Genomic DNA, 144,179 nt, shown 5'->3' with positions numbered 1-144,179 from the left:
CAGAAAAAAAAAAAACAAACTCACAGCTTTTGCTGTGACACACGGGCTGGCGGCTGGCTTCCCAGTGAGCCAGAGGGAGTCTGCATAGCACTGCTGAAACCCGACCAGCTCCTCAAAACGAGGTTTGTACCCAAAGCAATGGCTCACTTCCTCGGCTGGTGTGTGCAGTCTGATCTGGAGAGCTCTATTGCTTTGCACCAAGTAATAAGTAGCCTGTCACCATCTGTGCAACACTTGAAAACGTCTGCATTGGTACCTTAAGACTCGTCACCGGGTTTCTTTATTTTCAATTAAAATAAATGTAAGTAAGCAGATATTCACTGTTGAGTTCTAAGTGTCTGTGCTGCTTGGCAGGCCTTGTGCTGGTGCACGTTGCACATGATCTGCCCATGCATTTGTTATGTTTTCCTCTCTGTTTAGGATATTTCATCAATCATGCATGCAGTTCCTTTGTTGTCTTTCGAAAGAGTGATGTGGTTTAATTTATAAGAGCCATGTTGAGAAGATGTTTCCTGTTAAAAAGTGAAAGCTCTTCTTACCAGTACTTCGTCTGGAAGTATAACAACTGGACAGTAAACAACTTTAGCTGGGTTTAAGGGCTGTTTTCTCCTCCAGAAAGTTTATCACTTCCTCAAGTAGCCAACCAAGGCAGCCTTCACGAAGAGGTCATTATGGGAGTTAGGTCACTGTATGTGGATGCCACAAACTGTAAGCAGCTCTGCCAAAGTCTAGATACAAAAAAAATGGTTGGGAATTCTCCACCATCCAGAGATGGAAAGAATCATTTCAGTGATCTAGAACGTGCCCAAAGATACTGAAGATGATTGTAAGGAAAAGATGTGAGGGAATTACAGCGTTAATGTGTCATCACCACAGGGTATTTGTGTGCCTGCCCCTACACATTGTGTGGGCAGTCCTGTTCTGTTCTGAGCCTCAGACAGCTTATTCTACTCTGTTACCTTGCTGCATCAAGAGGTCAAAAACCTTCTCAATCAGACCTGTTGCCCTCATCTCACCACACATGCTACACTCCCATCAATAAGGTAATTACCTTGCCCTATAGACTTTTTCATGCTCTTTTTCCATGTCCAACTTCAAAGGACATGAACTGCTTGTGAGTTGGGGAATCTCCGCAACTTATTTATAAATCTAGATCACCGTATAACACAATGGCAAGTAGTTGGCCTTTGAAATTTCAAGCAAATCTTATTGACTTTATGCCTTTTGAATTCCAGATCTACATGCATGGTAGACCATTTGGGTAGTGGATTATAAAGACTAGCTTATAGGGAAATTATTGCTGAAGAAGTGGACTAATCAAACACCTTCCCAAGCAGTGATTGTGAACCTTCTCTGATTGTCCCTTGACCCTGACTGAATTTTCAACCCAAAATCTTGATGGAAAACCAGGCAGAACAGAAATAGAAAATAAAAGGTGCTGTGGGACGCCGCATGCCCTGGCAAACAGTTTTCAATAGTGGCATTGAGACTGGGAGGCTGTGGCTCACATCACTGTAGCTACATGAGCTCATGTCTGTGTCGTTCACATGCTCCCACACTTTCCAGTGAAACGGGAGAGGATGCACTGGCATCACATGAAGAAGCTTTTTTGTCTCTTTCAAATGTCAGCTCTCCCTCTGGAGACTTGTTAAGCACAAAATGACAGTGTCCCCAGGTCATGCATTACTCAGCAGCAACATCAGGCCCCCAGATGTGCTGTGGCTCCAACTCACAGGATGTTCTTTGTCCGGGGGACAATGTTCCAGGTTTTTTTGTTGTTTGTTTGTTTTAATGCATCTGGTAGAAAAGGCTGGAGCCAGTGTACTGATTTGACTTGAACGTGGGGCATCATTTTCAAAGACACAGATCCTCCTATTTCCCATTCTGTCGTCAGCTCTTGGGAAGAATGGCTCTCTTTTCTCTTCATGTGGGCATCAGAGACATGGTCCTGCACTGCTGTCCTTCATGCCTGGAGTGTGCATAGAAGCTTGGATGTATTCCACGTCCTAAGTGGGCATTGGCATCTTCTCAGACTACAGCTGATCCTTGAACAGCAAACGAGTTACAACAGACCAAATATGTGAAAGGTAAATTTGACCCCTGCTCTGACAATATCACAGCAATTTCCCGTGTTGAGATGGCTTTAACTTGTCACAGTTTACAGAGTGAGCAAGGCTGAGATGTAGCAGTTTTACAAAGATCTTATTTCACTTCAATTTGAAATCGTTGTAGCATACGGACATGTTTAGGGATGGCAAGAAGGATTGTCGTGTTTTGTAATAACAGTAGATTTAAAAACTGAGATTCATTCCGGTGGTACACGTGTGAAAGGCTGCCCCAACTAATGATTTATCAGGCATGAGAGCGCATAAAGGGGTGTTTGTACTCCATCCAAAACTTCTCGTAAAGCAGTTTAGTTGCTCAGCTTTCAGCCTTCACTATGAGTTCATATGACTGCTCTGCAACTTTGCACACAATAGTTTATGCCAGTTTGACTCCATTGGTTTCAACAGAGCTTGGTTGCTTTTCCCAACACCAAACATGTCCATATGGCATAAGCTTTTTTTTTTTTCTTTTTTTTTTTCTGTTGCATAAATATAAAATAATGAAGTAAAGCCTAGGAGTATGCCAGGGAAAGCACAGTGTGTCTCATATGAACTCAAGATGTCAGCTGTCTTTACAGCAAAGGAAGAGGGATTTTGGCCCAGTTAAAGGTACTCCATTAAGAGACATGTGAGGGATGTTACAGAATTACTCTGAATTGTCATTAAGAAGAGAAACTGATGTCTTCTATAAATGGAACATTTCTATGGGAGGATGAATCCTGAATTCATAAAGACCTATGAACTACTCGTGACTCGTTGGTAAGTCCTGTTGGTCTCAATGTTACCATCAGCTAATGGGAATCATTCTGTAAGAGGTTAGCAGTGTGGTCCACATGTGAGCTGACACAAATACTCTAGAACGAGAGGTGTTTTACTGTCAGAGCATCCTTGCAGAGCACATCTTTCTGCAGATGTCTTCAGGTGTAGGTACATTTTTATAGGCCCTTCTTCCAATGTAGACACTCTACACTGGGGAGTCTCTGTAGGCATCTTTCATCACTGCTGCTGGCTAGCTTCTGAGGACCTCAGGCACGGATCTTTGCTGACGATGATACGGAGTCTTGGAACTTTCCATGCCCAAGAATAGGCGTAAAGTTGCCTGGATTATGGGAAAGAATATTGGACCAGGAAGGAAATCCAAAAGTAAGAGGAAAGGACTGAGAATACAGTTAAATTTTCCAAGAATTTTAATAGCTTTAAAAATTTATTATTTTTTAAAGATACAATAATAGCATATTTTAGGAAATATTTTTATTCGTTCGATAAAATGAGGACAGGAAGGCACTAAAGTTGGAAAGAAAAGGGTCATTTGAGCCAAAAAACATACTAAAATGAAACGTGTTTCTGTAACAGCTAATAGAGCCAACAGGATTTATATTAAACTTGTGAAGAAATATGTCCCTAATTCAGGTAAGTGTTTTTTATCCCTTAGTGGAGGAATGTGGTGAGACCTTACCTAATAATGATTGCTGAATTGTATAAAATAAACCATTACTGGGGCTACAGGCAGCAGGAACCAGTCTGTTTATGAGGCCTCATACAATGTTGACCCAATGAACTGTGCAACAAGTGCTGTGTTAGGCCATCCCATCAGCAACAGGCTGTACTGACAGCGTTAAGCCATCTCAGTGTTCTCGACTGGGTGACAGTCTTGACTTGTCTGTGTAGAAATCTAAAACCCTTTTGAAAATCATGCAGGAAAAAAACAAAAAAAACATTTTTCTAGACCTGGGTCCATAGGGAAGGTTTATGTTGTCCTCCATATAGTCCATCTCTACAGAGTGGTACCACAAGACAGCTTTGTCTCTCTTTACACATCCCACATTTGAAAACTAACACTCAGATCTTGAGTTAGGAAATAAAATTGGCTTGTTTAAAAAAAAAAATCATTACAATGAAAAAAAATCATTAACATCTCAACTGTTTTGTTCATGGTCATTAAATGATGAAGGTAGCATCGTTTTTTTACAGCATTAATGACTGCTCTATCAAAATATCTGGTCTCAGTTGAATTATTGTGCTGGATCCCTTGGTTTTGAGCCAATTATTATTCAAGGTGAACTGTGAAATGCTCCACTGAGTGCTAGAAAAGAGGGGAACTTGTCTGAATCACTTCAGTGCTCCTAGAAGTAGGTGAGGGATGGACACTGAGAGACAAGGATGAAAAGTAGTGGAATTCAATTTCTTTCTGAGACCAAGCTCTGGTACTAGTGAAGTCGTACACAGAAATTTCTGTAAAATTCTGCTCTCTGAGCACTGGAAGTGCAAAGTAAATCTGGAAGTGAGTACCATGAGAAGCAGCCTCCAGCCTCCTTGGGCCTGTGCAAGCACTGAGGTTTAGTTTGAAATCTGTGCTGTATTTTTTTTTAAACCCTCTCCAAAATCTACAGGAAAAGTTAGGAATTTTAACAAATATTATTAAATTAAATTTTAAAGGGAAGAAAAGAGCTTATATTTAACATCTCTCGCAATCTCCTGGTTTTTGTCCTACTTTAAAGCATCTGGGCTCCAGTGTTGACAGATAAACTCCTTAATCTCTTTACCTCTGTTATATGTGCTCTCCAAGTTATATTTTTCCCTTCTAATTTAGTGGCATCTGAGCAGTGTGTGTGGGGAAGTGAGCCAAAGGCTGAAGTGTTTGCAAGAGAATACAGGAACATTTTTTTGTGTTGGAAAAGCACCTCAACGACGGATGCCCACGGACCAACCTCATTTGGCTAGCTGCATCTATCTTGGCAGCTGCTGGAGGTGAAGTCTTCTCTGCTCACTGAAATCAGGCACGCCAAACATGCAGGGACCTAGCACTGTCGGAGGCACCAAATCCCTGAGCCATGAGGTTCGGTCACATCTGCTTTCCTCCTGAGCCTACCCGGAGTTGGTCTGAAAGCTTTACAACTCGCAGTCCATTCAGTTCATTTTCCTTCTGTAGATTCCTGTGCAAAACTGGTGCTGTGTGGAAAATTCCTCACTGGCCTTCGGAGAAGATGAGCTGCTGTGGATGAACCCAAAGCATCTCCATTCTCATGGGAACCACTTGAAACGTGGCCAGGAAAAGCAAGCTGTTTGTTTAGTGGCAGTCATTTTTTCAAGGGTTAGTTTGAAAGGCAGTTCGGCATATGACGCTAGTAGTGTCTGAAGTTTAATGGAAGGTTAGATGTCAAAAATCTGGCATATAATTGCATTTAGAGCTGTGAAATCCAAGATTACTTGCTAAATATAAGCCTGTTTTCTGAAGTGTTTCTCCCATGACAAGCAAACAATATGCTCTGTTAGGAACCTCCCACGTCTCTTAAGATGGATTTTGTTCAGTCATGTTTGCTTGGTGGCAGTCGGCTGCTAAAGTGACTTTGGATGCAGTAAATCTGCTTTGTCACTTAAATGGAGAAAGGCACATAAAGTCCCAATTACGAAATGTCATGGTAGCACTTCAGTACTATTGCTAGGGTCTCCTTTTCCGCTTAGGGAGCTGTTTTCCTTAAAGCACCCTCTCCTGGGATCAAGTGATTCCGTGGCATTTTTGGCTTTTGGAAGTAAAAGTTTGTTGTTCTCAAACTTACAGGGATTTTTAAATTACAGCTTAAACTACAAGCCCTGTGAGCTATATAAAACAAAAGGCCAGACTTAAGAATGTGGTTGGTATTGTTTTTTTGGTATTCTTTAAACCAAATGATTTTCTGGGGAGTTGTAGGAGGAGAAAGTGTCCTGAAGCTTGGATGTTTGGAAGTCCCAAGGCTGAGGAGGCAATTCTTCACGGAGCTGGGGTGACAGCACAAGCCTGTGCCTGGGATACATGGTAGGGAATGAAGATTGTCAAGACACCTGCAGTGACATTTTTAAGGCAATCTCAATTTTCAGTGTTCTGTCCCACACTTCATAAATGAATAATCACAAGACATTTTAAAGAGTCTTCGTTTCTGCTTCGAGTCAGATGATGTGTTAGTAAAAAATGGTCACTAGAACTGAGCAAATTGGAAAAAATCCTTATGGATATTATTTCAAATTCCACAATGAATTTGGGTTGGCCTGTGTTCAAAAGCCTCTCATGTTAGCTTTGTGGAAAGATTTGGGTGCCAGCATTTTACTAGCACAACTATTAGGCAAATAGGATTTTAAAGCTGAAAGATTTCGGTGAGTCATTGGAAGTGAATTTGGTAATTTGGGCTATCTAACTCAAATTTAGCACCACAAACATTCAGGTGGCAGCATCATGAACCTGAATCCCTTGCACTTCCCTGAGAGCGTAGTGGAATGCTGGTCAGTAAACAGCTTTTGACATTCAGTGGAAAAAGAGTCCCAATTTTCGTTTTTCAAATAGTGGAAGTTCAAGACAGCGAAATCATTCCAGGAAACAGTGAGCTACTGTGTTTGCAATATTTATGTCTAAATGGATTAAGAAGTGTATGTCTGATGAAGCTAAATCTGTTACCAAGAGCCTGACAATGAGAATGTTAGAGAAAATATAGCGTTTTTTTTTTCCTTCTTTTTAATAGAAATACATCTGTTTCAGAGAGACATGCATCTCTTGTTGGTATCCATGCAGCTCAGATGTGAAGAACAAAACGCTGCTCATCCAAAGGCACCCTTCTCAAGCATTTGGCTCTGGATGGCAGCAGATTCAGTAGGAAAGTTGGAAGTCTTAGCAACTCCAGGTTTATCAAGCAACTAACACTTAATCTTTGCCAGCTGTCTGTGGTTTCCTTCCTATCACTGCCAAACCAATGCTAAATATGGGTTTCATATTAGAAATAAATCTTTTAGTATATTACAAGATGGTCATGTTCCTTGAAGTATGCCAAATGGTGAGGAGCAAGACAAAACTTTAAGCATTGTGGACAGTTTTCTCTCAGAGTAAAGCACTGTTTGTCTGAATTCTGGCCTCTCTTAGGGTTGGTTATCACCTTGACTTAAGGGGTCATAAACCTAAGAAGAAAGTTTCTGTCTTGGGCTGAGCTGAGCTGACCCTAGACAGTCCAGAGCTGAGCACTCTTCCCAAACCAGGCATCTCCTTCCTGGCCAGGAGGGAGACGTAGACGTGAGGTGAGGAGTTGGAAAGGGAGAGAACTGAGTGCGACATCAGGAGAGCTGCTTCACTCCGGGCTTGCTCCTTATTATTGCACTAATAACACTAATTACTATTGCACTGCTCTTTGGGCAAGGAGACGGAGTTCTCATCTGTGATTTCCAAAGCAGCACCACCTGTGCTCAGAAGGGGTGGACCTAGTGCAGGATCTGTGTGATGATCTGTGATGGCACAAGGGTGGAGCCGGAGAACCATGGAGACCATTGCCTTTTGTAAGCCCTTCTATAAAGCTGTGTAACTGCAGGTTACATAATTGTTGTGAGCAGCCCTGGTGTTTACACGACCCATTACAAAGTTCTTTGGCAAGTGCCCACCTGCCACAGCTCAGCCAGCGTAACCAGCCAAATCCTGATCTCACAGCCCCACGGCCCCACTGAAATGGCTTGGATTTCCAGGGATCTGAGTGAGGTCAGGACCTGGCCCAGGATCCGCAGGGATGGTCAAAGCTGGTGTGAGGAGCTGCAGACAAATCCCTGCCTCTATGCTAGTCATTCTGACTGCGAATCCCTTTAAGGTTTCATTGCCATAACTTTTTAGGTTGATCTAGCAATTAAAAAATATTATTTCTAGTTGTCAAAACAGAAAAAGGTACAAGAAATATGAATTTCACATCCTTGCACAGAGCTTCTGGCAGCTGGTATTCTTTCTGCATTTGTAATGACAAATAATGTTAACCTTAGCCATTTTGCTTGGCACTTGGGATTGTGTTTTTTACACTCATTATTCCTCTCAGAACAGGGAACAGTTTGTGATCACTGCTTCAGTTTTTCACCAGCCTCATGTCCAAAAACAAGGCTGAAGCCAAAGATTATTTTTTTTTCTTCCATCGGAACAAACCCCACATCAATCACAGGATCCTCCAGATCATAAAACTCCTTGCTTCAGAAGACAGCAGAAAATCTCCCTGCTCTCTCACAAAAATGGCCTGTAACTGTGAGCCCTGGCAGATTCCTACCCCAGGGTTTTGGGTTGGCCAAGCACCGTCTTTGGTTTTCTTCAAAACGGGCTTCTCCTGCCTATCTTCTTTTCTTCACATCTGACTGTTCAGATTTTGCTCCCCGGAATTCGTTTTCCTAAGGGCTTGCAAACAAACAAGAACAAAGCAGAAGAAGAGAACAGGCAAGAGTAGTTCCCAAGTTGAGGGTCTGCCTGTGCGTGATATCAGCGAAACCACAGAAGTTGTCGAAGCAGGCCAGGGAGGCAGGCATATTATGATAATGATAGCAAGTAAGACTGCATTGCCTGCTACTCTGCCATTTGTCACCTTCCTGAAGTGGCCCTTCCGTCTCAGAGCTTTTAGCGAGCCCTTCTCCGCCGATGCGAGCAGTATTGGTTATTCTTTTGGACGGATCCTTTACGAACTCAGTGGACAGGTCGACCTGCGGCTCTAAAGGAAACTCCTTGCTCACTGGGGATGTTCTCTGCTCTTCTCTGCATACTCGAGGATGAACAGTCACGCTGCACCATTTCATTCATAAATTCGTCAAGCTGAAATTAGTGTGCGCAGTCAAACGTTCCCCTGCATTTTCAGCGCAGGGTGGTCTTTTTAGTTTTTCTAAGAATACTCCGGAGAGCTTTTTACCAAAATGGATGTGATATAAGCAATTACGACAATGAATATTTCATTGCTAGACTTGTGAATATGCAAACCCATCTGGTTCAACCTTATTTAAGGGAGTATAAATACTAGCTTATGTTGTTACAAGGAACAGGAACATTATGATATGCCACAAATTAAACAGAGAGATCCTACACAAAGCACTTTCCTTCCCCATCATGTCTAGGAATACTTTGTACACCAAGGAAAAAATAATACAGATACTAAACCTAGAAAACCTTCACTGAATCTGACCTAGCTATCACCCCCCAGCTATCAGATTTTGCAATAAAGCAGCAGCTAATCAAATGCCACGGAGCTGTTCAGGGTGCAGGGAAGTCTCCCATGTATCAAGGTATTTACTGAACAACCTTAATATCTTGAATCAAAACAAATGGGGCAGCTTTATCAGTAGACTTTCGCTGCTTTTCTAATCCTGTTTCTCATGCAAGCTCATTGTAATAATCCAGGCTGGATACTGTCCAGGCAGCTGGTGGATGTTGTCATTCCTCCATTGACTTGACAATGAAGGTGATGGCCAAGAGTGAGAACCTGGAAGAATAATTGCCTTGACCACAGAGGGGTGGGAAAAGGCATCACTGGCAGTTTTGGAAGTAGCAATTACTAAAAGTCATGCAAAATCCTCTCCATCTCTTTCTCCATGATTGGAAGGATTCAGTTCTGCATGCCATCACTTGTTTTTTTGGCTTGGAGAGGTATTTGGAGGTTCATTCATTACTTGCTATAATCCCTCCCAGTTCAGCTGTGCTGAAAGTGAAATATTTACATTAGAAATAACATCATCACTGCCAATAGCTGAACTGCCCCTTGTAGAACCTGTGAGGGAAATGAAGTCTTTATAGTGCACTTTGCTATGCCATTCTCTTGATTACTCAAATTTTGCTCCCCTGGTACCATGAAGTGTGTGTGACCTTCGGGATAAACTATGAGCACAGCCAGCGTTATACTATATAGAAATAGGTTTTTGAGTACTTCCCTTTTGAACTACCTACCACTTGAATCTGACCAGGTTTTGGGGCTTCTTGGCTAGGTCTACTCTCTTTAGACTTTGTCTTGCTCTCTGCAGATTTATATTGCCCTGTTAACACGATTCAAGTCCAAACACTACATCACAGCTGTGGGCTTTTGGGCAGCCCTCCAGCAATGAGCTGAATCTTTCTCTTTTGCCTTGCTTTTAATAATTCTATTATATGTGGACAGAGCTGCTGCTGCTTTTAATGCATGTCTTGTTGAAACTTTGCAGGCTCCTTTGGATTTACACAGGACTCTGTTATAAAAGGCGAAACTAAATCTCTTATCCATCCCACTCCCAAATCTATGTGTTTCTCTTATTTCCAAACACTTCATTTAGAAAGCTGGCCAGAGAAGCCTGAGCTAATGTCACGTGCCTCATTCAGTTCAGTTGTTTAGTCCAGACGAGCTTTGCTTTTGTAAACTTTTTCGGAGATATAGAATTAAATGTGAAACATGAGTCAAACAGTTTTTGGATGTGTTTAGCTTGGAACACTTTGTAGTTGTAATGTCCTGATTCAATACAGGAGAATGTACTTTTTTGCCCTCCAACAGCTTTCTAAGATGGCTTTCAACTGGATAGATATGTACTTACTCATCTTGCTCCTGATTCATTTGCTTTGGTTACTCCATCTCCTGCGAGGCAAACCAAGAAACTGTGCCAAGGAAGCTCACATTTGTGTTTCTGTGGTTTCAGAATGAGAAGAAAGCCCCGATCTGCAGGAAATGTTCCCATCCTTGACAGATTTTAGAAAAGGCAGGCACAGAATCCAGTTTAGGCAACCGCTGTAGCATAAATGCTTTACACAGAGCAGGTATGAGCATATGGCCAGGTAGTCCTTGAACTTATCCATGTAGTGAAACTCTCATCTAATCCATGAGCCTGTAGGCAAACCCCATCCATTTTTAATATCTGAAGGGCTGCCTGGGAATTGGAAAGACACTTTGGTCCGTGTTTGAGTAATTCTCTACCCTGGCTCTTTCATCTCAAAGGCCTCTTTGTACGGGACTACTCACATTGATATTGCAGTGTCTGGTACACCATTTTGCAGCTCTCTTGATATGGGCTGCCTTTTTACCCCTCCAGCTAGGTCTGGCTGCTTCTGAATGGCCTTACTCTTCCACTGCCTGGCTTGCAGACCTCAATACGTGCAGCAGGTGAGCATCAGCACAGCATGTGTGTCCCTTCTGCACAGTCCTGCTTGGCATTTAGGGCAGGGGGACAGCGTGACTTCTCAGGAGGCTTGTCTAGGCTAAGCTGGTGTTTCAGCAATTGGTATCTGGTTTGAGGAAGAGAGGCTAAAAAGGAAAAGAGGCAGATCAGACTGCAGCGTGGAAAAGTAATTCCTGGCTTGGTTTGGTTTCAGAGACATGCAGGTTTCTGGCGGGAGGCAAACAGAGCTCCCCTCCTTACCCTCCAGCGTGTTTTTTCCCCTTTTTGTGCATGTGCACCTGTCTCCTCGCTGAGCTCTCCACCTGTTTAACCTCCTGTTTTGCAGGCTGGGGGCAGTTTGCCTGTGACTGATTGCTTTGCAGCTGCCGAGTGCCAGAGCAGGTATCAACAGGAAATCCACGTGCTGGGCTTTCCACAGTATCAGAGAACACATCGTGCCCCTCCTGGCAAGCTGTCTTGCAGCGATTCCTCCCAGCTCACTGGAGCTCATCTGTGCTGGATCAGACAAAGGTGCCAATCACTGGCTGTGCCCTCACATTAAAGCCTTTTGCACTTCACGTAAACATTGCTTATCACCAAGTTCCTGCCTTGCAAGCACAGCATGAAGGATTAGTTTTGGCATGGAACAAATAATAGTAATCTCCAGCCACCTTATCTGCCCTGTATCAAGGTCAGAGCATTCCTGACCCGAGCTCTGGCTCGGCTGGCTTGGAGCTCTGTGCACGTTACGTGGCTTAAAGGTTTTCTGGAACAAAAAGCTATTCAAAAATCTGATGGAAAACACAGAAAAGGCAGGGCATGGGCTGTTATCCTAAGTCAGCTCGTGGAAACTTGTTGCCAACTGAGCCAATATTTTCCACTCATCTGAGATAGTGATGGAGGTCAATGTTCATTTATTACCTCAGCTGGCCTAGAGTGTCACCAGTGGTTGTTTATCTCAGCTATGCACCTCATGCAGCTACAGGCTGTAGCCTTGGCTGCGTGACAGTGCAAAGCCAAGAGGGACTCTGTCTGAAGTCATGTTTTATTCAGTTACCTCTGGCCAGATTCGTTCCGTTACACTGCACGGTCATGATGTTTCTTGGCCAAAGATGCGCCCGTGTAAATCAGGAGTGACTCAGAGAGCCATGCTGGATGGTGGAGGATTAGCAGAGGCCTGGTGTCTCCATCAGGAGGAAAGAAGCTGTGTCCGTGTGAATGGCTCTGTGTGAGCTGTCCCCAGGTGCTGGGTCTCTTTGCGAACATTTGAGGCCGTGCCTGGGGTCCGCAGCGTGTGAAAGAACCGTGCTAATACAATCAGCTTTGGCAAGTTATTGAGTCAGACCTCTCATCATAATCCACGTGTTTAGTTCAGCAGTCACTTGGCGCTCGATAAACCAAGCTCTACTGTGGGAACAGAGTTTTTGTACAAAAGATCCAATTAAAGATTTTTTTTTTTCTAAAATAACCTGTAATTGGTTGTTACGGGAAATTATTGAAATTCACGTTTCAGCCTAAAAGTAAGCTTAGAAGCATTACATTTTGGAATTTCATAATTCTTCTCCCACTAGCAAACTTGGAAATCTTATTCCCTTAGCTCTGGACCCATTTCATTTCTTTTCATTTCTGGAGCTGTAGACATACTCCAGACCCTGAACAAGCAATGTTTGTTCTGTTCTGGAAAGCTTCAGAGGTGGACAAAAATGAAATCTACAGTTCCTCCAGATATTGTCAAATCTGGAAACACAAACAGAAGAGCTGGCATTTTACTGTTGCAACTGGGCACTTGTCTGTATACCTCATGATTCTTGTGCATCATACTGCTGAGCTGTGACCCCCTGTGGCCAATATGCAAGACCATTGCTTTGCATTTTTGACCATCACTCTCCAACCCTCAATTTTTCAGTTTTAGCAGCTCTTTAATTTCCTGTAGATTATTTTAACATTTTTCTTGTTTGCTTTATATTTAGCCCTTTTGATGGCTTCTTTCTTTCTTTCTTTCTTTCTTTCTTTCTTTCTTTCTTTCTTTCTTTCTTTCTTTCTTTCTTTCTTTCTTTCTTTCTTTCTTTCTTTCTTTCTTTCTTTCTTTCTTTCTTTCTTTCTTTCTTTCTTTCTTTCTTTCTTTCTTTCTCTTTTCCTCTCTCTCATTATCTCATTTTTTCTCTCTTTCTCTCTTTCTTTCCTTCTTCTTTTCTTCCTTTTTCTCCCAAGTGATGCAGCAGTTTGTGACCAGATCAAGTCATCATCAAACCAGCCTGTGGTTCTGGATTTGTCATGTACCTTCAGTATGGAAAGTAATGGTTGTTTATCAGGTCAGCCTTAGCCAGTGATTGTAAAGGGATGTTTTTCTAACCTTCTGCTACCTGGGGTTGGAGTTCTGCAGGGGTCACTGATGGGATGTTTGCCAGCCTTTATGTTTATCATCCAAGGTTTTTTAAAACAGGGTGAGAATCTCCATCATCGGAGTTACAACAGTATGTTTGTCACTCTCACCTGCTGACATCTGTGGTATGAACAAGACGAGGCATTGTGGGTGGGGTTGTTCTCTTGCAATATTTGCTGTCTTAGTCTTGTGTGGTCTTTGCCAATATGCTTTTACATCCCTTTTGGTAGATGATGTGTTTTTATTCTCAGAAGTCATATAGTCTTTTATTGGCATCCCCTGTTTGTTGGCTAGGATATTGGTTGCAGCCTTATTTTCCTACAGATTCCATTGCTCTCAGACTTTTGTGTGTGTTATGGAAGGAAACGCCAGGCTCTTCCCTGTGCAGAGAGAGATTCAGGTGAAGGGTTGGTCTGGTTTATACTAGATATGTATGCTGTAAATGAATGTCAGAGGAAAGAATCAAGCCTCTGGGATCTTTGGATGCAGCCTATGAAAGATCATGGGATGCTTCTTTTGGAGTTTTTAAGGGATAGATAATCACGTTTCTAGTGGAAAGAGCATCTTTCTCATATTAAAACTTCTGTATTATGAATACAAAGTCCAAACTATAACCCTACTTTTGTTTCTTTGTTTTTTCTTTGGGTTTAGAAATGGACATAATCGGAGAAAGCAGCACCAGAACTGATCTCTTTCACCGCATGATGACGTAGAACAAAGCTCAAGATGTTGTGTGACCTCAAGGAAGATCAGGTCAGGACTGACACGTTCTATCATTTTCCTTCCTGATATAACATTTTCTTGGCGAAGCATTTTTTTCTCCTTGTTTTGCTTTCTTCTTCATGTATCTAGACAAACTTGCAGCCACAGACATAGGGAGAGAGCAAAGATGCAAAATACTGTGCTGTCTGAAGGGTGGCTGTACTTGGATAACCCTTGATTTGTCTCAGATCCCTCTGTGTCCACACCTGTCCTCTGAGATCAGGCCACGTAAAAATCCCTTCCTTTTCCTAAAAGTGCATTTGTCTGGCTAATGCTTAGGATTTGGAAGCAAAATGGAAGTATGTAAAACTCCTGAGAAGCAGGGCTGTATCAGGTAGTGATAAATGGTATATTTGTAAATAAAATATGGGGAGAAAGACCCAAGATCTTTACTCCAGGTGGAGTAAACTGCATTTACTCACATTTTTCTGTAGGTGCACTGCTGGTATTGAATGTGGCCTCTCTCTGCTGTGGTCGTCTTACTGGTGAGGGAATAAGAGTGGGAAACTGTAAACCCATTTGGTTCAGATAATATGTTACATGAACTCAGTTGTTGGGAAGGGAAAAAACAGACAATATTTGTTTACAAAGTGCAGCTTGTTCCAATTTGTGAGCAAGCAAATTAAGAAGATTGAGTTTTGTGGGGGTATTTTTAAATGTGGCAGTGTAGGGTTGGGGGGGCTGCCTGTAATCATGAAAGCCTATGAAATAAGATTTCTTTTTTTCCTAAAGAGAGGAGCCCATTAAGGAATTTTAGCATATAAGCCATATAGTACCATAACACCTCTGCTCTTGGTGTGTTCAGCTTACATTCTCCTGCAGTGTTTTCTGTCCCAGCATCCCAATCTCTTATCCCAGTCTCCTCCCATTATATCTATCTTCTCCTCTTCTTTTGCTCCATTTGGGGTATGAGGGGAAAGAGGTGAGGGGTCCTGCTTAACATTCGAGCTCACTTTAACCTCCCAACAGAGGTTGGCTCTCAGCTTGGGTAGGAAATGATGCAACTGTCATCTCAAGCAGGGGACAGGGATCAGTAGAGGGGTGCAGGGCACGATGGGCTGGATTTCTGCAACATGGGAGGTCCCAGTCAAAGCAGATTTTGGTTGAAACCTTGTGACAGGTAAACCAAAATTCTTCAGTTTGCAGCAGGAATTGTTGGGTGAAAACCTATGGTGTGGATCGTACAGGAAAGTAGATTTTGACAGACAAAATGTTTCATTTGGTCTTAAAAGCTCTGAAGCTCTCCACTTACTGGGGGAGAGGCAACTTCCAGCTATCTAGCTGCTGGGACTGTCAAATGAGTTTAAAAGAATTAGGATCTTGACTGTCAAATAACCCTTCATATCTGTTGCAGGAAAAAATGGTTGAACAATTTATTTTCTGGCTATTTAAAGTTTTGCTCTTATGCTACTAGGAGGAGTTAACATTTTTATGCTGAGTTAGGGTGTTGCCTACTAGTGAGGAAGATATATATGGACCTCATTCTTGGGAAACGTACTCCTCTGTGCACTACAGATGAATCAATTCCTTTAGACTGGAGCTGCATAGGTGTCCTTTGGTGACACAAAACTGCCACGAAACTCAGCGAAAAGCTGGGATTGCAAGAAGTAGATGTCATAATGAGTAATTGCTACCGAAAGGGAGGGCTCTGTTTTTGAGCTAATTGGGAAAACTGATGATGTGTTATGGAAGGGGGAAGAGGACATTTCATGAGATATTCCCATAATTGGTTTGGGTTGGGGTGGCCTTTTTTAAGGAGCTGGTTTAACCAATTCCTTCATCCCCACAAACATTACATAAGAGCTGCTGGCAAAACTAACACACACACACACTTCTTGTACAAAGGACTAAAAAACCGGCCCAGATGTTTACAAAGCAACCACAAGAGACAGGAAGAAAAACAAACATACAGAGATGTTTTAAATGCAGAGCAACCAACAAGCATAGGAAAAAAATATCCATGTTCCTGGCAGTAGCTTTTGAACATGATGAAACCATTTGGGACAACCATCCTTCAAACTTGCCCCATGGCAGGTTTGAATTATCAGTTATGTTTTCATTCATTACTTAAGGCCAAAGACTTCATCTTTCAGGGTAGACCTACCCTTTTCTTCAAAGGCACATTGAAAAGGTGAGGCGGTGAGGCACATCTTCATCTATTTCTTGATTATTTGTCCAAATGGAGTAACTCAGCTTGCCCTTACTTTGCTTCTTCTGACAGAAGCTCTGCAGAAAGGACATAAAAGCGGATGCTTGTCTCCCTGGCTTCCTTTTTGAGTGAAATGGCACTGCAAATTGCTGCATCTCCACTTTCTTCAGGCAATGCAACGAGGAGTCTGGCTTCTGCACCAACTTGTTGGACTTCTTTGCCCAAAGCCACAATCCCCATGATTTTTAGGTCAGGAACAAGAGCTTTTTTTCTCAGAGGTATTATTTTGCTTGTCTCCTTTGTTTGCTTAAGTGAGAATAGTTTGGAAATGTAGTGCATTTGGACAGACTCTTGAATTCATACAGTCACTCCTAAAATGCAGCTTACATTTTCCAGATGGCTTAATAACAAAGCTGATGTAATATTCTTTGCACATACATAAAAGTATTAAAGGATCTCACCAACTCATGTGCCTAGGTGAGGTAGTCCTGAACTACCAAACACAAGGCTAATTTAGATCTGTACACGAATGGATGAAGGTGCCAGGAGCAATGCTGCTTTTTGTTGAAGAAGACCATGCGCTGTACTCCTAAACACTACAGATCTCTGTAAAAGCTGTTCTCTTCAGCTCCTGGTGTCCTGAATTTGCTGGAGGAGGGCATGGCTTTTGTCCTCCTCTACCTACAAGTCAAAATGCTTGAAGAGTAGAGGAAAAATGCTCCCTTCAGGCAGGAATGTGGAGGTTGCAATTTATCGTTCTGGACTTGAAAGAGTAATTTTCAGTTCCAACTTGTTTGAAGAGGAATGGGCTGGTGAAAGAATTTAAGGGCACTTCTGAAATGCAAAATGTTGCCTGTCTGTGGAATGGCCCAGAAATGAAACATCCGTGAGGATCTATGGCTCAGATATTCCACACTGCCTGGACAGAATAATGAAACACTTCTCTTGAGATTTACGAGCTTGGAAAATAGACTGCAGACTTCCAGCAAGGCCTGAAAATACTACAGACTACAGTTGGAGTCTCTGTATAAGCACTACAGGGTGGGAGTATTGGGAAGGAGTCAGAGATGAAGTGTAAATGCAAACGCAGAAAAAAATATATTCTTTACTGTCATGAGACTCTCAAGCTGCAAAAGTGAAAGAGATTTTATCTTTCTAGTGTAAATTCCCCGTTCCTTGTTTTGTTTTCCTAACTAGGTACTGTGTCCAACTTCCTACCATTGCGCTGCGAGGAGAGGTGCAGGGGGGAGGAGAGTGAATTCAGGTGGGAGCTTCTCTCCTAAGAAATGCACAGGTGGCAGAGATGGTGAATTCAGGTTCCTTCACCTTCCTCCGTGAAGGCCAGGGTCTGGCAGGCACATGCTGTGAACGCTGTTTCGTAGCATATTGTGAACGCTGATCTGTCCCCTCTGGCGAGTAAAGGAGGAGCGAGGCGGTGACTCGCCCATTTGAAAATAATGCCGTTTCCTATTAGAGAGTGGAAATGATCAAATCCTAGAAAACAGGAACTTGAGGTTAGCCAGACCATCACAGCCCCACCGCCGTGTCAGCTCTAGGAGGTGTCTGACGTTGCTTCTCTGTCCTGTTCCTGAAAAACTGCAGCGAGTGGGATTCCCTGGTTTGTACAAGCTGCACAGTTCAATTTTTTTCCTTGTCTGTAGTGCCAATCTCTCTTGCTGCAGGTTTGAGAGTGATTTGGGGTGTGAGAAAATCTTTGTTACGTAATTAGACGCGTCAGCTCAAGGAATGACATCTCACCCACCAGTTCCAGCTTTCTGTTCTGAGAGCAGGGACCAAAACCTCCTGCATACACCCCTAAAGAAGAACCAGTTTTCGCTGTCACCTCTTGGACGCCTTTCGTGGAGCCAGGCTCTCAGAAAAGCTTCAGAGCACCAGCCCTGAGCTCTGCTGAAAGCCCAGAGAGCAACTTGGGTGCCACGGTGGGGAGCTGAACTCCTTTAAAAATCTGGTGCTGAGCCCTGCTGTAAAAAGAGCCAGCTTTGCAAGGTTGCCCCAAAGGTACCCAAAAAGAGCCTACAGTCTAAATAAAGAAAACAAAGCCGGATCTATATCTGCCCAGCTGAACAGGACCTGGAATAATACAGGGAAGAGTGTTCAAAAACCAGGAAGGGGAGTGCATGCCCATCACCGCCGTTCCCCTAGGTTACAGAGGAGGCTTTTTAGTCATTACTTAATTTGCATTTGTTTGTTTTCCCAAGACTTCTACAGAGCGAAAGAAACAGGTTTAGTGGCTGTTGGGAAGAATTGCATGTTAAGGGCAAGGACCGCTCCCTAGATAATCCCTGCCTGTTATTCATCATGCTGTAGATTGTTATTAGCCTGATGGAAACTGTTTCTCAGTGGCTCTGCGTTCCTGGTGGGGACCCTGTAAACTAACGGGGCACGGGGCTTGGCTGGTGATTTCCTAATAAACGCCATGTGCAAAGACAGAGCAGAGAACGTTTTGGGGGTGGAGAATGAGAACAAGTGCCTTGTATGTGATGATTGATACTGCCAGGCGGACAATAATTATGATTTACACACGATTTCTTTATTCTTGAGGGGAAATCCCAGTTGCCAAGTATGTTAACGATGTATGTAATGGTGTGTTAACGGACACCATTAGTTTGCTGGACAAAACTGAGACCTCTGCCAAAACAAACCTTCTCCAATGGTACATTTTATGGATCAGCAGATTCTGCAAATGCTTCGGCGTGAAACTGAATGGTGGGGCACACGCTTCAGGAACGGCTGGCAGTTTCCTAACCGCAAGTTTAAAGGTATCTGCTAGCAATTAAACGCACTCAAGCATTTTCTTAATTTCAGCATCTTACCATTCCTCTATGAGGTGCAATAATTGCAGTCCGGAAATAGTTTGTTTTAACATTATGACAGAAATTAGTACAGAAAATAGTCCCAGCTCGCGTTAAGTTCTGTGCCAGCAGACCCCTGGCTCAGGGTGATTTTGGAGCACCAAGAGGTGCTTGGTGCCACCTCTTGGGGAAGCACTGGTGGCAGGGCTGCTGTCCTCCTGCCCCGATGGAGGCAGGATGGCTTGGCACACTGTGAAGGTAAGTCAAGGTGTCAGGGGCTGGGGCAGGCAGAGTTAGAAGTGCAGATACAGGTGTGTGCTCTCTGGGGGAGCTGCCTGCAGCTGGGCAAGAGGAATCTGTGCTGCGGAGGCATGCGATATCGCACACACGCCCAGGCTGCAGCGCTTTCCCTGGAAAAAGCCAAACACATTTTGCAGTTTGAGTTCCTCCGTATGATGCACAGTTCATACAATTTTTTGGGGGGTTGGGAATTTTCTATTTCCGCCAAAACTGGTTTAATTCAAAATGGGGGGACTTCTACAGGATCAGATGCACACAGCAGCTCAAAGCGTTGTGCCATATACTACCCCAGGGCTTGGATCAACTGGCAGATGCAAGCTTCCTGCGCTCGGAAACCTCCAACATTTTTTCCTAAAGGCCAAGCCATGAGATCCATTCACTCCAGGGCAGAACTTCTAGACTCTCCCTGTACTTGTTCCTGCTCGGCCTTTTGGAATAGATGTGCTCAGTAAAGCTCATTAAAGCAGTTTATTGCCTCAGTTATGAGCCTTCCTGTATTAATACAAGAAGTTTGGAGCACAAATATGGGTTAAATAAATGGCTGACAAGGGTAGATGGATCCAGGAATGATGCTGGTTCTTCCTTTGAAAAGTTTCCATTCATCTCAGACACGATAGCCTAATCTTTGACTGAGACAAGAGTTTTACCTGGATAGTTTCCAGTCATGTTAATGGGAGCTGTGAAAACCCAGTGCATATCAGCAGAAGAAGTGGCCCCTTTTTCAAAGGAATGGTTTTGGTTGTTTCTTCGTGCATTACAATAACCAGCCACCAGACTTAATTGCTTTTTGTACCACTTTCCCTCCCCTCCTCGTATCTTTATCTCCTCATGCCATAAAAATACTGCGCTTTAAAATGAAATCAAGGAGACAGAAAACAGAAGAGCCACGTTTTGCATGAAAGGAGAAACACATGTTAGGAATAAAGACTCAAAACGGGCAAACATATTGAAGACACACACGCCTTCTCCTCCTCGTTTTGCACCCTTGCAGGCCGGCAGGCGTGAAGCTGCCCTTGTGCCTCACCGCACAGTGAGGGGACGGGATGATGGCTGTGGCAGTCAGCAGCCATCGTCCCCCAAAAGTGGCCTGCCATCGTCCCCAGAAAGTTGCCTGCTCTCATCCCCAGAGAGGGACCTGCCATCGTCCCCAGAGAGGAGCCTGCCATCGTCCCCAGAGAGCGGCCTGCTGGGCCCGGCGCCCAGTGGGGAGATTCGCTGCTGTGTGAGGATGTGAACAAGTTGTGGTGCTTTTCTTGGAGCCGAGAGCACTGCTGGCACAAGCAGGTGAAATTCCTCCAACAGAGCCAGAGATGATCCGGTTTGTGAAGGGAGTAGTTTATTCACAGGACAGAGAGGCCTGGGTTAATCACGTTCAGCCCCTGTGAGGATCCTGCTTCACGCACCCAGTGTGTGCTTGCACTGTAACCAGACCTGGGTCGACTTCAGGCAACCCAGCCCAGGTATTCCAGCACGGATTATGCAACGTTCCCATGGAAATACTCAGCTGACTCACTTACAAACATCTCCATGCTGCTGCTGCCCTCACCTGAGCTGGGATTTCAAGTTGCTGTGGCTGTGCCCGTGCTGTCCAGCAGTGATGGCAATGCAGGCTGAGCTGGAGAACAAAGGGCTCTCGGGGAGCCTGACTCCACCTGGGCCTTCTCCTTTTCTTCCTTGCCAAGAAAAATAAAAATATATTCCCCCCTCCGACTCCTTGAAAAGGAGGGGGGGAAGGTACAGGAATATTTTAAGTACTTGTTGTTTTTCCTAAGGGGAAAAAATGCAATGTGGTTTCATTCTAGCCATGCAAATATTTATGTGAGCAAGGGAGAAGCAAGATCAGAGAGAAAGGCTGGGTTCAGTTGTGACATGGGCTTTGGTGCCAGAGACGTGGATTTACTCCTGGCTCAGGCACAGATCGCCTGTCTGACCTTGGGCCAGTCACGCTCACCTCTGTGCCTGCAGCTGCCCAGCTGCTCCAGCCCCCATTTCTAGGGGCTAGGACAGCTTCAGGGTAAAAAGTAGATTTTTTCAACCCAACAGGAACTCCGAAGGAACTCCTAACACTTTGGAAATGCAGTAATAGTGGAAAACGATGGCAATTTGAGCTAGGGAGGGTACCTCCAAAATTTGTACAATACCGTGCACGCTGTGCTTGATTTGCTGGCGTCTTCTGAGTGCTACTGTAATGCAAACAATGGTCTGCATTCAGTAAGTAGCTCCTCAAATTTCCTGTGGATATCCCCAGCAAATCTGTATTTAAATAAGCAATAGTTTCTTAATCCGGGGCTGCAAGTTGCTGGGGCAATTTGTACTCAAGGTGAATGCTGAGGTTAGGGAGATGTTGAGATGTATAAGAGAAGCTTGCCATCCAAATTGTTTCCATCTGTTTTCATTATGCCCCACTCCTGCAGAATAAACCAAACATTTTAGCTTTCAGCCATTTCCTTCTGGACTCTGTAAAGCTACCTGTGCTCAGAAGCATTATTTGGTGTCTTTAAGTGCTTTAGTCTGATGTTTTTACAGTTGTATTCAGCCAGTCAGGAAGACCGCCTGTAAATAAGCAGGCAGTTAGGAAAGAAGGCTGAAAAAAATAATGGAGAAGCAGTTTCATTAAATGAAAAAATCCATCAGTTTGTATTATTCAAAGCATAAAAAATATTCTGGTAATACATTTTGGATATACTAGAATTTCTTGACAATTGTGTAGTTTTGCCCTATCTTTTTTTCTACTTTTTCCCTGCCAAAATTTCCAGGGCTGTACAATTTAGTAACCCATATTTCAGCTCATGCCCAGTTTCCTCTGCGTTTCGTGTGTCATATCTGACTTCTTGGACACATCAGCCCAAATCTCCCAAGACTCAGACCTGTGTTGGTGGGACTGAGGGTGACATGTGCACCTCCAGTGTCCTATCAGAAAGGGATAATCATTTTAAATCTCCGTTTTTGCTTCTTTTGATAAGATAAATGGCAATCTCAAAGGAACACACATTTTGCTAAGCATTTTCGTGTAGAGAAATGGAAGGAGGAGGTATGTCAAAAGTGTTTCAAAGAAAAAAAAGCCATTAGTTGTCTGCTGCAGTCATGCATTACCTTCTTCAGATCTTGAAGACCAGAAAGGATCAGAAAGAATTCTGTCTGGTAACTGAAAATATTTCTTCCCAGACGTGTCAATACATGCTACCCTTTCTTTTTTAGCTAATCTTATTTGTGTTTAGTTCTGAAGAGTGATTTTTATTTGCTGGTTGCCCAGTTGCCCAGATGTGTATATTACCTTAAAAAAAAAGTAATTGATTTTTAGCCAAAAGGACAGGAGAAAGGTTAGGAATGTGCAACACAGTTTCTCATAACTTTGGAGGAGGCAGATGTTTCTCTTCTGGTTCCAACCTTCATTTTCTTTGCATGAAGAACGAGTTCTTTAAAACCAAATAAATATCCCTTTGAGAAGAGCATGGCTCCCACTGTTATTCTTTAAATTAACTCTTTTGTGGCTAAAGCTGAGCTTAGCTTGTTGGCTTTGTGTTGCCAAAAATAATGGAGCAAAAGAGACAATGTAGTGTGAATTTTTTGTATAAATAGCTTCAGTTATTACTCTCAAGAAAAAAGTAACAACAGCAACAACAAAACCTCTGACATCTGACAATATGAATTTTCATTACTCATTCTTGGTAATGTAAATATGACTGAAAATATTTTTTCTTGCAATTAAGATTTCATTTAAGCATTCATAATTGCAAACATAGCAGCACATATTTCACGTCTGTAAAGATAACAGAGAGTGCAGTTGTATCTGCCAGCAGTAACCCACTCTGGGCATTTACTGAGGCGGGCAGAAGGGAAAGAGAAGTGAAGGTTGTTACGGATGGTAACAGTGCACGAGATGGATGTTGCTGGTCCCAGGCTGGAGTAACTTGTCTGTGCCATGCTTGTGTCGGTGATGGAGGCGGTGCGATGCCATTCTCCTTGGGCATTGGGACCAAAACTTAGAAAAGTCTCCAGTAGAGACAAAAGCGGAAAATGTCTAATTTCAGGTTAATACTCTCCCTCTACTGACACTGGGGATGCCCTGAGACAAGGACTGTAGTTAATTCTCTGCTCCTCAGCCCCTGTTTCCCAGGGAAAAGGACCGAAATGTTTACCAGGGCAGAAGGCCTGGCAGGGGAGTGTATCTGTGTGTGGCTGGGAATGGACACTCCGAGATCTCTAGGGCCTACTGAAGCAAGGCCAGAGGCTGGGGGTCACTGATAAGGTAACCTCGGCCACAGTTTGGATTTAGTCATTTGTCTTTGTAGAGTCTGACTGATGGGAAATGTGGACAAAAGCCTTTGTGAAGCTCTGCTTGCCATATGGAGCTGTACAAGGCTACTACAGCAGTTGGCGTGTTTACTCACCAGGTCTGCAAGAGGCATTTGGTTCCCTAAGTTTATAAATCAACACGGTGACCCCTTTCCAGAGGATGGGGGAATGGCTGAGGAGTTGAAGAAACCAGTGTCTGAAGTGTATGTGTTTAGCCATCGTGGGACCAATGACCTTTGCCATCTTCCTCTCCTCCCTGCTCCGTCCTGAGTCCTGGGCAAAATGGGCTTTCAGAAGTCCTCACTGGGAAATCCTGGGAGGAAAGAGAAATGTGGAAAACAGAATAAGGTAAAAAGTGCCAAGGAGAGGTGAGACAACAGCTGCCTGGCAGCGCTAAGGAAGCCCGTTGTAGTCGGTGGAGCAGAGCTGGTGTGCTGAAAGACGTGACAGTCCGTGCGTGTCCTGAGTCGTGGTGGGAATTTGGGCTAGCCAAGGCAAGCTCTAGTGGTGTAGTGATCAGGGAACAAAGCGTGCATGGAATTGGGAGTAAAACCACATAATCCAGGCAAGATCAGACCTGAGAGGTTCACCAGTTGTCGCATGGACCCAGTTGCTGCTCGTGGTTGTGAGACCCTTCCCAAGAACCTTGATAAGGTGGGAGGGCAGAGCTGGAGGTTGTTCCAGAGGGGAAGGAGGGCTTTTTACATCCAGAAATCACAGGTGGCTCTCCAGGGCTGCCCGTGATTTATTGTTTCCACATTGTGTGAGTGGGGGGCTCTCAGCCCACCCACACGCAGCCCTTCTTTCCTATAACAAACAGAACACAAAACACATGAGTGAGCCCCACATGTTCGTACTCCTCTGGCATCTTCCTCACCTCTCAGATCAGTCGTGTCCATGTCCTGCTTGCTCCACTTGCAGCTGGAGGAGCGTTTGGTAGGAAAGTGCGGAGTCTCCTGGGACACCTGGGGCCTTCAAGTGCATTTGCAGGGATGTGCACCACGATGGGACAAAGTGGTTTGGTCCCCTCTCCAATGCACCTTTATCTTAACTTCTTATAGAAGACTTTTTCATGCTGTCCTGGAGGATCTTGGGTGACCATTTACAGTATTTTGCTTCCCACTTTTCTGGTTTAGCCCTCCTGAACAACTGGTGTTTCACTCCTTTGGCCCGATCAGTTGGCTGGGTAGCCTGGAGCATCCAGGGCTTTCCTCTGTTCTCACCTGAACTTCTGGCATACTCTAGCTGCAGGCGAACGGGGCGTTACTGCCACTTCTGGAGGATATTTTTCACTGAGCCACTTGAGAGTGAAGAGCTTGTTTCCTGTTTATACCTCTAGAGAGCTCAGCCCAGCCATTTCCCTGCTGTGGGTTTTGGAAAGGAGCACCTTTTCTGTCCGTTCAAGCACTCTGAAGACATCTGAGTCCACATCTGCACAGTCGGATACAGATGGATCTGCCTGTTCCTGCCTGAGCGGGGCTGGGGATCATGGCCAGACCCACTGCTGTGTAAGAAGGTGGATTAGCACAAGCGTGGTTTCACCCTGCCAAGCTACCGTGTGTCCAAAGAGACGACATCAGGCCTGTGATCACTTGCATGTGTCCTAAATAAAATTAGGTTTGGAGCCCTTATGCACCAGTGTATGGCAATGGTCAACAATAGATAATAAAATATTATCTATTTGATGCTGCTGTAAATCAGTGACAGCTTTTGTTCTCCTTCAGACCCCAGGAAAAAAATCAGTGGAATTAAGCAGAGCATCTGATAAACCTTTGGGCGTTGCCACAGCCTAACCAAAAACGACCCTCAGCCCTGCTCTGTCTGTGAAGAGGTGCATTTCAAATGTTTTATAAAGTCATTTTTATACAACTCCACTGATTTAATTCACTTTCATCCTAACGGATATTTCTATTTAAGAGAGTACTGGTGATGCTGAGTAGGTACAGAGTGTTTTGGAACTGGAGGAAGTTCTTTAGCATATAAAAATCTTATTAAACCTTAGCACACATCTCTGCGAGCGAAATGTCCGTGTCCTAAGATCTGAAAAAACATCTAGGGAAGGATATTATATTCAATAAATCATATGGAACTATTTATCAGCAATCACTTCTTTAACTTTTCCACAGTCTTCAGTTTCAAAGTGCATTTTGAAGTGACTGAAGTTTGTACAGAGCAGTTTATTTAAAAAAATTATTTTAGGAAAATTACCTCAGGGTTGATTGCGTATTTATGAAGGGTTTCTCTTTTCTTTCTTTTTTTTTTTTTTTTTTATTAAATATTAACATAATGCAAGAAAATGGCTTTATTAAGAACAGTGGAAAATGTGTAAGGAAACAGACAAGATTTTGTGGCAGACAGTCTGCAGTGGGAAAGGTTTTGCTTGTCATGCACTCACAAACAACAAAGTCAGTGGAAAGACCTCGAGTTCCATGGGCTTTGGGTTAGGCTCCTTACCAGTGGGGGATTGTTCACTGCAGAACCTCGAGATGTTTCTGGTTATGTCTGCAGCCTCCTCAGTGAATGTGTTTAGATGTTATTTTGTACTTTTTATTTTTTTTCCTGTCATTATCACTGATTATTTTTATTATCCCATTTGAGCCCTGCCTCATCTCCTTGCTTGCTTCCTCCTTAACCTGAATAGAGTTCTGATTTTCAGTTACAAATGAAATTAAGATGCTCAGGATAAAAACAAACAAATGCTTTTACCCTCCAGCAATCATTGCATGATCTCTTGCAAATCCATGTTGGCCACTTTATGCTCCTGACATCATTCATTCCTGGAGCAATTACGGTCTGCTGCAGTTTAATTATGGTGTCTTTCAGTACACAACACAGCGTGGTGCTAAGTAATGCAATCACTAAGCGATTACATTTTCTAAATCATGAAATAAATCTGATTGTGAGTGTGTGGTGTGCACTTTACTGTCAACTGGATGACGACTTCTTCCAGTGCAGTCGGCCTCTTTCATGATGAGCCCACAGGTTGGAGTAGAACTAAGTTTTGGCTGTCAATTGTTGTGGGCTTTATGGATTATTATTATATATATATATTTTGGTGATTGAAACTCAGTGTTTTCAAAATATTTGGCATCTGTCTGAACCGTAGTGATACTCTAAGGGCTTAGCTCGGGGTCTCCAGCAACAAGATGAAGTAAGAAGGCTACATGAGCAGGCAGTGGCCACGTTCCCAGAAGGTTGGCTTCATCTCACAGCCTCAGCCAAGAGGTGTACGAAATCTGCTGGCTGCCCTACGAGCTGGGAGAGTGGGAATGGAGCAGGGAAGAAGTGGCTGTTGTGGTCAATGCACACGTGGGGCAGGAGCCCCGGCCGTGCTGGGAAGTCAAGGTGCTGTTTGGATCCAGGCAGACAGGAGGACCCTTTCCCAGGCATCCCTGACTGTTGAAAGGGAAGTTGTTTGCAGTCACGCAGTCACTTGGAATGGATTAAGTAGACAAAATAGGAATGTTTGAATAAAGTAGTAGCCACAGCTCTTGTGTAGACAGTAAACAATGGTTTATTGACAGTAAACTCTTGCTGTTATGGTAAAATGTCTTGAATCACTTATTTCTTGAAAGACTCAGGCAGGGTGTCTTTGGTCACTCGCACATGTTTTGTACTTTATCACAAATCAAAACATCCTGATTTCCAGGCTCTGGAACACATTACTTGTCCACGCTTTCCGTGTTTGAATAGAAGGTGGCAATCCCGGCTGTGCACTCGTCAAGGCTGTTTTTAGGTAGCATCTAAGAGTTAGGAACAAGCTGTGGATAGATGAGACCCTAGGATTTGTGCAGCAGAAAAACATCCTTGGACTGGGCTTGGCAGAAGGGAGTTGTGCTGATGGATAGCTCTTCTTAGTATCCTTCTGCTTAGACTTTGCTGTGTTTGCTGTCAAGGAAAACTGTTTTATCGCTCAGGCAGGAGCCTCCAGTCTCTCATGTGGTCTGGTTTAGCTTCCACGGCTTGAGGAGCCTTCTCAAATGTCTCCATTGCATCTTGCCCCTGCAAAGGAGATGCTGCCTGAGTCCCTTAGCACTAGGAACATCTGAGACCGGGTTGTCTCTGGTCTGGAAACTGCCGCTCAGGTTCAAGAAGGCCACTGCTGGCCTGCTGGGTTCTGAGGAGAGCTCAGTGTGGCTGTCACCTCCCATGAGCTGCAGAGTTTGAAATAAAAACCTTGAATGAGCCTTACACCAGATACTGCACTGGGTAGAGGGGACTGGTCAGATGGCTGCAGGACAGAGTTATCAGTTGATATCCACGGGCTCCTCACAGGAGGTATCCCAGTCTAGGGCTGTAGCCATGTACCATCATCAAAAGCACGTCTCATCTGCATCTGTCTCAGGCAAGCTGCAAGAGAATTAAGGGAAATTAAGGGAAAACTATCAAAAGGGAAAGAAGCCATGATTGCCTCATATATCTTCCTATATATTCTTTCTACTGAGGAACAAGTCCCTCAGCAAATCTTGTCCGGAATAGCTCACGGCCTTGACCGGTCTCTTCAAAACTCCTTCTTGTAGCCTTCGGCATCCAGAGGACTCAAGCCCATGATACTTCCAGGTTTCTTTTTCCAGTGAGGGACTTGTTGTGACCCTCTCCCGAGGGCCCTGGCCTCAGGAGGTGAAGATTGCTGGGCCTTATGTCAGCCGTATCCGAAGTGGGTTTTGTTGAACGGCCTCCGCTGCTGTTTATATTTTGTAATGCGCTGCGGCTGGCTTTTGTTGCCATTAAAACTTCATTTGTTTGGAGGATCTTTTCAACAAACTGAAATCCAATAAATCACGAGTAAAATATTTATTATTTCAACGGGATAAGAAGGGGAGGGAGGAGTGGACAAATTTGTATTAATTCAGCAGCATGTTAAATGGGAGACCGTGGGGACACGTTAGCCACAGGAGCCTGTCCCCAGAAGAGCGATTAGTTGGCTGGACAGGGCCAGCTGAGTGACAGCTTCAGTTTGGGAAGCAGACACGGAGCAGAAATACTCGGAGTGCTCCAGCTTTAGCCTGTCTACCCATGTAATCACATCCACAGATGATGGTAGGGAGCTCAGGGCTTCTGGATTAAAACTGTCATAAATACAAGCCTCTAATGCTCGAGCTGGAAATTCTGGGCTAATAAACTGGTCCCGGTTATGTTGGTGGCAAAGCTGCTATTGTCTGAGGTTACACTCCAGGTCTGCTTTAGTTCACAGGCAGTAGCAGGCTCCACACTCCTCGTCCTGCTGTAGGGTATGGAGCACTAGCTTGTGGCAGGACAAATGACACAGAGATCTGGAGCAGGACATGGAAAATGTCATCACCGGCATCATCACATTAGAGCTGCGTGGCTTTTTTTGTTTGTTGAACAGCAAACTTGATTAAAACTGGTGTGGGATTTAGAGCTGTTCGTGCACTTTTGCATTCAGCCCGTGGCTCTGGCTGAAAAGGCAGAGGCACAGGGGGGAAAGTCAGTCTGATTTCAACATCTAACACACAGAATGTGTTGCCTATTCACTTGGAAATAATGCTTATTTTTTAAAGTGGCTTTTTTCAATGCCAGAGACACCAAATAATTTACTTTTGGGCTGACCTGAACAGAAATGGTTCTGAAATCTGTCCACGGGACTAAGGCAAAATTTGTGTGTCATCTACTGGGAAATTCTGAGCGCAGGTGTGAAGCGTGGATCCGAACATTTATAGCTTGTATATTTGGATGTAGCAGGCTCCGTAATAAATTGGATACCTATATCTAATATTTCTGTGGAGAAGTGTTACAGCTATGACAGAATCTGTCTTTTCAGCAAGGAAAATGTCTTTCTGTGCCTGTAAACCAGACCCTGGCTGAAACCAGCTCCAAAATACACTAGCAGAGAGCTGCCCTGCAGTTTTTCACATTAAATCCCATTCCCTCAACCTGTTCTGCTGCACCATAGCTTTTACCCCACACAGTCCCGAAAGCCATCTCCTTCACTACTAAGGCCTCTAGATGCTACTATAATACCATAAAAATGTAGAATCGTAGATAAAATAAGTTAGTGTCCCATCTGTTAAAAACAGGACGTGCGGCAACCCTTCCCAGTGAGTCATCTGTTCAGCATTCTCAAGTCTTTGAGACCTCTGCACTCACCAGGGAGCTCTGACATTTACCAATGTTATCTTTCTTATTTCAGTTTTGGCACCTTCTTCCTTTCCTCAGAGACTGTACTGGGCAGAAACCACGTGAAATGAGCAGCAGACATCATCTGTCATTTTTCTGAAAGGTTACTGGGCTTAAGTGTGTTGTTTGGCCGCAGATGGTGGTAACTTCACCAGAAAAACAACGAAAAAAATACAGTGAAAAAAAATGTTAACTGGGCGGGATTTTACATGAGGGGTCCATTTGTCGAAAGGAAAGAGTAATCCTTATTCATACTGACTTTTGGGATGACTAAACCCTCAAGAAGCAGATCAGAAAACGTTACAAAACGCTTTTCCTACTATCATTTGCAGTGAATCAGCACTAAAGGAGTTACCCTGTTGGCAGCATTCCCATCGGGGTCAACGGAGCCAGGGTTTCACCCCTGACAGTCCTGCACGGCAGGAGGGGCTCTCCGGCAGCCTGCATCCATCCGCTTTCACTTCTGTGGGCAGCTGTGAGTCCACTTGCCGTGTTTCATAACACAGGAACAACGAGGTTATTCAATGAACACGCAGGAGGAAGAGTTTTAAAGCAGGTCAGTGTAAATATGTGCCGCACAATAGCGTCAACACCTGGCTTGTTATCCCTGGTAGGTGTCAAAGTACTGCACAGGAGTGGTCAGCACCGGTATCTCTATTTAGCAAAGAGACAAAGAAAGGCAGCACTACCTGTTCCAGGTCACCAAGCAGTCAGACAATGGCAGAGACAGAGTGGAAAACATCCCCCTGCACTACGCAGTGGCTTCTGGTAAAAATCAAATTGCCTTTATGTTAGGGAGCTCATTGCTCCAGGGCAGCGTGACACCAAGAGCTCAGTGGCTTTGCGTGGAGAACAAGCACACAACACTGGCAGCTTTAAAGAAGAGCTCGTCAGGCAGCAGCTCCTGGTGTTGTACGGATCTGTGGCAGTCAGGGTGTGCTTGAAATCCCTGCTGGCTGTCTCGAGAGGTCAGTGGTCCACGTAGAAGGGGAGCTGTCATTTGGCAAGTCTGCTTTGAGGTGAGCAAAGGTGTTGTGGGCTGCCACCAGAGATATTTGCACACAAAGGTACAAAATGACCCTGTTTTCCCGGAGTTACTCAGGAATGACCAACAGAAGGAAGCCCACGCTAAGCATTCTCGTGGGGTCTCATGGCCCACCCAAAAAAATCAGCCAGCACTCGATACCTTGCACCTCCGTACCAGGTCTGAGGCCGTACCTTCAGGCGCATTCAGGGAGGCTTCACCAACATCCAGGGCTGGTCATGCAGCGAGGGTGATGCTTGTTCTCCGGCTGAGCTGCTGTCCCTGCTCCCACCTCTCTTTGAGGGGAAGGAGCCCCCAGCAGCCCGTTAACCCCTTCCAGACTCACATGGATGTGCACATGTGGTTTTTCGTGGCATAATTCTTGGCAAGAGGAACGACCGTAATATTGCTGTTGGACCTACGTGCGTGTCTGTTGTTCATCATGTGTAAATTAGATGGACTACCCTGAGCTGGAGAGAGAGAAGCTAATGATTGCCATATTGTTTCCAGCACTCGTCAAGCAAGAGAGGCTGTTTGAACTTTCCCCCAAAGACGCTTCTGCCTCTTGCAGTGATTTTCAGGTTTTGGGTTTCTACCTTGCTGGAATCCTTTTTCGAGGTGATTGATTTCGTAATGATGCTTTTGCTACCTTCTCCACCCCAGGGGAGTGGGTGAGCAGGGAGGGGAGGAGAGGGACGGGACAGGGAGAAGGAGCTTTTCAAAACTAACTCCATGTGCAGCAGTAAAAGGCGTGATAGCTGCTTCTCTTCCTCTCTCCTCTGGTTTCCAGCAAATTCCCATGTGCTTTCAGATATTTCATTATGTATTGCTTTCAATTCCTCCTCAATGCACATATTGACATGTTTCTTTCCTGTCTATTTCTGTCCTCCCCTACCCAGTAAAATGATCCCAGTAGGAAGGCGCAGGTCCAAATAGAAGGTGGAAGGGAGGAAAGCATCTTTCCCCAGTGCTAGGAGCGTACTGATCGCCAGCATGTGAATCTGAGGCAGAGATCCCCTCTGGGGCAGAGATCTTAGTCTTATTCTTAGCCTAAAGGCAGGCAAGAAGCTGGAAGTGAGAGTGGTGACTGTGCCTGGGAGGTGTGACTAGTCGTGGTGCTTGTCTTTTCCCAACAATCAGGAGAAAAAAACTGCAGCAGGCATTGTTTTCATCCCACAGGGTATTTCAGGGGCTGTGCTTTGTGAAGCACAAAGTCTTTTGGGAAAGACTGTCACCCACTACAACTGGCGATTAGAGCTGCCTGTGATCAGGGCTGACCTTGATGTTCCTTTTGAAACGTGAACCCAGGTGCACCTTGTTGCATGACCTTGACGTGGACAGTATGAAAAAAACAGCAGAAAAAGGAGAAAATCTCCCATCTTGTTTGGATTGTCAGTAGTAAGTGAGAGGGAATGGAAAAGGCTTTCCTTGCTGGCAGGATGATCCCATCAGTGTGTTGGCTGGCTGGGTAGCTGGTGCTGTTGCAGGTTTAGAGGTATTTGGGGGTCTCCTTAAGATTGTCAACTGGCTGCTGGCTGCTAGAGTTTTCTCTCAAATATCTCATTTGAGCAACGATAGGGCAGGGTCCTGAATATGCTGCTAGAAGTTCCTAGGATGGTTTGGTTCAAAACAGAAAATCACAGACATCCCTCCTGCCTTCAAGTACATCAAATTAGCAATTAACTCAATGGGAGGGTCCTTTAGTTTGCACGATATGGAAAGCATTCTCAGGAGAGAAATGTTGGAGGACAGGATCACGAAAGCCGAGGCACTATGTGAAGGGTGCCATAAGGACCAGTATCCTGTTCCTCCAAGAAGCTTCTGAAATAAAGGAGGTCGCAGCAGAGCTACCACTGTGAACGTTTCAGCAAGGACCTCTGTTCTTTAAATCGCAGAGCATTTTGAAACTTGTCACAAGAGATGTCAGCTGCCTGAGCGGGTTTTCAGATTTTTGGTATCACTGTTTGATTCTGTTAATATGCCTTGCAAAGATAAAACGGGTCAAGGCTCAAAACCGGTGAATCCAAATGGAGGCAAAGATGGCAGGGAGAGATGAGAAGCACTGTGGAGAGAACCAGATGAAGGGAAGAAGTGGACAACACTGGCAGCATCTGTAATATGGTCTGACAGCTTGGATGGGTACAGCATGTGCTTGGAGGGGCCATGGATTTCCTGGCTTCACAGGAGAATGTGAAGACAACATCACTCAAAGCCTTCTCTCCTTCAGGGCTCGATTTCCTCCCCACTGTACTGACGGATCCCTTTCTGCTGTGTATATTTTTCTTTCAACCAAATCAGAAAAGTACTGAAAACTGGCGAGGCAGCTCAGAACAGTCAGAGATCTTGTTCAGAATCTTTCCTCCTTCACAAGTTGTTGGGACATGCTGTAGCAGATGATTAGAGATAAAAATGACATTTTCTCTCAAAGATAACGAAATATTTCCATGGCTGGCCAACCCTAGTGCAGTTGTCCTGGCAGGTCCTGAAACCAACTTTTTTGTAGTTCTCTCCAGAGAACCAATTAGCTCGAATACTGGCATAGCTAGCACGATAACCTTGACTTACTTGCTGTTAATGTAAGAAGGGCTCAAACGAAAGCCATAGGCTGTATTATTCATCTATTATTATTCTCCTCTGTTCTTCCTCGGCCTGGCCATTTGCTTTTCAGACACGTTGCAAGTGCATTTTCCTCAGCGGATGTTTTTGTAGAGTTATGTCCCTCCGAGGGTAGAAACACCAATCATTTTGTTTCATAGATTAGGACGCAGAGAGTGCCCAGAGACGTGGGTAGGTGATTGCTTTGAGAACAACTGTGCTGCTGAGGAAGTCCCAGGCTTTTAGCTCTTCTGAGGGAGGAATCGTTTGGCTTCCCTTCCGAGTACATCGCCTTACATCCTGAGCTCATCTGCAGTGATTTCAGGTTGGCCTTGCTTCCAGCAGGAGGCTGGGCCAGATGACCTCCAGGGGTCTCCCCCAACCTATATTTTATTATGATTCCGGGAGTGAATGGTAGCTCAGGACCGCTGCAGCACAGGCTGCTTTTATTTGTGCCTCCCATGAATAGGCACATTGTGTGGATACCCAAAGGCCCTGATGGACAAGCCCTGGCAGATGAACTGCAGTGATCCGAGCTTTTACTGCCCTCAGCTATCACCCTGTGTCTGCCAGGTGATACTGTGCTTGTAGGTGTGAGGGAAGGTGTGAACCTGAGCAGCTGAGGATGCTCTCATGACTGTTCCCACAAGCTGTGTGTGGTGTGCTGGTCATATTTTAGACCATGGCAGCCAATTGCTCAGATAAAGGGTGACAGAGCTCTATCTTCATGCAGCCAAGCTTGGAAAATGGAGTTGAAGCAACCTGAGGATGGCTTGAATGCAGAGAAGGGCCCCGAACCCAAATCCTTCTGCAGTCTCCCACCTCTCAATATTAGCTTTGAATTGGCTTTGATTTTTATGGCACGTTTGTCCACAGCAGCTCTCAGAAAGTTTAAATGCTAGAGTTGCCTCTGTAATAAACCCATCCTTCCAACCCCTCGCTATGGGTATGCCCATGGGGAGTGCATGTAACACACTGAGTGGTACCAAAAATACGCAGAGGGAACATTTTGCTTCCCGGAGGTTTCAGCATGGTTTGACAGCTCAGTGCTGACTCACGGGCAGGAGCTGGGTTCGTGCCTTGGTGTTGCACTGTAGTCAAGCAGAGGACTGCTGCCTGGGAAGTACAGCTATCGATGTTGCCACAAATGGATGTGAAACCAGGCTGTTACCATCCTAGGTGATTTTTTTTTCCTTGGCAATGTAAATGCCGTGGCATTCAGCCAGAGGCCAGCTTACAGCAAAGGCAGCTTTCCCATGCCATTAGGTGAAGAAGCAGAAAAGACCCCAAAATGGTCTCGGAGTGCTATAGCAAGCTGCAGATTGCTCTTAGTGCTATTTTTGTTCGGTACTCTAATTTTATCTAGTTTCCTTACATAACTTTCAAAGTTGCAGCTGAATAAACTTCCAGGGAAGAGAAATGTTTCTAGCAGAGCTCGAACTTTCTCTAGACTGGTGCCTGCTCTAAATCCAACCACAAAAGGCTTCCAGAGCATCATGTGTGCAGCTGAGTACCTCTGTGCATGAAAAATAGGACAGAAGGAGCTGCAAGCCTCCAAACACTCGAATTTACCCCTCATTCTGCAGATGGCAAGAAGAAATAATTTCCCCCTCGTTGTTTCTGGCAATAAAAGGCAGTGACAGCGATGGAGTAGAGTCAGGTTGGTTTTGCCTAGATGGGTTTAGCACACCGGGAGCACTCCTGCACCCTGCCTGCGGTGCCCCCACCCATGCTGCTGTCCTGCGCTGCTCCCCCAGCCACATCTCCAGGTGCTGGCAGCAGATGAAGGCAGGGCCAGCTCCACCGCTGCCCCAAGGTCCTGGGCAGACCTTTTGGTGCTGGGAGTGTCAGGGTGTAACGAAAGCTGGCCCTGCTCTGGCTTTTCTCTGCTGTCAGTGGCCATGTGAGGCGGATCACGAGTGAGCAGAGTGCTGAGGCTTTCCGAACGCTCTCCGGGGAGCAGGTGGGTCCCTGGCTGCCGCAGGATATGGCCTGAGAAAGGCTACCTTTCCTTTTCCCAATTCCCTCTCGGCGTTTACATCTGCAGGAGGAAAATCGCTCGAATCCAGGCCAGATGTCTTCTCCAGCCCCTCCCTGCCTCGAGATGGAAACGTTTGCTGCCGCATTCTAGAAGAGCCAGTCTGGGGACTGGCCAAGCACGAGGGATGGGGAAAACAAAGGCGTGAAGAGATGCAAATACAAACAAAATGAACGTAACTTAAAACAGGAAACATGGCTGGAAAGGCAATGCACCTGCACCCCTGTAGCTATTTTTTCTTTTTTTTTTTTCTTTTTTCTTTTTTAATGGAGGGCAGACTGTCTGAGGGGGGTATTTGCAAAAAATTTTGTTGGTCAAACTTTATTTTCAGCAGTTGAGAAAAGATATTAGTGAAAATATAAAGCTAAAATCACAAGAGTCGTGAATTGGAGCGTTCTCTAGCTGTCTGTCCATCCCCAAAACAGAGGCTACAGTTGGGTGAGAGTTCAGGGGCTGCCTCATGCCAAAGGCATAAATTTGGCCAATGCACTCCAATAACTAATGACCAGATGAAAAGTCCAGTGAGGCCAGCGGGAGGCTTTCCATTGGTTTCTTTAGAATTTGGATGACTTTTATAGGCAAAGCAACACGCAAGGATAATCAACATTTGCCCCTTCTTGGAAACGCATCGGCCCAAAGGGGCCGTGGTCGTGGATTTGTTGTTGCATCTGACTTTGACACCCTGTGAGGAGGGCCCAGATCATGGGAGCACGATGCGGCAATGTTTGTGATCTTGGACGTGGAATTGTTTATGGAACCGTGACGGGCTGCAGCACATCGCTTCTAATAGCGATAAGGAAAGGTTTATGCAAGCGCACATCTGCACTTGGCCGGGTACGAAGCGCGTTAATAATGTCATGCTCCTGATTAGCCATAAATTTCTCCAAAGCACTTGCTGAAATAGGAGAGCCCATGGTGACTGACTTCTGCTGCACAGCTTGTATTGTTTCCACTGCTCCGAACGTGGTGCTCAGCAATGAAATATGGCCCCGTAGGATTGCCGGTCCTTTTGCTTCCACTCCGTTTCTATTACACTGCTTTACTGCCTTGATGCTGCTTGGACTCTGCCAAGAACTGGGATTTTTTCAGCCCTCTGTAAAGATAGATACGTGAGAGATGTTTGCCTACAATCTCCTGTTCTCAAAGCCCTGCGTCTTCCTTGTCATGTCACAACCTGCAACCTCCCTGCCCGGTGAAGGTCACTAACAATATTTAAGACTTCAGCAGCAAGCAAAGGCAGGTTTTTCTCACTGTCACCGTGCTAGGTCTCCCTGTGGTTGTAACAGAGATTTCAGCGGCTCTTGTGATGTATAATCCAGAGAGGTTTTATGTGTAAGGCATCTCTCTGAAGACCAGCAGTAATTTCCTCGGGGCCAGAGGTAACAAAGGCTTCTTGCAAGGAATTCTAAAATTATAAACTGGGCACTGGTATTAGATCTTGCGCTAGGAATGTAATTGCAAAATACATCCAGCTATTCCCTCTTGTGTCCTTGTATCTAGATTATTTCATTTTTCACCTATTTTTTTTTCATGATCTCCAAGTCTCCTGATACCTTCTGATACCTCCTAGATTCTGTAGGAGGCCTAAAACATGGCCAGGTCTTAAGACAGAAGGAAATGGGGAGCAAAGAGCAGCAATGGCTCAAGGTACACTTCCCTTCTATAAAGTATACTTACTCACCCTGAATGCAGGGGTGAGAGCTAGTCTGACATAACACTAATATAACTCTGCCTTTTCCAGAGTTTTTTCATGATCCTAAATATGATTCCTGCACAGTGAAAAGAAGAAATCATCATTTCTGCTTGAATGTGCCATGCCATTTATTGAAGCCTGTCTGATACAGCTGTAACTAATTCTAACTTTAACCTTTGAGATCTGTAGAGTGCCCCGAAGAGTCTTTTGGGGTGGGAGGTGCAGCATGAGCAGAACCTGCTGCCTTCTGGGGAGAAGAAATGGGGACACCAGGACAGCGAGTATCATGGCTGTGTTTGGAAGCAGGGGGTGAACCAACATATTGTGCATCGGTACTTCATTCCTGCAGAAGGCTCAGGAAGCAGCCGGTGGTATGTGCAGCCCTTTCTGCATTTGGAAGGAAAACTCTGAGCTCCTGTGTATGAATTAGAGCAGTCAGAGGGAAACTATCAGCTAAATCTGCGAAGGAACCGAGGATCACAGAGAGTCCCCCACAGCTCCTGTTCAGCAGCACTGTATATTATTTTAAGGGAGCCTTATGCAAGAATTATGTTGCATTCTGAAAGAGGAGATTGTTTTACTTAATTGATGTGGGAAGGTCCTCAGGTTACAGCCCTTCCTGCTTATATTAGTACATTCTAGGGTTCATCCTGCTGCAGTTACCCTGTGCTGTATGACAGGCAGGATCCATGGCAGATAAATCCACAGCCAGAGCCTGCTCTTGCAAGACAAGTCTCTGGCCAGCGAGCCGGGGCTATTTCAGCCTTCTCGTTACAGCTGAATGCAATTAATAGCTACTGGGTTTTGCTCTGGAAAAGATGTGAGGGAGACAGGTCAGAGTGTCCTGGGGCTGAAAGTCACTGCAGGCTGTGAACAGGCCCCAGAACAGGTTCAGCTCTGGATGGAGGCTGTGGAAATGGGATGGGCAGAGCAATCCTGGCTGCGTTCTTGGCAGACTGAGCCTTGTCCTGCTCTTCCACCACAAAACGACCTGCTTGCCAGGGAGATGGATGGCAAGAGGCAAATTTCCTGTGCAGGAAACGGATGGACCCAACCAAAACTGTTAACAGCAGTCTTGAAAGGCGAAATCTTTGTGTCCTGAAATTCCCACTCGTGTGTCTTCTAGTCCTAGCTGCATGGCCCTGTTCCTCCAGCCACTTGTGTCACCGGTGTGTCACCCCTGTCACTGCCAGGGAGGCCCACAGTACCTCACGGGACACCACCCTCCTCATCCACTGAGGAAATAGGGGTGTGAGGTACAAGGCACGCCTCCCGCAAGGCAGGAATGGCACTCTGGCTTTGAAATGGTTTTATTTTGCCTCAAAAAATGTTATTTTAGGGAGGAAGAGAAGGGGTTCTGACCCGCTGTGCTTGGACGCTGAGGCTGGTGTAGGCCGGGCTCTGGCCAGGCCATGCTATATTTAAATACATTCTGCTGCTGCGGGACTAAAGGGCCTCCAGAGCTGTAACTTCCTAAGGGCCATTCTGCAGATTCCTTCCTCCTTTTTTAATTTTTTTTTTTTGTTTTGTTTTCCTTTAGAGGAAACTCCCAATCTTCCTAGGAAATACTCCTTTGTTTATGGCACGAAAAAACCTGCGCTCTCCTGGCCGGGAGCGGGGAAGAGGCGATAGGACAAATTGCCACTTGTGAGTTTTGATACCACCAAGCGTGTCTTAAATAAACACTTGTTTATTTTTCTACCTTTCTGTTCAATTGCCTCGCTGCCAGCATGGAAGGTAAAAGTATCCAGTTCAAAGAAGGCAACTGCGAGCGGAGGCTGACATCCTGTCGTAAATATAGAACTGGCCTCGTGACAATGCCCTGCTCACAAACAATGGGAGCGGGGCTGGGAGAAAGAAATTTATGAATTAACACAGCCCAGGCGAATAATTAGCAACTGATGGAGGAACAGAGCTGTGGGCAAGCCTGCGTGCCCTCTGGGTGCTTTGGAGCGGGGCCATGCCCTGCACAGAGCTGTGCGGTCTCTGCCTCACTCGTGTGCCATCAGTCATGTCCCTGGGATCCCCTGAATCCCTGCCCTTGGGACGGCCCTAGACAACATCCCGGTGGGCCAGGAGGTGCCCACCTCCATCAAGTTGCACCACAGACCCCTTTCCATAAGAAGGAGGAGAGCCCCAAGCATTTCCAAGAGAAAAACGAGAAGGTTTTGAAGGAATGGAGCCCCAGGTTGATTAGGGACCATACTGGTGCTTTCTGTGATACCTGAGAAAACCTGCAATGACTTGTAGGAACCAGACTGTGGCTGTCAGTTGTTCTGGCTCTGGCTGGGGCTCCTTCCTGGCAGAAGTCACCAGCTCCTGTCCCCACCAAGGAGGAGCAGGCAGGGGGGAGTCAGGAGATTTGGGTGTCTGTGGCTGGCCTTTGCATCTACAGTACACTTGTGGGAAGAGAAGCGTCAGTCCCGATGTGGGAAGGGACAAACCAGGGCCCAGGCACAGTGAATTCTTCATGACTTTTTGGGAACTGGTGGCTATAGTGGGCGCACTTAAAGTTTAGTGAGCCAGCAGACCCGTGTCTGCAGCAGCAGCACGTGCCTGACACTCGTTTATCTTATCGAGCACAGGGAGCATGGCATCCCGAGGCTGAAGCACTGGGTTTTCTTCTTTTCCCCTTCTGTACAGCACAGGGTGTGCCCCGCTTGACCTAAATATTTGCGAAGTTACATCCTTGGGACAGGCTGACAAAAGGTTATAAACTCATTTGTTTTCATCTTTCCCTAAGTCGGGCGGGCTGCAGAGGCAGGACATCTGCCTCGCGCGGGGTCCCTCGCACCTTCCTCTGACGCATCTGCTGCTGGCCACTGTCTGAGACAGGATATCGGGCGAGACGGGCCACGGACCCGGGCCACCCGAGCAATTCCTGCTTCCTCGACACCTCCCGTGGGCCCTGGAGGCACCTTTTGGGGTTAGGAAGCAGATAGTGTGACGGGACATCAGGTGTCAGTTCTGCAGCAGAAGGGCTCTTTGCGCTCATGGGCTCGATCCTCAGCTTTGTGAACCCACATGAATCAGCTCAGCATGATGGGGTTGGGGTTTTCCCCCTGAAATCGATGCTGTTAGGTAGCTTTGTACCTGAGCCGTTAGCCATGCTCTTCCCATTTTGGGGGAAATGGGAAAGTTTTGAATGTTAGTGGAAGGGAACCAGGCAGTTTAATCCCAGGGGTGATGTGTGTGTGCATAACACCACCGTTTTTTACCCGATCCCCAGCATTGTTTGACGCCGCCTGCATTTGATTACGGCTGTGGTGCTGTTATTTCTTTCAGCAGCAGCAAGCAGCGAGGCACACTGTCAGTATTTAAGCACCAGGCAGAGAGGAAGGGATTTCCCCACTCCACTCCTGACTTTGATATTTCTGCAGAATATTTCCTTTTCGGGGCTGCAGCCTCTTTGTGCTCAGCTTTAATTGTACACCGTTCCTTGTCCTGGGGAGCCCAAAGCAGGACCCAGCCTTGGCCCTGTGCATGCTGAGCGCAGGGGAAGAACCATTTCCCTCAACCTGCTGGCTGTGCTCTTGCTGTTGCAGCCTGGTCTGGAGCTGGATCTTGCCCCTGGAAGGGCACACTGCTGGCTGAAGCTCAGCTTCCTATAAAGGAATAAATATCCTCCTCTCTCACTGGCAATACAATGTACAAAATGTCCCTGTCTGACCCATAATGAATCTTTGAGTCTGTCTGCCTGCAGGCAGTAGGGCCAGATAAGGGCTTGAGCAATCCTGTAGAGCTTCTCTTTTCTGCAGTTTCACCTTGCATCCAGTTTTTGAACAACTCTCTCCGTCAAAGCCTTGCTTTCAGTGTGTGTAAGCTCACAGCAACAGCAGAAATGTATCTGCTCAGTGAAATTACTCTCCCACTATCTTCTGGGCCCTGAACATTGGCTCAGGCTTTGGGCAATACAAAACTCTAGGAGAGGTTTCAAGGGAAAATGTGTCCTTCACGTGTAGTCCTGTTTCATGCTATCTGAACTCAGACTGTTCTTGACCACATTGCTTCCAACTGCAAATGCACAGCAGGAACGCAGCTAGAGCAAGAAGTGAACGGGCTGAAAATCTCGCGTGAAAGCTTTCCTCCCCAAGGAGATTCTCCCCAGAGAACCTAAGTGTTGATAATTGCTTGATAAATACATAATTTGCATTGCCTAGATCAGGTGGGGAGTGCAGGGGGAGCTGATTGCTAGGAGGAAAAGCAGGATCAGTGGGGACCACCAAGGCTTTATGGTTATGTCCTGAATCTGCAGCTGCTGAGCACCAGTGAACTCCACTGACTGGCTGCAGACCATGTCTTGGGATGCAAGGCACTGGGCAGCTTGGCAGGAGCACAGGTGAGAGGCAGCAGCACAGCAAGACACTTTGCTCTGTTTAAGAAGGTCATTTTTGGGTTGTCCCAAGGCCGGTCATGTCATTTGCCATGTTTCCTCTATGGCCATAGCCCTGTGTGTGCTGCAGCGGTGCCCTAGTGCCGCGTCTGTCGGGACCCCAAATGGGGTGACCCCATCAGGGCCCTGCTGTGACCTCAGATCACCCTACACCAGTGGCTGTGAGTCTGAGCCAGGGTCGCCAGGTGGCTCTCTGCCCAAGCCCTGAACTTTTGCCCCACGCCAAGGGGAAGGTGGATAACCTGGGGGTTGCGAGAAGCCTGAGAATCTAGCGGCGTTCCTGTATCCAGACTAGGTGGGGCAGCGACAAGGGGATATTAGCCCTCCCTAGCAGTCCGTGTCTGAAACTTCCTTGTATTGTTTGCCCATTGGTAAGAGTTCCCCCCCTCCCCCTAAAAATAGCTTTTTGTTTGTAAGTTCACTTTGCATTCAAGCTTCCTCTCTTGGTTTTCTCAAGAGGTTCCTCGGTATCTTTACATTCGCCTCAACCGCAGGAACAAAAGGCTGCAAAATTCTCACTGCGTTAAGATGGGGAGGCTTTCACCTCGGAAGGAGAGAGGGGGAGGCAGTTTTTGGCAGTTTTTAATACATTTTTAGATTTAGTGCAGGTTTGACTGGCAAGAGCAATCATCACATTCAGCCTTTGTTCCGTTTACCCAGTAAGAGCAGAAAGGGAATGCATTGTCCTCCCGGGATCCCAGGGAATAGTTGGCAGCGATACCACGCAGCTAAAAAATGTTGTTCTCAGAACTAATCGAGCAACCACCAAGCATCAGCAATCGCTGTGCTCTTAGCTCTAGCCCTTGGCAGCTGTTATCTGGACCAGATGTTGTCTTAAGTAAAAGGGAGATGCTGTGCTCTGGGGCAGAGGGATATTTTTTTTCTTCCTGACATTGTTGCTCGATTGATTTCTTTTTAAAATAAGGCCTTGTAGAACATTAATAAATAGCTGTTTATTTTGACAGCAGTGTCAAGAGCATGCTAATGTGTTATTGTTTGTACTGTGGACACTTAAGACATATAAAGGGAGTTTGTGTTGCTGGTTCCAGGGAAGCAGGAGGGTTTTGCTAGTGGTGGATCCAGTCCAGAGAATGTGCATTACATATGGGTGTTTATATCTCGCTCCGTCTGTAAGAGTTCATTTGGTTGATGAAAGATTGTTTGCTAGCACTCTAGGAGCTGGCAGGATGGTATTTATACCATTGTCAACTCTGATAAAAGTTTCAGATGTTACAAAAGCGCTCAGCCTAGATCAGAAAAAAAAAAAGAAAAAAGCACAAAACAATTAAATAAAACTCAATTTATTCTAAATTCTTTTGTGTCCAACAGTGATCTGCCTCGCAGGCCTTTGAATCTAGGCTGATCTACTTGGTATCTATTGCAGTGAATCTGGTTTGAAACCAGCCAGTTTTGCACAAGATCTCAGTCCAGCTGCAGCTGCGTGGAGCTTAGCACGGGATGGTGTGTTGGGTAGAGCAGCTCGCACAGTACTTGCTGGTGGTATACAGCACCGTAGATGTGGCCAATACCTTGTGCTTCCTGCAGGTAGATCCCAAAACTCAAATCCTGCATGCAAGGGTAAAATTACAGGGCTAGAAAAGCCCCCTTCAAATGTCGCCTCCTTCTCACAGCTGTGGAGCTCTGCCCACATCAATTCGCAGTGGACGTGGAGGTGCTGCAGCCTGCCCAGGGTGTCTGTCGCAAAATTGTACCTAGGGAACTGCCTCTGAGGTACAGGTGGAGCCTTTCTGGCTTCAGTTTACTTATCCAAAGTGTAGGGGATGTGCTGCTGCTGCACCTTGTGGAAAGGGTGGAATGCTCTGGTCTTCTGGAGTCCTAGTGAACAGGGCAGCACAACCACTCCTAGGGTGCACCTCTATTGCAGTATATGCAATGTCCTGCGTGGGAAGGGAAATCTGATCAGTGAAACAGAGCCCTTTACTCATGCAAGAAAAGCCATAAAGACATGTGAATACCAGCTCCGTGGTGAAGGAAGATATTCTCAAATCGATGCTCCTGCTGGGGCCGGTGCATGGTGTGTGCCCGAATCATCTTCACCGCTCTGAGGCTGCACCCAAGGATGCCCCGCTCTACAGCAATAGGACAGGTTGGGTTTCGTTGCCTTTGTACCCCATTCTGCATTGAAACAATAATTCCTGTGGAAAGGTCATGGAACCGAGTCCTGCTGCAAGACGTATCAACACGTGGGCATATTACGCATGAAATGTTAGCGCTCGTACGTGTGAGAATGCTGCTTGAGACAGCATCTGAATTTATGTAGTGTTAGTAATAGGTGGATACATTTTCCACTAGCAACAACTATAATAAAATCAGATTACAACAGAAACTAAATGCTAAAGTGAATCATAAAAATAAAATAGAAATGAAGTGCTGGTGGACTCCCATCTAAATCAGATTCAATTAAAGAAGGAGTTGAGGCCAAAATTGCACTTGGAGCGATTGTGAAGGACGGGCCCATAATGTCATCTCTGAGTCACCCTTCAAGTGAATTATTGGTCCTTGGAGGCAACCAATTCCCTGTGAATTCACGCAGAGGAACGGCTTTTCCAGTTGGTGTTTCTGAATTATTCTGCTCATCTACGTGTGCAGTCTCAGCTTACCGGGGGCTGTCGGGGGCTGGTGTGAGGCCGGGATCCCTCGCGCCCTTCCAGCGCCGTGAAGTCTGGGTGCTCTGCTTGCCCCGGGACACAGCTCTGCTCCCCAGGCTGTGGACCAAGGGTTTTGCCCATATGATGACAAAAAAAATAGATACTGCCAAGGGCAAGTGGTGTTCAGTCCTTCTGGCACACGTGGTTTAGGGTTGGGGTGTCTTTGCACTGAGTGTGTATTTGCCGGGGCTTCTACCGGAGCCTTGAAGTGAGTGATTTCTGGCTTCCACAGGATCCACACCTCCTTGTAGTAATGCTTTGAAATATTAGTTTTTATTCAGAGGGAATCTGCTAAGATCTTTTCTTTATGCTCTGGTTTGGCATTTTCTTGCAATTGCCATCATCTTTGTAACATGTCTGGTTGGGAACTCTCTGACTGGGTTCTTCTAATCAGAAAATGGGAGTTGAGGATGACTTGTCTGTATTTGCTTCACAGATTTTTGGTAAATCTCTCCTGAAATTCTGAAGATGCTTCTGAATGGGTTCAACAATAGAAGACATGAGGTCTGGATTTTTTTTTTAACAGTTTTTCCTGTTTCACTGTTGTCTGTAGCATTAAAACCAGAACGAACATTTCAGCTGATTCATGCCATTTCCCCTCCAGAGATGATCCCTTTGTGAGCTTTTTGAAGCTCTGATTTTCCAGTCTGTCTCAGGGTGATAAAGCAATCCCTGACTCTCATCTTGTGTGAGCACAGAGACTTACTGGAGTTGTCTGACAGCTCATTCCGAGTTCCAGTTAGGCGGAGGAAGTCCTTTTTGTAGGGACAACTCAGCTGGCTACGTTGCCATTTGCCCCTCTATTTTTCCCGTGTTTCTGGCTGTTGGAGTCACAGCAGTTCTGCACGCTTTCAGATATTTTCAACCCATGGTACAGAGCAGTGGCCCTTCTTTCTGGTAGGAAACCCACCCTTTTCCTTTTAACCCAGCCTTTGTCATTACCAGAGGACAGAAACAGAGGTAGAGAAAACAGCAGAGCCCTCAGCAGAGCCCTCTTGGACCCATGTCTGGCAAAGGGAGCTCAGTGCAGGGAGCTCTCTGGGTTACATCTATGCCCAGTCGAAGTTGGTGGCCACGAGGCCAGCTCGTGTGTGGGTGCTGGTGGCCGTGCTGTGGTCCCCGAGCTCTGCAGGGCAGGGAGGACACCGCTGCCTTCGTTATCCGGCTGTGCGGATGGCTCAGGTCATGCCGATCGTCCCGGGGAAGAAAGATGAACTTGCATTTTTCTCTGGTGATGGTGGTGATGTCATGGTATGGTAAACAAAGTATTTCATCTTTTCTCTCTTTCTTCGCTCCGTTCCAGGAGCTAGTCAGGGTTTTCTGCCAGAAAGCTGACTTTTCTCCTGGCTGAGGCTCTGAGCGCCCATCAGTGCTGAAACATGGCTGGAATGTTCTGTCCTGCAGACACGAGGGAACAGAAACCTCTCCGGAGGAGGAAACGCTAACCCCAAGAGCTGCAGGCTTTGTTTCTGTACCTGTCACAGTTATTTATTATTGCACGCAGCTTCTAAATTTATATAGTGCTCCTGAAAACCAGGGCCGAGCTCTGAATAAGAGGAGGAACAGGCTCTCAGCACCTGACTGCTCATTTTGGCCAGCAAACGGGAAGCTCTGTGGTGGAGCGGAAGGTGTAGCCTCCGAAATTGCCAGGTCAAGTAGCAACAGCTAGTGATGCTTTTAATTCCCACCGGTACGGCTTTGAAAGCAGCTGTTTTGGGGGCCGAATGTAAAGGCAGTTTGTTTGCAATTAGTTTTTGTTGACTTTGCCAAAATGCCTCGTCCAAACAGAAACGTGTGTGAGTATCTGCATGCACACACAAGGCGCGTGCACACGTGCACACGTGCTGACACACACGTGCACGCGTATTCTGGCACGAGCCCACTCCAAAATATAACCCTTCCTCCCCAGGATTATCCTGCTGGGGTTTGGGTGTCATGGTCTTTCTCTCTCCCGTCACAGCCCGACGCTCACAGAAGCTGTGTTTTCTGAGGACTTTTCCTACCAGTAACACAAACGTCAGAAGTTCTGGGACGAGGGCCAGGCTGGTGCCCCCTGCTCCTGCTGCTTACTTACCCTCTCCTGGCTGGGCTCCCTTGCTTCCTCCTCCTCCTCGCTCCTGCTTGGGAAAAAAGTGACTCAGCAGAGCGCAGCAGAGAAGGAGCCTGATTCAGAAACAGCCGTCAGCACTCAGGAAAGGGCTCAGACTTCTTGGAACCTCAGTTTAGTATCCTCTAACTCTACCTAATATGGCCTTGAATTTGCCTCTGGGTTTTATGGAAGCTGTGTGTAGCGTTAGGGTCAGTGCAACAGGAGGCTCGGGACGAGAGTGGAGTTAGTTGTGGGTCAGATGTGTGTAGGGGGAGCGGATGTGGACCTGTAGGACCTCTGCACTGCAGGGTTATGGAAGCCTCGAGACCCGTAAATGCCTCGAGGAGGGATTTCTGATGTGGTGGTGGTCTCCATCCCACCTACAGAGCCAGCCTGCCTCTGCCTTCATAGCAGTTCTCAGTAACGGGGCGTTTGTGATCAGGGGATCAGGCAGAGAAAAGCTGGCGCCGTGGTGCTTCTTGCAAGGTTATGAGGCAGAGGAGGAATCCAGGAGTTACCAAGGGATAAATCCCAAATACGTGCACATTTCCTCGCTGTGTTTGCTGGCAGCTGCGGATGTGCTGCTATCCATCAGGGAGGTGTGAGAATACCAGAAAGCAGCCCCCCTTCTGAGTCGGATGATTTTGAGATCACGAATCTTGTTTTCATAAAATTCTCTGAAACTGGCCCCTGACAAGTGCAGTATGGCCAAGAAAACTGTGTCTACTAGCACATCTTCACATCTTCTGCTTCTGAATGTGGAACAGGCATGTTAAAGATGAGGGTTTTGGTCAAAGCCTCTGTGCATTTGTGCTTAGGGTGGAGAAGCTGAAGCTGATTATACCCTACAACGTTTTTTCATGTCATACAGCTGCACAGTGGTAAAAAGAAATGTATTTCAGGTGTACGTGACAGGTCTAATTCATCCTTGGTACCCCTCAGTATTAGTTTGGGACAGTGGTTGGAACTGTTGCTGTCAAATTCAGACCTGCTCCAAGCACACAGCTTGGACAGAAGGTGTTAATTTAACTGATGACTTAGGCCACATCCTAATTGGTTGGTCCAGTCCTAGGTTGGTCTGAACTCCTTTGGGGTCTTTGGCATTTCCCAGCCCACCCAGCTTTGCCTCCTGCAGATGCTGCTGTCAGACCAGCACTGGCTCTGTTCCAACTGCACCAGCAATGGACACTGCTAGGGAGAAATAGTTTGCTTTGGAGGAGGCCGTTTTAAGGAGCAAAGTGGCTTCTTCTCTGCCTTAAAATAAGCAGAATTGGGGCAGAATTGCTCCCTGGGAATTAGAGTTGGCTCTCATATTTCCCGAAAGCACGGATGTCATGCACGTAGGGTGCAACCCTCTCCGTCACCAGCTCATGTGCACAGCATGCAATAAATGTTTCCAGATCTGTAGGGCCCACTCTGCTGAAAAGACACAGTTGACTGTACAAGGAAACGAGCTATGTGCTTAAGGAAGGAGAAATATTTTCTTGGAATAATGTCATATTCAGGTAAACCTTCCTCTTCAATAGCTCTTAATTACGCAACAGAAAGCAAACGTAGAACAGTCAAGGGGAGTGTGAAAACCATCTAGAGGATTTTTTGAGTGGGTTGGGCCCTTAAAACTCAAGCTGAAATGTGACTGAGGTGGGAAGTCCAAAAAACTCAGACTGAAAAAAAAAGTCCTGGAATTTATTAATCAAAGTCTTTTTTTTTTTTTTTTTTCAGGAAAAACACAGTTAAAAATATTAAACCATCTTGAATAAAAAAGCCTCTCAGTCAGCCAAAAGAGTGAAATGAACCCTGCGATACTATTTGAAGTATGCAGGTGGTGTGTATAGACACTTGTATTTACCTTTCTACTCTAGTGAGTTCATAAAATAATTAAGAGGTGTGCTAGAAATACTGAGATGAAACATGGCCAATGGATAAAAAACGTTGAAATAGATTTATTTATTTTTTATTAAAAAAAAAAGAAAGTACAGGAAAGATATGTAAGCAGGGGAATGGTTCCTGCTGAAAACTGATGGAAGCTCCATCATTTGGTTCATTTGAAACTGGACTGCACACATCACTAAAAAATATGCTAAGGGAAACAGCTGTAGGTTTGTTTCTCTAGGGAGGGGCAAGGCGATCTAATATATCTTCTTAATTTCATTTCTAATTCCTATGCTTGAAATAATGTAGACAAATCTTGAAATATAACATACAGTGTGCTAATTCCTTCCTTTCTTCCTGTCTAGAGAGAGATGTTGAGTTGAAGGCAATTACCCAACATTTCTGACTATTATTTTTAGCCTGGTTTCCTAAGGAAATGAATCTTATGTGAACACGGTGTCCCTGTGTCCGCCTGCCAGGCCCTTTTCTTTCCTCTTCCCCCAGGAACTTCTTGGCCAAATCTCAACCGAATTTAAGAGAGGGCTTGGGTCTGAAGAGATATTTCAGTTCTTCAAGGTTTACGAGTAGGAGTGGCTATGGGGTGCGTGTAGCAGCATTAGACAGAGACTGTGTTGAAGCATTGCTTGTATTTGGCATCTGAAAGTCTGTGGTGAGCTCAGCCTGGGGGTAGGACCCAAGGAAATGGGTGCCCTTCTGGCCAAGGTCAGCCCATGGGTTTGCTCAGACACCGATGGGGATGGGGCTGTGCCAGGACCATTTGTCTGGGCTGGAGGAGCAGTGCTGGCAGCACCACGCAGGTCACAGCCCTGCAGCCGCCTTGGCGTGTCTGCCTCTGCTGCGCTTTCCTGTCCTCTTTTATTGTCTCTTCGGGGTGTGCTAGGGTGAACCGCTGTGATGGGACTCCACCGCGGGGCCTCGGGGCCAGCACGCAGGCCTGCCCGGCTCTCACAAGGCCTTTCTTTTCCCCTAACTCCTCCTTTGAAGTCCCCTCGCCCCACGCCCGAGGAAGCTGATGTCATCGGAGGATGGGAGGCCGTGGCCGCTCCAGCCAGTTCCCACCTTCGGAGGAAGGAAATTCCTTGGGGCAGAGCTGTTTATCTCTTGGCCCCCAGAGAGCTGGACTGAGAAATGATGTGGCTTTCTGAAAGCTGATGATTTTTGGCTCCCCCCTCGCCTCCCTGCGCTCGCTGGGCCTTCATTGTGAGGGTGGCTGCCTGGGGACGCCCCGCTGATTGCGGTGTCAGAAAGCCGAAGCCCGGCGCCTTAATTACTTTTACACCTTGCTTGTGGAATGCGCTCTGCAGAAACACAAAGCGTCGTGCCAGCTCATTTCTGTGAATTGATTAAGGAAGAAAAGCCCAACAAACTACCCCCCCTGGATTAGTGAGGGCAAAGAGCCAGTGCGGCTCTGCAAGAAGGAAAAGGTGGGACTTGCTGCTCCAGAGGATGCAAAGGAAGGGGCCCTGGCCACAGCCTTGAAGCCCTGGTAAACGGAGCACTGAAATTGCCTGCTGTGCTGGGGAGGAGAGCAGTGGCAGAGGAGGAAGGATGGGGAGGGTCTCAGACAGTCCTGCCCAAGGATACTTACAGGTTCCTTACCCAAGGCTGCAGAGTATGGCTGTGTATGTCCTTGGGCATCTGCGGCCTACATGAAAAACCAGAGAGACCCTGTTTTGCTGCTAGGTGAAAAGAAACACTTTCTGCCTTCACAGCCCCAAGTGTGGAGTAGCTACACCCTCAGGCAGCCATCTCACTGTGGCCACAGCAGGCAGCACCAAAACCCACAGGGTCTGACCATAAACCCCACACGAAGCAGAAGCTTGCAACGGATGCAGGCAGTGGGTCACACCAGGAGCCCAGAAGTGGCTGTGTGTTATCGCAGAGCAACCTCTGGCTGGGGATTGTCTCCGACAAGTATCTCACTTCGCAGCTGAGAGGGCGTGTGTCAGGCAGGAATGTGCTGTCTGACGTCCTGGCCTCCGGTCAGCACAGCCAGAGCTTTCCCCCCTCAGTGTACTGTCTCAGTGTCCTTCTAGATATCAAGGAGTCTGATCCTTCTTTTAGTCTTCCTCTGTCCCAGGTGAAGTCTTCACAGAATCCAGCGCCAGCGCTCTCCTCTGCAGCAGGAGGAATGTGCTGACACACAGATATCACTGGACTGGCAACCTACGCTGGAAACACGGTTATTCAAGCCAAGAGGTTTCTTTTGCTGGTGTAGTTTATCAGAGCTACCCAAACAAAGTCAGCTATCCTGGAAAGAAAAAATATCCCTCCTTTTGTAGCACTGCATCCACACCAGGGCTTTTTGTTGGCATAGCTCTCTCTCTCGCAGGGATGATGTCTTTGTTTGTTCACACTCCTAGCTGATATAATTAGGCTTGCAAAACTTCCAGCCCTGGCAGAAAAGGGGTCAGCTTGCTTCAGGAGCACTTCCACACACCAGTGAGAAATGCTGTTGTCCTGAGGTAGTCCGTTACTTCTATTTTCCATCAGTGTAAAAGATCTCCCACAGCACAGAGAAAAAAAAGCGATCTTAAAAGCTTTGTTTTGTCGAGTCATTTTGTTGATCCATTATACCTGCTCCTGTGCAGACCTTGCTCACAAATTGCCACAGGGTAGAGCTACAGGGCGTTGGTGAAACAAGCACGTGGAATTTGTTTGCGTTTATTCAGGCAGATGAAGAAGCATGGAAAGAGAACACCATGACCCGATAATTGTGCTTGTTTCAATCCACTGACTGTGTACCTTACGTACAAATCAGGACCCATTAACTGTTGTAAGGAACGCTGAATCAATGTGCTTAAATTACACGCTGCCATTCATCCTGAACAGGTTGTACAAGTGGGGACTTTCTGTCCTTTTGCTGAAGTGCAAATACAGCTGAGGAGAGAGGCAGAAGTTGCTGGGAAGACGTGGAGTGCTTCATGTCAGCGAGGGAAGAGCGGCTGGGTTGGGATGGGTGGGTTCGGGAAGGGGGCTGTCACTTGGTGCCCGAGGCAAAAAGTACTGTTGGAGGATGCCATTAATGGAAGCAAACAGACATGATCCCAGGGTGAAAAGCCTGCATATAAGCTGCAGTGTTTGTGGTCTGTGGATAAAGATAGTGTCCTTTCTGGGAAAAGTATCAAGCAGTCACTTTGTGCATAAGAACCAGAGCCCTGGCTGGATGTCCCTTACCAGCTGTGTGACTTCAAATTTTCTGTCCAGTCACAACAGTTGGTTCAAATTAGAGCCCTCCAGCCAACTTACAGGATGGCCCAGATCTGAATTCCCATCCCTTCAGTGCTCCTTTCCTTTTGTGTGACCAAGCACCCCACGAAGGCCACCAGCGAGGGCTCTGAGGCCTACCACCAACCCTCCATGGTGAGCAGTTTCAAGCCTAGAAGCTATTGCCTGTCTTTGAAGCTGAATCGCCAGCCTTTGTGTACTGAGATAGAGAGATTATTTAGATAATGTGCTACTGGAAGGAAAAAGTTTATCTCCCCCTCCACAGACATAGTTTCAGACTAACTAAATTATGCTCAGCATGGGTATTTAGGCTCAGTTCTGCAATGTAGCATTGCACCCTGAGGTACGGTGCCTCCCAGTTTGTTGTGATATTAATCTTGGAAGCAAAACAAAATCCTTTACAAAAGATCAATTTAGTGCATCTCCTTTGTCTTGGCAGAAGACAAATTGGAGCTGCAACATCTGTTTTTCTGAAGAGATAGTACTTTTCCACTCTTGGTTTTCTCTGGCAGCTGCGTGCTGCCTGAGAGGCTGAAGTGAAGTACTTGTCAGTGGTACCTCTGACACTGAGCAGGATAATGGGCCTTAGAGATGAGCTTAATATTTCAAAGCACTGGGCAGATTTTAATTATCTTTGCAATTATTGCCCTTAGCCCACCAAGTCGTGTGGATAAGCCACGGGGAGAAATACCGTATCACGCAAACACTTTCATTTAGGGAAAAAGAAAAAGGATCGTTAGAAGTACTGACTGAAAGAAGAATCCCAAAAAAGTCAGATGGGAAATGAAACTTGAATGCTCAGTAGGGACGGGAATTAATCACAGGGGGAAAAATACCAAGGGATGTGCTGGCTTTTCTCCATCTCTTGATGTTTTCAGATGAAGATAAGTTGTTCTTCTGTAAGAGATGGAGAGATATATATTGGTCAAACATAAGCAATTGGCCTCGATTCAGGCACAACTGAGTGAAATTAAAGGTTTTTGATATAGAGAAGCCAGACCAGGCTCTTCTTTGTAGAGCTTTAAGCTCTATAAATCCCTGATGTTAACTATTTTCCCTTCTTTATCTAAGGAAAATCCCAAACTGGCAGGTGATACAAGCTGCCCAAGGCCATATAAGAAATTAATGGCAGAATCAGGAATATAATTCAAGAGTTCCTGGCTTTCTGCCCAGTTCTCCAGTCATGCAGCCCTGCGAGATGCTGGTGCTGCGGGGGAGAGGCTGAACCACTTGCTGTCTCTCCCCAGCCACAGCTGCCCACCATGCCCCTCACTTGGTGCTGCTGCCACGGCCCGGCACCTGCGGGCAGAATTTCCCCAGTGTTTGGGCTCCTGGTGTGCACATGTGGCTGCCTGGCTCTGAAGGCTACAGCAGGGACCTCAGCTCCATCTTTGTGCTGGGCACTGTAGGCAGATCTCCTTCCCATAGGGTGACTGCCTGATGTCCTCAGAGCACTCATTTGCTTGTCTAGAGGAATTCGGGAGCCGGCAAAGACTGTGGCCAGGATGAAGGGCTGCTGCTGGGGACAGTGGACATGCACCCGAAGGGGTGAAGGTCTCCCTGTGCAGGTTCAGATATGGCCAAACTGGAGTCCTGATGCAAAAAAGGAAGAAGGGGCTGAGGGCTGAAAGCTGTGATGTCAGCAAAATGGTTGAGTATATCCTTCAAAATGCATCTTGCTGAATCCCATTAAACACACTCTTCATGCTACACAGGGGCTAAGGGCTTAGCTGAACCAGGGCTTGCCTAAGCAGAGGGCTGTACGTCATTTAAGGTATTATTTTTAAAAAGTCACCTGCAATAGAGTAGATAAGATCAGCTGTTTCCTCATTGTACCTAGAAAATATTTTTTTTCCAATGGAAATAAAACTCTAAATATGAGAAGAGATCCACCAGGAAACAGCACATCAGGAAATTAGACAGACAGGGTATTTTTGTACTTGTGAGATGATTTGGTGCATTAATAGCTATCTGACAGCCCAAATACGTCTTGGTGCCATCGGGCCTGGTGACTCTTGTCACTCTGATGCTCCTGCCAGAAAGCTGTGCACTTGGGGTGAGTGGGGAGGACCAGATCCATCAGAGAGCAGTGTGAGGATGAGCTGTGCCCAAGGTTTGCCTCTGCTGGGACATCAGTTCAGCATGGCCACCTCACTTAGCTGCCGTGCTGCTGGCTGGTACGTGACTACCATGTTTTAATTCCAAGATGGAGGCATTTCAGCAGAAATCGATCTAGATGTTTACTGTGGATTTTCATCAGGACATCTGATGCACAACCAGCCCCCAAAGCGTTTAGCTCACTTGATACTACCTAAAAGCTTATGGGCGCAAGCTCATGTCTTTTTTATGGAAATTATTCAGGCATATGTGAGAGTAGGCCGTACCTTGATGTAGCACCTTTGGATTTTTTAGGTTGAAAGCAGTGTAAGTTGTTATCAGACGGATCTCATCTCCTGTGTTGTGCTGGGACTGTGTTCGTACAAAGAAGGCAGCTATTTTGTCCTGCTGGGGTGGGAGCCAATCTCAATCCAAACAGAAATTTATATCTATTTAAAATGGTTATATCAAGTCATGAACCTTTGAATACTGTCCTTCAAAGGTTTCTTTCAAGCACTTTCTTTGAAATGCAATTCTCCCCTTCCCTTTTTCCTTGAAGTTTCTATTCCAAGGTACCTCTAATCTTCAGCAGCTGATAAGAGCAGTCACAGGGGAATTGCCGGAGGGGATCTCCCGGCACAGAGGCACCTGTGAGAGCAGCAGGTGTGACCGCCTGCGGTCCCACTCAGGGTTGGAAAGTCCTCCTCTGTCCCCCTTACTCAAAGGGGAGAGAAATGCTTGCAGTCCTTAACGGGATAATGCAGGTTCCTGGTGCTTGCTCCTCTCTGCTGTTCACCCCAAATCATTCAAATTTCTGACAAAGGCTCCCAGATCAGGCCGTTTTAGTAAAAGAAATGTGAGGGTTTTCTTGTTCTTTATAGGATTCTCTGGGTGTGGAAGGAGACCCCCTAGGTACTTGGCTGAAGGATGGGGAAGGTAAGGAAAGGTGTTGGGAATAGCGGGAGGTGGTGAAGGGGGCACAGCATCACAAACTGGACAGGAGGGAGGGCAGACTGGGAAATGAGGTCAGGAAGAGCCTGCTTCAACGCTGTCCTAGTCCCTTACAATTTACTGAATCTTCCCTAACCCACGAACTGACTGCTAAGAAAAACTAAATCTGTGGAAGTGGAGAATTACTGATTGTTAGGGTTAATCCTGCAGATGCATGGAAATGTGTCTCCATGGCACTGCTGAGCTGCAGTGTCCCAGACTGGAAGAGGGCAGCATATCCTCGCGGGTCAGGAAATGCTGTCTTGAGCTGGAAGCTGCAAAATAAAACTGCACAAAGAAGCTATTGAAGGCCCCTGTTTCTCAATCCTCTTGGAGAAAAAGCAAGAGCTTTCTGCAAGCCAGTTATTCAGAAAGAGGGTGGTCAGGCTTTTCTGTTTATTTGTTGTAGTTTTATTTTTTTTATTTTTTAATTTAAAAATCAGGCAGAAGAATCCAATAAGATACTTACCTGAAACTGCTGCTGTGAAAATGGGGAGCTGGCTGCTTGTTGTGTGCTGTGTTCGCTCTGAAGCCTCTGCCAAGTCATTTGTCTTCTCACTCCAAGCCCTAAAAGTTGGAGCAAACCAGGCTTGAAGGGGAAGACATAAGGCCCAGTTCCTCAGATATCTGGAAAATCCAGTTATAAAGTAATTAAATGGACACAACGCTGTGCCATGGATATTGTTTAATTCCAGCAGACTTAGAGTGAGGAGGGTCTATGTGGCTGTGAACGCAACCAGCCGCATGGTGGGAATAGCACAGTGGAAATCCAGGATTACCTCAGGACCACAGCCCTGAGATCCAAAAACTGGGGCACCACATTCTGGGAGCCTCCTGCGGTGCAGCCTACGATTGGGGGTGGCAGAGTTTCTCCCCTGCAGCAGGATGGTGCTGTGCTGAGGTGGCTGCAGCACCACAGTCCAGCCCATTTTGCCCATCACTGCCTGCTGCTCCCCTCTGAGCTAAAATCCTTTCTTGGGCTGGGAATCCCCTATATTTGCCCTGATTGAAGGTAAGATGAGGCCTCCAAGAGTCAGAAGAGGTGTGGAAGAACCTCACAGAGTGGAGCCAGCGAGGGCACAAGAATTTAGGTAGCTCTGAAATGGGCCCTGCTGCCAGAGAACTCACCGTCTGGAGTCATTGCCTGTCTAAGTGGGAAACCGTTCATTCATGCCATTAATTAGTGGGCCTCATAGAAGAGATTGCCAGTGCTGGGAAAGAAACATAAATGGAAATATAAGTGGCATTAGCTGGGCAAGGGCAGACCTGCAAATCCAGGCCTGCGGTCTCAGAACTTGTCACATTTGAGAAAGGCTTTACTCCAGTTGTATATTAAAAATAAAACAAATGTTTGCTGCAGCAGGCAGCGAAGGAGAGGGAGATAAGTGGGGTACCTGCAGCTACCCCTACAGCGTCCTGCCAAGGGGACCCTTCTTGTTTTAGGGAGCAGGGTGCTGAAATTACACCCATGGCTTCAGTGGTGAAACGTAAAGGAAAAGTGACAGAGAGGTCAAGTGTCATTTTTATGTTGACACTGTCATTGTAAGTTGGATCTCTGTTTGCTGATAGTTTAGAAATGAAAGTAGTATTTTTCTAATTTCTCTTGAACCAGGATTTGCCAAACGGTTTGAAAAATGGCATGAACATGTCTGATCTTGATTGTTTCTCTGCAAAACCATTGGAGCTCTGTTTGCTTGCTGAATGTCTGGAGACAAAAGAAAAGGAGTGCCTTGGAGTGTGGGGAAGTCACATTTCCCATTTTTGGGTGCCACCAAGGCTTGAAATGAATTTTATTTTTTTTTTATGACTAAATAGCTTATTATCCTTTACCCAACCCAAGCCACACTTCCCCAGTTCTTGGCGGAATAACCAGACATGTCATGGGCCAAATAAGGGTCAAAGCATTACCTTTTCTTTCAAACAACATTGCCTTGACCCTGTTGTGTTCAGTGTTTTCATTTATTGCTCTTGAAGCTGAAACACATTCCAGATGTGATTTGCAAGGGCTCCTGCAAGGTCACAGCCAAGTCGAGGTGCTCTGGCTGGCCTGCGGTGACCCCAAGGTGTCCTAGGGTGGGGGGCCCCGCTCCCTGCTGTTGGCCTGGGCCGGGGGGCTGTCGTTGCAGATAAATCCTGACTTCTGCTGCTGCAAGGAGCTTCTCCATCTTTCTGTGAGAGTGAGGAATGTGGGGGTGTGCAGACGCCTCTGCTAACACCTGGTTTGCTTCCTGATGCGTGTGTTGAGGGCAGAGGGTGGGCAAAAGGTGCCAGGCCCCGGGACAACAGCAGAAGGGGATTTTGTGCCATAAGGAAGGGACAGCAGACAGATAAATGATGTTTGTAATCTTGAAAGGGAGCATTTCAGAATCTTAGCAAGGTTCTTATACTGTATTTCTGCATGAGTTTTTTTTTTTTTTTTTTTTTTTCTCCTTAGATTAATGAAAAAAAAAGTAAAGAAATTACTTCCTTGATGATATCATGCCCCTCTCAATCCTTTAAGCTCACCAGACCTAAGTAACGACACTGGTGTCTATTAAAAATAAATGGCTGTTTTTTCTGCTACTGTTCCCTCAGGACAAATTCAGGCTCAAAGCATGAAGACAACATAAATTCCCTTCTTCACTGTGAGCACTCTTAACAGCCTGATTTTCAAAGGTCCAAGTGCAAACAGTACCATGGAAAACCCAGCTGCAAATTCCTCCTCCTAGAAACACTTAGGCAAATGTTGTTTCAGCCAGCCTGCTTGTGTGTGCAGAGCTGTCACATCCCTGACTTTGTGGGACTGAGGTTTAGTCCCTCAGCAGCAGCTTTAAGGGCAACGCATGTAGTGGTTGTGTTCAGCTCCTCGAGCAGCTGGGCAGATGAGTGGGTCCTCTGCTACAGGTCAAAGTTTCTGAGTCCTACCTCATTAGGCTTTGCTGTCCGCGTTTATCAAGCAGGGCAGAGATGCACTGAGCTGTGCAGGCTGTTGGACTCTTCTTAGAGGTTCCACGAGAGAATTTCTAGTATCCAGATGATTGAACAGGTCTGTAGGAAGACCAAGCTTGATAGGCAGTACTTAAGACTCCTTAAAAGATTTCTTTTTCTAAGAATTTGTCCACTTGCCCTTTGAACCCATGTAAACTTATTTTTGCTATTACAACTTGTGGTAAGGAGTCCCTATGTGTTGTGTGCTGAGCTGTCTCCTGTCATCGAATCTGAATCTGCCACACACAAATCTTTTCTGATAACCTTCTGTTCTTGTTTAGGAAGACGGTCATAAGTTTCCAAGGGCTAGATCACAAAATCTGGGGTAAATTCTGCAGACTGAAGACATAGCTGGAGATTCTTTCTGATAGTCGCACTGAACGATACAGCCTGGGGGGGCTGAACAGAGGAGCCAGTGATGAACTGCTGAGGAGGCTCCTCAGGAGATGATTCCCCCAGAGGTTTAGCCAAAGTCAGCTGCAGCTATGCCCTGCCCAGTAAGGCCCACAGGCTTCTCCTTGGGAGACTGGTGGGCTCTGTTGGAGTGAGGCCCTCCTGGGTCTTAACCTTCTGGGCCTTTTCCATCTCCGTCTCACCCCCCTACCCCCTCAGGATTGCTCCCTACAGCACATTTGTGAGATTGCTGCACAGTTAAGGGCTGAAATGACCCGAGTGATTGGGAGCGGGGAACTGCTGTGGCCTCTGAGGAGTGAAATATGGCTTTGTGTCTGCAAAAAGGTTAAAGCTGCTCCCCAGCAAGAGCAACGGAAGGAAATGCCCTGTAGCTAAATTTCATTTTGGTGTACAGTATGAGAACATGTGCAACCCATTACAATAAAGCTCTTGCTGGAAAATGCCTAACCTATGCACTGTAAAACCTAATTAAGGGATTCCTTAAAAAACAAAGTTACCAACCAGTATCAAGGAGTGGATAATGAGAGGCTGCTTTGTGTAATCCAACCCTTTATCTTTAGGCCTTCGGGGTGTCCGCGGCCAGGCTCTGTCCCCTTCTTGTTGCTAGGCCTTTATTGTAATCGCAGGCCCCTCCGGCCTAGGAACAACTCAACCATCGCTTGTAAAGTTGACCTGCTCCATTAGGTTTCCTAATGGGTACAGCTGATAGCCTCTCAGGACGGATCAGCTCCCTGTGGCCTTGGGGATGGGGTTCCTGCAGGCACTGGCTCTGGGTTTGGAGGCTGATGGTGGTACCATCACTTCCAGTGGGGTTTTTCTCCACCAGAGGGAAGGAGGATGGGGAGAAATGAGAAAGCTAGAGGAAGCCTTTCTCTGAGAACCTCCCCAGGCCTGGTCTGTGCTGCCTGATACATTGCCAGCCAACATTTTGTTCTCCAACATCAGTGAAAGGAAAGGATGCAAGGCCTTTCCTCAGCACCTGCTGGGAGCAGCTCCCAGGGAATGTTGGCTTTCTGGACCATGCAGGAATGGAAGAGAATGCAGAAACCATTGCTTACAGTAACTACACTTTTCTAGATGTGCAGATCCAAATCAATTTTCCCCTGCTAACAGTTGGGTGCTCAGTGCCATCAAGTCTCCATTTATTTTTGGTCTTTTTTTTCGGAGGAGCCAGCATCAGCGCGATAACCACCTAATTTCTGTGTGTGGTGCTGATGTGGAAAGGATCCATCCAGGCAGCTCCCAGCTCCTCACCTTGTCCTGTGCTGCTCCTCAGAGCCTCTCAGGGACTCCCTGCCTCCTTCACAAGCCAGACAAAGACACTTAAAGCAGTGTGGGGTTTTGTTATAGGGTCTAACACAACCTCGTGCCCCATCTGAAGAAGAGGGTGAGGTCTACCCTGAGGTCCTTGGCACCAGCTGAGCTGGGACTTGCTTGGGACTTCATGGGTGGACACATGCCAGAGACATGTTGCTAGCAGTGAACAAGGGCAGATTTATTTGCAGGCCAGGTAACATGCAAGCATTCTCCTTGCCCCCAAGCTCACAGCATTATAAAGTGTTTCCTGTTGTGGTCATGGCTGTTAACAGCGGGTCAAAACTAAAAGCTCCCAATTTTTACACAGGGAAAGCCAACAGGAGCAGAGGCCGAGCCCTCTGTTATCACTGTCTGCATCTCCCCCTTTCCAGCCCAACGGCTGAGCCCGAGAGCTAAGCTGAGTTTTACAATATCTGTAATTAGTCATTTTTATGGTGTGCTCATTTGCAATATTCTAGGTAAAGATCTGTCAGTGTTTCCATTATATACCCTTCTGTTTGCAGTGGTTTATAACCAGGCTATAAAAACACACTCTGGGGCAAAGCTTGCCACATAAATTCTCAGCAGAGAGCCTATTTTTGTTTTGGTTTTGTTTTTGTTTTGCTCTGTCACTTATAAATGTGACTTTTAAATGCCCGGTAAATATAGAAAAAATCAGGTGGCTTCTTCAAGCGCGTGTTTAACCAGGTTTCATTTTAGCAGAGGCATAGTGCTAAGGGGATTAATTTCTGTGGCTTTTGGGTAGCCGAAGAATGAGAAGTTTACTATAATTGAACTGAAAGACTATCTGTAAACTAGCATCTGGATTTAGAGCTCCATTTACCACACAAACCGTGCTGAAATCGCTGACTCTTTATAACTCCTGGAGGGCAGTTACTTTGCTCTGTGTTCAGCCCTGGTGCTGCACATACAGGCTCTCAGCTCCAAGGACTATATCCAGTGCTTAGCTTTTACCCCTGCACATCCAAAGAAGGAGTAAATTTTAAATGAAATACAAACAGCATACAAACAGAAGGCTTGGTAAATAAATAGCAGGATGGATTTTCAGTGGGGATTTTGGGTATATGAGCATCTGACTGTGTCCACGTACCTATAGGGCTAACAATCTTACTAATTTCTAGTGTGATTGGAAACATGAATTCAGATCGGTGTTTAAGGTTTTCTGTAAAATAACAAGAAATTTGAATACAAGGAGTTTTATGGCATAAAAGCATTACACTTCATCTGCCAGGCAACATAAGTGATCCTCTCACTTGGTGGTGGCATTGCTTTATAGAAAGCTGTCTCCACTTCCAGCGATTAGGGGTGGATGAGCTGCAGCACCAAGCTACTTATCCCCGTGGAGTGCCAAAAGTTGCCCTGGCACAGCCAGCCAAGTGCCAGGAGAAAAAACCTCCTGGTTGCAAACAGCAACTCCTCACAGGGGAAACACCGAAGGAGTCATTGGCTTCAAGGACACGAGATCAGTTAAGAACATTTTCAATGTATTGAAGGCCAAGTTTTGCAACTGTTTCCCTACATAAAATATAAAGAACTGATTTATCTCCCTCAAGAGCAAGGGCTACAAAATCTGCTCCTCATCTTCTTTTGATGATTTTGCGGTGTGTTTCTCTGATCCTCAGTCTGATCCTTTTAATTTCAAAAGCTTTAATCAAAACCTCTTAACAATGCACTCACTTACTGGTTTGCGGTTCACATTTAATTCTGATTGATTTTTTAAAAGGATTGTTGCATTAAGATGCTATGGCTTCTGTTTGAGTGATTCATTAAAATATGCCTGGGATGGCACAACCCCAGTCAGACTGAAGCTTTGTGCTGACAGACCACTAAAATAATACCCCGTGTGTGACTTCCCAGGGAGTAAATAAAGAGAGCTTTTACCAGGGAGACCTTAAACCCTTATCATATCATGCAAAAGTGCTCAGTTAAGGCCTGGAAACTCATAGGTATAACACTTATATGTCCAACGGGCTGTTCACCACTCGCTCCGTGCCTTTCTGCTCACAGCTTCGGGGTGGACTTTGGGTTCGCTGGGTCCGGGCTGAAGCTGCCTATCAATTTGTATGGGTGTGCAATTAAACTGGGGCGAGCTACTGCCAGATGAATTAAAATAATAGGATCTGGTTTTCAGGTTTAATGATGGGATTAGTGAGAGAGGACCAATTTTGCAGGAATGCTGCCTTGTCAGACGGAGGAGAGGGGCTGCATGTGATTGTGTTTAACTGGGCTTTACTAGAGGCAGTTGGCTGGTGTCTGAGAGCTGGTCTGCTAGCTGCCCTGAGTATAAAAAAAAAAAAAATTGAGTAACTGCCTTATTTTTATTAACTGAAATACAGATCTGATTGCAAAAGTCCAAACAATGCAGGAGATCAACAGTTTAAGCGGTTTAAAAACCCAGCTTCTTCCTTTCACCAGGGCTCTACTGTCCCAGCATCTCAACAAACATATGAGTCAGTTGACGTTGTATTATCCTTTCAAAATTGACTTTTGGCATTTGTTTCTTTAGAACCAAAATATCACTCATTTCCTCCAAGCTTCTCTCTTAAGCATCTTTGCCAGGAATCATGGCTAGCATGGGGAAGAAATTAGATTTACTTAGGGAAAAAATAATGTGTCTGTCTTGGTTGATCTAAGTGCAATGAGCTAAGGGAGGGGTGAGAAAGGAACTGCCTGGGACCGAATTAGTTGTGTTTTAACTTGGAAATGAAGCAGGTGGTGATCAATTTTTATACAGAAAAATAAAAATGGTTATGAAAGTTTATCGTCCTTCATCCTCATAGTGATAGGAAAGGCCAATCCAGGAACCATGGTGGCAAATCCAGGGGACTACATAGGGGTGAAGTAACAAAACTGTGCAGGTTTTTGCACATGGAATACACGAAATGGCAGGTGCCTGCCAGCAGCCTCCTGCCTGCAGGGCATCAGGCACCGGCGTTTGTGCTGCTGGGGATCATTTATGGGGAGCCGGGCAGCCATGGAGCTGAGAGACAGGGATTAGAGCATGCCCAGAGCAGGTAATGCTCTGAAATGGGTGCCTAAAGAGGTCTTGTCTTTCCTTTGTGGTGGGGTGTGCTGACATAACAAAGTATCTGTCACTCATGGTGCAACTGTTGTCTTTACAGAAACACTCAGCTGTGGCCTTTTATCTCAGCTGGGTGGCTCTAGGGCCCCTTACAGCTCTCCTACAGAGCAGGGTGCTATTTAAATCTGTCTGCAGGATAACTATGGAGAGGGAGGAGGAGTTCTTACTAAAGGCTTTCTAGTGATTTGGGGAGAGAAATCCCTGAGTTGCTGAGGAAAGTTCCATTTTGCATTTTCTTTTAGTCTCTTGATCAAGGCACTTAAAGGCCTCTCAGCACCTTCACACCTGAGTGCCCCTGACGCTGCACCAGGGCTGCTTGGGCAAGGGAACATTGCACAAGAGGACTGTGTGGCACATGCAGGTCATTAAAAAAAAAGAGCAAACAGTGTCTGTTTCTGCCAAATGTAAGGACTTCTTTTAGAGCAAACAATTTTTAAAAAATTCTTTTGCTTAAAATAGAGATCTGAATGTTTTTTACAAAAGGGTCAGGAACCTGAGGTAAGGAGACATTCCCTTTCAGCTGACAAACAATTCTGTTAAGCACTTCTGGAAAGATGTCTTCCTCTTCCAAATGCATCGCTGCTGTAAGTTCATCTGAGAAAGGAGCTTCGAATGGGGCAGATCTGGAAACTGTCTTCTCCAGGTGACCACTTTGAATTTACCCCATGACGGCAGAAGTGAAAACCTCTTAAAAGTCCTGTAAAATGAGTCAGTCTCAGCCCGAATCCCAGAATAACTTTGTCCACATCAGTAGAAAGTGATCAAAATCGGTGCTCTTGCTGACTGTCCCTAAAGAAAAGTCCTGGCCTAAATGAGCCATGAAAACAGAGCTCTTTCACCATGCTTCATCCCGCCAAGCATTGCACCATATTTTTTAGCAAAGCACTGTGGAAGTTTATTCTGGGTATCTGCAGAGTGCTTACCTCTTCACAACTATCCAGCAACCCCCTTTAAGGGGACCTAAACTCTATATGAAAGAAAATAATTCCCTCCTGTACTATCCCTCGTGCCACAGACCTGAAAGATGGAGGGAGCACTGCACTCTGGAAGCAAATTAAAAGATTAAAAAGCATTGAAAAGGTGTTTGTGTAAGATCTTCTCTGATATTTCTGTCTCCATCATGTACATTCATGACTTGTCAGTGCAAAATTATTCACCATGGCCCTGCTAAAATCCTGATCCACTTCAGATTCCCCTTTCCCCAAAGGAGTCTTCATCTCTGTTTGGCTCAGTAGCTTGAATTAATATTCAGATATTCTTGGTTATATCTGTTAACTTGGAGTCTGTTAACTTCTCCATCATTTTTAAGGAAGTTCACTCTTGGTCTTCCGATACACCAAGCTGCTACGGTAGTGAAGTTTGAGGACGCCTGACCTTCCTTGTTAAGCTCAGGGAGGGGAACACAAGCTCAAAGGAGGCAGCAGGTGGCATTTTGGTTGCTCTTCCTTCCTAAAACACAAAGCAGCTTTCAGCTGGGGATGCCCCAGAAAAACCACAAGCACGCAGCTGCACCCTGGGGTGCACCTTTCCCTTCTGCTTGCCCTTGCTGAGCAGAGAGCTGTCAGGTGGCTGCCGGGACAGCTTGGGGCGTCACAAAGAAGTAGCCTGGGAAAACATCACACCAGAGCCGTCGTTTTCTGTAAAAAGGGTCTTCTGAGGCTCCAGCCCGGGAGGTGAGAACCGATGTCCTGTTTTCCTGGTGACAGGAGAGAAATGCCGGGGAGCACCAGGCAGCTGGAACAGCAGTCGTGCGTTCCTGGTAGGAGCAAGACAATAAAACTTCCTCGCGTCTCCCAGGCTCCGCAGCTTTCTGATGTCAACAACAGCAGCAGGAGGCTTCAGGCACGTTCCCGGCAGCTGATCATATTTATCAAGTTCATGTTCTTCTTTTCTTTTTTTTTTTTTTTTTTTTTTTTTCCCCCCCCCTCCCCTTAAATACCAAGGTCCGGGAGCCACGAGATGGCCAAGTTCCAATTCTGGCCCCTTTGAGCATAGAGAAATGTGTGCTGGGGGCTGGAGCAGGGACATGCTTTCTCCATGTGAGCCGAAGAACAAACAGCAGAGCCCTCCACGGGGACAGATTGTTGACATGTTTATGATGATGAAGTGGGGTAGAGCTCTCAAAGGGGGATGCTTAGAAATGAAGAAGTAAAGTGTGGCACTGCCGAGGGCCTATATAATGCTAAATATTGTAGGAAACTGCAGTTTCTTCCTATTTGTGACCGCTTCGCTGAGCAGTTGGAAGAGTCCCTTCCCAGCCGTACATCACGCGTTCCCCATTTGGAGCTGTAGCTGTAACAACAGCAACAACAACCCAGCAGGCGCCAGGAGTACGGAGTGATGGGGCTGGAGTTACAGGGACTCTCGCCATAATTTATAGCCCTGCTCGAAAAGTGTGAAAGATATGATGCTATGTGCCTGGAAATCCTACCCAGAGGACAGCTTACAGATGCTAAGTGGGTATTGGAATACCCTGGCTGGCTGGGGCTTGCCATTACGTTTGGGGTCACAGGCAAAAAGCACTTCATCTTCCCCTGCATGTGCACATGTGTGTCTGCACCGTGGGACGGTCCCTGGATCTGCTGCCCAAGGTCAAACCTCCCACCTGGCATCCGAAGGGGAGAAAAAGGATGAGGGAGCTGGGTTAAACTCTCCCTCGTGGCGATGTGCATTCTTCTGGAGTGCTCACCTCAACCCTGGAGCTTGCCCTGCTGTGCTGCAGGCTGGCTCGGTGCAGCCAGCTGGGTTTGGGTGCTGTTCTGCAACCACGAAGCACCTCGTGTTGGGGGTGATGTGCCAAAAGGGAGTGAGTGGCAGTGTCTGTAGCCAGCTCTGGCCAGCTATCAAGACTATAAGACTTCAGAAGAAGCCTTAGCGTGTGTTTGCTCAACTCAGAAAGTGAGAAGGGGAAAATTCGGATCCATTTCCTCTTACCTGTGTAGACATGAGTTTAGAAAAAGCAAGGAACTTCTCCCAGAAACCCCAATTCCTTCTGTGGGGTTACAAACAAGATGAGAGGCCCCAACCTCGGAGCCCCTCAGCCTGCTCAGTGCTGCAGAGCAGAAAAAAAAGCAAAGCAAAGCAGAAATGTGTGTTCGCAGGCATCGCTGGAGCTGTTATCTTTGGTGAATCCCTGCTGGCTGAGTCTGAGCACACCTTGTCTGGGGCCAGAATGGCTTTCACCCTGAAGGGAAAAAAAAAAAGAAAACATCTTTCTCAGACAATATTTCAGTGTCTTAACCTGCCACGGGCTTCCCTCTGGGCCTCTTGGATGTATGAGGTGGGAGCTGACGGCTTTGCCTCGGTCTGAATTGTGCTGCTACTGTGCTGGGGGCTGTGTCCCCCTTGCCAGGCTTTGGGCCGACACTTTTGCTCTAAAAGATACGGGTGTTTGTGTTTTTTTTTTTTCAGAAAACATGTTTCTGGGCTTTTTCTCCCTAGGATAAAATTGAACTTCTCAGCAATTAAATGAAATTGTCTGTAGGAAAGGGTTGTTGGAGGGGGAGAGCTCTCAGAATAGCAGATATCCCCGCTTGGTTGTCTTTGGTTCTGGAAATCTTTCCTGACACAAATATTTTTGTCTGGACCAGAAAGGATTAGCACGACTTTCTCATTGCTTATGGAATCGGACTGGTTTTTGATGAAATCTTAGAAGAAAATACCATTAAGTTCATGTGTGTTATATGGTAGGACCTTCTGTGAGGGCACACAGGGGCTCATGGGGCCAGCCTTGTCCCTGTCTCCCTCTCTCCTGAGCCCAGAGGTGCCTGGTGTCTCCTGAGCCCTCGCTTGGATGAGCCCTCACTGTTTGCTGCCTGTTTCTACTGCTGCTCTCTCAAATTTTCCTCAATCCAATTCATTAGGATTTACAAAATCACCATAGATGTTTACCAGATGGAAGATTTGCTTCATTTATGCATGTTATCTCCATCTCCGTGTTAAGGAGCTTTATCCATTTCCCATAGCCCTTTAGCAGGCGTGTTCGCGCCTCCTTCCTGTGCAGTAATATTTTCCCAATACTTAAACGCTCAACGTGTCCCAAAGGTATCAGACTCATCTTTCAGACTCCGATACAAGTGCATTTGATCCAGCTTAAAACTCGAGGATTGACTCAAGGTCCAGCCTCACACCCCAGAGCCCCACCTGGTATCAGCAACCACCGAATCGTTTTAGTTCAGTCCAGCTCTTTCCAGGGCTGTGCATGGGAAGCACCACATGAAAAGCCATAATAAACTCACTGCTTTCTTTTCCTCCTTCCCTATGCCTTTTGTGGCATCTCCTGTTTTATGATCCTCTTTGAACTGCAGTGTTTCTCCCAGGTTTTTTAAGATTTCGAGTTCGATTATTTTGGTAATTCCTTCACCTTTTAAGAAACATGACTGCCGAGGACTCTGCACCCTCTGTTTGTAGTCCTATCAAGCCAAAATCCTCCCTCGCCAGCCTGATTGAGTGAATTTCTCAGCTGTATTTCCAGGATTTTGAAGGCCCTCTATGAGCCCCAGAGGTACAGAAGTGTCACTGACTGTGTGTCCGATGTCCTGCAGGAGTGTGAGGCAAGGGGAACGCAGACCTCCCGTGGGGTAGCAAGGGCATTTTAGCACATCCACGTATCAGGCCAGGAGCCCGTAAATCCAGCAGGAGTGGAGCTCCAGGTTGCCCGTCGGGCTCTGTTTTCTCTGACCCCGCTGGTGCTGGTGGCTCCATGTTGCTCTCTGCACGTTTTAAATTTCAGACCTGATTTGCTAGAAGAAAGTCGCCAAACAGAAAATCTGACAAACAAACCGCAGAGAACATCTGATCTGATCAGAAAATACATAAGCCTGTTAGTGAGTGTAGGCACGGCAAGGGCTAGCATTAATGGGGAACATATTTGTTATTAAATCCCATCCACATAAGCCAATCTGAAACAGATGTGGACGTTAGTGGTATTAATAAGTGGGCAAGCTCCAGGGATCCTGAAGGTACTGCTGCACGGGGGGAGAAGGGGCAAGGACACATCTTTGCTGTCACATGGGTTTTATAAGGAAGGGCTGTATTTTTACACGCCTTGCTTTGCATTCCTTGCTGGGACTGAAAAATGTAGGATACAGAGAGAGGGGTGCTGGGCTGGAGCGGAGACAGCTGCCTGTGGGAAGGGAAGGAGAGAGGTGGGTGGGAAGGGAACCAGGTTCTCTGCCCTCCCTCTGAGGGCAGCGGGTGTCTGGTGGAGCGGTCCCAAACAGTCCTGCCAGGGCCAGGAGGGTGAAAGGTTAAAGTGTGCTCAGGAAATTGCAGGGAGTAAGAGCTGCAGAGATGTAAGGGGCGTTGCTTGTGTAGAAAAAAAGGGCTTTCAGAGCAATTTGACTTTGTCAAATCTGACAAAATTGCCAGTACTTGCATTGTCCAGTCCTTTCGCTAAAGCAGGAGGACTCTGGACCTTTCCAAGACAACATTACTAGGGTTTTGAATATTGCAAGCCCCTGGATTTTACCTAGCCACCTTCTGTGAAACAGCTGACCACTTTTTTGACTGATAGTTAAATAAAAAAAAGGAGAAGCAAAAACTTCAGCCCAAGGCAGACACTTGGCATGGAAAATTGCAGCCCGAGTGGTTTTAAGTTTGACAAAGTTATTAGCAATTGAAAACAGGGCCTTATAATTGGAAATGTTTGGCAAGCTTAATAACGGGTTGTGCTACCAGCCCTGCCTCTTAGATGTGTGCATGTACAGGGATGAGCATGCACGCGTTTGTGTTGGGTGACTGCTGGCTGCAAACAGGCACACACAGAGGCACACCGGTGTCCTGCACCCCCAAGACACCACTTTTATTCACCTCTCTCTTCACAACCTTAATTCTTCAAGTTTTGATTGTCCTTCCTCCTCCTACTGTAATTAAAACCAGACTGCAAATGCTTCTTGTCCTCACTGGAACAAAACACTGACTCTTCTCATGCTCTAAGAAATAATATTAAAAAGGAGAATTCACAATGGCTTTGGGGTGGCACACAGCCAACTTCCAGGGTGCTGGGAAGGCAGCAGAGATGCTTCATACCTCTGTTTTCCTCCCAAAAGTCGCAGGGAGAGTGGGGTTTGCTTGCTTTCAGTCTACGTGCGTGTGCTTGGGGCTCTTTGCGTGCCAGCAGCTCATCGGGTGGAGACGGCAGCTTTTTGGACAGCACCTACCTGGGGTAAGGAGTGTCCTGGCCGGCCCTGTCCGCTGTTGGTCTTCATTAGGGCTCTCTGCGGCGTGTGCTGCTGCTCCATCGGCGTCCCAATAAAGGTTCAACTCTCGATTACCACAAGCCCCGCTGCAGCCAGGAAACGACGTCAAGTTGAGTCATCATCTTGTTTGAATTACACCAATATGAAAATACATGCAAGCCACGGGGAGCCAGCGTTTTCCCTTCTATATAAAAAGGGGTTATGACCATATTAAAAAACACAACAAAACCCACCAGCTTTTAACAGGAGATGGTGGAACAGAGGGCTTAAGTGATGCCGAAAAGTCCAAGCACGAAAATAATTACATTGGAAACAAGGGCCTGCTCTTTCTTTTGCTCAGCCTCATTATGACCCCTGCTCCTGTCCTCCCTGCATCTCCTCCACCGCCCTTCATTTTGGGAAAGGGAGAAGAGGAGCTGTGGGCTGCGGCTGCTGAGCGGCAGTGCGGTGCTGTCATCATTCACAAAAGGGAAGCAAAGCTGAGATTCAGGTAGCAAAGAAGTGGCTGGAAAGGAGGCTCTTCTCCAAGCCTCCAAGTGTTTATGCAAAGGACAATGTCACCTTTTTCCCAAACTCTCCTGTAAGCTGCAGAGACATTTCTGTGACGAGGAAACATTTCTAAACCAACACAGAACGGATCTCTGGCTCTTTACACCTGGACAACCCAATCCCTTTTTATTTTCCCTAGTATTGGCACGGAACAATGGGGTGAAAAAGAAGCCTTCACCCTGCTTCTTGAGACTGTCAGACCTGGTCTGTGCTGTACAAGACCATCACCAGGGCACGCTGAGGCTAAGGGGAAGAAGACTCGTTTGTCTTCCTATTTTACACACAAAGAGGAACCCTGGGCACCCTGGTAACTGTGCCTTTTCTTGAGATAACAAAAGTGCCACTGCTAGGCTGGACTTCACTGTCCTTGCACGCAGGTGAGCACAGTTCACGTGTTGTGTCCTTTGCACTTTGCTTCTTCTCTCCTGACTTCCAGTCAGACCAACTTGCTGAGTCTGACCCGATTCAGGCTTTTGGATGCTGCTGAAACCCCCCGAGAGTCTTCCTACTTCAGAAGCACAGCAGCTTGTGCACTGCGCCTTATCCTGGATATTAATCATTTGTTTTTAACTCTGTCCATGAGGCTCCGGTAGGCTCGCAGCTCCGGATTTAAGGTGAACATGCCCTGCTGAAAACCAAAACAGTGCCTTCATCCCTTTCAGGCTCCTTGTTTGTTTCAGTGTTATGAATGGTGTTTGCATGCTTTTTAATCATCTCGGCTCAAGGAGTTTGAGTCCTTTGCTGTTAGTAATTTTGATATATTGCTACCATGCTACACACCGAAAGTATTTCTACTTTCTTACCTCCACATATGTATGCAGTCAGGAACAATTACTAATGTCAATCGTGTCTGCTTGCTAGCTTGCTTTTTTTTCCCTGTTGGTTGTGCTGTAAATCATTTTCACATTTACAACATTAAGAAGGCGCTCTGAGCAATCATTCTTGTGGTCAACAAACTGTTACTGCTTCTCAAGTGTCATGGGTCACTACTTAATTACTGGATTTCACTCCCAGTTAAAACCATTAATCTTGTCTCCACCACCTTTCTCTGGGCCTCTCAGCCCAGTGTGTTTTATGTTAGGCACACGTGACTCAAAATGCTGTTTTTTTTCTTTTTTTTTTTTTTCTTTCTTCTTTTTTTTTTTTTTTTTTTTTCTTTTCACAGCAGCAGCAGTTCCATAGCCAGGATTTCTGGGCTTGATAAGCGAAATCATCCAGCAGAGGCTTTCTCTGGGCTGAGCTGCTATAAGCTGAGCCTTTCGGCAGAGAGCAGACTTTTTCAAACGGATGCACAGATGCTGATTGCAGTGAAAAAGAAGTGATGGGGGAGCTCAGCGGTGGTGCTGAGCTTGCACACAGCGATGCCACCTTGGCCATGGGAAGTCCCCAGGAGGAGAAGGGATTTTCTCTGTGCAACGTGCTCTCAGCAGCTGCTCTCGGTCACTGCCTGAGGCTGGCACGGGAAGGAGCATGAGAGGGGAAGACCCAGTAGCCTGGGGAAAGCAGACATTAATTTATGGGTCCTAAAGGTTCATCGGGAGTTGAACTTGTCTGTGAAAGATTACTCATGCCGTCACTTCAAGAGAGTCAGCTTGTGCTCTCATTACTCTGCCCTCGAGCAGGCTGGAAGCCCCTCTGGATGGCCCAGCTCCTCCCCATCTGCTCTGGCATCGATGGGGATTCATAGGTGTTATGTGAGACAGAGAAAGGCTCCCCTGTTGTTCCCTACGTGAAACTGCAGCGAAAACGTATTGAGAATTATAAGTATTAAAAAAAAAAAAAGGAACATAGGGGCTACAGAAACCAAACAAAGCTTGTTTCATAGGCCACATCCACAGTGTGTTCATACAAAATGCCACGTGAATCGCACTTAATTTGCTGCAGAATATATTTTGCTATTTCAGCAAAAGAAAAAATAAAATAAAAAAAAAAGGAAAAAAGAAGAAAGCCTGTGGAGGACAAGAGCTTTGCTGCATGCTAGCTGTAAAAGTTCCATAAATGTGGAATCTATTAAAACCATTATTTGTTTATGATGTGAAAGTGATTAGTCTGTTCCAAAAGCAAAAACATGAAAACACCAGGCGTTGGGACTCTGCGGCAGAATAGCCACTGATTCTTGATTATAGTAATTTATATAACGTGAATCTTTATTATATGTATTATTACTGTAGCACTCGGTTGCCGTGGCCGAAATCGGGGTCCCCTTCACATCATTTAGGGAACGCGTTCCCTGCCCTGAAGAGTATCTAAGCAGATGAGAGCTGGGCAAAAGGGCATGAAAGCACCTCTGGTTTGCAGCTGGGGAGCTGAGGCAAGGAGGCAGCTCTGCCTGCCCTCAGTCATGGCCAAGGGGCCATGAGGCAGCCCGGGCACCTCGGCTCGGCCCTCAGGGTGCTGCTGAAGCCAGTGGTTCAGCGCGGGTGTCGGGCTGTCCATGTGGCCCCAATTACAGGCCCAGGGCCTCGGTTTCGCTTCCTGGATCGGATACAATAACAGGATGCTAGGATATTTGGGCTGCGTTCACTGCAGGGGATGGTTTTTCTTTAAAAACAGAAAAAAACAGGCAGTTTCCCTCTGAGAAGTCAAATCATGGAAAGATGGGGACTGGGGCTTGTTCTGTGGAAACCTCACCCGGCTTTGGCTCCTTACCGCTTCCTTTCGCAGCACTTCTCACTTTGGCTTGTAACACCTTGCTGGTGTTAATGTGGCTTTCGGGGGGGCTCACATTTGCTGCCACCCTCCCTGGATGACCCTCACCTGGCTGTTTCAGCAGCCTCACAAACCTGCAGGCAGAGCCCCCGCTTGGTCCTTGCTGTTGAGCCCTCTCGTCAGTGGCTTGCAGGGCCTTTGAAAAGGTCTGCAAAGGGTCTGAATTCCCAGCCTGCTCATCCTTTGGGTGACAGCCCCAAAGCTGCTCCTTTACCTTTGAACAAGGGACATTTCTAACAGGAGGGGAGCACTCAGATAGTGGCTGGGTTGAGCTGGCTGCGAAGGCCAGCACTGAAGGCCGGTATCAGTGACAGGAGGTTCTGGTCCCTCACTGGTGGGCTGATGATCCAAACAAGCATCTTTCAGTTTAACAGCCTGTTAGAGCTTTTGTCTGGTCAAAATTATTGTTATTCCCAGGCAGAACAAGACACTCCTGGAGGTTTTCTGGCCCGTGTGCTTCAACCCCATCGCTTCCTTTAAACCACATCTGATTTGGGACGCAATAATTCATCAGTCATCTTTCATTACCCAGGCAGAGCGATTGTGGCTTACTACTGTTTCCTCTGCCTCAGTAACTCGCCTGCTCATTTAGTGTATTGGTAATGATGGGCGTGGGCTCGAGAAGCACAAAATCCCGTTGGTCTCACCCTGGGAGGGAGGCCTTTCCTCTCTTTTGGAGGTCTGCTTTGGGGAGGAGACGATTAACAAAGAGAGGGCAGAACACTTAGTTTGGGAAAGTTTTAGTATTTAAATCAGATTGAGTACTGAACTGCTGCAAATTAGTTGGCCGGCCAGGGCACTATCATAGAGAACAAAATCCCATAAACATTCTCTAGTTGTTCAAGCTCCATCCTTAAATCAGCTAAGGGCTGTTTGCCTGTGTTTTCATTGTGCAAGGCTGTCCCTTAACCTTCTCATTTGCAGCCCAAATTTCCCCTGAGCCCTTACATGATTTGTTCTTTTTTTTTTTTTTGGCTTATTCACTCTCCTCCTTTCTTATCACCAAAGATGTTTGAAGACTGCAGTCTTCTTGTAAGCAGGCCATCCTCTTCTGGTTTCTTCTGCGGAAAGTGCTTTCTGCTCCTGCTCTTCCCAGTGTCCTTCCTTTCATACGTTGCACCATGAATTTACTTTGCTTGCATCTAGTTGGCCACAACACTCCTATACAACAGTGTTACTGCTTCCCTCTGTCTGCAGGACGTGACATTTGGTGTGTCTGGGTCCTTCCACTCGTGTGAAGTTACAGTGATACATTGCCTCACACCTTGCACCTCAAATCTGTGTGCATTTTCTGTGACTTCTGGTCTCAAGATCATCTGCTTTGAGTTAACCTTCTTGCTTTCCTCCACCTTTACAGTATCTTTGAAACTGGGTTGATCAGAAAGTTTCATTAGCACATTTCTTTCATTACATGCCATGGTCATTAATGAGAGAACCCTGCAAGACAAATTTCTAAGACCCAATGCCGAAGAGCTCCAACAGTCACTCCTTTTAGCCAGCAATTTCCTTTTCACATAATGTGTTGCCTTTCATACACATCACTACTTCACATACTTCTCAGATCTTGTACAAATTCCCATTTTCTCCTGTAAAGAGCCATTTTCCATGGGGCCCTATATGACATACTTTATTGAAGTCCAGACCAATAGGATTCCTTGCATGTCCTCTAGGAAATCTCTAGCAACGAAGCCAGATGAATTAGATATCTATCTTTGGCAAATCCATGTTGTACTCCATCCCAGTTCTCATGTATACTTATGTCTTTAATTATTCTTTCCTTTGACTGTTGTTTTAAAGCCTTGTGTGCTCTTAAAAATGGCTAATGGCAACAGACTTGACCTGCTGTTTCAAAGCAAGCTCTTTAAAATGCCTGTCAGAAGCGAATCTTGGTGTGCAGGATGCAGCCTGCGTAGGGTTTGCAAACTGGTGTGAGAGCAGCTTGTCTGCCTCACTGGATCCTGGCCATGGTGAGGAGAGCCAGCAGGGCTGAAAGGACATTTGGACATTGCAGGGTCTAGTCCTGGTGTTCAGAGTGGGGTCCTGGGCCACTGAAGGAGTTAGAAAAGCTCTCATTCAACTGAGTAACCCTCAGGCAAGGCATGGTGTGTGGGTCATGTTTCTCCATAGCACTTTGTCCCCAGAAAGCCCTTGAAAATTCCCTGGGAATGCAGGAATTGTATTTCTCCCTTTGCCCATTTTCCCATCATGTGAGGAAAAATGGAGTTGGTTTATATGTTCACTCTATAAATTACTGTTCTTTAAATGGGGTTACAGTTAAGTGGATATGAAAAGGGGAAATTTATTGTTGTACTTCTGCTCCTGCTTGGAAATACAAGCTTTGGCTTGTATCTGCACTTATATTAATACAAACTCAGGCACGTGCATGCAGGTTTATATAAAGCATGTGAAATGCCTGTCTGTGTTTGAAATGAAAGAAATGGGTAGTTTGTCCAATCTGGAAAATACCGGCCAAAAAGGGGGGGGGGTGGGTAATATGGGTAAAGTGTAAGAAGAGTCTAAATAAACTTGTCAGAAAGGGAAAGATTGAATCTGGCAGGTGGAAACCTGAATGCAGCAGAAGGGAAACGGGAACCTACGTGGAGTGTGGCAACGGGGAAAATGAATAGCTCCAACAGGAAGGTGGGGGCTTGGTCTGAAAAAGTAAGCGAGGAGAAGAGAAGAGAGGGAAATTCAGCATTTTTCTAAGGGCAGAGAAGTCTTCCTGAACAGTCTGGCATGAAAAGAGGCCTGAAAATGAAGATTAGAGCCTGGATCTCCAAGTGAAGGAATGTATGAAGGGAGTCAAGAGAAGAGAGACTTAAGGAAGAGGAAGATTTACTTCTGTGTCACAGATGGGGGAAGAGATACTGGAAGAAGTTCCTCGGGAGATTTCAGGCTGACAGGATGAAATTTTCTCGATTAAAAAAAAAGGAGCTAAATGTAAAGTGGCTTTCTCTCTTGTCCGTCATGAGATCTTTCTTCACTCATCTTTGCTACAGATTTCTGCAAAACGAAGTGTGTGACTGGTCCTGCTGGTGATGTGAGCCCTGGACACTGGGGCACCTGGACGGTTGTCTCCTTCTTCCCCCCAGCCAAGGGCTGGGCTGTTCTCTTAGCCTCCCAAAGATGTGTCTGTGCCTGATTCTCCAAACCTGCTCCTGATTCAAGGGCCTAACACCTTGACACACTTAGCTCTCAAGGCATGTATGTGACCATCAACACCACCAGCTGGGGAGCTAGTTCAAGCTTTCATATTCAAATGGATTTGACACAGGTGATAGTCTGATGATTTTAGTGTAGACAGGGCTGTAGAAATACTTAAAATGAAAGAAAAGCTGGCATTTCTCAATGATGCTGTGGTATCCCAGTTTTTTACTTAATTTTGCTTCAGCTGTGCCCATTTGGGGTTAACTTTCTGCTAATACCCCAGTGCTACTTTCCCTCCTCTGGAAGCCCTCTGAATGCTAATTTCAAGGTCACATAGCTACATTTGGAAACCAAATTTAAAAGCTGACGAGGCAAGTATGTATTTTCAAGTAATTTGGCAGCTCCCCCAAATAGAAACAAAACCAAACACAACGTGGATGCTGTGACTGGTCACAACTACGTGGCAAAGCTCTCTGATGCTAACATCCAAACCTCACGTGTTGCATTCAGGCCAATCTCCACGAACATACCATAGGCAGGGAGAAAGGTGAAAGGGGGCCATAAATCACCTGTTGTGAGCTGCCCACTCAGCACTACTGCGGAGGAAAGTGAGAGCTCATTTTGGGGCTTGGTCTGTGGATCAAAGCGAGCCAGCCATGCCTTTTATCTCCCCTACCTCCCCAGGTGGCTGGCAGTGGGCTTGCAGAGCTGCACCGAGGAAGAAGGTCTGCAGCGAGGGGCAGAGCTGACCTGTGACATTGCTTGTACCTGCCTGCCCTCTGCCTGGCTCCTCTGATTCTCCCTTAATCTTTGCGTAGCCTCCCTGGGGACTAGTGGGGTAAGAGGAGCTGTGCTGCTAACCCAGCTGTGGCTGTGCAGGAGGGTGATGCTGCATTCACACAGGGGAGGTAGGGAAAACAAGCTCAGTCTCCTCCAAACTTGCATATGAACACAGAGAGGAAGGCTGAACCAGACCACTGCATGTGTGAAGCCACAAGACCCTGGGGACAGATCTCCCCTTTGACCTTGGGCAGGGTGCTCCATGCCTCAGTTCCCCCCAAGCGAAACGAGGCAACAGTCTTGTCCCCAGGAAATTTTGACTGACAGGGGGCTGGGTGTGGTGACAAGTATCTTGACAAATGTGTGATACTACATTTTTTTCCCCATAATTTTAAGTTGGAAAGATTTCCCTTTCCCTTCTAGCTTGTCAGAGCTCTGAAGTTAGCCATGACAGCATAAATGGTCACTAAAATGGAAATTTCTAGTCAAAAAGAAGACAGATTTTTATTTTTTTTTCTTTTAAAAATGACTATCTTAGACTGAAGACGTTGTCTGCAGGTAGCAGAACTCTTAGGCAAAGTTGGAGATGTGTCTCACCTCGGTCTCTGGAGTTTGGCAGGGAAAGAAGTGTCCTTCAGCATGTTGGAGCAGCCCGATCTGTGTCTTGGAGGTGTTCAGCTCGGGACAGTGAGCGTGCCAGCTCGCCTGCTCTGCAAGAGCACAAAGTGCAGGCTTCAGGAAAGCTGAAAAGGGCAGCGAACAGCCTCTCCCTCGGTGCAGTTCTGCAGCATCAGTCTGAATGAGCGATGTGTACGCGCGTCTGTGGTGCGTTTGTGGGGCTGGAGCAGGTTCCCTGGGGTGTGTCCATTTTGTTCCAAGCAGTTCATAAATCTCATAATTACCAACAAAGGATATTCTGTTAAATGTAAATAATATCTGAAATATAATCTCTATAAATGTGGTTCATTTAGCCATTAATTTTATAGATTGTTGAAGTAATTAACAGTGCATAAAGAGGACTTCCTGCAATGCAAGTGTGATCTTTGGCTGAATGGACCTTTATAGTGATCTCTAAGACAGTCTCTCAGAGTGGAACTGGAATTTCATCTTGCCTTTATTTCCTTATTTTAGTATTTTTAAAGTGTTTCTAGAATGAAATTATTGGGTATGTTGGCCTTTAGTTGTTTAACTCTGCCTTTGTGGGTCAGTATAAATCACATAGAAATTCATAAATTAGAGTCCTTCTCGTGGTAACTTACTCAAATGCTCAAATATATGAACACCGTCTTACACGGAGAGGCTGTGGCAGAATCTGCAGCATGATCAGGGTATGTTTTAAGGCAATTTCCACTTCATTTGGTTTCTTCCCTCTCCACACACCCATCAAACATGCCTTTTTTCCTTTGTTTCTGTATGTGCCCCATCAGTGGCTAAAAGCAGCTTAGCACCGCAGGAGAAATGACGAACTCCATTTCTTCTTGCTGTCTAAAAGTTATATTCTCCCAGAGGGGAATCATCCAAAGAACAGAACATCCTCTCCTACATTGCTGCTGCTCTTCGATTGCTCTTCTTCACCTGTAGCCTCTCCTACCATTTGTATTTGAACAGATCTTCTGCAATTTCATAGCCACCAGTTCATGAGACTTGTTTGTATCTCCCTCCTGTCGATGGAGGACAAAGGACCTCCAGGAAGGAAAAACAAAGTTGGACTCATACTTCTACTCTCTCATAACAGCATGAATCCTCCAAAAGACAGAGCAGCTTCTAGGTGTGGGTTTTACATGGCCACGAGAGGATTTTCTTGCCATGCCGATGTTGCAGGCCTCGTGGGCCCTTCCAAGAACCGTGCACTTAGTACCAGTTGGTGAGAGAAGGAGTTGTGTGGGCAAATCTACATCTGAGCTCTCACTTCATTTTTCTGGGAAAGTCAAAAGAAAGAATAAAACTCATTAATAGTGAGTTGTCTGTCAGGACTGGCTCTTTTCTTCTACTCCATTTGGATTTCTTTTGCAAAGAGTTTCTCAGAAAGGTGGTGGAGTTTCAGGCATGCCTTTCTCCTGGTAAACCTTATTCAAGTAAATCGACATCTTTTAGTTACCAAGATGTCCGTGAGGGTCAATACCTCAATATCTTTTGGTAAAGATTTGTTTAACAGGTAGCTGGAACTTGAAGTCTTTTCTGTCATAATCTCCTTGCCCTTACAGGAATTAAGAGGTGCCCGTTTGGCATTTATTACAACAACTCTTCCTTCCTTATGTGAAGGAAACGATACCTTACCTCTCATTAGAGTAAAATATAACCCTTTTAATGCGTTGGTGTATCATTGCATAAATTATGAGGACTTCTCTCTGTTTTATATGGAATGCAGACATTTCAAAACCGGCACACAGAGATGCTGGGCTACAGAAATAAAAAGCAGATGTCTTTCTCCCTGTCTCTCGGGAGGTTAATGCTTATCTGGGTACTTTAACTCTTGAGGTCCTGTGATGGGCAACAGCTACTGAGCAGAGGGAACCTGCACTTTCAGGTGCTAGGTGGGACATACAGCTAGTCCTGGTTTGCTCTTGAGTTTGCTGTGGGGCTGAACTGAGCAGGGTGAATAAGGAAATTTGGCATTTCTGGCTTTTCTTTCATGTAAATGAAGGGAAAAGGTGGCCTAGAGATACCGATCTGGCTGTGTCACTGTCCCTTCCTGCAGCCCACATGGCAGATGTTCTGGAGTTGGTCGCTTTGTTTGCCTATCAATGTGAAGTGTCATGTGAAGGTCCAGGGGGATCTTCTGGGCAGGAGGAGTCTTACATGCCCCTTTAGGTCCCATTTCCAGATGGCTGGAAGCACCAGAGCTGCACCTGCAGCCTGAGCCCTCAACAGGAACGGAGTGGCTGGAAGTGGTGGCAATGTCGTCATGGGAAAATGAACTCAGGGCACGGATGCGCCTCCTCAAGGGCTCCGGGGTGGGTGTGGAGGAAGAGTGGCATTAAAAATAAATCTGCAGAGAGCAGATATTTGTCATGAAATATTGATTTAAAAAGTGTGAGAACCAGGCAGATGAGTCTAAAATGCGTGGCTGGCCTCTACTGCATGGTATTGCCACAGTGTTTTATAGTGCTCGGAGGGAGAGTTATGACGCAGAACAAATGAGATAAAAAGCTGGTTTAAGTGCGATTGTATGGGTCTAAAAGCTGCCCATTTTATGGGAAGGAGCTGCCGGCGTGATGCCAAGCTGTAGCAGGCTGCATGGTTCGCCAGCTTGTCATATCCATATGGGCTGCCTCAGAAGAATCTGTTTAAAAGCCATCCAAACAATTTATGGATGTTTTCATTGCTGGGCCTAAAGCACATGAAGGGAAGATACACCCAGCGAGGTCATAAAACGGTACCAGGATCTTCTGCTTTTAAAGACAGCAGCTTAGATGTTCAAAATTGTCATCCACTGACATCACCCCAGTAACCATTAGCGCTGATGGGGTGGTGGTTGTCTTGACATTGCCGCGTGGAGTCGTATTTGTTGGCAGCCAGCTTAAATAGGAGAGGATCCCTGAGACTGGACACTCATGCAAGGCAGTCACGGTGCAGACGGATCAGATACCCATGCAACGAAAACCCTCCGTCAGCCAGCAAGCTCCTTCTTTGAAGGTTTATCCCACAGAATGGAGCCGGTCAGAAGCGTTCCCATGAAACATCGTTCCTTGAGCTTGGCTTGCTTTGCTGGAACGGTGCTGAGCACGGTTGCCTTTCGCGATGCCTGAGGAAGAAGGCTTGAGGAAAGCCACCTGTGCTCCTGGCAGATCCCATCCGGGACAGGAGGAGCACAGTGCGTACAAATCCCTGGCTCCGCACCGCATGCACCTGGTGGATTTGCCCCAGGGCCAGGGGTGCTGGAGCTGCGCAGCTGCCCGCTGGAGCTGACAAGCTTTGACGTGCATTTCACCGGGAGGCTCAGCAGGGCCTGGAGAGCTTCTGGCTTCCTGGAAATTGCTCTCTTTTCCAAAAAAAGAAAAAAAGAAAAAAAAAAAAAAAAAAGAACTGTAAGAAGTTTCTGTTCAGTTTGGATCAAAACCAAATTATATATGTATTTTTTAAGCCCCTACGTTCTCAATGCACTGGAAAGGCTGTGTTTCAGCCAGCTCTACTTGATAGTTTTATAGGGCTTTGCCATAATAAAAGCGAAGTGAGACGAAACAGAAAAGCCCTGCTCAGTAACAACAGGGGGTGGGGGAGTGGGAAGGGAGGCCCGAAGCAGAGGCAGGCCTGCTGGGCGGCCGTCCTGCCCGACGAGGACAAAGCAAAGTGCCAGAATTGTGGCTGGGATCTCCTGGGCACCAGCCTTGCAAACCAAGGTGCCTCTTTGGAAAGTGGGGCTGCTCAGCCCTGAGGGTCACTGGTTTCTTTGGCTTTTTTTTTAGCTGAACACCAGGTTACTTCTCAGGCACGTTGGAGCAGACACGTTTAGCCTCTGAGGGCTGTCTGCTCCCACGTGGCATTTTGCTTTGTCACCAGGCCCTGCCAAAGAGCCGGTACTCCTTTTGATGACAAAGAACTGTTTTTATTTACCATGAAAGCCAGTCTGGCCCTGGTTCTCAGTTCTGTAAATTATTCATCTCATGTCTCTATTAGCAGAGATCTTCTCACATACATGTTAGTAAGTTTATTTCTAGTAAGCTGTCAAGTCCAGGTTTCTGTGGGGGCAGCAAGGCAGAAGGGGCTTCAGAACTCGCTGTCTTCATTACCATTAATGAGCCAGGTAACCAGTTCCTCCTTAGGCAAGGTCCCACCCACCCCTTGTACTGGGATTATCTCTGTCCTGTCCTGTTTATGTATGGGGGATTTAGGGACATATGAAGCACTTCTAGCCAGGATCTGAAGGGCTCTGTCCCACCGTGCTTTTGCCTTCATGCTTCCTAGCACAGTTTCTTGGTCAGTGGATGTGCCTGTCTGAATCTCACTGAGGTTGGTTGGAGGGGGCCTCCAGAGGTGAGCACTGCGATCAGACTGGCTGTGTGCCATCTGCCCTCAGTAAATCTGTGTTGGCTGATCCCTGTTTGTCTTCTAGTCCTTCCCATGTGTGGAAGTGAACTCCAGTGGATGTACTCCATGGTCCTTCCAGGAATAGAGAGAAAGCAGCTGTCCAAGATCCTTCTCCCACCTTTCTTATAGATGGGGGTAATATCGGCCTTTTCCTGGTCATTAAGGACTTCCCCTAACCACTGTCATCTTTTGCAGGTAATAAACAGTGGCCTCAGAGTCATATAACCTGTCTTTTCCTGTACCCTCAGGTGAAAACCATCCATCTCCATGGACGTGAATATTTATACCTTCCCCACGTTACCTCTACCGCGTTGCTCCTGTTGCATGTCCCTTTTTCCCCAAGCAATTCTTATTTGTGCAGAGGTCTAGGAGGAAGATTTGCTGGTGAAGACAGAGGGAAAAAAAAAGATGTTTAGTAATCTGACCTTTCAGGTCTGTCAAGAGGCTGTCTTCTCCATGAATGACAATTTTTTTCAGTGACCTTACCCACCAGAACTGCAAATAATGGGACGGCAGGGTAAGATGTTATAATCATTCAGAGCGAGGTATAAGTAAAAGCACTCTGCCTTGCTCAGTATATTGAGTTTTACAGATCAGCAGGGTATAATGTGAATGTATGTATGTATGACCTCTTTGTAGGAGCCCGTAAAAGGTCATTTCAAAGACATAACTCCCCAACAAATAGTATTTACACTACATTCAGCAAGAATGTAGTAAAATTGTTTCCTCTAAGACTAAAGTCCAAGGGAGGATGAGTTCTCTGTGCAACTTTGATATGTTTGTATCTCCTCATATTTTCACAGATATTCTGGGTAGTAAATCCCTTATCTCCAGCTATGCAAACAGTTTACCAAACATCTGTCAGTAGCACCAGTGCCCATCTTGCTAATCTCAAATGCCAGGATGCCTCCGAAGCTTGGAAAATGTTAAATGAGCTGTATCTCAGTACCAAAAATGCAACGCTGTTTAAGTCAAAATTTTAAGTGTCTGCACTTCATTCGTGTAAACTTTATTTGCAAGACAATCTTTAGGCATAAGAAGAAACACATTTTCAGAAGGAAAACATTAGTGATGGGTGCAGTTGCGAAGGGTGGGAGACAGGGTTATGATTGAATTGGGCCTTGGAGGTCAGATGGTTATCGGAACCAGCTGAGCTTGAAAAACCAAGCAAGAGAACTCGGATAAATAGGTCTGTGGCATCTAGGCACTGTATTGAATAGGATTTGGGGTGCTTGCTGCTTCAAGCTGTACCAAGAATAGCACGGGCAGCCTTTCTTCTTGAAAATTGGTACATCTGGTCCCAGTCCAAGCTGGAACCAGCAGGGCAAGAAAAAGTATGCTGTGTTACTTGTATTTGTGTTGCAGCCTCTGCTGGAGGATTTGGTCCAGGCTGGACATTCACAGTGTTATGTGAGCTCTGCTTTCTTTCTCAGCCTCCACACTCTGCAACAGGCCAGCTCACACATCAGGAAGCCTTGATCATTGAGCAATGATAGGCTCTGCTCATGTATAGCCCCGTGCTCTGTTCACTCGTAGCCCCTGGGCTACCAAGTTCTGTCCAGCACTGTCTTTCTAAAGTAATACAACCCTGCACAGAGGAGGAGCTAAATTAGCCAAGCAACAAAAGGAGAAGTGGAGGAAAAATGATTTATTTGGTGGGGCAGGCTGATGATAGCAACAACAGCAAAATTTGTGTCCATGTTGGCCCTTTTAGGTCCTTAGTCCCACGCCAGCTTTCCTGTTGCTTGCTCATATTGATCACCGTACTGGGAGCAAGGGCAGGTAGAAGAGAAATGGGTGGATTTAATTCAGACTTTCAGAGATGTTGCAGCCAGGTTTGCAGATGGTGGCAGCAGATGACAGAAATGAGCTCTTTTTCCCTCTGACCATTTTTCTCATCATTAACAAAAAAAAAAAAAAAAAAAAAAAAAGGTCTTAATACACTGTACTCCTACAATAAAGAGTTTTTTCCTTCTCCCTCTCCATTTTTTCCCCTTCTTTCTACTGGAAGAAAGTAACCAGAGCAAAGGAGGAGCAGATTCTTGCAGTAATTCCTGGAATACATTTTCCAGCCATCCCAGTGATGGGCTGTTTTACACAACTCCCTTTTAGGGTCTGCTGAGGCCCAGGACTGAGGTAGTCTCTGCATCTTAGCCCAGATCATCCCTCTCCAGTAGAACTGCCCATGACGGTGACTATTTTTCCTTCTCCAAGTCCCTGTCATCAATTCTTTTTACTGATCTTGTCTGTGAAAGGGAATTGCTACACAATCTGTTTGTTGGGTTTGAAAGACCTAGAATCCCTCTTGCTACAGGCTGATGCCTGGCAGGACAAGGCAGATGTGTGACAGGACAAGGAGTGATGACTTTTCTTGTCACTGGCTGCAGCTGTTCTCCTCTCGGTAGCAGTTCCTGAGTCTGGGTTTGCCAGTGGCTCCTTCCCTTTCTTCCAGAGGGACAGAGTGTGAATGCAAATTGTTTGCTTTCCCCACCCCAAAGGCAGCTGCTTGATCCAGACAGCAAGCCAGAAGAGCAGAGACTGAGCTAATGGTATGAAATGAGCCGTGTCTTGGAGACTTTTCTGATTCTTCAGTCCGGTCTTGTTCAGCAAGACAGCTTTAAGATGACGTAGAGAAGTGGCTTCAGTACCTGCATCCATGCAATTCTGGGTGACATTTATTTTCCCCTGCTCTGTCCAAACAATAAAAAGGCAAAGGAACATTTAGCCATCAGAGACACTACTGTCATGATGCTCTCTTCTACCTCAGTTTGCTTTGAGATTGTGCTTTCCTGAACCAGGCAGATGTACTGCCAGTACCTAAGAACCACCACCTGCCCTGTTTTTAGGAGGGATACAGCAGTGGATATTTTTCCCAGAGGTAGCTCACCATGCACGATTCATGGTCTTCAACAACACCTCGTCCTTCTGCATTCTCAGTTCTCCACTGCGTGTTTCTGGTGGGATGATTAGTGCTGATCTTAGCTCAGCAGGCTTTACAGGTCCCCTGGTTACAGCCTAATAAGTGGAGTGAACTTATTAAAGGGAAAAAAAAAAGCAAAATGAAACAAAACCCATCATGACATTTCTTAAAATAATATGAATTGCCCATTCAGCTGTTCACACACTGCAAAGTAGAGCCCAGGCTCCTTCTCTAACTGAAATCCTTCTTGAAGCCTGGATCCCATTGAGCATTTAGGACTGGATTCTCATTTATGCTAAGGTCTCCCGAGCCAGCAAGCACAGGATGTAAATTATTTTTACTCTCGCTTTCACATGAGAGTTAGGCCTTTAGTGTCAACTTGAGTTACCTTGTGCTGGCTGCATCAGTCACTTACGTCCACCTGTTGTTTCTTGTTTTAGCTTAACCGTATTTAGGTTTTTTGGCAGGAATGCTTCCTCCGTGTTTTCATAGCCCTGGCCACTAGGTGCTACTGCAACACAGACACAGGGCTGGTTGAATGGAGGCCCTGGCAGCTCGGCATGGAAGGGTCTTTCTGTAGCTCCTGCTGCCGGTGTGGCCCCTGGGACCTGGAGCTGGTGGCACCATGAGCTTAGGATGGGGCTAAGTACATGAGAAGGGCATGGAGGTCTCCAAGGTGATCTTCTTGGCTGGCATCCTCAACCTGTTGTATTTCACTGGGTACCCTAGTATGGAGACCAACCATTTGCGTGTTAGTGCAGGATCACCTCTTGAAAAGCATCTACTTGACATCAGGACACGAGGACAAAACACCACCAAGTTCCCATAGTTGTTCATGCTCCATGTCTCAGCCAGCTCGTGCCTTGTGCCTTCCCCCTTGTTCAAATTTGCCTGCCTTGAAATGTGGAAGACGTTTTCCTGGGATGTGTGTGACCAGGAATCAAAGAAGGAACAAGAACACACGAGATAGATCTGCTCTGTGTTTTTCCGCTGCAAAGTTTCATTCTGGTTTATGTTTTGGGCTTTTTTTTTTTTTTTTTTTGCTTTTTTTTTTTTTTCCCCAGAAGGAAAAGAATCCTTATTAAAACGGAATTTTTAATTAAAGCAACAAAACAAAACTTGTTCTTATTGAAAACCTCAAAATTGAAAAATCTGGTTTTAGGAAAATCCTGTTTCTCAGGCTGGCTTCATTTGATATCTTATATCCTCAGCATGATGCTGACTTTCATAAGACTTAATTTGCGTAATAGAAGCCAGCAATAAATGCAGCAAATGTTCCTTTTACCCCGTTAATAGCATTGGTTTATCTGGGCTGGCTTCGGCACCTCTAAGAAGGCAGCAGAGGGACAGTTTGTGCAACTTTGCCTTAGAACAAATATATTAAACGGAGACAGAGGCTCGTTCTCACGAGCTTTTATTTGTCCATCTGAGCAGTTTGCTTGCTGCGATACAGCCCAGGGACCCACCGGTCTTAACAAGTTCCTGCCCCTGCTCGGTCCCCGGTGCTTCTCCAGTTCACACCATCGAGGTCTGGGGCTCTGTACACTGAAATCTTTGTGCGATTTTTTTTCGTGGTGAATGGGCCATCTGCCAACGTGGCCGGGGCAGTGTGCTGTATGTTTGGTAGTTCTGAATAAATCTGCTGCTGTCTTCTGTAAAATAAGTGGGAAGGCTTAGATTTTTGTAGCTGTCCTATAATGCTCTGATAGCTTTACTCTTAGCTTCTGGGAAAAAAAACAATCTTTATCTATTGAGCTTGTAAATTTTGATTACTCTTGACATGGTCTACTGTTTTATGCTGTTTTAATTACTCCCCTGCCTCGTATCCAGTTGGGGCAGGAATTCAGAGCTGATTCAGTTTATCATGCATGTAATGCAACTTACAGAAAAGCATTTCACTAGAGAGTGTAGACATTGTTCACTGGTGTTTGGTCCTTATTTTACTGCTAAATAGTGCTTTACACTTTACTGCCTACTGCTAAACAGAGCAGACATTTGTGAGAAATCTCAGCATGTATTATTATTTAGTTAGTTGTTATTTATTTATTATCTATTGTCTAAGAAGCTTGACTGTATTGCGTTGAGCCCGTGCAGAATGGGAGCGTGCTTGCCACAACTTACTCCCTTCTGTAACACAGGGCATACCAGAAGGGATGAAGTTACCAGTTAGGGGACCTCAGCAGATTTACACAGGGAAATCTGTCCTGTGGTTAAATGGGGTTTGACTTGAAAAGCTAAATCTGAAAATTCATTCACACCTTTTCCAAAAGTGGTGGTTTTTTTCCCCTTTATGTTGCCTTTCAAGGACTTGCAGAGTTCCCAGCTCACTGGATGACCACTGGTGCTGGTAATCACTCAAGGACAGAAATAATTGTCTTCTTAGGCATATGTCTAAAGTTGCTGCTCCATAGCGTACATTCAAATGAGAGTTTGCTGACAAATGATCTCCCTGTCCACCCAATAAATACCTGAGATGCTGATGTGGTTGCTTCAGTGTCAGATGCTGAACCTCAAACCTCATCCCAACCTGAAGGCTTTTAAAACAGCTCCCCAGCCCTGGTATTTCTGTACTGCTGGGGAAGGAGTATTAAGGGAGCTCAAAGAAACAAGTCTTTGGAAGCTCTTTAAAATGAGGGTGAGGGATGAGGGAAGTTTGGCAAGGCAGGATGAAGCAGTAGTATTACACAACTGTAATGCTGTCTCTTTCTGAAACTGCTAAATGATTTGTAGCACTCTGTGAGAAGAAATGTGCACCATCAGCATTAATAAGCTTGAGAGAGTTTGGCCAACACTACAAAATTTAGATTTGTGTTTGATTGAGACTAATTTGCTTTCAAATATTGTGTATTTTCCTTGTACTCAATTTGCACTTATTGAAGCCACTAATGCAGACCGGTTAATTCTTGCTGCACTGGTAAAATTTTGCTTGGATGCTCCCTTACCCACAGCAAAACACTCTATTTGTTGTCCTGTGTCGCCTCTCGGTTAGCCAAACAGACCGATTCTGCTGCAAGTATCAGGATATCATTTGTTAGGGTGCCACGTTGCTTTCTTTTTGCTTGAATGTTGCTTTGGGAGTGGACGGTTTGGAAGAACCATTCAGTAGGTGCATTTTCAGGCCTGGATATTTGAAAAAAAAAAAAAAAAAAGAAAAAAAAAGCAAGACCAAAAATACTTTGTCAGATTGTTCGCTATATTGTAGTAGACTGGCTGGTGAATATGTGTGTCACCATCTTCTCTGAGTCAGGATATGTGTCATGTACCTCACAGTGCCAAAGCTTACAAGATATTTCCTTCAAGTCAAGTGGTGGATCATGCTTTTAGAATGCAGGGCTTAGCAAAGTGACAACATGACATTTTTCATGGTCATAAAGTGGTTACAATAGATCTGAAGTCTTGTGAACCACAGTGGTTAGGAACAAATTTTATCTGCTACTCAAAGTTCCATGTAGATTGCTACATCTTTGCTTAAAACAATTGTTATTGTGCTTTTTGTGCAAACATTTGCTTACTAGCTGAGCCTGGAGGTTACAAATTCAGAGTTTTCCCTAGGCAGGAAAATTGCCTTATTGCTGATTGGCAGTGAACCCATTAGGTTCTCCTAATGGGCTTTTCCTTTGAGAATGTTATCTTCAGCAATGCTTTCTTTAGATGAGCAAGTTCCTTCCATCTCCTTGTCTTTATTCTGTTTCAGAGCAACCCATTTTGCTTCTGCAATTATCAGGTACTCCTTCAGATTGCCTCTGTAATTCAAATTAGCCCTTCACATTGAGTTCTTTCTCAATGCATACTTGCAACTATATGACCTTCTGTCATGAAGATGGCTGAGATGATGGCTGTTGGTGTTCAAGAAGCATTTGGACAACACCCTCATTAATACGCTTTAACTTTTGGTTAGCCCTGAAGAAGAGGTGAGGCCATTGGACTAGATGATCTTTGAAGGTTCCTCCCAACTATTCTATTCTATTCTATTCTATTCTATTCTATTCTATTCTATTCTATTCTATTCTATTCTATTCTATTCTATTCTATTCTATTCTATTCTATTCTATTCTATTCTAATCCTATCCTATCCTATCCTATCCTATCCTATCCTATCCTATCCTATCCTATCCTATCCTATCCTATCCTATCCTATCCTTTTCTAAGCACACTTGTTGAGGTAGCTGTTAAAAAAGCTCTTTGGCTACAGGCAACAAAGGATCTTACTGAGACAATGATCTCATTTATGTAGCCCTTATTAGCCCAGCACTGCACACCTGCAGCTCTGCTGCTTTCAGAGGTAGCCTGTGTCCAGGAGCATTACGTCCACATGTGAGTGAGGAGTGTTGTGGCCAAGGCAATAAACCTCCCTGGAACCACAAGAGCTGAGCAGAGCTGAAGAGAGTCAGCTGGCTCTGTGGGATCCCGGTGTGGGGGTCCAGAAATAGTAGGCATCATGTGAATTTTTACTTTGTGTGCATAATCATTAATCTTCATTGTCTCAGATGGTGGAAGGCTGAATGTATCCTGAATGTATGAAGTACTGTGCTGCGAACTAGACCCTACAATATTCGGTACTTGCATCTGGCCTTTGATATGTATCAGCATGCATAACAACATCAACACGCTGTTTTTGCATCTACTGGTTCAAGTTAGAGCAGGCTCAACTTTGGTCACAATGCTGTGTTTTGTTCTCTTCGGCTTTCTTTTTTCTCTGCATTGACACCTCGATATTTGTCTGCTGGCTTGTTATATTTCTGGCAGTGGTTTCCTCTCTTTTAAGGGCCCCTGGGGCAGTACGCAGTGAAAGACCCAAGACTCAACAAAGACTTGGAAGACATGCAGCAGAGCACGCAGGTGGAGCAATGGGCAGGGGCTAGTCCAAAGGAAAGGAGCCAGCTTTCATCCTGAAAGCCAACCAGCTGTCTGCACTCACTGCCTCTGCTGCTGACTGAATTATTCCAGCTTCAGGTTGGGAAGGCTGATGTTGGTTGGCCTGCAGGAGCGGTGCTGGGTGGTGACTGCAGTCTGCTCCCCTCCACCTCCAAACTTCTGAATGGTGACGTGATGGCAGGTATTACTCTTGATAGCCAACAAACTGCATAGGTTCCTTAGGAAGTTGCTAAAGTTCAGTCTTCTTCCCTTCCTCAGATCCCTAAAATATGGAAATATATGGTGTTATAAACCTCATTCACCATGCCTTGGTGTGCTTAGGTGGTCCATTCCGGGCTGTGCTGACAGCAATGGATTGTTTCATAGGTGTTGGAGTGTGCTGGTTGGAGAGAGAGCAGGGGTCTGAGCACTCAGGCAAAGAGCCTATGTTTCCTAAAGATGTCAGGAATTAAGCCTTTGTACAGTTCACCAGATATATCATCAGAAGCATCAAACAAGAAAGCTAGTCATATGTTTATAAAATAGAACTGTTTCTGTAAAAGGCTGTGGGACTTATGATGTTCCAGTTCAAGGTAGGGATGTCCAAAAGTCTGACTGTTTTAGAGCTTCTCCCAGCTATTCATACTGCGTTTTCCCAGCTCTGGATCTCTGTTGGGATCCTACAATAAAGGTACACATCAGAAAGAGAAGAAATTCCTGAGTTTGAATAGGAGGTCTCCCTTCAGTTTTATCCAATGTAGAGAATGTGCCCAGTTCATTTACCTTCTCTTTTCAACTTTTGGTGTTTAATCTTACTGATACCAGCTGAACAGGGCTTTCAACAAAGCACTTTGACTTTCAACTTTCCAACAGAGTGCTTTCAGACTCTTCTTTTTCTGATGATGACCAAATATGCTCCTGAAATAGGAACAGAAAGACCGTGATTGCTATGGCAAGCACCAATCCACCCGGCCTTCCTGCAATGACAGCAGCAGGCACGTCTGCTCTTTGCTTCATTGCCCAGTGTAGAAATGTCCATTTACCAGGAAGGGTTAAGAGTGTTTCATGTTTGGCGTGACCAGGCACATGCTGGCAGTGTTCAAATTCATACATCCTCCTGCTTCAGCGAGGACAGCTCTAAAGTGACCTCATGGAAACCTCTCAAGAGTTTCTGTATGATTTCACATGGGTTTATCCTCTTTGTAGATGCAGAGGGCTGAAAACTTGCCCTGCAGCCAGTGAGGTTGTGCCTTTTATGAGCCCTCAACAGATGAATGAATTTGGTAAGAGAAGGGATTATTTGTTCTACCCCCACATTTCAGACATTTGGATCACGTACTGCATAATTTTGACAATGTCTTGTTCTCCATCCAAAGCTGCTTTCCAAGCATTCTGTATAGCTCAACATTACTCATTTGGGAGAAGCAAAGAAACCTGAGTAAGACTTTTACAGGGCAGGACCGAGTGATGAAAAACGGAGATGTGACAAAGTTGCATCAGCTCAATTTGAAATAATTCAAAGCTCCTTCTCTCCCATGGGTCTCGGAAAGCTTAGGCAAGCCACCACCACTGCGTGGCAGTTTTTAGATACTAGCTGTGCACCCAGGAGGCCTCAGGATGTTGCTAGCCAAATTTATGGGCATGTCTGTGAACCCCAAAGCAGCAAGCTGTACATGCAGAGTGGCAACAGCAGAAAGCATCTGTCTATTTGGCATGCATGTGGGGTTTAATTAAAATCTCCTTGAAATCCCTTGATATCTGTAGCCTATACATCAGGGCCAGAGTGTAAAATGCAGTTTGTGACTGGATCCAAAAAATATTTTGAAACTTTTTTGCTAATTTAAGGCCAGATCCTCTAATCTTCTTAACCATTTGCCTTGTACAAAGCCATGAACTGAGAAAAGTTGGAAGACTTGGTCCTTGAATAGGAGAAAACAGAAAGAAATCTGAATGTATTTTAGGAGTTGAATATTCCTATTTATCTGCACCCAGCAAAGCACATAGGAAATATCTTCCCTCTGTTTGTTTCATTACCAGAAAAAGAAAATTTCTTGACCAGAATAACTTCATCTTCCGAGCTGCAAACTTTCAAGTTTACACTCAGCAAGAAGACAGTCAGCATGCAGCAACCTCAAGAGGGAATGTGAACATCACTGCTGGTCCATTTCAGTTATGGCACCATATAAAAAATTTCCATATTGTCAAGCTCCTCTCACCTCTCCCTCTTGCTCTCGCCCAGCTCCCCAGCCCATGCCACATGCAAAGCTTTCTCCACACACACGTGGCCAGATGAGCTGGACTTCAGTAGCAGGCGGTGGGCAAACAAGGCAAGACTTCTGAAATCAAGGATCCTTGGGCATTGTGCAGACTGCTGAAATTAGGAATTATCTTTAATCTGTGTGCAAAAGCCCATACTGTAGTGGGGCAGGGTGAATAAGCCTTCATTTGCTCACAGATGTCAAGGGTCTCTGTTGGTCCTTTGGCAAGGAGGGCAGCAGCTGCAGCAGGGTGTTTTTTTCTACTTGTGATAAGAAGTGAAAAATACAAATGTGATGGGGAAACAAATTAATTGTGAGGCTCCTAATTAAAATCACTGGGAGAGGTATTGCATTACAGCGCAAAGAAGTAGACAAATATGACCTTTCTGTGAACTTCTCAACCCTACTAGAAGCATAAATTTAAAGTCTCTTAGCGGAGAAGTGTTCTGGCACTGAACTGGTGTCTACAATCAGGATTTTGTCTGCAGGTATCAATGCACAAAATCTCTGCCTCGTGGAGCTCGGAGTCCCCCGAGGCTTCTTATGTTTTGCCTTTGTTTGCTATAGTCCATGGCGGAGGGTTTCAGTGGGCTCTGGCTGCCTCCCTCTCCTCCAAGCCTGGAGCATTTCCTCGATACGCAGAGAAAAGCTCTCGCAAGAAGGTGGTCGGAAAGGCCGCAGCCACTGGAGCAGAACGGAGAGCTGCATATTGCAGAAATGCTTGCCGAAGATATATAACTTTTGTCTGCTACCAATTGTCACAGGCAGTTAAGGCAAGCAATTTATGGCTTTGTAGCTCACACTTATCCCGCTAGATTTCCGTCTCCGGCTCCTACCTGGCATATTGCACAGATTTCTCTTGCTTTTTGACTTGAGGCAGGGCAAAACAAGCATTATGAAACAGATCTGTGCTCTTTCTTTAACTTCAAGGAAGGGCTTTATGTTTTTGTGTCTCCCTCATCATTAAGCAAACGCTTTCTCTGAGTGACAGCTGTTTCTGCTCAGAAACAGGACATGAAGTTTGGCTTTGTTTTAATCCTGGGATGTTTATCATGGGACTTTGAAGCATATACCCCTCACTTTCCCCTTCTCTATCTCTCCAAAGCTTTGGGGTTGAGAAGGAGCAGGAAGAGGAAGGGTTTTCAAAGGGATGTTTCACTGCTAAAAGTTCAGCGTTGCTCTCATATGTGATTTTCCTGGTTGGCAGCTTTATGGCTAAAACCTCTGTTTTAAAACTGGTGCACACTGGTGATATCATGAACATGCCACATGGTGTCTGATGTCCTTTAGTGACGGCAGATTTATGGCATTTTCCCTCATAAAAACCCTCTCCCTTGCCAAAAGAGGTCCAGCTGGAGTTATGAAATCAGTAAACAGAGACCCTGCTCCAGTGAGGAAGCTTGGCCTTTTCTTGGTCTGTAGCATGCAGTGCACAACACAGCCTTGCACGCTGGAAATTGCACAGCATCCAGGAACCCTTGGAAAACCTCCTTTCCTCCTACGGAGACGTGGGATCTGATAACACCTGCGGCCCTCATGTGCTGCTTTGCAATTAATAGGAAGTTTGTCTTATTGAGTTATTATCATGTTACAGATTTATTAAAGCCTATGCCCAGGATGTAGTTAAAAGCCTATGGTCCAAAAACCCCCACCCTAATTGTGAGCTATTGCACCCTTGAAATTTGGCTGCCTCTAAATAGATATAATCCCTTCTTGAGTGTTTGGGAAGTGATTAGTGGAGCTTGGATGTCACCATGAACAAACCCTAGTTAATAATTCTTTCAGTTGGAAATGTGTTCTGAATCTGCCATGACTATCTGACCACTAATCGTTTTCATGTTGCTCCCTGTGAAATTCATAGGCAATTAGGGAAATGGAGACAGATCTGATAGCTAATTGGTACAAAAGTCATCCTCAGAATGGCTGAAAACCAGAATTTCTCAGCTGAGATCCACCACTGTCTTGATGAAGAATGAAAGGGTTCCTCAGCAGTGCCTGTGTGGTGAGGATTTGGGGGTGCTAAAGTGGTACGAGGGGGTTTGGAAGGAAAAGGAATCAAGGGCAGAGGCAGCAGGGCTTCCTCATCACTTCAGAGACCCTCAGCTATGTCTCCAAAGGCTCTTCCAGCTCTCCTGGCCATGGGGCCTTCACAGAGCGTGTTGGAGGCCTACACCCAGCCCTGTTGCCTTTGGAGACCAACCATGTCATGAACAGAGTGTGTAAGGGCTACATTTGCAAAAGACTAGAGAACAAATTCACCTCCAGATCCCTTTGTCACTTGAAGTCCATTTTCTAGCCTAGGCCCAGGTACGAGCCATATCTCAGTACCACTTGGGTGAGTAGGAAGCCCTCCTAGAAGTGTGCGACCCCCTCCTTACACTGCACTGGTGACCTGTATGACAGCACAGTGAGAGGGTGGCTGAGACGATGGCCACCAGCTTTGCATGCCAAACCCTCAGCAAAGATGAGCTAAAGAGCTAAAGAGATCTTTTAAAGAGCACTGTGGGCTTCAAGAGTTGGCTGAAAAAATGCAATGAGTAGAATTGCTCAGGCCTGTTCCTGCATGGTGTCCTGTGCCATGCTGAGGACCTGTAGTTCATTCTTGTCTATTTTTTGCTTCAGTTTCCGAGGCAAAATATCATATGGGAAAAGCCAAAGTCCCCGTGTCTTTATTTACAGTGCTACCATGGCCTGTCACACTGAAAAAACTATGTGGCTGCCCGTCACGGGGCACATCTGCCATGCATCATTCAAGGTGTGTCTGTGGATGAGCAGCTCCCGAGTACACCATGAGAATGAGATCTTCATACCTATTCCTGGGCACAGCTGCCTTCTGCAGTCCCAAGAACATGTTTCCCATTCTCAGTTGAGTGCACCAGCAAGGAAAGCAGCCTAGCCACCCTTGTAAACAAGATGGACTTGATTTTGATTCAGCGCGCACAGAAGTAAATCAGAAATAACTGCTGCTGAAGTGCATTGTGTTAGCTCTGGATACGATGGGTGTGAGATTGGAGAGGGGTCCGATGTTGTCTAGTTGCTTGCTTGCTGTAGTTTTTGGGAGGACATTTCTGTTTGGAAGGCTGGTACTTGAAAGACATTTCTGAAAAGCTGTATCCTGCATTTGTAGCCGACACCCTGGCTTGGAGTCAAGGGAGTGAAAGGAAAAGTGGAACAGAAAATGAAAAAAGAACAGTGAAGAAATAAACATCCCAGTGGATATGGGATAAGTCTAAAGAAACCCGGGGAAATCATTGTGTGTCTTATAATCTGGAAGAAATTTCAGGGAGTCAGCATTTTTCATTATGACTGTACCCAAGTGTTAGACTAACAGAACGAGAGGACGTTCTAGTTGGCTTCCTTTCTGCACAAACCCATCACACCTGGCTCCGCGCTATTTGTCCTGACCTCCATCAGCCATGTAAAGTGGGAATTTAGGGACCAGGTCTGGGAAAAAGGAAAAAAAAAAAGTAGCAAGCTCAGGCTTTGATTGCAGCAGCCAGGCGCGGAGCTGAGCTGGGGCGGGCTCATTCACCGAGGCCCCTCCAGCAGCAGGACACAGAGAGGGCAGTGTTAGTTTCCATGCCGCTTAACATTTGTATTTATTTATGCACCACGTTTAATTCTTTATTTATTCTGCATGTGAGTGTGGATTTAATGCTTGGCTCCGGGCAGTCGTGTGTTTATCCACAGGGCTGCAAATGTTCAGACTGACAATAGGTTTTAACCCCAAGTGGAAAGGCCACCAGTAAGTCGTGGTGCTTAAGTCCACCCGTTTGGATGCCAGGGAACTCTGAGGAGCTGCTGGTGGCTTGGCCAAGGGGATATGTGCTCCTGGGGACAGTACTGAGGTCACTAAGCCCATGTCCAGGGGCCAGCTGGGACCCCTCTCTGGTCAATTCTGGCTTCTGAAGCCCGAGGTGCAGAGCCCGAGGTGCAGTGGAAGCAGTGTTGTGCTGCAGTTTGCTTGCTGGATGGAGTTAATGGGACATTTGCACATCGCTCCCTTCCTTGGTGTCTGTTTAATGTTCTTGCTATTGTCAGCAAGCAAATAGCCCTTGAGGGGGGAGATGCCACCAAGTGTAGCAAGGGAATATCCCTGTTGATGCTCTGGGTTCTGCTGTGTGCTGGACAAAAAAGGCAGGAAACCAAAATACCCTGTCCCAGAGCCATGTCCATGCCCTTGGCCCCATTCGTGCACCATATGGAGTGCGAAAGCAACAGGGAGTCAGCGCGTTGCCATTGTTCATTGTTAGCAGCTTCAGATCTGAAGCAGCAAATGGGGAGCCAGCATCCCACTCCCCTTTGCAGAAGCCATCCAGTTCCCTCTTTGTTCATCGGCAAGCACAGGGATAACAAAGGGCGCTGCTGAAATCCAGCAGTGTTGCAAGATCTGTGCATAATAGCTGCAGAGCTGGTTGAAAACAGGATTTTGTGAAGAAAAATTGCAGACCCTCAAGTTGTCCGTTTCCCAGGGTGGCATCACAGCAGAAGGTGGATCCTGCAGGGGTTCACACGGTTTTCTGTGCACTGCAGAGGTTGGAGAAATTCTGTGAAGATGTCAAAGGAAAAGGAAAAAAAGAAACAAAAAACCACTAGCCAAACAGCCTGTCAGTGCATGCAGTGATGAAGGGAAGGTGGGGCAGAGATGAAAGAGGAACAGCCATCAGTTAAAGGCAGGGAGGAAAAAAAGCTTATAAAACTTCTATTTTCTAAAATCCCGAGGTTGCTTGGCCCCTAGCTTGTCTTTGTTTTAAAGAAAACAAAGAAAAGTTTTGAAAGCAAAGTTCTCATGATTGAAAATTGTACTTTCTCTCTGAATCTTCTGGTTTGGGGAAAACTCCTTTTTCAGTAATAACGAGTTTCACATGAAGTGTTCCAAAAGGCTGGAGGTGTTTGTGTGCAGAGCTGCAGCTGGTGTCAGGGATTCCCAAACAGGACACCTCTGCGTGTCCTCGCCAGCTCTGAGGACAGTCTGATGATGTCCCCTTCCCTTACAAATCCATCCACATCAGCAGCCGTCGCATGTTGCTGTGATGGCCACAAAATCTGAGCTCCAGACTAAGGCCATGGTCAACGAGAGATGACAGCTGCGTTGCATTATTTGTGCTCAATATGGTACCACGTCTTTCAGCATTTGGAGCCAGGAACTCCAGATGCGGCTCTGGGCGGCCCTTTCTGGAGACCACACCACGCTCCCCATCGCCTCTCTGCCGGGGACCAGAACCACAACCAAATGTGAGACCTTGAATGTCACATCTCCATCTGTGCTATTGATGGACGGGGCATAAACACAACCTGTGGGGGTGAAGGTACCTGCCAAGCCATGCAGAAACAGCACGCTGCTTTCATTTCGTTGCATGCCTGTCCCCCCTCGTCCTTTCGATCCAGATGCTGCTTTTCATGCTGATGTGAGAGAGAGAGGTTAATATTTCTGACATGAATCGATAATGTTGGATGTGGAGCTCATTTCTTGGCAAATCAATGCAAAGGAAGTAAACAGTACGTGTTTGTTTTGACTTTCTTCCCTCTTTAAGTCTGGTTTATTTTAGTAGATGGTCTTTTGATTTCATTAATTAAAATATGGCTGGATAGGGAATGAGAATGAATACAAAAGACTTACAACTGATATATACAAGAAGAGAGGAATAGTCTTTGTGTTCCTATTGCCACTAAGAACGTTGTAAGAGGTAAAGTAGATCTTCATCTTGGCTCCATGGCTGCAGGGAGAAGCTGGTAATTTTAGATCTCCACAGTGGTTTGCTAGAATTTGAGCTTGAGATTCAAGATCTTTGGCAAAGCTGGATTAATTAATGATAAATAAAACATGGCAAAGATAAGATATAGCAAAATAAAGCAAAGCAAAGCAAAAATATATACTACAAATTAATTATTACAAAAGCATCCAATATGTTTTGGTTTGGCTCCTTTTTTTTTTTTTTTTTCTTATTAACAAAATATTTGAGAACAGTTTTTTTTTTTTTGTCTATTTATATTTCAGCAAATATTAATAAGCAATAGGATTTTCAATTTATGGACTCTCTTCAGATTGGTTGTACTGATTTTTCTTAACACTTTTACCAAAAGTACTGTGCTGTTGTATTTCCAAGCCAATTTGCCTCCCTCATACCCCACTTGCTATGCTGAAATGGAAAATAGGTAACTGTGACCATCACAACTGGAATAGTAAGTGCATCAAAGATTTCATCTTGAGAAAGACAAATTTGAGAAAACCATTTCCTTCCTGGAGCAAAAATAAAACTTTCCGAGGGATTGTGCACAACAGAGGATCTGGAGAGAAAAGAGAATTGCAAATTCAAGTTTTGGACCTCAGAACTATGGGTGGTGGCTGTTGGAAAGCATGTAAAAGATAGGATGCATTATTAGAGAATTTTGAAAAATTAAACATCTATTTTGGAAACCTCAAAATATTTTTTCAGTATTTTACTTAGAGGTCATTTAAACGTTCATTGATCTGTTTATTTTCACAATTCACATATGAATTTTTAAACAAATGTTAAATAACACTATCTTTCCTTTTTAAGTCTTCTTTAGGGCTGCAAAACATATTTCGTTCAATCTAAATCCAACCCTACTTGGGCCAAACAAATGTGTTTCATTGACTCAAAGCTGTTGCTGGCTTGCTGGTGATGGGGTCAAGCGGCTGCAGGCTTGCCCTGGCAAAAGCAAACAGTCTCCATTCTGGTTTGCCTCCAACCAACATTTTCTTTAGATTTTTCCCTTGTGTTGCCAATGACAAGAAAAGCCTCTGATTCACCCTGGGCTGAGGTCTGTGATAGGAAGCAGCAGTTAAGCCAGGCCTGGTGATGGGAGTGCCAAGAGATGGGGCTGCTGGCTGCCAGGATGCTGCATCTCCACCTGCAGGAAAGCCAAGCGAGAGGTCAGCATCCACAAATCTTGGATCTCCCCGTGAAGTGTGGGGTGAAGACCAAACCCATTGCTTCTGGCTTGGACGTTGGAAACATTCAGTTTCCTCTCCAGGTTCTCTGTTGTGTGCAATCTGTAGGAAAGTTTTATTTTTGCTCCAGGAAGGAAAATGTTCTCTGCCCTCCCCAAATTTCCTACAAAATACTGATTCTGGTATTTACTGGCTTTCCTCACATGCCATTTTGAACAGGGCTGGTCTTCAGCATGTATGTGGGCTTTCCTGAACTTGAGAAGAAACGTGAAGTGCTTACGACACCGCACAGCTCACGAGAGTCAGCTCGCCGCGGGTTTCCATGACAAGAAAGAGATTTTATGAGCTACCCCAGCTCAGGAGCCAGCTGAATTTGCAAATCCCTTCACCATAAGGTTTGCTAGGCAGGCAGACAGGCTTTCTGAGTATTTTTCCAACTCGGGGTTTCCTGCTGAGTACCAATAAATGGCAGGTAAAATGTGGTGATGACTGGGCGATGCATAGCACGGGGTTTTGTTTGCTGCCTCCCTGTGATAATTTATGCTTTGCTAGGAAGCTCCACAGAGCTCTTATGCAACTGAAGATCTTAAACATGTGTCATAAATTGCTTGAAAATGAGAGGAAACTTAACTTTCCCTATAAAGAGAGTAAGAACTGTAATTTATTACTGTAAACAAGAATAAGAAGATAAAAAAAAATAGTTAGAAAAGAAAATGTCAAGCTCTTTTTATTCAGAATTTGAGAGGACCTGAAGTCAATTGTTTCCTCCCGTGGAAGGTCTGGTTTCTATCAGCCAGGCAGAAAGGCTTTTGTTTCTAGCAGTCAAATCAACAGGCCAGTAAGAGTAGCTTTGAACTGCAATTTGTCTTTATGTATTTTGAAAATGTTCTTCCGATGTGTTTACATGTTGGCTGGGGTGCTTTTGCCAGAGTCAGCTCTTTCTGAGATGATTAATCAAACGATCAAGTCTCTGATTAATCAAAGCCCCTCCTGACAACGCAGTCCTTTCGTTCAATCACCTGCTGAGTCTCTACTAAAAAACAAACAAGCAAATGATTAAACATTTTTTTTTTTTGAAATGAGAAAGAATGAAAGAAAGAAATTAAAAAAAGTCGGCGTGTCTCGCAGATTTGGCACTTTCTGAGGTACATACCTCAAGGAGAGAGAGATCTTGGACTACATTTGTGATGCAAACTGGAACCTTTGGCTACCAAATGCAGGATGTGGTGTATCCTGTTCAAAGAGGCACATATTTCGCATGTTTGTGTTGGCTCCTTTCAATCAAAGCATGCTGTGATTCAGCTACACTAAAAATTAACAATCTATGTTATAGCCATGTATTACATTACGCCCCATTTTTATTTTTTATTTTTTGGAAAAATCTTTTCCAGAAAGACATCTTCTAAAAAGAAGGGAAGATAGGTAACAAAACCCTTGCAAATGTTTTCATAATAATTATTTGATGGCAATCAAATCATGGCACTATAAAAGATCAGCTGAAATATCTGTAAATATTTTCTTATCTCTGTCAGAGTGGTACAAACTCCTAATAAAATGCATCTGTCTCTATTTCTGCGTTGCATTGGAGGTAGATTTTCAAGTCAATGGCTCTTCAATGTCACTGCAAATAGCACAGAAGAGGAAAAATAAAATAGGGGATGCTGTTTCACAGTAATTTGGGATTTTCATGGAGCTGGTTCTGCTTGTTTGCTTCTTTATTTTTTTTGTTTGCTTTTTAAGGAAAGAAAACAGGCTGCATTAGATGAGTTGAGTGTAACTAGTGATATCAAAAATGACTGAAGTCTCCTCCATGACTGGCAACATCATCTGAGTCTGCTGGTAGCTTCATTAGTGCTCCAATATTGTCTTCTTTTTGGCTTCTGGGATTTCAGACTCTATTAATAGCCATTCTTGACGTCTTTCATTCAAAGGTATTTTATAAACCAATGAATGAGGTGCTACAGAGGTGATACTCAATTACAGGACACTTTGTTTTTGGGTAAAAGCAACTTGGAAAGTTTGGAGAAGGCATCTGTGCTGTGCAAACTCTGACCACAACCTTGAGCTGTTCTTCCGACCATGGAACCATGTTTTTTTTTTTTTAAATTCAAAACAATCCCACCTGCTTCTGCAAATTAGATTGGAGGGGTCCCCCCACTGAGTGTACACAAAGAATGCTCCAAGGCTGGCCAACTGGGTGGATACACAGCTATTTTTGCATACTCCGTTTCGACGCTGTTCTCCATATCTCCAGATTTCACCCAAGTTATTCCATACTCTTGGCTCACGAATCTCTCTGACAGTCCGCTGTTTTGTTGCCCTGCCCCACCTATTTCTAAATTGCTGATTACTCTTCTTGTTCCATGCTGATGATCCAAATACGTTTGTTGTTTTTTTCCTTCCCCAGGGTGGCTATAAAATTCCACAGTTGGCTTAACTTGCTGAAGTGGCCCCAGAGAAGGATCTAGCCCAACACATCTAATGACAGTTTCTTAATATTTCATTTTCAGCAGGCATTTCCAAAGAAACCCCATTTTGTTTCAGGCAGAGCTCTACATTTCAGATAATGTGGTTTGCAAGCTTTGTAAAAACCCCAATATCATGTTTCTTTTTTCATGGCCTTTAGAACAAAGTCAACCAATGTTCATGCTTCCAGTTGTGAAACTCCCCCTCAAAAACAAAATGCAGAAAACATGTTTTTCTCCCTGCTTGAATTTATCTTGTTCTGTTTTCAATAACCTGTGCCTGGCATCTTGGGTATTTCTCACCCTAGAGAGATTTCAGGGCATGAAAAAGCCAACACAGCAACCAAGAAGTAGCCAAAATACAAATCCGGAGAGAACTGATATTCCGAGGAGGGAAATGGCATAAAGAATTCTCTCAGTTGTTCTGGTGAAAGAAACAATTGCATGTCAAGTTGTGGGTGACAGAAGAATAAAAAACCTAAGGTCTTAAAAGTAACAGATCTCTTCTGAACTTTGTCGTTGAAGAGGCTTCTGGTGGTTGGCAGATTCATAAAATCAGTTTAAAATATCTTCTACGTAGATGTCTCTGGCTGTACACCTAAGCCCTGATGTTAGCAAGAGATGAGATGTCAGTTACCTACACTGAACTCAGAGAGAAAAAATATAAAGAAATAGATAGAGACGTATAAACTAATGCTGCTAACATTGATCTGCCATAGTAAAAACACTGAGCAGCACTTTCTTGTTCTGTACAGTTTAAATATTTAAACAAAAGGGGAAAATTCATCTTATTCTTGGCATAGATCTTATCCATTTTATTACTCAGTATCTCCAAATATGCTGAGATGCCAAGTAATTTCCAGTTTTTATCAAATTTTAACTTTGGAGTATGACTTTGGGATATTATGTTCAGAATTGCATGGAGCTTTTGAAGCAGAATTTCCCTGGATTTAATATATCCCTTTCAGAGCTTTGCCTTTAGATGGAAATTCATTCTGAGCCAGTAATACTATATGTTATTTCTAAAACTCTTAAGTTTATAAAGCACATAATGAAATTTAAGTCTTCAGCCCAGGTGGAATCATGAATTAGCATTAAGTTCTCTGAGCAGCAGGGCGCGTTGCCTTTTTCATGCCTTCGCATCGTTCCAGATAGACCATGAAATATGGCATAAAACATCTACGAAGAGTCATGATGGGCACCAAAGTCACATCACCCCCTTCCTGGGAAGGCAGTCCTTCCTCTGCAGGGTGAAGATGCTCACAATGGAAGTCTGAGGAGAACATTGACTACAACCTGGAAATATTTTCTCAGAATCCTCATAGTTGTTGTCCGTCAGCAAACAAAGAAGGGAACTAGTGGAAGGGAACTTCCACATAGTGGAAGGAGATAAGGCATTAATACTTAGAACCAGAGAATCATTCTATAATTTTATGGTTAATTCTTGCTCATTGTACCCATATTACAGTGCTGAGGAACGTCATCTGAATGGCCAGGAATCAGAGCTGACTCATGGTCAGTGTGGGTCAGCACGTGCCTGTCCACACTGCGGATGGTTTAACTGGTTGTTAAAGCAGATGAGGAACTCACTGGGGTGCAGGTGTTGCCAACTGGGCAGCCTTCGGTAGCTCCATCACACCTCTAACTGTGTTTGCTCACACAGTGGCTGCTCCTCTGTATTTCAGGTGGGTCTGGCTCTCCAGAAGGGAAACTGTATTTATGTAGCATGTTATGGAGGTGACACGCTCTTTGCCCTTGTTAGGAAATGTTTGCTTTTCCCTCTGAATCTAAACCAAAAGTCACACCGGCTGAAAGAATACAAATGCTCTTTTTATATGGGAAAATACGTAGCAGGAGTCAGGCACTTGCACTGGCCAGTTGCAGGTAAAACCAGGGTCCAAACTGGCACAGCAGGGAAGCCGGCAGGAATTTCAGCCTCGCTGTGACTAATGGACACTGTGTGCCACAGGCATCCCAGCTGCTGACCCCGAGAATATATCTTGATCGAGGGGCTGAATTTCAGAGGAGGAAGGCTTCAGGTGCAACTGCTCAGGAGAAGGATTTTCAATAGCCAGTGTTTTCCGATTTATATCAGTCTGACAATCAGACATTTGGCCTCGGTGCTTGTTGGTACAGGCAAAGTGTATTTCATACTTATTAGCCAATTTTCCTTCCAGGAACTGACTTGTCCTGGAAGCCCTGCCAAGTGGTTTGTATGCGAGTCCATCGCTGATGTGCAGCTCACGCTGCCCACGAAGCTACAGCTAAGCCTGATCTGCTTTATATTCGCTTTTCACACTTGACAGAGCAAGCACCACGGTTTTGTGAGCCCAGAGCAAAAAATGTAAAACAATGGAAGCGTTCAGAGCTGTTTCCTTTGGAGATGTTCAGCGCTGATTAGATCTAGCTGCACAGCAGGTAGCCACCTAGCAAAGTGCTTAGCAAGAGCTGCCTCGTAGCGCCAGGGCGTGCGTGCAACGCGAAGGGGATTTTAATTCCAGCTGTCACACACAACTTCTTGTGAGGCTTCCAAAAATCACATAACCCCATGCCCACTCCCGGCTCTGAGAGCGAAGTCCTTTTGTTTATTGTCTTTGGGCCTGGTGTGCCTGCAGCTGCGCTGGTGGCAGCATCGGCCCCTCCAACAGACCCCCTCGGTGGGGCGAGTGGTGGCTGGGATCTTCCCACGTCCAGCAGTCATTTCTCGGGGTGACGGTGGCAGAAGGTCACGGGCGGCTCTTCCCTTCGCCTGGTGTGTGCTTCTCTTGGAGCACGGTGATGGCCACCCCCTGTTAAATGTCCCCTGAGAGAGGGGCCAGCTGGGTTTTTCCCACATTGCAGTCACCGGAGGGCTCGCTTCGTGCCTGGGCTGTCAAACGTGATGGCTTTTCTTATGGTCAAGGTCTTTCCCAAACCCCCCAAGCTCATCTGGGTGTCAAAGAAGATCCCAGAACAATTGTGAGAAATTCCTTTGAAAGACTGGTAGCATCTTTTTTTTTCTTTTTGCCTGCTGCACAGCTGCTGCTCCTCCTGCCATAACATGTGTCGCAGCGCTGTGAGCATTCCTGGATGGCAGGAGGGGCAGGAGGGAGGTGGAAAGGTGCACATCTCCGCTGTGGGTACCCGCTACCGAGGTAACGGCACAAATTAAACACACGCTGCACAAAATCAGAGTGGAAGTCCATTCGGGGTCACATCTTTCTTCCAGTCATAAAAGACAGTCTGGAGCAGAGTACCTCTGAGGTCTGTGCATGCTGCTGAGCATGCAAAAACAGGCGATGGGAAAAGATTCCCCTTCCTAACGATGTAGCAGGTTCACGTTTGCCGGCTCTCCAGCACACGTCCCGGCAGCACAGAGCTGGCATGCAGCAGTGGCACACACACACTGGAATGTGTCTGGCACAGGGGGCTTTTTCAGCTTTTATTTTCCTAGCTAGCCATGCCAGGAGACATATTTGTGTTTATTGCAGGGGCTGGGAGTTTTCTCCAGGTGCTAATTATTGACTGTTCCACCTCCACAAGGGAGCCAGTGTGTGAGCCACCCTTCACCCTGCCTCGGAGTCCCTATCCCGTTCCCCGCAGCTGGACGCGAGCTGTTTGGGTTGGAGATGGGGACACAGATGGTGCCACCTGCGGCACGCTCTGCCAGCCACAGAGGCTCCTCAGCAGCTGCTGCTGCCTCTTAGGAGGTCATTCACGGGGCAGGGCAGCCAAAATTTATCTGTAGTTGCATGAGGCTCCCCCTTTGCACATCGGACAGCTCTTCCAGGAACCTACCCCAGGGCTGATGGACTCGTAGACCACTGGGGAGGCCTGTCCAGCCCTGAGCATGGCCCAGTCTTTCAGGTTTGGGAGCAAAAATCCTTTGGCAGCCTCCAAAAGAGCAGGAGCAATCTCATGCTGAGGTTTCATGTAGCCTACACAACAGCTTGCTGTAGACACAGCAAATATCTCCTGTCCCATGAGACTCACCCCACCGCAGGTGGACGTTTGTTTTCTGCAGGACTTTCATCTGGCAGCACCTAGAAGAAGGTGCAAGAAAGATGAAATCCAGAATTTAAGCTGGGATCTCTCCCATCTGCTGGTTATCGGATAAAGAGAAACAACTTCTGGCTTTCTTCTGCCCTCTCTGTTCCCAAACAAGAAGTATTTATTATACAGTTTTAATTAAGATTTAGGCTGATATAGCAAAATTGCTGCCTCTCCCTGCACTGTTTTTGTTGAAAAGACAGCTGAATACAATTACTACAGGAAAAGTCTTGCCTTAATGATATATTATCCATTTTTTAACTGTGGTCTTTCCTGATGTCCAATAAAGTAATAGAATATAAATCACAGCAACCTAAAGGCTCAGGGTGTGATTCTCTGACAGGTGGCCTTGAAAAGGCAGAGAATTGAGAAGATTCCCACAGTGTGGCTGAAATTGTCACGTTTTAACTTCATCAAATTTATGTGAACAAGAAAGTCTCGGAGTCTTTGCACCTGAAGCTATAAACTGGCCCTTGCTCCTTTGAAACACAGCCAAGACTTGTTGGAAATTTGGTCCACTTCAGGGACTGTTGTTTGGACTGAGGAATAAAAGCCAAGTTGAGGCCAGTTCTCCACATGCTGGGAGTGGATGTGCAAGGTTCGTGTCGTTTGTTTCATATGCACAGTGAGGTTGCATCTCATGGTTGGAAGGACTTCATTTGGCATGACCCTCACCCTCACCAGGAAACCCACAGCTGTACATTTGTGTTGGAAAAAATGGCAGAAAGGCATTTCCCTGGAAAGCCTTCCAATTTGCTGGACCATTTTCTGTGTTCCTTTAGGAGGAGGAGTTGGGTTTCCTAGGTTTTCCACCTAGAGTTGAAAGTTTCTTTAAAAATATTGAATTGTTTCTTACTTTTAATCAAGAATGCTCCCAAGAAATATTAAAAAGTAATGCATATCGTTCTTCATCATTTGCTTTTGGTGATTTTTCAATCAATACTGGTCATTTTCAATAGTGCTCTATGAGCTAGTTCAGCACTAACATGCTGAAAATGAAACATGCGCTGAAGTTCTCCACTGAATCAGCAATCGGAGCTCCTTATCCACATGTACACGCATATTCTACCAGACAGCACAAGATTTTTTTTTGCATCTATTTACGTCCCTTTTTCCTCTAGCACAGAAAACGATGCCAAGGTATGTTTCCCTAACCCGCACCGGTCAGCCACACACTGAGATTTCTCCCGCTCCCAGCCCCTGTACAGACAGTACTTTTAATTTCGTGGCGTACTCTGATATCACTTTTTTCCTCCCGTGTTTCACAACATTGAGCAACTTCTCCCTGGCTGTGACCGCTGGGGCTGCTGGGCATCACGGTGGAGGAATGCCAGGCATGTCCCACCAGCGCTCAGCCCCCTCGTGACCCACGGGTATGCTTCGGGCAGCTGTTCACACCTCTTCCCGTCATTTATTTGGTGTGGGGCTGGGTGGAAACCGATTTTTTCCATCTCACAACGGCACTTCTCATCATGAACCTTAGGTCTCAGCTGAAATGAATGAGTGGGAGAGAGAAAGGAGGAGAACAAATACCTTACAGTCCCCTGGTGAGGGAAATACTTGGGCTGCCAGCGCTCCAGGCTCAATTCCCAACTCTCAAGGCAGTGCCTTTCATATCCCAGCTGGCCTCCCCACCCCAGGCTGCAGGATGTTCTGGACTGGGGCGAGCACATCCTCCCTTTCTGTGCACAACCAAACATTCCTCTTTGCACTAGAAGTGGGAGCAGGCCCACCATGTTCCTCCAAACAGCTTTCATCTCAGCGCATTGGTATTTTTCCACCTCCAAAAACATTTGCAAAGAGTTTTCCAGATCTCATCTGTGGCTTTTAAGAGCATGTCAGTCATTGCAGTTGTTTCAGTAGCTGGTCCCATCGGAGCAGGTTCATCTCTATTGATTCCAATGGCACCTAATTTGTATGACTGAGTGTTTTCATGTGTACAGATACATGTAATGGTTTGGAAGACATTTATGTGCCTGATATAATTAAATCCAGTGGTTTTGTATTCCTTCAGATTTGGACAGTGGAGATATTATGCGGATACCAGATCTGTCTTTATGGAAAAGCCTTACAGAATTTAATAAGAAAACAATAACCATTCTTAGGCTTTGGAGCCTTTTGAATAAGGTTTAAAAGTGAATTACATCATAGCAATTCTATAGAAAGTCTTAAAAAGTCTTTGGAAAAGGGGATCATGCTCTATCAAATTGTAAAGATTACACAGCCATTTCCATAGATTATTTCATTTCTCTCCAATCCTCCTGATTGCACTCCTATTAATTTTCTGTGGGGCTTTCCTGTATGGCACGTATTATTTTCTCCATAAAAATGCTCCCTGAGGCAGACCAGGCTATGAAAGACATACAGCCGAAGTTCAGCCCAATGAAATTGCATTAGCTTCCTTCAAGGCTGAGTCAGGGTTGCAAAACTGTTGCCCCTGTTCCTTACAAATACTTGAGGTCTCCTCTCACAAAGCTGTACAGCGTTGGATGGGGGGCTCCTTGCCCCACAGAGGACATTGTCTGCATGATACAGCTTCACATCTGAGATGTCTGAGCTCCTGCATGTGATCTAGTAAACATGCTGGAGGCATTATGCTTGGGAATAGTGGGATGTAGAAGAGGTTAGTGGTGTAATCAGTCAATGCTTTTTAAATTCTGACCAGCTTTTCCTTCCAAGTTTCCACTCCTTTGTACCTTTTTCCCCATTCTGTCCATCCCTGTGAGCTGCAGCCAGCAGCAGGAGTGCTATGACCCGCTGAATGCCCCCCACCTCCTGCTGCTGACACTGGCTGGTGCCGCTGCGAGGGTCGGCATCATTGCCATTTCATCCCCCTGGGGCTTCACCCGTGCTCCTGTGATGTGCTCGCCCACAGGCAGCGGCCCTTGGTGGTCGCTCTCCATCCAGCTGCAGCACCCCATGGAAGCCTGTGAGGTTAAATAGCATCACTTCACCATTAGCCTTGGCCGGGAGCAGCCTGACCTATTCACTTATCAGAAGCCGATCTCCAAAGAGCTCTTTGAGCCATTGCAGCCAAAGGGATGAAATCTTACGGGCTCATATGTCTCCCTTGGCCTTTGGGATACCAAGAGTGCACTTTCTTGCTTGCTGCTGGTGTACTGTGGTGGGTGGGTGAGATGCCTTTCTATTTTCACCTTACCATTGACCTTATGATTTATTTTGCTTAACCTAAGCCTACTGAATTCCAACCTTTCTTGTACAGCCCAACGCAACCTGCAATATAACCTTACACCTAATTAGGTAAGCACACCGTACGGCTTTGCTTACGTTCATTTTGCGGTGATTTATTTTTCTTTTCATACCCTTATGAAAGTGGACACCACCGGTGGATGGTGGGGTCAGACTTCACCTTCTCTTGCGTGAGCTTAAGTAAGCAAATGTCTTTGAGGGAACTTCAAAGCAGAGGAGGGAGAGAGGGGCAGCTTTTTAGCCCTGTAACTAATAGCCTGGCATGTTGAGATCAAACCCCAGCACGATGCTGAATGTGCGGGCCACTTGGATATACCAGCGTGTAATATTAGCCCAGAAGAAAGCATGATTCAGACATTGACTGGCACAGCTGCAGCGCTGCCAGTGGGCTGATTTTACTTTCCAGAGCTGAAGATCTAGTCTTTTGAGATTTTAAAGTTATTCAGTGTAGAAAGTAGTGTGTATCACCCTGACTACATTGCACACAGAATGGCCAGGCCCTTGATCTTGAGGAAGCTATCCCATTTTCTTCCAGAAGAGCATCTGCCCCTCTTCGTGGACCTTTCGAAGCCTGCCTAGAAATCACTTAACAGTGGGAAATTACTTCTATAACAGCACAAATAATTTATGGCAAGGCCTTTGCCATTATTATTCTGCTGCATTTCTTCGACATATAAAATTATTTTATATTGCATATTTTCCCATGCCCTTTCCCCGCTTACACTGTCTGCCTCAACTCGTAGCTAATGACGTTTGTTGACAAGCTCAGCGCATTTTGATAAGTCTTCTGCCAAAGTGCCTCTAATAAAAATAAGAAGAATGACAAGTGGAACAGTGCAAAAAGGATTCCAACAGCAACAACTGAAGGTTAAAGCAGCATAAAACAGGGGGAAAACATAACAAAAACAGAACACAGAGAGACCAGATTGCCTTTGTTAAGAACATTTAATGCTTAATTTTGTTTTATAGCTCTGGCTCTCAAGTTCTCTGTGCAACTTAGATTCCCATCTTTCACAGTTGTGTGACTCTGCCTTCAATTGCTGTTGGAGCAGGGGCAACTCTGTGTGGATTTTACACTTCCAGTGTTTGGCCTCATCTGCTTTCGGTCTTCCAAGAGTGGGATTGAACACATCTCCCTCCTGTCCATGGAAATGTGATCGCAGAAGGTTGGTTGTTCACAGCCCCTCAGCACAACTCGCTTTTCTGCTGCCAAAGGGCACAGATGCAGCAGCAGTGAGGTGGGACAAATACAATGGAGTGAATGCGGCCAAGCATTTGGGAGATTTCCGGTTTGGCATATCTAGCCCTGCACCGGCTTGAGGTCCTTATGTTGTACCTCTGCACAGCTGGAGAGAGTGGGTGTGAAGTTGCTTCGAGGGTGAAGTTCCCAGGCATGGCACCAGCTGCTCCCAGCATCTGAGCAGGAGGTGGGAACAAACCCCAGACTTTGCACCTCAGTCCATGTGCCACTTTCCCTAACTCTTCATCTGTCACTGCTCGCTTGTGGAAGAGACCTGGGGTTTCTCAGCTCTGTGCCTCTCCCTCCTCCAAACCAAAGAAGAAAGTCCTGAGAGCGTGATGTTGCCTCCATTTGGGCTTTACTGAGCTATCATGGTGCAGTTGTTAAATGGTGACCACTTCAAGCAGGATGGTGTCTGAGGATTAAGGTGGAACAGATGCACAAGTGAAGTGGCAGTGCATGCCCTGATGGGTGACTTCAGTGCACGTGGCGAATGCGTCTCCTCATGTATGGCTTAGTGCAGTCAGCTGGGATCGAGTGCGGGGAAAATCATTGACAATACCACATCTCCCTTGTAGAAAAATCCCACGGAATGAATACACACAAAATAGCCTGTTTGAAATTCTGAGGCTTTTCACAGAATTTAATAAAAGTTTTCAGCTGTTTTGCAGAATCCTTTGACAACCTCTTCAAGGCACTTGAGGACCAAGGTAGCTTTAAAGTCCTTGGCCCGAGATCTGGTCCGAGCACAGCTGCATCTAACCCCACCGTGAGAACCAGAATAAATGTCTGAATTCTCCATTTGTCAGCTCTGTGAAGGTCGTGTTTTGGCACTTCTCCACTGTGAAAGCCCCTCTTTGGCTCAACCCCATTTCGGGGACCAGGGCTGAGGTTACAGGTGTCCCTGAGCGCAGAGCAGGTGGCCTGGATCAGGGGACAGCAGCAGCTGCAGGCCCTGTCCCTGCGTCCCCGGTGCTTTCCACGGACCCTCGCTAACACTGTTATCTGAGACAATTTTAGCAGCTCAAGGGGGAACCACCATTTGGAAACATACTGCAACGCCTTTCGGGCAGGAGGGAAGGATTAGGGGAAGCTCATATCTGGATTCCTCCCCTCATGTCACAGAAGATATTTTTAGGCCCCTTGAAGTCAGCTGGAGCTTTTGCGGAGGGGAAGACTCTATTCTCCCCTCTAAGGGATTTTCCAGCCTTGCCCACATCAGTGGTGTAAATAACTCCTTCTGCTTGGCCAATAATGCCCCAATGGGACTTTTCAAGCTTGTTCAAGCAAGTTTATTTTTTAGGGGAATTTAGGTCCTCAATTTTTCCTAGCAATTAAGCTCTTGAACTCCTCTAGCAGCCTGACACCAGCTCCCACTGAAAACCCGTGGGGCAGGAGTACAAAAGTCCCTGAGGACATGGGAGAGTCTCAGGCCCTGCAGCTGAGGTGTGGGTGACAGGATCGCCGGGGGCTCATGGAAAAGCCAGTCCCCACGGGATGGCTTTCAATGTGCCTTGGGACCATGGGCGGTGGTTAGGCCGCAGCATGGCCAGCTTGGGCCTTGCCTGGGGATGCCACTTTTGGGATATCTCAGGGTATTTTTTTTGAAAGCTGAAGGGTAGTGAGGGCTTGGTTCTAGCATCTGGGCCTGAGAAAGCTGTCTCCTGCACCCTTAAAAAAAAACATTTTTAAAAAAGGGTGATTTTACCCAAATGTATCTATCTAAAGAGATACTGTTCTCTCGTAAGATATATCACTGTACTCTGGGAGTTTCACCCTGCTGCCTTGCACAACAAAATCCTACTAATCACAGGCTTTAATAGATGAGGCATTTTTACCCGCACCCACAGCTTGCAACACAGCATTGCATTAAATACCACGTCAGCTAAGGAGCTCACCCCGCTTCACAGCATTGGCTAGGAAAAAAAGGAGGAACAGATTGCTGCTTCTGCACTGGGATGGGTTAAAGGGTCCAGCACTTGGTAATGCCCACAAAAACACAGAGGCATCACCTTGGAGGACTTTAGGAAAGGCCTTCAAGGTTGAAATGTTGTGGGGACAGGGCACCCCCAGAGCGCTCCCAGCCTTTCTGTGGGGCTCAGCCCCGTGCTGAACTGAGCCCCTTGGGGATGAGGGTGTTGAGGACTCGAACCATGAGTTCTTGGCTAGTCCCTACACCCACAGACATTGATTGCAACTAGTCTAGATTAAACACTATCCCTTGCAAGTCTCCATCCTGGGAAACCTTCTGTTGGCACAGACCCATCAGCTCAACGCTTCCCATCTGCCGACGCATCAGAGCAAATGATGTCTTTCAGACACCTGTCCTCACAAAGGAAAGCCCCGTTCTGTAGGAAGCCAATGCTAGGAAGATATAGCATGTCCCAAACCACTCCTGAGTAATACACGGGGAGCCCTGATGGTCTGGAAGGATTTTATAGTCTAAATATCATGCTGGGGGCCCTGGAACGGGAGTGCAATCATCCAGCAACTTGGCAGGTAACAAATCTCTGTGCTTCGAAAGGCGGATGTCGTCATTGCTTGGCTCCGTGGCACCAGCACCTGGAGGGCTGGAATGGGCTTATTTGTGCTTTTCTTCTGGCTCTTCAGAGGGTTCTGATGGATGATCTCAGTCAGGACTCATCCCCCACCCCTAGCAAATCCTACATTCTCCTCATCTGCATGCTTTCTCCTGCCTCGGGCTGGTGGCATCATGCACCTGCTGGCACGGGGTCTTCGTGTCCCTCTGCTGCCAGCGGGGTGTGTGGGCTGGAGCTGTAGGGCATGTGGGGGCTGCTTGCTGGGAGAGGGGCCCTGTACCTTTGTGCTGGTCCTTGCTCCAGCAGAGCTCAGCCCCATGGCCGGGCTGAGCAGGACTGTGGGGCTCCCAGGTTTGGGTCCCACCACCCACCTGGGCACAGTGCAGTGCTTTCTCCCTTCTTCTCCTCAAAATGGGTTGGCTTGGCTATTTTGGAAACATTTTATCATATGCCTTTATTTTATTTTATTTTATTTTATTTTATTTTATTTTATTTTATTTTATTTTATTTTATTTTATTTTATTTTCATTTCAATTCATTTCATTTCAATTCATTTACTTCCATAAAAACGGAATTGCCAAAAGAAGGACAAGAAAAAAAAGAGCAATATTTCAATAATTTTGAATCAGAAAGCTTTCTCTTTTTCCTTTGAAATGTCTCCTTACAAAGTCTTCTGAAAAATTCTGCTTTTCAATCCAAAGATTTTTTTTTCCTGGAATATCTTTCAATTTTTCTTATACAACCAAGCATATTCCCCCTGCCTCCCCTCTAAAAATAGTCTTTAGAGAAAACAAATAATCTAATTTTGGGGTTGAGCAAAGCCATTGATCTGTCCCAGCAGAAAATGCTGCACATTTCTTGGTTCTCCAAGGAAAATCTCCCCCCCCCCCCCTTTTTTTTTTTTGTCCCACGTTTTTTTCCTTTGTTCCATGAGGTCAACTTGGGACAATTTCACCCCTCCCCAGTTTTCAGTATTACACAAGTGGACCAGAAAAAACAGCCATTCAGCTGCTCTAACCGCAATCTAAATGAGAATGAGAAGATATTTCAGCTGTTTCTCTTGGTTTCCATTTTTCTCAGTTTCTGGCTCAGTAGCTCCCAAAACCTATTACACTAATTGTTCTTTTCCAAAATCCGACTGTCAACAAAAAGCAGGGAACCAGTCTCAGATTTTCAGCTGGAATTTCCACTGCTTTGGTTTGTCCCTGGCCTTGATTTTCGCAAACTCGTTTGCCCTCCAAGAAGTTTGACGTTTTGTGAGATTTCCCAAACTGAAACTCGGTTGTATAAACTCTTCATCTGACAAACACGGAGTTCGTTATCACAAATGACATTTCATAGTGGGGCAGGAGCAAATGTCTCCCTCGTTATGTTGTTTCCAGTCTGTGATGAGATAATGAAGGTGTTTATGTGGAGGTGTAAGAGAATCGATATGAGGTCAAGCCAACTGGGTGAGCTCTTCAGCGCAAAATCACCACCTTAGGGCTCCACGGGAACTCTTCTTGTACAAGTATGCCTGATGCCTGCCCCAAATGTCCCTTCTCCAGCCGGAATTAATCCCATAAATGCCATTTACAATGCAATTGTTTGGCAATATTTTTTTCAGCGTTCTCCTACTTGTAAAGATGTAGCTGAGAAGCATTTTAACTGGTTGGTTGTGTCCAGGACACCAAAACAAAGCGCATGTGATAGAAACAACAAACAAGTAGAATGGCATCTTTATACTATGGGCCTTGAATTATCTGAGTAAATAAATAAAGTAAAATCAGTGTTTCTGACCCATGTTTCACTCACCCATTGGCAGACCAGACTCAGAGTCTATGGGATAAATCAGGTGCTTAAAATTCAGCATGTGCTTGAGGGCTTCGTTAAAATACAGCCTAGGTGCTACTGCAGATTGAGGAGGGACTTAAATTCCCCTGGTAGAGAGAAATGGGAGTGGGAGATGGGAACTTCTTCTTGGATTTAACCCAGTAGAGACTGGACTAACCCAAGCAAAGCCCTTCTGAAATATTCTGTTCCTATTTCCCTTCAAAGTTCTTTTTCCCCCTCTTTCCTCTCCCCTTGTCCAGGGGCTTTGATAAAATGGAACAACTGAAAAGCCCTGGTAATTGTTTGCAGCGCTGGGGAGCTTTTCTCTGACGTGTCCCAGAGCTTCTGCTGCGAGGCGGCGGGAGCCCAGCGCGGGCAGCTGGTTTCACTTTGCAGCGATGTACGGGGCACACAGCTAGCGCATTTCTTGTACGTTTACAAACCCCCGTGGCTCTGGAGCTCCATCTCTGCACCCGCATCCCTGCCGGCCTGATTTTGCTCCCAGCACGCTGGGTTCAGGTCTGGTTTTCTTTGTTCTTTCTTCTTCTTCTTTTTTTTTTTTTTTTTTGGTTTATTTTTTTGTTTGCAGAATCAGTAAACATCTTTTCATGAGCAGGAGGACAGCTCTGGACGCTCCTGGCTGCTGCTCTCCCTGTGCTACCACTCCTTTATGTGTCTAAGTGTAGCAGGGGGTCCAAGAGCTAAAATGGAAAGCACATGGTTTTGTGACTTTACAATTGAAATAAAGAAATCTAATATGACAGAAGAAGCATGTTGTTTGTGGAATTATGGATTTCAGCGAAGGACATTCCTACCAAATCATAATTAAACTACCATAATGACCTCCAAGTTTCATTTGCTGGGCTGGGACAGAGGAAAATATAGATATTTTCAGTGGGTCCTGCTGAAACAATTTATCGAGCCCCACAGCTGGTTTTAATGTGCTGATGAGCTGGGAAAACAGTCAGAATTGTACTCCAGTCAAGTGACTGTGTAATATCTGAGGGCTGAACCAGACCAAAATCTCTGTCATTTTATTTAATCTAACGAATAGTATTTTGTAACTGAAAAACATAATTGCCCTGCACATATGTTACATGCACACTTCACTAATAAAACCCACAGTGCCACCGGTGGAACAAAGGAAAACACTTTTACTCTGATTTAATTCTTTTTTTTTTTTTTTTTTAAGACTTTTTCAGAATAAAACAAATATTGGCAATAAAATCCTCAGCAACGTTTATATAAGCTGTAGGGAGGAAATCTATGTTCCTTAACATATTCTTTTTTTTTTTTTTCAGGAAAAGATGTTTTAGCAAAATTATTTTCTACCTTTTCAAATACATTTTTGATTTTTCACTGGAGTTGTCTTTGAAGTTCAAGACACAAAAACAATCAACTTTAAAATTAGCACATAAAATTAATGATTGCTGGAGTTGGCAGGCTTGCTGGAAAACCAGGACTCTTCTGGCATTTTCATTTGGAAAAGCTTCAAAGCTGCTGCCTGTGTTTGACATTAGAAGCAAGAGCTGAAAAGTGAGGGAGAAAAGAGGAAAATGCCTCCCAAATATCAGGTGCAGAGCAAATTTCAAGGGACAAAACATCCAGTGCTGCGTTTGTGATTGCAGTCTTAGGGACGTGACTTAAAACCTCTGAGTAGCTTTATTCTTTATTTTATTTTATTTTATTTTATTTTATTTTATTTTATTTTATTTTATTTTATTTTATTTTATTTTATTTTATTTTATTTTATTTTATTTTATTTTCTCTTTAGCATTCATGGGTAAAAAATAAATGAGGGATGGGTTCTGGGGAGCAGTGGAAGAAGCGACTGATACGGTCATGCACAACAAATCAGTTACCATACCTACCCTAGAAGAAATATGCATATATAGCAATGACCAGCTTGGGTTAAGAAGTCACAGTTGGATTTGGCTAAACTTGCTTAAGGATCTGAAAGCTGTTCCTTCTTTAGGCAGCACATATTTGGTCACCTACCCTAAGACCAGAATCAGCAGCCCAGGCATTTTGTTGCATTTTTTGTTTTCCCAGCAGCATCTGTGAAGCAAAAATTTCTGGGGAGCAAAGGACAGAAAATTACTGCTTTATGCCTTCATTAGTGGAAAATTAAGTTTTCCCTCTCCTGTGAGAAGCCAGCCAGGTGTATGGCTGGTGATGGAAGACAGCTGCAAACAAATGTGTTGAGTGAATTAATGTAGTGTGCGGCAGTGGAAAAAGAGTTCAGCTCTGCAGGAAGGACTTGGTTATCTCAGGTTGAGCGAGGCTGGGAGAAGGTTGGTATGGGCTGCCCCAAAGTCCAACTACAAACCAAATGTTAGCGTTTAAAAAGGAGGAAAAGATGTCTTGAGAGAGGAAAAAAGAAAGAAAATATGCCTTGAGAGCAGCAAAATTGGCAAAATATGACTTGCTATAAGTTGGATTCTTGTTTTCTCGAGTGGGTTTGGCTTCAAAAGTAATTAGCGTCTTGTCACATGCTTGGGCAGTCATGCCAAACAGCTCAACAACACATTATTTTTGTCATTGCACAAAAGGTGATATTGAGCCCAGAATAACTGTTTCTATTTATGACTTTGGCTTTTGGCCTAAGCTCAAAGGAAGTGAAAAAAAATAATGATATCCTTTTCTGAAGGTCTTGGGGCACTTGAGTTTCAGATGTTAGTGTACAAGAAAGTTTACCAGGGTCTCAGCATCAATAATAAAGGCAGCTCCCCACTTAGATTTGTTTGGGTTGTTTGGTGTTTGTCAGAGAAAACCCAGCACAGCAACCCCATAGGATTAGCAGCTGAGGCTAATCACGGTGATTCACTAATCCTACATCTACTAAAGCTTTTCGGAGGTGTTGGCGAATTCAGGAGGAAGAGGAGGACTCAAGAGACAAAACTTTGTGCCTGCTACAAGCCCGCTGCCTCTAAGAGCAATTCCAGTGGGGCAGTGTCTCAGGAATGTACCTTTAACATCCCAGGAAAATATTTCGGTCCCTCAGTGCATTGGTAAAACATGCCTAGAAGGGTGGTGGAGTTCCTTCCTTCTCAAAGAAATTATTGTTTAACCCGAATATTGATTAAGCCAACAAATCATGTTGGCCAGGGTGTAATAGCTGAGCAGGGACAGACACTAGGTAAAAGAGGACTTTGCTTTGCAGGGAAATGGGGAACATGCGAAGGGTGGGCATATACGTGGAAATGGGTTTAATAAACACCTACCGAGTCTCCTACTTCCCTGCCTGTAAATACCCACTGAGGTATTTTAATCTTGACCTTTTTAATTAATACACAAAAATCTTATTAATAATTACATTCCGGAATGCTCCTGGTTAGTCAACTCCAGGGCAACAGTTTAGCTTGACACAACTGTGTTTGCTTTACACTGTGTGTACTGTGCCAGTCTGTGGGGGTGATTCATTTGCTGGCTAATTAACAAACGTCTAATGTAAATTTAACATTCACTTCGCCTTACATTCCTTCTACCCAAACTTCTTTTTGAGTGGGGTAGCTGCAAGTGGAAGCCAAATATTTTCATTGGTGGAGCCAAGGGGATGGCATATGCTGCTCGTTTAGATTTCCATTTCCTTTGCATCTTTTCTGGGCTGAACGCTAGGTGTTAATATTTCCAAATACAACATCATTTCTGTATGACAGTTTGCAAATAAACTTCCAAGAGTTTCTGGTACTACAAAAGCTTAAACCTCACCTTCTTTACTTTGTGCAAAGGGTGCCCTGTGAGGTTCCCAATTTCTTATTTCAAAATGTTCTCAGAAATAAACGCAAAATGCAAACTCAGTTTTGCTCGAAGAGGTGTCTGTGCCTTCCCTGTGCAGTGTTTCCAGCTGATGATGAGCAGGAGAACCAAACCCACACTACTTCTTTCGGACATTAATATTTCTGGAATAAGGTGACACAAAACATGATGTAAACAGGATCAGAGCTTTCCTGATGGCCCACGTACGAAGGGAAACGACTTAATCCTGCAAACAGACTGCAGGCTCCGGCAGCCTACCAGGAACATGCTCACCAGTGGCTGCACTGTGGGGACAAGCTGGGTAAACAGCAGCAGAGAAGAAAACCAAAAGAATTCGGCAAGTTTGGAGAGTGAGGGAGAGCCATGGGACCAGCATGACACGGTGCAGATGAATAGTTTGGGCTCAGACGACACTCGTCACCAGGCTTTGTGCTACCAGCCTCAGGTCCGTTCCCCAGCGGGTGTTTTGGGATGGAAACCCAACCTGTCCCAGCACATGCAGTGTGCCAAGACTGTGTCCAGGCTTGAATGGCTTCGGGAGGTGTCTGGAGGCAGCAAACCCAGCCACACGCAGAGCCCACACAAGGTCACATATGGGAGCTGCACACCTCTCCTTCCACCTGCTGTTTTAGCATCTCACCCCTATCCCTGGGCTGGGCTGGGCAGGATGGAATGAGGTGAGTTTGGGGCCTGGGCACCCATCCCTGTGGGTTACAGCAGGAGCCTCATCAACTTTAGTGCAGGGAACGCCTATGGCCAGAATCCATCATTTCAAATGTTTTATTTTAAGTGGAGTGCCATGATTTCTTGGAACGTCTTAAGATAAATATCCTCTTCCAACTGGCTAGACTGGCTAGATTTTTATTTTTCTTTAATTTATTATTATTACTTTTACCTCCCCCCTCGTGGGCAAACACTTTCTTAAGGGAGCAGGATTTGGGGAAGCCTGTCCTGGGGAGCTGAGCACAAGATGAGCTGCTGAGACCTCTCAGTGCTGCTCCTGCTGCTCCACTTTGCAAGTCTGGAGAAGGGACACAGCCCCTTTTCCTCAGCTTCCAGCTCAGCAATGCAGAGCAAAGGCTGCTGAAGTCCATCAGGGCTGCGAAGTGTAATTAAGTCACGTTTTTAACGTGCTTGGAGATCATCTGATGAAAGCCATATGCTGATACGAGGCTCATCAAATGCAGGTTTGATTTCAAGATTATCTGGAAATGACCCAACAGAGAGAGAGAGTTTGTGACTACTCTTGAGAAACGCCTGCACAGGATCAGCCATCAGCCTGTTCTCCAGGAGAGAGCTCCAGGCGCATCCAAAGAGATTTATTTTAGAAGTCGCACTGTAATCTCACAATAACATCATCCCGACGTGATTTCCAGCACCTCCTCCTCACTACAGCTCCGTTTCAATGAGATACAGAAATACTGTGAAAATGTCTTTTTTTTTTTTTCTTTTCTTTTCTTTCTCTCTCTCTCTCTCTTTTTTTTTTTTTTTTTTTTTTTTTTTTCCCCAGACTATTTTGCAATCTCTTAGTGATGTAAATATACTTTTCACCTGGTTTGGTTGAAGGTTTGGGCCAGCTATGTAGGTTGAACTTGGACAAGGATGAGTTTGGCTCTGGGCTTTGCAGCTCGGTCCCATTGCTGAAACTCCGTGGAAGAAGGACACAGGCCATTCACGAGGCTTTCTCTCCTTCAGGATGCGGAGCTCTGAGCCATCCCCTTCCTTCGTTGGCCAGCAAGGCCATCTGTGTGCATTTAGGTTTGCTACTGTACGGACTGGATGTATATATAAAAACTTCTGCCTCTGCTGCACATACACCCACTTGGCGAGGCTGTAGCTGAGCAAACACAAGTGAAGTTTTTCTGCAGCTTCCAAGACTTGCAAAAACAGAGTGCCCCTTTCAGCTGAAAAATTCGGGCCATCATCAGGACTGAAAGGTGTCTTCCCGACTCTCCTGTGCTCCTTCGTGGCACAGGGAAACCTATATAAAGAAAATTGGCCGGCTCTTGAAAAGCATAAATTAGAGGAACTGGCTGGGGAGAGGTTTCGGAGACCGTTAGGGCTCGAGAAGGAGTTCAAACGCTTCGTTCTTCAGCTGCTGGAGATAAAAGTCCTGGTACATTCAATTCCCGCTTTCTGCTGCTGCCAATAAGCAGGGGGGCTTCTTCCTCAGCCTCTTACCACTGCAGAAATAACAGAGATAAAGCAAGCAAAATAAATAAATGCTTTGTGGCTAGAATAGATAATAATTTCACCAGCTGAATATTAAAATATCAAAGCTGAAGGAAAGGATATATAATTATGGGCCTTTGAAGTTCAATAAAGGTCCGTTTCATCAACATGGTAGCTACTATTTCAAATGCAAAGATAGAATGATAATGCTACGCTGGCATTTCTGATCCATGGAGGATATGTTGGGAGAAGAAGGAAGCCCTTTAAGAGAGAAGCCATTTAGACCATGGCTGATTAATTATGCTACCCCAAAAAGAGCTGTCCCTGGCAGGAGAATGCTGCTCAGTATCACGTCTCTCCTTTTTACTCTTGTCGTAGTTTTGATTTTCCTTTTTAAGAAGGATTTATGTCTGGCCTGGTAAGGGCAGACGACATGAAGCACGCTAAAATGGACTCTATGTGCTTGGATAGGCTGGAAGCATCCCCAGACGAAACAGGGGATCCTGATTCTCCAGCCCAGAAAAATATGGCTGCACTTTGTTTGATCCCAATTACTTAACCCGAGTGAGGGTTAAAAGGGTTAGCAGGATTTCTAGGTGGTGAAGATTGTTGACTTTAATTCCACCCTACGACAGACAGAGAAAAGCCGGCCTCGAGACATCTTGCAGAGGGCATAAGGTCCTGAAAAATCTTCAAATCCAGCAAATCACCTGTTTTCCTCCAGGCCCTCACTGCAGTGGCAGTGCCGGGATGTGGGAACCTCCTGGGGCACCCTGGGGCGAAGTGCTGGGCCCTGGGGCACTGCCCCAGCTTGGGTGGAGGAAGGAAAGTGGTGAGCCCTGCAGCGAGGCATGCTTTTATCTTAAGGTAACTTGTATTTGTTGGTGAAGACATTTCACTGCCATCACAATTAAATAAAAAGCCGTAGCTGTTAAAGCTACGAGTGCCAGCAGTGCTGATATCACACGGTTCTTGTGCTTAGACAATTTTTTTAAGGTTATTTTATATTCTCATGGACTGTAATCACATTTGGATACATTTTCCATTTTGGATTAGCATCCAGTGCAGCTCTGTGGCTGGGGGAAGATGGGTGAGAGCCCTCAGCTACACCTCAGTGGGAGAGGGGCTTTTCGCTGCAGGACTTTCCCACCCAGTCTTGGCCAGAAAGTCGAACTTTTATTAGGTCTCTGCATGAGCATACAAGTGTAAGAAGAGTGTACCATATCTGATTTCATAGGTAACGTGTGTTACCCAGCTTTTGATCCAAAGTGGAAAACTGTGGGGGAAAAGTGGTCTTCACAGCCCAGCCCTGCCAGCTCCCTGAGCCCAGCCTGAGCTGGGGCATCGCCTGGTGTGTGACAGCAGGGAGGTCGAGGACAGCCTTTTTGCCAAGCCTTTTACAACGGTGAAACGTAATCCTTCAGATTAGTTCCACTTCTCATTCCGCCTGGTTTTATATCAACATGCTGGGGTGGGAGGAAAGCATTGGCTCAGCGCACAGAGTCTGGGAGGACGGCACCGATGGGTTTCTCCCAGCTCCAGCGTCTGTGGGGATGTGCCCCCTGTTTTTGTGGTGCTGATCCAGGTGTGTTTGTATCTCCCTTGCTTTTTTTGTCTGCTTTTGTTTGAAAACTGGTATCTCGTTACACTGCTCGGTGCACCAGGGCATCACTGTGACTGGTCGCAGCCTCTAGGTGCTAAAGCTGGTGGAGCAGCGTCAGCTTTTGCCCTGACACCAGCAAACATTTCCATCAGTGGCCACCAAGCCAACATGCCCCAGGGATGGGAACCATCAGATATTTGAGGCTCTGCTGCTCCACATGCAACGGAGCTCTGCATTTCTCAGAGCACCTCAGTAGAACAAGTGTCTGATGTGAAGTCTGCTGTATCTACAAGGACTTCTGCCAAACCCTTGCAACCATCCAAGCTGAGTGCTGACTTGAAGGTTATAAATATCTTGGTTCATTCCTTCAAAGCAGACAGCTTCAGTCATGAGCTAACACGGAAAGGGATGGGTAAAGAGGACTGCTTGCCCATCTCTGGGTGTGATTTATCTCAAGACCTGCTGCTCTTGTTCCCTCCCTGCTTTCTCATGCTGCTGAATTCAGGGTGTCCCAGGATCTCCCAGCTGGGGTGGGGAAGCTGTGCCTTTCGGGATGACAAATAGGGTCACCCTAATGTTGGGGTGGGCATGGGACATCCCTAGCAGCCTCCTGCCCCTACATCCTTCTCCACCAGCAGTGTCCATCCGTCAAGGGATGCAGCTTGGGGTGGGCTGCAGGTCCTCGGGAGAGCCTCTTGGTCCCCACGTCTGAGGATGTCGGCTCCGACCATCCTCCGGGGGCTTTCACAGAAGGCAAGGAAATCACTCAGGAAGTGCCATAAATTGAAACCAGAATTATTATAATGAAATCTAAGTGAAACCGTAATATAAGAGAAATCGTAGACAAGGATTTCCTCTCTTCTAGGGCAGAACAGGCAATTTAAATTTTAAAAAGATGAAATTAGGGAGTGATACACAGTTCAGTGGAGAGCCAGCTGGTGTCCTGGTTCTGCTAGAAATGCATTTGTCTTCAGATTCAGCCCTGGAGGCTTTTATTTGCGCACAGATCCTTTATTTTTTTGTCAGTCAGCTGCTTCCACTAAACCACTTTAAATTAAGTCTTGGTCAGTGTCAGAGTTGAGATCTGTTTTATAGGGATGAATTTGTGGAAGATCACCCAAATACCTGCCCCTGAACTTGTCAGTTATAACTATATTCTCAGCAGACGCTGGGAGCCATAAACCTCATGCTGAGGGCTCTGAATATCACTTAAGGGCTCGAGCCACATCCTTGGGGTGAGTTTATGGGAAAAACCTGGAGGGACCCAGCAGTGGGCACGAGGAGCTAGAGCTCTCCTTCCCTTCTTCTGGCAGAGAATGAAGTCCCACGGACAGAGGTGGCAAAGTCTTCTGCAAGCAGCACAGCGCTTACCTTGTGGGAAAAGTCCAGAAAACACTGGAAAAACAAATGTTGGTCAACATGACGGAGTGAGAGGTGGGATGGGTCGGTCAGAGCATTGGGGGAAGCACTTTCTTCATGTGAAAACAGCTCGTTAAAGCCAAGCTAATTGCTTGGCCCTCGAATTATCTAATAGCTGCTTGTCCTTTCTTTGGCTGGCTCCGTTCCCTTTCTGACACCACAGACAAGAGCAAGCATGCAGCTCCGATTTAGAAATGTCAACGTGGTTTAGGTTAGGGAATGTTTATAATAATTACGAATTGCCTTTACGGTTTGTTTGCTTTCCATAGCAATTGCAAGAAGACAGCAGCTGACAGCTGTGGAAATTTCTGGTGTTGTTCCCTTACTATAGAAAAACATGGATCTAATTAGTGTGTACCAGCAGCACCATATTATTAAATTAATAATAATTAGAAAGCTATTTGCACCTGTGCTAATGTAACACCCATTTATCCTGGAGCATGCTAAATCATTAAGTGCTTTGGGTCTCTCATGACACCGGCTTTACAAAAAGGCAAGCAGAAGGGGGAGAGCCGGAGGCTTTCCCAAAATCCCAGAGCTACCAGTCAAAGGGAAATTCGTCCCTCTGCGGGGCAGTGGGGGCTGCCTAACGCATGCAGGCTGTGGTGCCATAGGCACTGTACTCATATGTATGTAAAAATACCTGTGAACAGATATTAAACGACTACCAAATGCCCATGTGGAGGGAAGCGATTATTCAAAATAAACCAGAGATTACCAGGGCAAGTAATAACTTCTCCAAGCACAGTGCAAGGTGAATCCTGCCATTTTTAACATACCAGCCAAGACTTCTGTTGTCAAAAAGTCCTTTACGAACCCACCAAGATTCCTTGTGCCCCTTAAGCGACAGCAGAATAGAGATGTTTATCGAGCTGATACGCTGTGTTAGCCTTGGCTGTTGTGGAGTGATTATGGTTGATATTTTTTGAGGAAGTAGATAGACCATAAGGAAACATGTTGGAGTCTAAACTATACCACATCCACACAAAATATTTGCTGTGGTTGAATTTGTGCAGCTTGAAACTTGACTCTTTCAGTTAATTTCTATGTATTTTTGGCATTGTTGATGGTAGGAGACAGCAACATCCCTCCTTAAAGATTGTGTACCATTCTTGGAAGCACAAAGGAAATAAACTTCTGCCAGGGTGACACCATTTATTAGTATTACTCCTTTTATTTGTTTTGATTTTAGTGGGATGGAGAGGGGCAATCAGGGTCAAACGCACTGTGTGAGACATCTTATAGGAAAGATGGCCCCTACCTCCGAAACAATTGCAGTTCAATGAATGCCTGGGTTCAGCAAAGTGTTTAAGCACAGATTTAATTGTAACCACATGCGCGAATCCCTTTGATGCCGCATCATATCGGAAGCTGTGATACAAGACAACAATTAGGCCCATTGAGCAATCATATGGAACACGGATAGAGAGGGAGCAGAGAGCTGAAAGAACTCGCAGTTGAACAGGCCAAATAGATAAAAGATGATGCCCTTTTTCCCTCTCACTACGCATGGATCTCCGCTTTGTTGGCAGGGAGGCAGGAGGTTTCAGATCAAAAGTAACCCATGTAATCTCATTAGACCTCTTGGTCAACCCTCAAGCATCTTGAGTGCTCTCCCATGGCTGTCAAAGGAAGCAGAGGTGCAGATGTGGATGGTGACGTGACCTGGACTGCAGACTGGGAGCACCCTGGCCATGTGTAGTGGTTGTGCAGCTATTGTCCTCCTTAGCCCCAAAGTGGAGCTGGTGACTGAAAGCCTCGCCTTGAAGCTACTTCCACACCTCCAGCAGAGGTGCAATAGCTCCACAGCCCAGCAGCCTCAGCTTGCTTTACCCTGGGGAGTTTGCGGCCGTGACAGCAAATCCCTGTGCTCCCTGGTCCACCCGCTTTGCCTGTCTTCTGCTAACAGGGACAACTTGCATACACAAAACTTCTCCATCCGCTGTTGGAGGTGGTGAGAGCAGAGTAGCCATCTGGCATTTCCGTGCGTCAAGCTGAACTGGAGCAGATTGCTAACATCTTCCACTTGTGGAGCGGAGTTTTGCAACTGTCTGCATTCGCTTGTGATGTAACGTTTTGTAGGGAGAAAGTTATTCCAATTCTGTGTGTTTTGTAACAGATATTGCTGTGCTAGTAAATCACTGCTGAGGGACTGCCTGCTCAGATGTTAGATGGAATTGCTGTTGCTGCACACAGTGCACGCAGTAGTACCTGATCAGTGTTTAGGGTTGGCCGAAGCCCCTGAGAACATCTGCCCATCGTTAGCTAAAGACTTTTGAATCCCTTTTTCCTTTCCTGCCTTTCTCATTGTATGAAGGCCGAAGGAAATGGTGATTTTGGCGAAAGCTATTTGTCCTTTGTGAACCTTCTCTGAATGAACTGCTGTGCTTTACTACACGCACACCGAAACTTCAGCGCAGTGCCATCAAAGGGACAGATTCTGCCCTCAAATGAGTGGGTGGGCAAGAAACTATAAGCTCTGCACATGCTTCTGATAGCCTCACGTGTCTCGTCTGCAAAGCATTGAACTTGGGGGCATAAATCCACAGGTTCAGCTCCGAGAATCTGTCCTGCAATATTTATGGCTGTTGTTTAACTTTAATCTCAGCCATTCATTTGCTTCCCGGTTCTCGTATAATTAGAACGTATTAAACGGGAGCTAACCACAAGAAATATAAAAGGTTAAGGCAGTTTGGAAATGTCAGTGGAATGAATGCAGCTCGCTAGTTCACGGGTTCTTTCCATAAATATTTCCACCAGCCAAAATATTGACTTTAACCTTTTCCATCTCCTGCATGTAAAGCTTTGTATTCCCTCGCTGCAGCAACAAACGCCTCGGAGTGTGCGGATGGCGCTCAGGACGGCGCAAGCCGCCGCAGCATGCGGTTATGGTATTAATTAAGTGGCAGAGTCAGATTTCACGATTGTAAGGCACACCCAGGGATGGAAAATGTGGACAGGACGAAAGGAGCAATATGTTGTTGTGGGAATGACAAAAAGCATTTAGGACAACCGTTTGGAGCTGGTCCAGCAAGCCTCTCACCCCAAATGTTTTGCTGTGAGTAACGCCAGTGTTTGGACACTGGGCTGAGAGATGCCCTGGGTCACTGTCCTCAGCTGCCGGAGGAGCCCCCATCATGGGTTTGTTTTCATACATTGCTCAAGTCCCATCTTAAAAGCTGTTATATTCTTTTAGCCACTGTTCCCATGTGGAAGGTGGCTCCACCACCTCCCGATGGTGAAGTTTACAAGTATTTGTTTGATGTTTTTTTGGCCAGCTCAAGGTTCCTGAGTGCCTCAGGTGGGGCTGGTCAGCATGTCTTGTTGGGGGTGCCCATCGTGATTTCCCACGAATCTCCCATGGCCTGAGCTTCATTCAAGAAGTCAGCAGCTCCCACCAGTGCCTGTTCCACGTGGAATTTTTTGTCTGCCCAGGCTTGCTCAGGATGCTATATGAAGGAGGACCACTGTTCTTTTCCTTGTGTCCCTCAAACTCCTGCCTGTTTGAGGACCTGAGAACAATCTTTATAGTACGACACCCTAGCAGCTGTGCTGAGGGTTAACTTACCCCTGGGCTTTTCATGGGCTGTGGCTGCCTGCAGGCTGCACATGCAAAACGTGTCATTCCCGTAGTGCTACCTGTGGCTTCAGCTAGTAGGAGTTGTGATGTTTCGCTCTGGACCATCTCTAAAACCAGCCTGTGCTGTTATAAAGCAGCTGGGGGATCTGTGCAGTGTGCTCTGGGGCCATGCAGATTTCGAGGTCCTCCAGACCCCTTCTACTGTTTCACAGCGTTTGGTGGGATTATTCCATTCAGAGAATTTTATCCCGTAGTTTGGCTTTATAAAGTAAATGGGATTAAGTGTTGCTTAAAGCTAAGCCTTTGCCTAAGCACTGCCCTGAATTAGATGAGAAGCCACAGACCGCAAAGAACCGAGGAGGGCTCACTGCTTGGTGCTCTCATTACTTATCTTTTGTCCCGGCTTGTATTCAGTTACCTGGAAAAATCTTCCCCTCTATTGTAAGCCCAGTTGCCCAGGCACTGGTATTTTTTTTCCTGAGGGGGTATGCTAATTTGCACAGGGAGTGTAACTGCAGAATACAAAGCCAAGCAAGCCAAAAGGAGATGGGTCACCTTGGAGAGCAGGGCTGCGGGTGGCACAGCACTCAGGAGGGCTTGGAAAGGTGTTTGCATCCAAACTGCTCATCCCTGCAGTGACAAAGGATTGAGGCTGGACCTGAAACTGAAATCTGAGATGTTCACCAACACCACGGAAAGAAAATGCTCCTGTAATATGCTAAATGGAGGCACTGCCTGGAAAGAAGGGAAGAAATCAAGAAATCGGTGCCTTTTGCCCCAGCCACAATGGCCCTGAACAGTTTATGCAGCTGTGGTGTCCTGCTCAGTGTGGTCAGCACCTTGCCTTTATGCTCATTGCAGTTTCTGCTGCTGGTACGCTGAATTCTGCATTTAGTAAATATAAAAAGTGCTTCATCTCCTGTAACGCCGACTATCTAAATCTGGGTTCAATATACATGAGGGAGTACATAGGATGCATTCTTTATGACTTACTGTATCTTTAACACCAATTCACAACACTTGTGTAATAATGGGCTCATGACAGAAATCAAGATTTGCCTTTGAATGAGTATATCTTTTATAAAAGGAACCACAGTGAAGCAGCCCAGTGAGACATGCACTTGGTTTTTATAAGGTTTTTATGCAGCTTTCATCCTCCTGGGATGTGTGTGCTTCCCATTAGTGCATTCACCACCACCCCTGCCATCTGTCACGACTGATTTGCTCTTTCTCATCTTATCTCCCCCAGAGGAGAACTGTTTCTGAGCAGAATTCAGATCTGTTTTTTGGTGGTGGTGGTGGTGGTTCGTTGTTTTGTTTTAGGGGATGTGTAAGGGGGGTGGTGTTTCTAAGTTTCTTTGCAAGTACACCCTGCCCACTGCCTGTGCTGGGGAAAGCAAGGCTGAAGATGTGTCCCTTGCCCTGGTCACGGGGACAGGTGGCATTCCTGCCCCAGGGAGATACAGGGTGGCACTGGCACCTGGGGCTTTTTTGCACACAAAAGCATTCCCAGACCTTACCAGCATCTTGTAAAGCTTCTGGTTCTGCTGTTCTGTCCTGGTTTAATGGGCTGGGCTTCCCAGGGGGAATACAGCAATTCATTCCCCCTTTACCTTGGGGCCTGGTGGGACAGGAGCAATCTGTGGATTCTCAGCCTCAAACCCTTTGAGAAAGAGCAGCAGTGGGATTTGGAGCCTGAGGTGGTCCTGGTTTGGTGCCAGCCTCTCCCTCTCCCCAGCATTGCTTGGCAGCATCGTGGTTGAAGCCCTCATCTCACAGGTGTCAGTGGCAAAACTCCAGTCAACCTGTCCGAATTACCCATATGGAAAATTTTATTTCTTTGCTGGCTTTTGCTGTTGTGGTTGGAGTAGGAGCGGTTACAGGGGCTGCGTGGCACCACGGAGGCACCGAGCTGCACTGGGCATGCGGCTCAGGCACTGGTGCTAATGGGGAACAGCCCCACTGGGTGCCCCAGTAGCTAAGGAATGAAGTCTTTAGCCACCTCTGTGCCTCCAAAATGAACTGGTCAAAGAGGAAGAAGAGGCAGCTGCAAAGCTTCGTGCTCTGATGGTTAACTGAGGGACTAAAGTCAAGATTAAGGGTGGTAAACTGCACACTGAGGGATGTCGGCCCTATTTCTAGCCGAGCTGCCAGCCAGGGGGAAGATTGCTTTGATCTGCGAAGTGGGGAAAAAGTCCTTATATAGAGCTTTTAGACTCTATGTGGGTGGGAAATCTGGGAAATGTCCGGGTGGAGGAATGTTAGTGTTGGTATGTCTCATAATAATATGAAATAACTTAAATATGAAAACTTCTACTTTCGCTACAACTGGCATAATATTTCCCTAAATCAAAATCCTCTGGATCTGGTTATCGTACGGGCCTTTTCATCTTAAAATGGCTTTGCAAATTTCATCCGACTGAATTGCTTTAGAAACGCATCAAAATCGAGGGCAAAATATTACCTTTCTCAATTTCCTCCTAGGTAATAGGTTGCGCTTTCATCCTCATTTGAGATGGATGGCTCTGGTGCTCTATAAAACTTCTCTTAGCATCCTGGTAAGAATCCTCTGCGGGATAGTTCATCATGGGCTGTAACATGACTAGGAGCCTAAGTTTGTCTTCCTTTCAAACCTTAACCTCAAAGTTTTCGGCTGTCTTAGAGCCTTCCCTTGGCAGCCGTCAGTGGAGACCCCGTCAGTGCCTCTGCTGAGCTGGAGGCGAGGGTTGCATTACAGCAGGCCTGGCCTAGGAGCCGATGCTAATCTCTCAGCTTCCCTTTAAGACGGGATCTGAGCGTTTGCTAAATTTGTGGAGTTAAACCTGTGTAACAGATTATGGATCCTGGCCTACCCGCTATCACCTGCCTGTCTCTTTCCGAGGAATGCAGAGGCTTTACTGCCTCCAGGACCAGACAGCATTGAAAAATACTGCCAGCGCTCAGCTCACCGGCTGATTTATCAGGAGGAACAGGCAGCAAAAGGGACGGGGGCTCCCTTCTCGCCTTTCCATTGCCCGGAGGAATACCAGGACTGTAAGGAATATAATATAGTAGCTGCAGCACATCAGGAGCACGTCTGGTGCCAGTTCAAGTAGAAGTCATGGGGCTTGATACAGAAATTATCAGCTGAGACTGTTTGGCTTGTGTTTCACAGGAAGCTGGATGGGACTACAACAACAGTCCCTTCTGGTTTTAAAAGTCTGCCGAAGTTATGAATGTGCAATCTAGGAGAAGGTCTCTCGTCTTTGCAGGAAATAATGGTGAATGAAAGTCTGAGGGATGGAAAGAAATGCATTGGAGATACCGTGCATTAAGCGTAGTGCATAAATCCTGGCTCGTGCTTTTTTTTCTTCCATGGCAAATGAACTTAGAAAATATTTCTTAAGTTCCCCATGGTAACAAGAAGGCTGTTTTGTACTGGGAGACATTTCCCTCTCCGAGAGCTGAAAGCTGGCGTGCTCTGTGATACGTAGGTGCCCCAGAGCTGTCACCCTGAGCAAAGGAAGGGTGCTGTGGGCCAGCACCGGGGGCTGGAATGCAAAGAAGTGTAATTTAGCTGTCATGTTCATAAGGATTGAGTTACTTCGTACCTGTTGCATCTGCTTTCAATGTAATCACTGCCGTGAGGACGTCTGGGAGCATGAAGGTGATGTGCGAGATGTGTATTGTGGTTCTGCAAACATGGGCCCATGCAAGGGAGGTTTCTGCACCCCTGGAAGGCCTGGATGCTGATGGGAAGAGCGTGCACATGTGAACTGTGTGGGCGTTATTTGTGGAGCATCACCGTGTAGTGAGCGAATCTGTAACCTAACCTCCTCACCGGCTGGGGCCAAGCTATGAGAAAATGGTTAAAGTCATGGAGAAAGAGGATACACTGTCTGCCTTAGAGGTAAAGTTTTTCCGTCTGACTTCAATTGAAGTTTGAACCGTGTCCTAAGCAAATAATATTTACACCCATCTAAGGGAGGAGGCCTTGGGTTCCGTAATGAGTCTGCAGTTTGTTCTGCGATACCTTTTTACATGCTGCCATGGAGTTTCTCATGCTCTGTACAACCTTGGATGGGTATTTATAGAGCAAGAACGTGTGAATCCCTCACCCTTCAAACATGTGCTCAGCCCTAGGAGCCGTAATGATTCATATCCTCTTCTAATCACCATTGATTATATGCGGAAAACTTGGATAAACCATCTGAGAGGCTTAAAATGCAATGTGTATCTAGAATCCAAAATAGCCATATGGGTTGTGACTCATTTCTTTAGATGCTGTTCATAAAAATCAATTATATGGTCATTTTGGCTACCAGAAGGGATCTTTTCCATTGGCCATTTGTTTCCTAATATCGTATTTTATAACTTTTTGAAAATCATAAAATGCTTACAAATTAGATAATATTTCTGGCAAGGAACATCTTCCATAGACACAGATCTGTCGTAGTTTATTCTAAAGCAGGCTGGAATCCTAGAACATGCTGAAATTTTTAGCATTGATGTGCTAAAAACACCTGGCAGAGAGAAGGGAAATGCAAAGCATCTGGAGACGAAGCAAGGCTGGGGAGTTGGGGAGGCGGCTGTTTGTCCGGCGGCTGGAGCACCACAGCTTGCTCGAATTTGTGTTCCTTGCCCAAGTCCTGTAGACCAATGGTTTCAAATCAAATGTCTAAAATTAGAAAGCTCTGGCACTTCTCTGAGCCTCTGATCCAGGATGGCTTTTGGTGGTGTCCGCAGTGGTACTGGCCCAGATAAGTGCACCTGCTGCTGTTCTGAAAGGATTTTGCAAAATCTCTCCAAGCAAGACTGCAGGAGTTGCAGGTTTGGGCATTTTTCTCTGGCAGTTGCTCATGACTTGGAGGCCCTGCAGCAATCCCTGTCAGCCTTGAATCCATTAAAATTTGAGCTCTCAGAGGTCTGTAGGAAGTTTTTTAGAGCATGGACACCTTGATAAGGTGCTGGGAGGGCTACGAAGACAAAGCATGAAGGTCTGATGCTGAGATGGGGCTGGAGGCAGCCTGGTGGTACAGCTGGCCAGGGAAGGGAGATGCAAAAGCTGGTCCTGGCTGTACCCTACTGAAGCAAATGCCAGTGCTGCAACCCTGGGCTATAAGTATTAATCAAATATATTAACTGAAAGGAGAAAATCTGAAAGGTATCCTTGTCAGAAAGCATGGCAGCTACTTCATATGATAAATGTTGCCTGCTAAATGTGAAAAGATTGATTATCTCCGAGATGCTCACTGTGAATTAATTCTGGATAAAGTACAAGTTAGCAGTCAGCTGCCTGTGCCTGCACATGTCAACCTGTCAGACCCACCAGCCTTTCCTGAAAGCCTTTTGATGTCCCGTGCTGGTGAGTGCCTTGATTAGGAGTCCCTCGTGAGATTCGGGTCTGATCCTTAGATAATTCTCTTTGTGCATCCCTACCTCTTATTTGCACTGCCCATTCTGTGTGCAGGACATCCATCGACAGAAACCCACTTGAGAGCAAACGTTGCCCTTAAACACATTGCTAGATTTCCTTATTTTATTTTCTCAAGCAGTATACATAGTTTGTTGTTGGTTTGTTGGTTTTTTTTTGCCCTTGCTCGGCTCTTTGAAGTATTGTTTGGCTGCTCACCGATCTTATGTCACACAAGTATTTACGGGCATTTGTACTTTGCAAAGCATGATTTAAATCACCTCTGACGGACAAGCGAGCGCAGTTCCTGCTGACTTGGCCAGAAGGCTGCCAGCGTCTCCCAGAAGTAACCCACCTTGCTTCGTTAAGCAGCTACATTGCTCATGTCATGTGCTGATTGCAGGAGGCCTCAGGATAGATGGGGATGTATGGGCGAGCCATGCTGGCTCTGGAAATCCACACAGGTGGGGTGCTGAAGGTGCTTCCTACCAGCTTTGCCCCAAAACTCTGAGCCACGCAGTTGTGAGTATGTAAACAGCACATCACTAAGAGATACCGATAAAAACAATAATTCTTGGCACCCCTCTCCTGACTTATACTTTCTGAAACAACAGAAAGAGAGGGATTCTGGTTTTGAAGCATTTCTTCTGCAAAATGTTAGAAGAAAATATGTTGAAGCATTCCACTGTGCTATTTGGATGCTTTCACTCAAACAGAAGCCATGGATTTCAGGCAGAAGTTGCTGGGTGAGGCTGCAGTCTCCAGAGGGCCGGGCTGAACATTTGTGACGGTTCCCCAGCCTTAAAACGTATGAATTTGTGCATTTCCGTATTTATTAATACATTTTTCTGTGCATAAATCACTGGGCACTATTTAAAGTGAGTCATCTGAAGGGAAAGATGCATCATTGCTGCGAGCTCGCTGGTGGCTCAGAACTGACAGGCAGAAATGATGGGGAGGCCACTGGGTCTGATGCTGTTCCTACTGTTTAACTCTTTCTTAGGTGTCCCAAATATCATCCCTGCTGCTCTAACACAGTCATTAGCAATTATCTGGCCTGACTGATGTTTCAGCTTCTGCTATTTTTTATTTAGTATTTTTTAAATCCTGAAACACAGAAAGTGGTGGGGGGAAGCACTGGGGACAAATTGGATCCAATTGATGGCAAAACCAGCTCAAAGTACCTCCAGCGATGGGTGATGCTGTTTTTGTAGAGGCCAGCAAAGTTCACCAAAGCCCATTAAGGCTTCTGAGCCAGGTCAGCGGGCTGTGGATCAGGCACTTCGTCAGGACGGCTGCGTGGTGAATTGTGCGCCTAATGCACTTTTAATGAAAATGTTATCCTCTGGAGCGGGGCCAAATATGACTAGAGCAGAAGCAAAGACCCTCCGCTCCCTAGCAATCATGGGAAAAGATATTACAGCTATTTCATAAGCCTTCATGTTTTAAAAGTCTAAGAAAGCCAGCCCACATCAACAGCGGAATGAGCTGACTTCTACGCGGACACGTCATTTAATCACAATTTAATAAGGCTCCTGTATCAGCCTTTCGTAATGAAACTTTTGGGTAGACCCTAACAAAGGGTTCACTGTGGGAGAGAAGAATGCAGCCTTTGATTCACGGTTTCTTTTTAGGGTTCGTGATGTTTCGTTTTCAGCAAGCTGCTGGCGAAGTGAAATGCTTTCCGCATGCCAACTGTTACCTCATAAATGGTCCTTATGAAAAGTAATTTGTGATCGCGAGATGATTATCAGCCTTCTCGGCCCAGCTCCTGTGGGGAGCATGGGTTCTTCTTCCCTCCAAGAAACCCCTGGGTATTCAGGCCTTTAACAAGTGCTGAATAGAGGTGTTTAGGGCCTGGATGACAAAAGGGCGTTATTTTAATAGGGCGGTTAGGTGCTGGGAGCCAATAACTTGTCCCAGGACAAGTACAGACGGCCTGGTGGTCTTGGCTGCACTGGGAGGACACGAGGGTGGTTGTGCACCAGGCAGGGGCAAGCTGCCAGAACCTGGAGGACCAAAACCTGCTGTGCCAGATGATGCCAGAGGACATTAACCTCTGTTAAAGATCCTCCAGTCTCTGTGCCTTGGGAGACTGCTGTATGAGGCAGTAATTACCAAGAGGTGAAGAGGGCAGTGAATGATCTGGAGAAGGTTGGTAGGGAGGGTGCGAGGAGGAGAAAGGTGTCTTTGCTACGTGTCTGAGCCTCCAGGTGGTCTCGTTTTTGCCAGGTTTCTGGTTATAGCATGGTCCCCCCTTGTGCTTCAGACCTTTGGTGAGGGCCCAGGACCCACAGGGCAGGGACGTCCCGCACCCCTCTCCTGTCTATCATGGACAGCATGGGCTGAAGGTACACTGACAGTCCCTGGAGGCAATAAAATGCAGCTTCTGAGGCTTTTTGATGGATGACTTGCTGGCTTGGCAATCTTACACAGTGTACACTTAAATTGTGCAGGTGTCCTGACTCCTAAAGCATCACAAATATGTTTCTGTAACTGTTATCTCATATGCATTAAACAAAGACAACTTAGATTTGCTTTATTGTGCTTAAATACTGCAGATATATTAGAGTTATGAAACTAGCCACTCTGTTACTTCTCGCTTTCTATTCACCAGTTTGTAATGATTAAATTAGTCAAATGCTGTCCAAATGGAACACTGTGAAGAGCTAATATTTTGTTGTTGTTCTTTCCCTATAAGAAAAAAGCACCAAGGTAAAAACAAATTAGATGGCCATATTTCTGCATCCAGGGGCTCTCATGGCTTTCAACTCCTCTCAACAGTGTGCTTTATGTATAATAATAAACACAGGGCTGCTGCAACCTAAGTGGTCAGGTTTGTGCATTACTTTCCTATGTTATGTTACATGAAAAAATGGAGAAGTTGCCGTCTCCTGGTTTTGAAATAAAAATGGCCAGCAAGCAAAGGATGCTCTGAGTTTCTTCCCAGAATATTTAAAGAAACAATGCCACATGCGGTGAAGTGATTTCTAATGATGAGGGTCACTTATGGGTTGCAGGGTGAAAAAGATAGAGCTGCTTGAGGGGAGAGACTAAGGTTGTCAGGTAATGGTACAGGTATTTTGTGCTTACATGTATCTGCTGCTGGTTAAACACATGATGCTGTGCATCCTTCCCATCACTCCATCTTCTGCCAGAGCCTTCCTTTCTTGAAAAGCTTTTCATGTTATCTTTGGCCACTCAAAGGTAGGATAGTATATCCCTGGCTGCTTCTCATACTAATAAAACGTGGCTGAAACAAAATAAAATAGTTTTCAAACTAATCCGCATTTTCTTATATTTTTTTTACATCAAAAGCAGGGCATTTGTCCATCAGTGGCTCCGATACAATTGCTGTGAATTAAGATGGCCCTTTTGTAGGGTGTCCATAAATATCGATTGCTGCTACTCAACCTAGTTTTCCTGGCAAATTCTTCTGCTTTCTCATGTGTCAGAAGATCTTCCCAAAGCTGCTGCTGCTGAGGTGCAGTAGCCAAATGCCTCTGCACAGACTTTTGCAGAAGCTGAGGTTATGAGGCCTCTCCTTAAATCAGAGCTGAATTATTTGGAGTGCTTCAGCCTGCCGATGTGACAGGTTTCCAAAGCCCCTTTCTGGGCACTGCAGGCCTTACCAGAAGGCCACCAAAATTCAGGGCTGACCGCCCTCAGAGACCACATGCCTTTATGTGCCTCCTGAGCCTGGAGTCAGACTGACTTTCAGCATGGTTGAATGCTGACCTTCCCAGTTTCATTTGGTGCTCATCAGCCTGAAAAATGGGCCCTGGGTGTCCCATGGGGTGGAGGGCATGTCCCTTCTCCTCTTTGTCAGGCTGGGGCCTACCCATGGCTCCAACCAGCGTCGTACACGGCTGGAGTTCTGGGGGGCTCATGTGTTAATGAATGGTAAAATAAATAGCCAAAAAAGAGCAATGATATGATAAGGAATGGTTGATCTTCACTGGTGGCTGAAGCTCTCAGTGCAGTGGGGAGGAGGAAGGCTTTCCTCTTTTCCCTATTGAGTTGCTGTGGAGGCTCAAGGGGTGCAGAGGGCTTTGCTTTACATCTGGAGTGGTGGTAAAGCTGCTCGATGCTTCTCTCTCAGGCGGGGTGAGACCTCCCAGGATAATGCTGTCTCTTTCACACTGCTCAGGCTGAGAAGGGGCTGGATGTTGAGTTATAATACAGGTATGGAGAAGCAGTGAAAGGTGAAAGGCGAGGAAGCTGTTCCTCGCCAGCTTCCAGGCTTGCCACTGCCTTCCTCCACTTTCTTAGGAGGAAGACTGTGAGGGCTGCACCATACCTGGCAAGCAGCAGCCCGGCCCCAAGGAATCATCTCTTTTCCATCAGTGCTGGCTCTCTAGGAATCCCTTCTAGGAAGCCAGGCCCAAGGCAGCTGCAGTCAGCACAAACAGCATCTCTTGCCTTCAGTGACCTTAGCTTGAGCTCTGTGGGAATTCCCCAGTGGAGGAGGAGGCAATACAAGGACAGCAGCATGGACAAGGGCTCACTCCTCGTGGAGACCAAGGTGGCTGCATCCCCTGCTCCTCTGGCAGAGGACAGTCCTGCTCCTCAACTACCTCCACTGGCATGGGTCTGGAGAAATGATTGCAGTGCAGAAGCTGCCCGTGACCACAATGCTCCTCTCGTCCTTGACTTGGGATCAATGAATCCTTTGACCTCTGCTGCTGCCTCTTGCAAAGCTGACTCTTGGCTCACCCAGGCGGGAAGTGGCCTGCACTCATTGCTTAGCTTGGGGGGGGCAAGGAAAAAAATGCCGAAAGCATGCCAGTACCAAGCACAGGAAGAGTTGTTTTTCATTTATTGTTGAGATATCAAAGATAGGGGAAACATAGAAGCAGCTCTGGAGGAGCGGGCGGAAGGCCTCGCACTGTAGGAAGCGTTAGTCAAATAAAAGTGGAGGATGTTTATGGTGTGAAATCGGGAAGTGTTTTCAGGAAGCTGGTAGGAAAATTCAGCTGAGATAGGAGAAGGGGAAACAAGAATGCAGAGAGCAAGAGGAGAGAGGCTCTGCGTTGTTTAGCCATATTTATAGAAAATTGGACCATCATCAAATCTTACGGCCACTCATGGGCTGCCACCCATATCCCTGCCCCCCTCGGCCCTGAGGTTCACTGTCAGGAAATGGTGCTGTTGTGTGTGCAGGGCTATTTCAGGGCTGGAGGCTATTTCAAGAAGCATCAGCAAGGCCAGCTCATCAGCACTGCTGCAGATGGACTTCGGGGGGGGTGAACTTGGCTCATGGAATTCATGTTCCTGGGCTGTCTCACAGCAAAGAGCAATGGCAGAAAGCTGGAGCTTTATTATTTTTTTGTTGTTGTGGTTATTGTTTTGCATCTGCATCTCTCAATGCATCACATGGAGACATTTTTATTTCATATTATTTGATACAGCAGCAGATGGGACTGTGGGGAGAAGTGCTTTGCTTGGGGTGGCTCAGAAGGGCAGGGGTGGGCTGCCTGCACCAGGCATCTAGGATCATGAACAAAACAAGCCATTAAGACCAAATGTGGTGTGATAATCTACATTTGGGGCTATTTGTTGTACAAATTTGTCATTAAGTATTATTGTCTTCATACCTGCTATAAAAATCATGATGCAAAAGATGATCAGTGCAGAAAAAATGGCAGGTACATGTAGCCTAAGTCCTCTGTTAAAAGGGGATTATAAGGCCTCAGAAGATGGCCAACAGCATCACAAATACATGGAGTACGATCACCAACTCAAAACTCTTTCATAGAGGTGTTGACACCAGAAGTCCTTCATTTTCTTTCTCTGACTGAAAACTGATGATGTGGCATGGGTGAGTGAAAACAGTCTTTTTAAACAACAATGAAGTCCCGGATATGATCCCTAGGCAAAGCTCAAACCTTACAAATGATTAAATACCTGGGACAAATGAAAGGAAATAATCCTTCATGTATGCTACGGTCACTCCAAAATTCACTGCTGCAGGAAATCATCTAAGTCAAGTGGTTATAACTATATTTTTAAGGACTGTTTTAAATTGACACTCATCAATAGCATGTTCAGTTTAGGCAGGCGGTACAAGAAGAGTATCCTTAATCACCTTTCAAGGCATTGCATGGGTTGGGGGAGGAATTATTCCTCATTTGGGAGCTCTAATGACTGATTGTGGGCATTGCCGGAAGGGAAGAAATCTCCTTTTCAGCATTGCATTTCACCCACGTACAATGAGGAAAAGTTGCTCAACAAGATAGACTTACAATTTGATTGCAAGCAAGGCCAGTATTTCCATATATTTCATTTAAATTTTAATCAAAGTAAATTGTTTTTCAAATGCAGATAACACTGCGAATGGCTCCAAAAATAAAACACGAGTAAGCAATCTATCAGGCATGTCTGTCAGCAGAACAGACGCCATCTCATAAACCTGCCAAAACAGTCCTTTGCTTGAAACAATAAAAACTGGATGGAATCAAAAGCCTCAGCTTTAAAAATCACTCTTTGTACATTCTTAAAAAAATATCCCAGCTCTAAATTGGTATAATTTGGACTAGGTTAATGTAAAAATGAAAACTATTCAATAAATCTTTTAGTGGAGATCAAAAGCAACGAGTGTAGGAAACCAGAAAATTGATGATATGACATTTTCCGACACTCAATAATGCTCATATTATTCAGAGAACTGCCAACCGCAATTGTTCAAGTACTCTTTTAACTGATCTTGTTCCTTGAATTCATAAGCCAGCCACTGGTCTCCCCAGGGAAGAACGTATGGGAAGACAGTAGCTCAATTAAAAGTAATATGGTGTGTGGCTCTTAATCCTTGGTTGAGAACTTGTGCCAGAAATCTCTTAGGTATACATGTATGTTTAACTTTAAGCCTGTGCTCAAACTTTATCTGTTTTTATGTGTGTTTTTTTTTTTGAGTGAAAAGCCCCAAAGTACTCTTGAGTCTCCTTTTGTGAAGGCCTCTCAGGCTGCACTGGCAGTGCTTGGAGGTGGCACTTTCTCCTCGTGCTTTGGGGTGCGCAAATGTTTCCAAGAGTTTTCTGTCATTCATAAACACTGGTTTCCGACTGCAAAGCCTGATTTGAATCCTGTCTCCCTCTAGTGATGGGAAAACATTTGGAAGGAGGCAAGTGGGGTGTCAGAGGTCTCCTGTCTCAGTGAGAAGAGAGCAGGCATCAGCAGACTCTCCCCATAACCATGCATCTCACCAATAACCAGAGGACAGGGCTTGGAGGGATTTTGGAAGGAGAGCATCATGTTGTGGGCTGACAGAGCTGCCACTGGCTGCTTTTGGCTGATTAATCAAGTGCGTTTTGGCTGGGTTGTGCTGTATCTTCTGTTCTGCTGCAGGAATAGATTCTCTGTTGCGTGCCGGCGTCTGTGCTGAGTGCGAGTCTGGCATCCTCTCGCCTGTCCTGAAAATTAGTGACATCTGAAGAAAATTAATGATGAAAACAAGATTATGAAAAGCTCGCTTGCATGGAAAAGAAAATTATTGGGATTGAAGCCTTCCTGGATGGATCGTGCAGGTTGTGCTGTGCCCTCGGCTGTGCGGTACCCTGGGGCCGGTGTCTGTGGGGTACAAGATGTGCCTGGCAGAGGTGGCAGCATGGTCTCATTTTCCCTGGTTGGGCTCAGGGAGCTGCATTCAACAGATGGGGATGGCGGGTGAAAAAAAAAAAGAAAGAAAAAAAAAAAAAGAAAAAATAAAATAAAAAAAAAGCTGAAAGCTGTTTATTTTACTTGTATTTTATTTTCTGTCCTCTTTGATGGGGGCAATGCAGTGTGCACCTCGGCTGTAGGCTCACAATGGACAATGCCCAGTGGAAGACATGCCAGCCTCTTTCTTCCCATGGTGTTTTACCACTTATTAATCCTTTTGATTTTAGCCTCTTTGAAGCCCAAGGCTTGGACGTTTTTCAGCACATACTGAAATTGGACATGAAAACACTTCCACCAGTGCAAAAGTTTAAAACCCTTATTCATACACCCTGGAAAGGCTTTCAGTTGATATGCTGACAATGACTGACTTTATTATGTTTATCTTTTGGCAATATCTCCTTCTGCAATTGATAGTGTCTCACGTTTTCCTGGTGCCAGGTTCAATTTCCAGCCTCAGTAAATGAAAGAGCCTGTCGTGTTTCTCTGCCACACGGCGGCATGCTCTGTGCAGCCCGCGATTTCACTGGTAAATATACAGAAGAGTAAAATAAACATGTAACAGAACAGCGCACAGAGACACACATATGATAAAAAGTCTGGTCTTTCACCTAATTTAGACCAGAAAATTGGCATCCGATTTTATTGTTCAGGCTGACTCCAAGAACACAAACATATTTTTTCCTTCAAAATGAGAACTGCCAAAGTATAAAGAATGATATCTGCTGTTTTGAACTAATTGGGATTAACTGTTTCATGGCTGCTTGATGTGAAATGAGTGCCATTTTGCTCAGTCAATAGCAGCAGCAGCACCAAGCACAATTTATGGAAATGCGTGGTGCAAGGGGCCTCGCAGCATGGCCATAACCCAGCAATCAGATCCATGCAGGAGGCACTTTCTGATATGCACCTTTGGGTGTCTGAAACAGAAATCATCTCTTTTCCCAAATTCTCAGCCCTAGGATGCTGCTGCCCAGCTCCCATTACAGCACGGAAAGCTGAGTTGGGAGCAGCCACACTGGACAAAGGAGCTTTCAGCAGATTGGTTCCATTCAAATTAGTGTTTCTGAACACTTCTTGATTTCCTATTTTTATGTCAACTGTTGATACTGCTTGCATTTATACAAGTGCTTCCAAAAGGCAGGAAAAAATGCACAATCCCATCGAGAACCCAAGTACTTAATTAAAATTGTTGGGATTTGGAATAACACTGCAATTAGAGTTGTGTCTATTTGTCTTCCGGGGTTTAGGATCCGTGTTTTCAAGCCTTTTTCTGTAAACAGGGGCCTGGAGATTTATCTTGGGGTTTCAAAATCGCCAAATGTTGCAAAACCTGCCAGAAGGACTGAGAGAGCTGGGAACGCGGGGCTTGCAAGAGGACGGGGGAGCAACCCACCCTCTGCCTGTGGCTGTTTGGGATGTTGAAATAGGTGCAGAAAAAAAACACCAGGTTCTGTTAGGGGCTGATCTAAAGAACCACACAGCAAAAGCTATGTGTAAAACATGGCATTTTTTATGGACAAATCACGCAGGGTGTTTTTAACCACATTTCCTGGCACCTTGTGTATTAACTGCTTGCAGACAGAAGAGCTGGGAAGCTTGGACAGGGACGGCCTGGCTCGCAGGGATCTCTGTGCTGATTGTGCAAGGCATGTGTGGGACAGGGCGGCTGATACAACTGCAGAGCAGAAGTCCAGGAGGAGAAGGAGCATTTTTGATGCAGCTCCCAGGGGACCTCTCGAGGCAAAGATGCCTGCGCACTGCGGTACACCACTCGCCCAGATGTTTGTACCATGGTGTGAGCACAACAAACCTGGAGGCAAGCTGTTCCTGGGAGTAGGCATGGGGACAGGCACGCAAGAACATCCCAGGGTGCTGCATGGGGCCACCAGCCCTACCAGCTTTCTGTCCCCCTCAGCTGGCACGCTGCAGCAACCATCTGCAGGGCCATAGGCTGGATCAGGCTACCCAGCTGGAGAGGTCCCATGTTCTCGAAGTATCACCACAGTGCGTGGTATTTGCTGTGAGAATAACGAATCAGTTTGTCTGGATGTCCCTGGGGTGTCCCTCAGCCTTGACATGCCCCAAAGATCTGAGATGGTTCCTGAGAAAACGGATCAGAAAGAGGCCAAACAGAAGAAGGGGTCTGCTGACTTTGCGAATTTTCACGTTTCATCGATGCTTTCATTAAATCAACATCGGGACACAGAGATTTCTAGCCAGTGTCTCAGTAAAAGGATGTGTGTATGAAAGCACAAAACACTACCAAGTGCACGTGCCTGCCACTCTTACAGCTGCACTTGCAATGGCCAAGTGTTGCCTCTCAGGGACTACTACATGGGGCTGCTGCCCTCGTTCCTTCCCAGAGACCAAATTGCTCTTTTGGCACAGCCACAGGCTGGACGGCAGAGCATGTGCAAGGTTCCCAGGCCAACATTTCTTCATAGAATGAGTTATATTTTATTTATTCTGTATTAGAAAGTTTTTAAGAATGTTGTAAGTACCTGGCAGTCAGGGAGAGAAGCTCCTTGCTTCATCGCTGTGCATTATTTGAGCATCACCTCACCTTCGATTTGGGTTAGGTATTAGGTATTCCCTTAGGAATACCTCGAAGGATCTCTGCAAGCAGCAGAGAGATGGGCAGGGGAACCCTGCTGCCCAAGGAAAGGGATGTTTTCCCCCAGCTGTGGTTATTTCTCCTTCCCAATGAAGCCTGTTTTGGTGGGTACCAGGGGGAGATCTCCCGAGCCCTACCAGTCTGCTTTTGCTGCTGGGTCGTTGAGGAAACCACTAAACCAGCTGCAAGAACATTGATTCCGGGATGCTGGTTTGTTTGTTTAGTGTTGGAGTCTGCCATGAAAATCTGGGGAAAATTAAGGAAAACAAAGCAAAGCTTTTTCTTGGGAAGTTAAAAAAGACATCAGAAACCCGCATTGCATTTCAAAACTTGCCAGAGAGGAATAAGTGAGTGCATGGACCTCCGACCTGCCTGAGACTCCTGAACTCCCGAGAGTAGAAAATAAGTGATCCCAAAAAGAGACCTCCACAGGGTGACAGGCACTCCCAGGCCATGAAAAAATATCTTTTTTTTTTTTTTCCTCCTACTTGGCTGCAGAAGACCTGGCTGGGTTCACCCCCTCAATGCGATTTTCCCTTCCCACTGCAGAGGTGAGGAGAGATGTCCCTGAACCCAGCAGCAACCCGCCTGGCTCTTATTCCCCATTTGCCCTCTAGAATTGATGACGTGCCACGTGTTGAGGGTCTGGCTTCAATTTGGGTGTCAAACGGGGAGAGGTGACTAGGGAAAGATGGGCAGCTGTGGGGCAGGGCTCAGCATGGTAAAACCTGGGTGGGTGAGGGAAGCCTGGGCTGGAGGGATGCTGGAGTATTTATGGGGTGGGATAGAGCTGGGGAAGCCTCACGTCATGGTTGCAAGCAAGAGGGTGGTAATTCTGGGGCTGCAACACCCTATCTCCAAAAAAAAACCAACATTATAAAGGCTCTTTGGTGGCTCACCTCCATCCTGGGTGCCGTGCAAGTGCTTCAGAAGCCGCAGCTTTCCTTATTTCTACCCCTGCTTCTGATTTGCTCAGTCACCTCAGGCAAGTCATTTAACCCCAACTTCAACCTATTTTACGGGGATGTTGCAAGGCTTAATTAAGGCTTGTAAAAGGTCTTGAGTTCCTGAGAGGTGCCTGCTGGAGGGAGGTGATTAATCACATGCTGATGGGAGGGATATTGTGGAGGTAAAATCCAAGCAGTCAACAATAGGGCAGATGATATTTTTCCCTGGGGGAATAAAAAGCAGGGGGGTTGTAAAAGCACGCACATATCAGATTTATTCATTCTGGATATCAAGTCGTTGAAACTGTAGGGAGATTGTGGCCAAAACCACAGAAATCTGACTGTATGGCTGTGATAAAGACATCCTGAATTTCAACAAAAATCAATCAAAGATACATAAATTAGGGTGTTTCCCCCTAGACTTCAGAGTCACAAAGGCAAACAACTTGCAAAACTTCAACTTCTAGAGATAGAGGCTTGGCACTTCCTCCAAACACCGTCCTGACCCTCTGAAAACACCCCAGAATCACCCTGTTAGCATTCTTACTGCAGGGCAAAAGGGAGATTGCTCGGAGGAGGAGGTGGGGAAAAAAAAACAAAAAACAAACAAAACCCTTCACTGGTCTTTGTGCAGTTGTTCAAATGATTGCCCAATTGCATTTCCATATGGAAAAGGACAGGAAGGGGGGGAAAAAATGGACTCTGTGCAGTTATTTTCAGGATGACCCAGTTCTCCTCCTTTGTGGGAGATGAGGCGGAAAGTCGGCGGCTGAACTCCGTGCGTGTTTTTATTCTTTATGTTTCATTTTGGCCCCATCCTTCTCCTCTATAACTTAATCTCCTCTAATAGACTTGCCCCTAATTTATTCCAGTGGTATGAAGTGGAGCTGGGGCTTGGGAAGGAAAGCAGGACCTGCAGCAGGCTGTGCTCGTGGCCATTTGCCTCTTGTGATCTCTCCATGGCCCTGGTGGATGGGAGGAATGCAGCGGAGCCTCGTGCATGCAAACTGCGTGATTTCATAGGCTTTTCGGAGAGGGAGCATAAATCAGCATTGTTTTCTAGATAGCTTGGCTTGTGACCGATTTTTTTTTTCCTTGGGGAACATCCAGTATCCGTGTGTGATGGGGAAGGAGAGGGATGGCTGTGCCCTCTGTCTCCACCTCAACGTGCAGCTCAGTGAAAGCTGGATTTTATTTTTCCAGGGACCAAACAGAGCCAGCCAAAACCAGAGATTATCATCACTGAGGAATCCTGCCTGGGGAGCTTCCACCAACCAGGAGAGCAGTTAGTCTGAGATTTTTTAAAGCATTTTTTTATGGCATGGCAGTTTTAGTTGAGCTAAATGAAGCTTATTGCAGTGGGGAATTCAGCATACACATGTTGAAAAATCTTTTAAGATTGGATATTTTAACTCCAGCAAATAATCAAGTCCCAGGAACAATTTAGATGAGTAATATATTAAAAACAGGCTTATACAGATCCAAGAAAAACGTTAGAGGATCCATAGGGGTCATTGTTATGCACTGCAGGCTTAAATATATTGACTTTTACAACTGCAAATGGATGGTTGCATAGTGGTTTCCACTGAAGAGCAGTTTCAGTTGTGATAACTCATACAAAGTGAAATTCAGTCTTGTGCTCAGAGCCTGCATGAGGTCTAAGAGCTAAGCGAACTTAATCTTTATCTCTCTACAAACATTACATCTCTTTAATCCTTGAGGCATGCCATTCCTGGGAGGATCCTGCATAATGGATGCAATAGAGCAGAGCAGGAATTGAATTTGTTATTTATGGAAAAATCTGAAATTAGAGAAAACACGTTCTGAAATTACAGGAAAGAAAACATTTTCCAAAGGGGAAGAAAATCTGAAAAACAAAAATAAATGGATTTATTATTATTATTATTATTATTATTATTATTATTATTATTACTACCAATAGAAGTGTTTTTCACTTCTTTAAAACTGTATCATTATATTTCAAATGAAAGAGAATATTTAAATGCAATGACAACCATTCAATTCCAGGAAGGTCAAAATACTTTCTGCAGGCAGGACTTGTTTTTGATACAACATTTGTGAA

Source organism: Netta rufina (genome assembly GCF_964035555.1).
Source record: "Netta rufina genome assembly, chromosome: 8".
Classification (NCBI taxonomy): Eukaryota; Metazoa; Chordata; class Aves; order Anseriformes; family Anatidae; genus Netta; species Netta rufina.
This window is presented reverse-complemented; position numbering follows the sequence as displayed.